This window comes from Lissotriton helveticus, chromosome 12 (genome assembly GCF_964261635.1).
Source record: "Lissotriton helveticus chromosome 12, aLisHel1.1, whole genome shotgun sequence".
In the NCBI taxonomy this organism is placed as follows: domain Eukaryota; kingdom Metazoa; phylum Chordata; class Amphibia; order Caudata; family Salamandridae; genus Lissotriton; species Lissotriton helveticus.
In genome coordinates this window covers 479,552,658-479,696,836 of record NC_136073.1, presented here as the reverse complement: position 1 = coordinate 479,696,836, position 144,179 = coordinate 479,552,658, and the positions used below count along the sequence as shown (strand labels likewise).

The 144,179-nt window shown below is 43.6% G+C and overlaps 1 long non-coding RNA gene across 1 annotated transcript; it reads left to right on the top strand.

Moving 5' to 3' along the window:
* Positions 1–71,992: 71,992 nt before the first annotated feature.
* On the top strand, positions 71,993–136,383 carry LOC144798936 (uncharacterized). Its single transcript, XR_013603702.1, has 4 exons — positions 71,993–72,027; positions 80,664–80,792; positions 134,831–134,924; positions 135,376–136,383. It is a non-coding gene; the product is annotated as an uncharacterized LOC144798936 (long non-coding RNA).
* The last annotated feature ends 7,796 nt before the right edge of the window (positions 136,384–144,179 follow it).

Genomic DNA, 144,179 nt, shown 5'->3' with positions numbered 1-144,179 from the left:
ATCTTATTCCAAGTGGCACACTTTTATCAAGACGAATTCCACCAGGAAATTGGTCGTTACCTGCAGATAACAACTGGTTTCTTAGTTAATGACCACAGGCAAGGCCGGGGCCACTTAATGTTCCAGCTGTCCAGTCATTAACTGCCGTAAAGGCTGCGTCCGATGCGGTTATGGCGGTTATAAAATGTCCTCAAAAGATTATAATAGTAATAGTGTACAGACAAAAAGTGTTGGTAGCCCTAGTGTGACTGAATGGTTGCATTCGAAAATTTGGCCGCTCCCTCGTGGCTCATAACCGATTTTCCAGCAGTCAGACAGCAAGTTGTGCTCTGCTGGGTTTATAGATGAAGGGTAATAAAAACATTGGCCAGGTTAAATTATCAGTGTGTTATGTCATTAACCCTTGCTTCACTGTATTTCATTACCTGGTTTCCTGCCAGCAGGGCTGCGTACGGATTTGAGGCATGCACAGAAAACGAGTTCAGTCCATTCTTTTAGCTCTTGCTCTGTGCATGTAGTTTACAAAAGCATTTACCAACTACCACAGTGCCCTTTTTTCTTAAACAGAGATCTAACCGTGCGCTGTGCATTAGAGAGTAGGTTTTTCAAAGGCAACAATGAAAAATAGACTGCAGTTCCTTTCTTTCATTCTGAACATTTTATGCATTAATACTGTCTTAGTGTTCGCCGCCAAAACCTGGACAGGTGGTATTTAATGGCTAGGATAGACCCTTTGATATGATATACGTCTTGGTAGGAGTGCAATAAACTGACAGTGGGGATTTAATGGCCAATGGGACGCCCTATGTCAGTTACAAGGCTGTCCATGTGTAGGCTCAATTGGCAGGGAGTCTCGTCAGGCTACAGTTGATCTTCAGCTGTGCCACTGGGCATTTGTGGTGTGGCTGGGCATAGCACTGCCTGGCAAAGGACGCAATGCAGCTCTTGGAATGTTTGCCCCTTTCGGTTGGATTGTGTAGCAGCTTTACACGAGGAGGTGTCTCTTCTGCAAGGATGTTTCGGCTTTTCTGAATTCTGGCATTTTCCCCTCTATCACCTGTCCAGTTTTCGTGCTCTTCTTGGGTGCAATCCCCTGGAGGTCACTACTCGTGGAGTCGGTGTCTTTTGTGGTGTATGCTGTGCTAGTCATGGTAATCTTTTATTCTGGTGTCGTTTTAAGGCTTGTGGGGGCTCCCTGCATCCTTTAGTGCTCCCGGTCAAACACACTTAGGGCATCATCAGGATGGTGGGCGGACTTTGTCCGTTGCCATCCTGATGGAAAACGGGACCCCCCGCCATATGTGCGGTGGTCCCGTGGGGGAGATTAGGATGCGCCCACCACACTGGCGGGCGCATCACGCATTTTTAACATTGCGGCGGGCAGTGCTTACAGCAGCACCTTCTGCAATGGTGAAAATGCATGTTGTGCATTTGTGCAAGGTCAAGCGCACTCAACTTGAATCTGTTCAGTAGTTGGTGATGTGTCTTTTGATGGAAGGATGAGACCAAACTTTTCTTTAGTTATTCCTTTCCTTATTTATTATATCACATGAAGGTATTATATACATGCAAACCAGCCGACACGTGTTTCGTCAAAAACGGGGTTGACCCGTGACTCTTCAGGGCTGGGGAAATAAAGTAAAGTCAGAAAATGTTTTTTGTATATCTGGTGATATGCACAAAGTGGCAGGCCCGGCGTGGTGCCTGCCGCATTGTGCATGCAAATACAGGGGGGTACCATAGGTATCCCCCTTGTGCATCCCCCACCCCCCCCAACTCCCGAGGGGCCCGCAACAGACCCCCAATTGTGAACTCCGCATGCCTTTTGCCACGGAAAGGCTGCTCTCCGCCTGCATACTAATATGGATAGCGGTGTCTAGCAGACACCGCCACCATATTAAACCCTTTTCTGCCCGGTCGACTCGTCGACCGGGCGGAAAAGCGGCGGACGGTCTTCCCGTCCACAGCGGTACCCCCCGCCATACTGATATGGCGGTGGGTAATTGGCATGCGGGCGGTGTAGTATGGCGGGCGCCCGCCGTACTAATAGACTCCCTAGTATTTCATTAGTCCTTTTCGGCCAATTGAGTCCGCATGATTTCAAAAAACGTTAGAGGCTAAGATAGACAAGAAGAAAGGTGGCACAGAGAAAAAATTTTGGCTTGCTATGGGCCCCTTAGAAGACAGGGCCCCTGGACAATTGCCCATTGTGCTTATGCCGTAAAACGTCTTTCTTAGTCTCTTCATTGTAATTAGCAATTAGGATGCACTCTCGGTTGATAGAGTCTTGACTTGTGGTTACTACTCTCTGCAAACATTACTATTAGTTTCAGAGATCTGCAGCTCCTGGATTTTCTTCCATTTACTTTGTGCTTCTTACACTCCTACACTGTAATTGAGAAAGTTTGTACTTTCTAGTAAAGTACTTTACTAAGTATGTAGTCCTTTTATGTTTTGAATCTGAAGGTGTCCCACATTATTTCGTCTTGCCGGTTTGTTGGTGTGACCCAGGTTGGCAGCTGCAATATAGTTTGCAATTGTGTGACATTCTGTTGTCCTTGGGTGGGTGTGTTTTAGTTGCATTGGGATTTCATGTACATGTGGTCTCCACCTCTGGTTGATTTGTGGTTTGCAGGTGCAGTCATGAGCAAACCTAGGGAAGATGAATTTGATCTGAGTATACTGTCGCTACTTGGTTCACCTGTTATCTCATTGTGGAAGTAGTCATGATCTTTCCAGTCCTGTTTACTGGTCTACTTATTAAGTGTAAGGAAATCAAAAGGGGGGAGTGAAGAGGTGATGCCGGTGGGCACCGAGGTGGGCACGTCCTCCTCTTATCAGGGTTATAGGTTAATCAAAAAGGGCCACCTCACAATGGGTGGGTGTATATCCGGATGTCATTGGAATACACCTTCTTTGTTAAAATACCCCTCACACACCAAAAGGGCCCTTGGTGTCATGCTTCATCATCGTGGTCTTCCCGTCCCGCTGCGGGGCGGGGCAGTGCTGCGACAAGCGGATACGCTGGAGCACCTTTAGGTGGAGGTGCTATGTGTTGAGAGTGAGTGTCAGTGGGGTCAGGAGTGATATAAGAGTGAACGTTAAAAAATACCTGGCCTAGTGGAAAAAAGAAATTTTATTAAACACTGGCTGGTATTATTAAAAGAAAAGTGAAGCGGAGAGATGGAGCTATTTAATGGGCTCTCTCTCCTATGTGGGTCAACATGTTTCGAGGCGCGAGGCCTCTTCGTCAGGACCTAGGGGAAGATCCCCCTGTCACTCACTAGTGTTTCTCCACAAAGGTAGAAAAGGTGTATATACAGGAAAAGTGAAAAAAAGGTAAACTATGTGTGTAACTAGAATTAATAATTACGACACAATTAAGCTTCGTACGGACAGTTTCTCCGCCTACGGCGTAACTGTAGCAACATTGATGACTTTAAAACACAAGCGGCTGAATTGGAGTGCAAACTTTTGAACAGGCAGTACCCTACGAACATTGTTCGTAAAGGCCTCAAACGGGCCCGCAACAACAATAGGGATGCGCTTCTGGATGACACCGAACCGAAAGAACCTGATCCACGCCCCATCTGCGTAACAACTTACAACACAAACTCCAACCAGGTCACCAAGATCGTAAACAAACATTGGAGATTGTTATCCTGCGGCAAACTGAATTTTCCGACACCTATGTTTTCACATAGAAGAGGAATGAACCTGAAGGATCTACTGGTCCATACTAGACCAAAAGCAACTGATTTAACTGGACCCACTAGAGTCATAGGGGTTAATGGACACCACCTATGTGGTGCATGTGTGTCCTGTCAATACACACAGAAGAGCAGAAGTATCACATTCTCTAACCAGTCTACATGGGAACAGCGAGCCTTCACTAATTGCAATAGCCGCAATGTGGTTTACCTAATCACGTGTCCCTGCAACAAGGAGTATGTGGGCATGACCAGCAGACCCGTGAAGATTCGAATGGGTGAAGACCGCAGCAATGTACGCTGCAGCAGGACAGCAACAAAAATGTCAGCACATTTTGCCACTGTAGGACACAGTGTCCATGACCTGAAATGGACTGTCATCGAGGCTTTTGCAAACGATAGAGATCTCCTATCGAAAGAACAACGGTGGGTGTACCGTCTGGGAACACACCGCACAGGCCTGAATGATGATATTCCATGGGCCCAACTCAACACCTAGGGCCTGCTGGGTGACTCTTATTCTAAGCAACTGACCCGGTTTTGCAGTATAATTAATTAAAAAAAAAAAAAATTCAGGGCAATTCTTGCTAACATGTACCTCTACCAGCACCCCGTGTATTGGATTGTACATGTGTGTTTAATCAACAGCAGGCAACTGGCTCCAGGTTTCTAGTAGCAATTCTTTCAAGGTTCCACCTCTCCCAGACCTTTAGTAACTAAAAATGTATGTCTGAATACAAACCAGAGGATAGATGCGGCACAACATCCTGCATCTTTATTCCCAATACTTTTATAGCCATAATATGTTCTCATATCTAGTAACACTGGCCTCTAGCCATAGAAACGCTGTTTTTCCTGGAAATGTGATTATCAGGGAAGATGTGCGCATGCGCCACGTTTACAGCGTCACGTCTGCGCGCATGCGCGGTGACCAAGTGAGACGGCGCATGCGCGGTGCATGAGCAGTACACACTGCCTCTCAGCGCGGTTGCAGTCTGAGGCAATCCGAACCTACAGCGGACAAAGAGCTCGAACATCCGCAAAAGATAATGCCTAACCTGATATTTCCGAGCACCGGGGCTAATGGCTCAAAACCGATAATTTATTTATAGCTACGGGAGGGCAGTCTACCTAAAACTCTAAGATGGCCGCCCGCATTACTTCCTTTTTGGGCCTCTGTAATCTCGGCGGGCTTTTCCTTCCCTAATTGATCAATTAAACAATTAACACACTCCATAAATACTCGCCGCCCGCAGCCTCCGACATATCCACGGAAGCCGCAGACGAAGGAGGAAGCACGAGCGTGCGAGGGGAGCAGTAAGTACGGCATAGCCGCCTCACTAGGATGAACCCTGTATCCCAGCGAGCACTGACTGGTGATATTTGGAGTACACCTGATGGGATAGAATTACAATGCAGTCCCACTTCTTCTTCCCCTCTGCAGTTGTGACCCCACCTTACCCTTCTGTCTCAAGCTGGCTCATGGGGCATTGACTCCTCCATTGATAAGTATGAATTTGAATACCTCAACCCCTGGCTATTAACATCCCCTATGTGTAACCTGTCTATGTGTGACTGTGTGTTTTCTCAGGATGTGCTTGGTTATCCTTCACTGCTTACGCATGATCCCAGCATTACAAACTGGTATATGTGTTTGTGTGTCTCTTTCTCCCTTACAGGTGACTTAGAGTTAAGCGCACATTGGGATCGGCGCAATTATAATTAGCTTTTCTTATCTTGCAGGCATACTACATTATTAGTGTGGAAGCTTAATTGTGTCGTAATTATTAATTCTAGTTACACACATAGTTTACCTTTTTTTCACTTTTCCTGTATATACACCTTTTCTACCTTTGTGGAGAAACACTAGTGAGTGACAGGGGGATCTTCCCCTAGGTCCTGACGAAGAGGCCTCGCGCCTCGAAACATGTTGACCCACATAGGAGAGAGAGCCCATTAAATAGCTCCATCTCTCCGCTTCACTTTTCTTTTAATAATACCAGCCAGTGTTTAATAAAATTTCTTTTTTCCACTAGGCCAGGTATTTTTTAACGTTCACTCTTATATCACTTCTGACCCCACTGACACTCACTCCCAACACATAGCACCTCCACCTAAAGGTGCTCCAGCGTATCCGCTTGTCGCAGCACTGCCCGGCCCCGCAGCGGGACGGGAAGACCCCGATGATGAAGCATGACACCAAGGGCCCTTTTGGTGTGTGAGGGGTATTCTACTTATTAAGTGTTCAGGTGTTCAGTGCTTGGATGGAGTGGAGATTTGGCTATGGTAGCTTGTTTCATTTGTTTCTGTAGGATAGGGCAAAATACCTTTGTGAGCCAAAATAGGAAATGTTGTTTTTTAAGATTCCAGATCCCCAGGTGGATCTGCACTAAAATGCCAAGCTCAAAATAGATGAAACTTAAAAAAAAAAACTTTAGTGCAGGTTCATCAACTAGCGATAAAGTTATTAATGAATTAAAATTGGTTTTCCAATGGAAACTCTGACCTAACCAAAATGGCAAGGTTATTATCAATGACTTTGTAATTTATATATATATATATATATATATATATATATATATATATATATTACCTACTGGCGGTCGCCAGTAGGTATATATAGTTAGGATTTTTTCTCTATGGGTTTTTTGAAAATTCTATGTCTAATAACTTTGGCGTTTGTGGACGGAATTGGCTGAAATTTTCAGGAAAATGGAACATTTTGTTTCTGAGCAGCCCTTGAAAATTTGGGGGGGGTTCGTCAAGGGGGGCTAAGAAAAAAGGGGGGTCCCAAAACGTGTTTTTAACATTGAGTTTTCCATAGGGCGGTTGGCCTCACTTTTAGCCCGAACGGGTGAATGGATTTGCACGAAACTTGGCAAAATTGTAGGGACTGGTAGCCCGATGTGCCTTTTGTAGGTCTCAATATATGTGCTACAGTGGATTTTGAGAAATTAACGTTTAAAAAAAGATATATATCTGTAACAGCGGACCGGGCAGCGCTCCAGGACGCGTACTTTTCGCGCAACGGAGCTTTGTGAAGCGAAGCTGATTGGTTCTCCGGCGTCTGTCAACATTCCAAACAGTCCGTAGCGGCCGCCATCTTGTCTCTCGGTAGGATCGAGAGACAAGAGGAGGCCAAACCGAAGGGGCAAATGACCATAAGGGGGAATAGTAGATCCTCGCTGACCCCCTACGTTTGATGTGGAGGTTTTAAAAGGGCTCCGCGGGGCAAAAAAAAAACAAAATAATAATAATCGAACGGCTGAATGGATTTGCACGAAACTTGGCAAAATATTAGGGACTGGTAGCCCGATGTGCCTTTGCTAGGTCTCAATATATGTGCTCCAGTGGATTTTGAGAAATTAACGTTCAAAAAAAGATATATATCTGTAACAGCGCTCCGCTTCGCGTACTTTTCGCGTTACGGAGCTTTGCGAAGCTGATTGGTTCTCCGGCGTCTGTCAACATTCCAAACAGTCCGTAGCGGCCGCCATCTTGTCTCTCGGTAGAGACAAGAGGAGGCCAAAGCGAAGGGGGAAATGACCATAAGGGGGCATAGTAGATCCTTCCTGACCTCTTAGGTTTGATGTACCATTTTGTCAAGTTTGGTGTAATTCCGTTCAGCCATTCAGGCTGTAGACGTATGTAAATGTCCTATGGAAAATTGCATGGGGAAAACACATTTGAAAGTGTTGAAATTTAGAACCAATTAAAATGTTACTTTGGTTTTGTATTTGTGTGTGATGAAAGTTAATTGGTTATGTATATATGTCAAATGAGAGGAAACCACAGCCATTTTGTGATACTACTGCTGAGGTACATTTGTGAGGAATTTTTGGTGGTGAATTTCTGGTGTTTGATTTACACAGTACTAACACTTCTGCTACTTTTAAAAAGGTGAGTTGTTAATTTGTAAGGGGAACTATGTTGTACACTTGAAGATAATTTGAAAAATGTTTTCTGTTATTTATTTGCAGTCCTTCTGTTATACTAAATACTTGATAAAGTTAGTTTTATATTATGTATTACTAAAAACGATAAATGAAAGTGATAATTTTTTTCTGCAATTTACAGCAAGCAATTTCAAAATAAAATGGCTCACAATGAAGAGACCGTGGCAATTTCTTTTGAATTGTCCACTACATTGATTGAAATTGAGAGCACCAATAATGAAATATTGTCACAAGGAGGACATGAATTGTATGATTCCATTAGATTGATTGAAATGGACAGCACCAAGAATGAAATATTGTCACAAGGAGATGACTTGAATGATTCCACTACATTGATTGAAATTGAGAGCACCAATAATGAAATATTGTCACAAGGAGGAGATGACTTGTATGATTCCATTAGATTGATTGAAATGGACAGCACCAATAATGAAATATTGTCACAAGGAGGAGATGACTTGAATGATTCCACTACATTGATTGAAATTGAGAGCACCAATAATGAAATATTGTCACGAGGAGATGACTTGAATGATTCCACTACATTGATTGAAATTGACAGCACCAATAATGAAATATTGTCACAAGGAGGAGATGACTTGAATGATTTTTTTGATCAATCTCTTGATGGCGAATTTATCGAGTGTTTGGAGACCATAGAGTTACAAGAATCATCATTGGAGACTTTTAATGAGGACATTGCTGATGAGGACATGTTACTAGTTCTTTCAAATTTAGAAAATTCTGAAGAATAAATTTATATTTAGAAATCAAAAATTGTTTGAGACATTATTCATTTTTATTTTTAATTTATGAGGTTGTAGCGAAGTGATTGTAGTATAAAATGAGACTTATAGTATAGAGTGCAACATTTTTATGTTACATGGTAAATTTACTCATATTTACTTCCCTTCTGCCACTATATTATCTCCAATGTGTATTTGACATCTCTTCTTCATCTCCGGCCTCCTTTCTCTCACTGTGTGTCTCCGATGCATCTTATCGCTGCTATTTTGTGTAATTACAGAAGAGAGTAAAATAAAATAGTTCGGAACGTGAAAAGGGGGCAAAGTAGAGTACTCCTCACCCCCTAGGCCTTTTTAGGCGGTCCCAAAAGGATCAGTTTCTGCTTTCCTGAGAGATTATGGTATGAGTTCCATATACCACAATAACTTGCATTACAACATGCAAGATATCTATCTCCTATTACCAACTTTTTTCCAAAAAGTAACACCTGCCCTGAGCAGTTCTTAGCCATGTTATCCAATGGGAGGTGGATAACATGGCTAAGAGCATTAGCTCGGTAATGCATGAATATCGCTGAGTTTTTAGCGATATTCATGCATTGCGGCCGTTTATTATCGCATTTGCGATAAACCTTGATAATAGCAAGGTTTATCTTCGATAATTTCTGACGATGCTTAGTGGTAAAAAATTGGTTGGTAAGCATCGTTAGCGATAAATATCGCTTAACTTTGGTAATATGCCCCAACGTCTGTTAACGTTCGATTCGAAGGAAATGAGGAAGTGTTGAAAAACATTGTCTGCGCCATCTTGCCTTTTTTGAAATGCCACACTTTTGTCGTGCACGGCAGCCATTTTAGATGTCTTGACCAGACCCACTCTCTGCACGCTGTCGATTCGTAGCATGGCTCCTCACCCACGCAAGCATCTTCCCTAGGCACTGGTCACCACCGCTCTCTGTCTTATGCATGGGCAATAAACCTCCCCCCATCTGCGCTGCTCTTCCCTGAGAATCACACTCTGTGCCCGCCCGACACCTCCCTTTCGCCCTATTCACTACCGCACCCTCTGACACTCCTCTTTCTCTGTGTCCGATTGTCCAGGCTATCAGCTAGCCCTGCAGATGTAGTTTATGGCCCCAGCTGTAAAGAATCACCCCTCTTCAAAGGAGTTATAGTAGATCAAGGCCCACACCCGATGAGATCCGTCACACCACACGTGTTCCTACTATCTGAAAACCATCCTGTATTGTGATTGGGGAGGGGACCGAGCCTGAAGCGGAAGATTCCAGGAATGACTCTTTGTACATCAAAGTTTTTACAATTATGTGTCACATTAAAAATATATAGCACTCCAACAAAGTAGTAGGAATATAAAACTTTAATAATATATAAATATATACAAGAAAACAAAAACAGTAAAAACATTTAAACAACGAAGAGACCGTGGCAATTTCTTTTGAATTATCCAATAGATTTATTGAAATTGACAGCACCAATAATGAAATATTCTTGTCAGTAGCGGTCTGTTGTGCGAATAGTTCCAAGGCAGCAGAACGCGCTGAAATCTAGATGGCACGAAAGTGATGTCTAGTAAGTTGCCGCCCAGCAAAAAACGGCGTGGGGCGCCGCGGGGGTGAGTGAGTCCAGTAGGCACCACAGCTATTCTTACCGGCATTGCAGAATTACTGCTGGGGACAATGCCTGTGCTGTAGCAGGGTCACAGCAGAAACAAAAAGGATTCTGTTGAAGATGTTGTTGGTTTTCAATTTGAAAACAGTTCTGGTGTCAACTGCTATGCTAATGTAGTGGTTAATGTTTTGTTTTCTCTAGAAAATGTAAAAGAGGGGGAGGCAGTCCAAAGTTCCGTTAAAAGGGCAAAGGAAAGGATCGGTGGTTTGAACTATCAGTCAAAAAGGGGAGGGGGTGCAATAATTTTTCCTACCGGGTCACACTGTGCTTTCACCGGAAGTGAGGTCTGCAGGATTCTAGTAATTCAAAGTGAGGCTGGCGCCAGCATGGGAGCGCCGACGTCCCGCGGATACAGTTTCGTCACTCCACGGGCGATCATGGCAGTCATTCCCCATCGGGGGTCGGAGACTCCCGCGGCTCCTCTAGAATCTTCAAGGTCGTGGAGGACTACGGTGGTGGAGTCAACCAGTGACCGGGCCATTTCTTTATGCTGGGCCCGCTCTTGCCAGGTCGACCGCCATTTTGAGAGTTCGGCAGCTACCGGCGATCGCGGGGTCACATGAGCGGACGGGCTCCACCCTGCCGGGCGAGACGTTGCAGCATGGCCACAGTGGAAGAACCCTTTTCCGGGCGCCTGGAGCGCTGAGGGTGCAGCTGGGAAGCCTCCACCTGGGGAGGCGGGAGAGACCTGTTCGCACCGTCTCTCCCTCCCAGTGCACCCCACGGCGTCTCGCTTGAGATTTGTTATGGCCGGACCAGGCGATGAGGACGAGGGGGGGGGGTCGGAGGCATGTGCAAGACATCCCCCCCAGTGTTGTCGCAGCCATTATAAAAGAAAGAAGTGTCCCGTCCGTCTTCGGGCCGGGCTTCCGGTGGATGTCGGCCGGACGCCCCTGGCTCTGGCCCCATGAACGGGTTTCTTGGTTTATCGGCTGCAGCCGGATCCCGTCGGCCTCGGCCCCCCGACCGTTGGTGGCCGGACCGGAAGAGCATGTGGCGGGACTACCTGCAACTCTCAAGGGCCACCGCGGCCGGACTGGGAGAGAGAGGGGAGGGTCGAGGAGACATTCCCCCCCCCTGCAACTGTTCAGCGTTGTAAAGGCAATCCCCTGGCCGGGTCCCGCTGGCCTCGGCCTCTCCTCCGGCTACACCCTACGTTAGGATCTCCTGGCCGAGGCGTGGCAGCAGGACCTGCCTTATATGGGCTGCTCCCGGCTGGGCGTAGCCGGAACCCTGCCCCACCTTGGAAGTTTCCAGAGTGGGGGCGGATGTTCTACTGACTTGCATTTTCCCTAGTCTATCGATTTTTTTGGCGTGGCAGGCGGTGGGACAGCGAGGGGTGATTTGGTTTCTCTTACTGTTTTTCTGGTCTCTCACCACTGGCATATTTTAACGTTTTCTTGTTTCTAGGACATTAATAGGTTTTATCATTACGTTATGTTATCGTTTCTTTGTTCGTTGTTTAATAAAAGTTCATGTTCATCAGTGGCCTACTGATTTTCGTTTTCCTATTTTTTTCTTTCCAGGTTGTTTCATGGTAAAGTTTCTGTTAACAGGATACAGTGATCACTTCGTTATTATTGCATATGTCCTTTTCACTAGGGGTGCTCTCTGGTCGGGCCAGATGACGTATCTCTAGTAAATGGTCCGGGTGAAAAAGGTGCATCAATCAGTGGGGAGTAGATAGGCATGACAGATTACAACGGGGGAGAAAGGTCCGCATTACGTACCCTTTCACTACTTGCAAAGATTTTCCTACGTTTATTTGCAAACAGGGAATACCTCCAAAAAGAACTAATTCCCAAATGAGGAATGAAATAGGTACGACGTGTTAAAGGCTTGCGTTACCTACCCTTCACTATCTGCAAAGGGAGAGAGAATATTCCTATTCTTCCTCGTTTGCAGGTAGAGAAGATCCTTAAGAGAATTAACTTCGAACAATTCAATGCTCGATTGAAACAATCAACAAGGGGTACTGTGAACACAAATGAACGCCGCTTATGTACATACGCATTGCTATTTTCAACAGGTTGTTCCTAATGTTTCTATTTTAGCGAGGTCAAAAAGAGATCCCATTAGTGGCCTACTGATTTTGCTCGATTCCTTTTGTTTTTTTACACGATTTTTCGCTATCTGCAAAGACTAAACAGAGTATTGCGACTCTGTGCTTGTTTGTAAATAGAGAATGAACAAAAGAGAACAATCAATCAAATGGAGAGAGAAGCAGGCACGACGGATTACAAAGGGGGCAAAGGGCTGCGTTAACTACCCTTCACTATCTGCAAAGAGAGAGTACTCCTAATAGAAATGAGGGGTGGGGGGCAGCATTCAAAGCAGATCAGTGTGCATAAACACGAAAATGTTTTTACTTACCACGTACTTGACATTCGACAGCTTATGATATTTGCTATTAAAAAACCATTGAAATTCACTGAAAAAACCATAGGTTATAGACCATATATAGTTAGGAATTAGCATTTACAAAACCTTGAAAATTCACTGAAAAAACCATAGGTTATACACCATATATAGTTAGGAATTAGCATTTAAAAAACCTTATTTTACTCACACAAAACCATTGAAATTCCATATATAGTTAGTTGCACTAACTATATATCGCGCACCCGCAATCCACTGCTGATCATGTCACATATTACATCATTCATGACATGGTCAGTGACATCACTGATGACATCACTGATGACATCTCAAATGACATCACTGATGAGATCACTGATGACATCATCCAGTGACTGTGTGTTTCTGTAAAGTTTAAATATGTTTTACATATTGAAGAATGAGTAGATGTATAAGTGTCTGGACGAAGGATTTAGTAGGTGCATGACTGAATGTATGAGTGAGTGATTAAATGTGTCTCACTGAGTGCATGGGTTAGTGACTAAACTGTCTTAATTTGTGCATCATTATGTCTGTTGTTCTGTAAACTGCTGCATGTGTTGATCAGTAGTTATATGATTAACTATATGGGTTATTGATTGATTGTCCAAGTATTTGTATAGGAGACTGAGTGTGTGTGTGGCTGGCTGGGAGGTGTGTGACTCTGTGCAGATCAATGTGTACTTGTATCAATGATTGTATAAGAAAGTAAGTATGTGTTCGTATATGTTTGAAAATGTAAGGTGCTCTATGTTTAACTGTATAGACAAGAAAATGGAAGTGTGATTGATTCTTTACAGGACTGACTAGGTGTGTGAGTAACTCCATGGATGAGTGGCAGAGTGTAAGTGTCTGTATAGGTGTATGAGTGCATATGATAGTGTTGTAAAGATGAGTGATTGTATGTATGAATGATTGTATGGGTGAATGAGTGAATGTGTGTGTAGACGTAGGAATCAGTGAGTACGTATGTAGTAACTAGTATTGGTGTGTCAATGGTTTCAAAAATTATACTCTGTATTTAACACTGGGTGAAACAGAGGTTATATTAAAACGTGAGGAGATGCATTGTATTGTCACATGAATGATATCATCAGTGATGTGGTCATTGATGTCAAATGAGATGTCATCAGTGATCTCATCAGTGATGTCATTTGAGATGTCATCAGTGATGTCATCAGTGATGTCACTGACCATGTCATGAATGATGTAATATGTGACATGATCAGCAGTGGATTGCGGGTGCGCGATATATAGTTAGTGCAACTAACTATATATGGAATTTCAATGGTTTTGTGTGAGTAAAATAAGGTTTTTTAAATGCTAATTCCTAACTATATATGGTGTATAACCTATGGTTTTTTCAGTGAATATATATATATATATATACATACATCTTCATTTATTTTGGTATTAACTCTGGCGCCGATTGACAAATTTCCATAACATTTTTGAAACTAGTTTGGCTGTCACTTCAGCTAGTGCCTGGGAATTGTCTGGGTGATTCTTCAAGTGGGGGCCAAGAAAAAGTGGGTGCTCCAAATCATAAATTCCCTCTGCAATTTCCTATAGGGATTTTAGACATGACTGCAGCTGTACCGCTAAACGGAATTACACCAAATTTGGCAGAAAGCTAGATCTTAGTCCAGAGAAAGTGCTTCATATAATTTGGTATAAATCTATACAGTAGTTTTGGAGTTATTAAAGAAAAAATATTTATGTATATCTAGATACGCGATCGACCTGCCAACAGCAATCCCGTGATTGTCTGGCTGCAACCTGAGAGAATAGTTGCAGCTGCCATTTTGTGAATCGGGACATGGTTAATGGGGGAGGAAATAAAGTACAAATAGACTATAAGGGGTCAGGACAGAGCTATGCAGACCCCATGGGACTCCTCATGGGCAAGAAATTGTCCAAAAATGTTTTGTTTTTAGCGCGTGAGGATCCATGGATCCACTGCGGTGCTCAGGGCAGCCCCAGTATGAATATGTGGCGGATCTGTGGATTGAGATAGCAACTAAAAAAACACATACACCCACTCACAGACCCACTAACACATTCTCCCACACATTCACACCCACTCACACACCAACCACACACTCACACACACAGTTACAAGGTTACAGGGACCTTATAGTTTGGAAAGCGTAGAAATTCACTGAAGAAAATAAAGATTAAAGGGACTTCATTTTTAGGTTTAGATGTTACACACACAAAACCATAGAAATTCAGTAGTTATAGTTATCTTGAGTATACTTGTGCCCTAAGGTAACTATAACTCACGTCTTTGCCATACACTGCTAATTACCCCACATATAAATACACTTATGACATCTTCTGTGACATCATTGATAATATCATTGCAATATCTGCAGTGAAATTATTAATGGAAAAACTGTGGATGGCGGGGGCACAAGTTATAGTTACCTTAGGGCCGCAGGTAATAGCCACCTTCCGTGTATGTGAACCTGGACTCTTAGTCCCGAGGTCAAGAATAGGTGTGCGCTGGATGTGCATTGCCTCTTTTTGTACACATTTTAGTTAACATTGTGCTTCCACCTCTTGACATTCCAACATGGTTGCCGCAATAAGTTTTGACATTTATGCATGGTCCTTTGTTGATGTCCATGAATGTGTGTATATTTTTGCAGCACTTCCTGATGCATCTCATGTGATGTGATGTCATGAGTGATGTCATATGTGAGGTCATAAGCAATGCATGGCAGAGGAGCAAGTTAAAGTTAGCACTGCTAACTATAACTACACATTTTTTGTTTTTTTGGTTCAAAATGTTAATGTTGTCACTGAGAAATTCACCTAACTATAATTTTACTTTAACCGTTGATTTTTTCCAGTGAATTTCTAAGTAAAACAAAAGATCATTTTATCACATATACCTGTAGCGTTACTTTAACCTGTGTTTTTTTCAGTGAATTTCTAGTTTTTTTTATGTAGAGTAATATTTAGTTACCATGTATGAAGCCAATGCCCTGTCGGTGTGCATAGTAGGGTGAGCGGAGGGACTGGCCTCTCTTTTCAAACGCCACTCTCGGATGACAGGTGTGCATAGTAGGGTGTAAGGAGGGACTGGCCTCTCCTTCCAGACCTTTCTTTTAGATGATGGATGCGTGCAGTATGGTGTGTGGATAGACTGGCTTCTCCTTTGAGATGTCTCTTTCAGGGGACTGGTATGCATTATAGAGTTTGCGGATGGACTGGTTCTCCTTTCAGACCTGTCTCTCACAAGATGTGTGTGCATAGTAGGGTGTATGAGGAGGGACAGGCCTCTCCTTTCAGATCTCTCTCTCAAAAGATGGTTGTGCGTAATAGGGTGTGAGCATGGAATGAACTCTTCTTTGAGATCTCTCCCTCACATGACAGGTGTGCATAGAGGGGTGTGTGCATAGAGTGGCCTCTCCATTGAGACCTCTCTTTCAGATGATGGGTGTGCATAGTAGGGTGTATGAGGTGCGATTCACCTTTTCTTTGAGACCTCTCTTTCAGTTAATTGGTGTGCTTAGTATTAAGTGGGGAGGGACTGGCCTCTCCGCTGAGACCTCTCTCTTAGATGAAGGTGTACATAGTAGGGTGTGTGCATGGACTGACCTCTCTTTTCAGACATCTCTCTCAGATGATGTGTGACCCAGTGTTTGCGACTCCTCTGAGGCGGAAGCCGGAGGACAGTTAGCAGCGATTTGAACCTGCTCACTTTTTGTTTTTAAAAACGTGTGTTTTATTTACTTGTGTTATTTTAGAAAATCTGCTTGCACTCACCCTGCCCAGCAGCTCCTCGCGCAGATGATTAGACTCTGTCGCGTTGGGGGTTGACTTTTTTCCGCCCACCTCTGACGAGATGAGCCCCGCCCATCTGGCTATTTAATCTCCCGCCCTCCCGCTCGCCTTAGACCCAGTGTTTGCGACTCCTCTGAGGCGGAAGCCGGAGGACAGTTAGCAGCGATTTGAACCTGCTCACTTTTTGTTTTTAAAAACGTGTGTTTTATTTACTTGTGTTATTTTAGAAAATCTGCTTGCACTCACCCTGTCCAGCCTCTCCTCGCGCAGATGATTAGACTGTCGCATTGGGGGTTGACTTTTTTCCGCCCACCTCTGACGAGATGAGCCCCGCCCATCTGGCTATTTAATCTCCCGCCCTCCCGCTCGCCTTAGACCCAGTGTTTGCGACTCCTCTGAGGCGGAAGCCGGAGGACAGTTAGCAGCGATTTGAACCTGCTCACTTTTTGTTTTTAAAAACGTGTGTTTTATTTACTTGTGTTATTTTAGAAAATCTGCTTGCACTCACCCTGCCCAGCCGCTCCTCGCGCAGATGATTAGACTCTGTCGCATTGGGGGTTGACTTTTTTCCTCCCACCTCTGACGAGATGAGCCCCACCCTTTTTCACCCCCATATAATACACATCACTTCCCGTATGCGCAGCGGGCACGCCGAAGGCGCGCCAAATGTAAGCCCGTCTGCGCCCGTCCGTGCCCTGAGGCGCCCAGCGGCCAGAAACCCTGTTCTTGCTAGGCCTACGTTCCATAGGTCTATCACCTACTCCTCTGAGGAGCTTCATCACCTGAACCGCCCCCTCCCCTCTTGCCCAGCTTTGGACTGCTCACTCAAATTGCCATCTAAATGCCCTCAATGCTACTTCTCATTTTCGTGCAACACTGCACCGCTAGCGCCACCAACCCCCCCTACAAATTCTGGAGTATTAATTGTCGATCTCTGCCTAAAAACAGAGATCATATATTCGACCTCTTAATCTCCACCCAGCCCGATGCCCTGTTCCTAACGGAAACCTGGCTCCACGCGAGCTCCGGCCCAGACGTGGCTTGTGCCCTGCCACCTGGATATGTTATAGTTAGGCAGGATCGTTCCACCGGGAAAGGCGGTGGGATAGCGTTCATTTTCAAGGACATCTATTCCTGCTCTCTTAACGCGGTCTCTTTTCCAGACTGCGAAGCTGCTTTATTCAAGATAGCGGTCTCCCCTCGACTGACGCTTTCGGGCATTCTCATCTATCGCCCCCCCTGATAAGCCCACGCAGTGGCTGGCCTCATTTGCTGAATACGTTGCCCCCCACGCTCTGAAGGCAGCCAATTTTACGATTTTGGGAGACCTAAATCTTCATCTAGAAGATACACAAAATGGCTTAAGCAGGACGTTCTTATCCGACTGCGAGGCCATTCATCTAACACTGTGCAACCAAGGTCCCACTCATCAGGCTGGCCATTTACTCGACCCCATCATTTCCAATATTTTGTTGGACTGCACCTCCCCTGCGCTCCCTCTTGATTGGTCCGATCATTTTGCCATCTATTTCACCATGCCTACGGATACCACAAAGGGCATGCCCCTCCCTGGCCCTATGGGCAACCACCGAGCCTGGTCTAAGCTGAATGTTCCGGCATTCAATGCCTCTCTTTCTGCCACCTGCCCTGATACCAACCTGGGGTGTATCTCCCTGGCTCAGGAAGTATCCTACTGGCTTACCTCCAATATCAATCGCCACTTGCCGCTTCGTCCTAGACGTCCAATTTCCCATCTTACCCCTGCCCCATGGTTTACAGACGATTTGAAAGCTATCAAATCCGAATGTAAACATCTGGAGAGATCCTGGAGAAAAACGTACACCCTGAACGATAAACTAACCTCTCGATCGACTCTCAGGCGCTACCACCAAGCTTGCAGAAAGGCAAAAGCTCTCTATGTCTCAGACTCTATTGAAAAGGCCATTAACCGGCCGAAAACTCTCTTTTCAAAAAACAAGCTGGCTCAAACACCGCCCCCAGTCCCCCAGTGTTGGGAGAAGTGGAATGCAATGAAATTGCGGACTTCTTCATATCCAAAGTTGAAACCATCTACAACACTCTGTCTTCTGCCCCCTCTAAGCCTCCTCCCGATCCCTCCATTCTTGACCCTCTGAGCCCGTTACCTCAGCAAACCCAGATCTCGAATTGGCCCCTGATAGATTCCATTTCGCTACTTACTTACATGACGAAGGTCAACTCGGGCTCCCCCCTGGACCCAATCCCTATGAACATCCTCCGCCAGCTCTCTCCTGAGGCTCTACTAGTTATCCAAGAGCTCCTGAATTCCTCACTGCGGGAATCTATAGTCCCGGAGGAATGGAAGAGAGCCTTGGTGGTACCACTCTTGAAAAAACCCGGCGCAGACCCCAAGAGGCTCGCCAATTTTCGGCCCATCTCTCTGCTTCCCATGTTCTCAAAAATCCTGGAGAGACATGTAAGCATCCATCGTTCCTCTCACGTGGAAACCACAGGTTTTCTACATCCATCCCAGACAGGATTTCGCCCCCACTACTCCACTGAAACTACCCTCTTGGGGGTCACGGAGAACTTACGCACTCGTCTTGACCATGGTGAGACTGCGGCGCTTATTCTTCTAGACTTAAGCGCCGCATTTGACACGGTCTCACACCCCATCCTCCTGCGAGCCCTGAGAATGGCTGGAGTGACCGGTCCTGCCCTTGCCTGGCTGGTCTCGTTTTTGAATAATCGCACCTTTCAGGTTGTCTCTTCCGGAACCTCCTCCTCTGTCCGTTCATCTGCGTATGGCATCCCACAGGGGTCTTCACTGAGCCCTATGCTATTTAATATCTACGTGAGACCCCTAGCTACCATCGTGGAAGACGCTGGTCTATCCCTCTACTCATACGCAGATGATACCCAGATCCTTTTCTCCCTCTCCTCAGCCGCAGCAAACGCCCCATCCACTCTTAAACTTGGACTTAGCCGAGTGGCTAAATGGATGCAGGCGAATCTCCTGAAGCTGAATGAAGATAAGGCGGAGGTGCTCATTCTGGGCAAGCAGAAACACCTCTGGAGCCCTGTGCACTGGCCTCTAGAAATGGGCCCCCCACCGCTTCCAGTGACCCAGGTTCGCAACCTAGGATTTGTCCTGGATGACTCGCTCTCTATGTGACACCAAGTGGTTAAGGTGGCAGCCACGTGCTTTCCCATCCTGGGCTGGCTTTGAAAAATAGTTTGGATGCTACCAGTAGGGACTAGACGCCCGGTGGTCCAGGCCTTAATCACCTCCCGCCTGGACTACGGCAATGTACTGTATCTCAGAGCCACGTTGGAGCTTCACAGAAGGCTTCAGCTGGTTCAGAATGCAGCTGCTCGCCTCCTCTGTAAGGTCCCATGGAGATCCCCAATCTCCCCGATACTTAAAGACCTTCACTGGCTCCGCATTGCCAATCGTGTCAAATTCAAGGCCCTCTGTGTTATGCACAAAATCAAGCAAGGGTCAGCCCCAGTTTACCTTCAGGCCCTTGTTCAACAATATTCTCCATCCCGTCATCTCAGATCATCAGGCCAGGGCAATTTTTTTATTCCACGCTTCAAACTAACGAGAATGGGCGGACGCGCTTTCTCCTACGCTGCACCCAGGCTATGGAACTCCCTTCCGGCAAGACTGAAACTTGAACCATCCTTGCTGAAATTCCGCAAAGACCTTTTAAACCTGGCTCTTCTCTCAATAATACCTGCGATGCGTAATCACTGCTTCTTTGGCGCTGGGAGACCCCCTGTGGGTAGCTGCGCGCCCTACAAATTTAATTACAATACAATACAATACAATACAATACAATACAATGTGTGTGAGTAGTAGGGTGTGTGGATGAACTGCCTCTCCTTTGAGACAACTCTCTGAAATGACGGGTGTGGGTAGAAGTGAGTGCAGAGGGAATGTCCTCTCCTTTCACACCTCTCTCATATGACAGCTGGGTATAGTAAAATGTATGGGGAGTGACTGGCTGTTCATTTGAGAACTCCTTTTCAGTTGATGGGTGTGCATAGTAGGCTGTGTGGATGGACTGGCCTCTCCTTTGACACAGCTTTCTCAAATGATGGGTATGGGTAGCAGTGAGTGGAGGGGATATTACCTCTCCTTTCACACCTTTCTCTCAAATGACAGCTATGTATAGTAGGGTGTGTGGATGGACTGGCCTCTCCTTTGATACTTTTCTCTCAGATGATGGATGTGCATAATTGTGATTGGGGAGGGTCTTGCTTCTCCTTTCACACTTCTCTCTCAAATGATATGTGTACATAGTAGGATGTGTGGATAGACTAATATCTCCTTTGACAGCTCTCTCTCTCAGATGACAAGAGTTTAAAGTAGGGTGTGTGGATGGACTGGCCTCTCCTATAAGACATCTATCTCAGATGACGGCTGTGCGTTATAGGGTGTGTGGACGGAGTGCCCTCTCCTTTCAGGCCTATCCCTCAGATGAAGGGTATGCGGATGAACTGGCTTCTCCTTTCATACCTCTCTCTCAGACGACAGGTGTGCATAGTAAAGGGGGTGGATAGGCTGGCTTCTCCTTTCAGACCTCTCTCTCAGATGATGTGTGTGCATAATAGGATGTATGGGGAGGGACTGGTCTCTTCCCTCTCCTTTGAGACCTCTCTCTCAGATGATGGGTGTGTGTAGTAGTGAGTGGAGAGGGACTGGCATCTCTTCTGGGACCTCTCTCTCAGATGAAGGTGTACATAGTAGAGTGTGTGCATGGACTATCCCTCTCCTCTCAGACCTCCCTCTAAGATTACGGGTGTGCGTAGTATGGTGTATATATGGACTACCCTCTCCTTCCAGACCTCTCTCTCAGATCATGGGTGTGTGTAGTAGAGTGTGTGGATGGACTCGTCTCTCCTTAAAGATCTCTCTATTAGATGATGGTATCCATAGTAGGATTTGTGGATAGACTGGCCTCTGCTTTGGGACTTCTCTCTCAGATGATGGGAGCACAGAGAAGGGTGTAGGGAGAGACTGTTCTCTCCTTTTATATCCCTCTCTCAGATGATGGATGTTCAAAGTAGTGCATCTGGTGGGACTGGACTCTCCTTTCAGACCTCTCTCTCAGATGATGGGTGTTCGTAGTAGTGCTTGGGGAAGGAGCTGTCAATCTCTCTCTCGGATGACAGGTGTGCATAGTAGGACACGTGGATGGACTAAACTCTGCTTGCAACTATTTTCAAGCCAATTGTCATAAATAGTAGACTCTGATAAACACCATCTCCAGTAACACTCCTTCCTACAGTAGCAAATGTTTATCCTACAGTGTATTCAAAGATCACCTACTCCTCTCAACTTTTCACGTACCTGCAAGAGACTAACAAGATCGTAACATTTCTTGAAAGTAGGAATCAATCAATCAGGGGATTTTAAGCACACTACTCATCCTTGAAGGTCTCAAGGCGCTGGGACGGGGGGGAGCAACTCCGGGTAATTGAAGAGCCAGGTCTTGAGGGTTGTCCTGAAGATGTGCAGGCTGGGGGTGCATCTGATGTCAATCGGGGCTTGTTCCTGGTCTTGGCCGTAATGTAAGAGAAGGTTCTTCTACCTGATCTAGCTCTGCAGATGTGCAGGGTTCTGCAAGGGTGAGGTCGGCGGATTGGAGGTTTCTTTTGGGTACGTGGAAGGAGGTTATATCATTGAGATATTGGGGTCCAGAGTTGTGGAGGCATTTGTAGGCGTGGGTGAGTATCTTGAAGGTTACTCTCTTCTCAATGGTTAGCCAGTGGAGGTTTTGCAGGTGTAGGATAATGTGTTTGTCTCGAGGGATGCTGAGGACGAATCTGGCTACGGTGTTCTGTATGGTCTGTAGTTTGCGGAGCAGAGACTTGTTGATCCCGGCATAGAGTGCATTTCTGTAGTCCAATCTGCTGGTTATGAGCGCATGGGTGACTGTCTTCCTTGATTCAGGGGGATCCATTTGGGTGTCGGGTCATGGAGAGGGAGGAGTCGAGTACGAGGCCGAGGTTTTGGGCCTGATCCATTGGTGTGGGGGACTGTCGAGGGCAGTAGGCGACCAGGTTTTGTCCCATGAAAAGGGGGAGGGTCCGAGGGTGAGGACCTCTGTCTTCTCTGAGTTGAGCTTCAAGCAGCTGCTGCTCATCCAGGAAGCGATGTCCTTCATTCCTTCCTGGAAGTTGAGTCTGGTGGTGATGGAGTCCTTGGTGAGGGAGAGGATGAGCTGGGTCTTGTCGGCATAGGATACTAAGGTGAGTCTGTGATTCCTGACGATGGCGGTGAGGGGGGCCATATAGATGTTGAAGAGCGTGGGGCTGAGTGATGATCCTTGGGGTACTGTCGAAGGCTGCAGAGAGGTCAAGCAGGATCAGGGCCGCGGTGTGTCTTTGGTCGAGGAGGGTGCAGAATTAACTATTACTCATCACAGTACTTATCTTTTACACATTTCCTCTCAAAATCAAGGACCACAATATGCATTCTACTAATGGAGTGTATTGAGAAGTCATCCACTCCTTTTTACTTATCACAATCCTGCGAGAGTCCTGCAGGTGTGTAAAAATGTGCTTAAAACAATATACATTTATTTTCTACACAGTAGTTATCCTTTAGACACCTTCTCTCTAAATCTAGGGAGACATAGTAGGGTGTGGGGCGGGACTGGGCTCTCCTTTAAGACCTCTCTCTCCGATGGCGCATGTGCATTGTACGTTGCAGGGAGCAACTGCCTCTTCTTTAAGACCTCTCTCAGATGACAGGTGTGTGTAGTAGGGTATGGCGAAGGAGTAGCCTCTCCTTTCAGACTTCTTTAAGATGATGGGTGTGTGTAGTAGGGTGTGTGGATGAACCCTAACTCTACTCACAAATCTTCTCAATCCAATGACTATAAATAGTAGAGTCTGATAAACACCATCTCCATTAAAACTCCTTCCTACAAATAACAAGTGTGCATAGCAGAGTGTATTCAAACTTCACCTACTCCTTTCTACTTTTCATGATCGCATGAGAGTCTTGCGAGTTCAAAGCATATGTTTTAAAAAAAGAATTAGACTTCTAATCATCACAGGACTTATCTTTTACACACTTCCACTCAAGGATCACAATATGCCTTCCTACTAATAGAGTGCATTGAAAACTCATCTACTTCTTTTGACTAATCACAATCCCATGAGAGTCCTGTGAGCTCATAAAAATTAGTTAAAAACAATATGCATTTATTTTCTCCACAGTAGTCATTCCTTACACACACCCTCTCTACATCTAGGGCGAAAGCATGCCTTCCTGCTGCCCCCTTATATCATTTTTTTAGTTCATTTTCACAACATCTCTAATTTTTCACAGTAAACAGTAATGGCGTCCATTTCATTTATAAAATTCCAATAGCCAGCCAATCAGAGCACTCTCGTTGAAGTCTCTCATTCCCCCAAGAGCGTGAAGGCGCACAAGAAAAACAAGCCTCTCGACTAATCAAAGGGCTCCATTTTTAATTTCATGCTCTCGCGAGAAGCTTGCAAGCCCAACTGCAAAAATATACAATTATGTTTTACCCTTAATATCTCAAAAACTATTGAAGGGATTTACACCAAATCACAAAAAGTACAAATTGCGGAACAGGATCTAGCTTCCTGTCAAATTTAGTTCAATACATTTTCGCCGTTTTTGCTGTAGCCTTGTCTAAAGAAGTCTATGGAAAATGCATGGGATTTTGCATTTTGGGACCTCCTTTTTCTCTGCCCACGCTGGACAGATCACCCTGAAACATTCCAGGAAGGAGATCAGATGGATGAACTTTATATATACATATTGGGCGAGGTGCATTGCACTATTGCCCCCGCAACATGGACTCTGTGGCTCCGGTGGTTGTTGCGTCTTGGGGGCCTGAGGAGGCGCGGTTCACAGACAGTAAGAGAGCGGCACTGTAACATCTGTGTGGGGCCCTGCTCGCATTTAATCATCTATAGCGTTTTTGGACCTACCTGGAATCCTCATTGCATTTTGGGTATTGTAGGCCACCTGTGCTGCTATTACGCGCAGCAGGTGGACCCTAGCATTCGCTAAGGGGCGGATCTGGGAGTAACCAATGCGGAGCGAGCAGCATGTTCTTCTACCAACACTGAACCACAGACCTGCTTATTTGCTCTTTGACTCACCTGGCGCTGACGAAGGCTTATGTGAAGCCGAAATGCATTCGCCTATGCTGTGAATTAAAGTGGCCTCCGAATGTTCCCCTGCAGTGGTCCTCATTCTTTTCCTTTGGAGGAGAAATCTCGGAGCATATATATATATATATATATATATATATATATATATATATATATATATATTAATCACACAAAGTTTGCCCAATTTGAGTAGCCCGCACAACTCCGTATCTTATGCAATGAGGTCACAGCCAGCTCTTAGTCACCAAACTGGCAAAGTACAAATCTCTTGGCTCTACGCGTTTCGAAATCTCTTTCTTGTTCACGATCCCAAATGAGACTGCAACGACAACAAAGGTATGGACCAACTGCTCTTTATTTAAATTAGACCCCGCCCTTCTGAGCACGATCTGCAGCTCGCACAGGTGTGCGCCTTGGTGCATCATGGTATTTGCAGTTCCAAACCTAACTGTGTTCCCCAAGTGAGTGTTGCAGTTGCAGAAAAATAAAGTCAAAGTATCCCCCAAGTGGGTCCATGTCAGTTTGATAACAGCGCCTGCTGCTTTAGACAGAACACTCATTGTTGAGCGGAATTGTCCTTGATGCGGCGCCGGCCTTTCCAACGTCGCAGGTCCGTGTTCAGCGGAGGGGCTTCCTCGCGACCTAGACGCAGCCGCTGTTAATTAATCACACAAAGTTTGCCCAATTTGAGTAGCCCGCACAACTCCGTATCTTATGCAGTGAGGTCACAGCCAGCTCTTAGTCACCAAACTGGCAAAGTACAATTCTCTTGGCTCTACGCGGTTCGAAATCTCTTTCTTGTTCACGAGCCCAAATGAGACTGCAACAACAACAAAGGTATGGACCAACTGCTCTTTATTTAAATTAGACCCCGCCCTTCTGAGCACGATCTGCAGCTCGCACAGGTGTGCGCCTTGGTGCATCATGGAATTTGCAGTACCAAACCTAACTGTGTTCCCCAAGTGGGTGTTGCAGTTGCAGAAAAATAAAGTCAAAGTATCCCCCAAGTGGGTCCATGTCAGTTTGATAACAGCGCCTGCTGCTTTAGACAGAACACTCACTGTTGAGCGGAATTGTCCTTGATGCGGCGCCGGCCTTTCCAACGTCGCAGGTCCGTGTTCAGCGGAGGGGCTTCCTCGGGACCTAGACACAGCCGCTGTTAATTAATCACACAAAGTTTGCCCAATTTGAGTAGCCCGCACAATTCCGTATCTTATGCAGTGAGGTCACAGCCACCTCTTAGTCACCAAACTGGCAAAGTACAATTCTCTTGGCTCTACGCGTTTTGAAATCTCTTTCTTGTTCACGAGCCCAAATGAGACTGCAACGACAACAAAGGTATGGACCAACTGCTCTGTATTTAAATTAGACCCCGCCCTTCTGAGCACGATCTGCAGCTCGCATTCAGAAACACTTCCCTTCACAACAGGAATGCGACGCCATGTGTTTCACTCTCAATTTTGATTTTATAATGAAGAGCGAAAATAGGTACAAACAGTCGGTGATTGAAGCATTTTAATTATTAATTCTTTTTAATGCAACAAACTGTTATGCTGGGAATGTTGCAATTTGTTTATCTAAGAACGTGCACTGATACTGTTGTATTGAACTATGAGTCTGTTTGCACTGTTTATTGAATGGTAGTTTACACGTGACCCGAAACTGCACGAAGTTAAAATGGTGGCAAAACTTTATGCAAACTGTTAGTGAGCAAGCCTGCAGGGCAGGCGAAACCCGTCTAGCAATTTCAGCTGACACATAAAAGAACTTTTTGCAAAAACAGACATGGCGTCGGCATTCCTGTTGTGAAGGGAAGTGCTTCTGAATATTATCGGACCGTGCTTGGGAGGTCCGTTTCGCCGACGCGGCCTCTGATCTGGAGGTGTTGGGTAAACCTAGGCAAACGGAGGAGCAATATATATGTGTGTATATATATATATATATATATATATGTATACTCACTGAATGATGTCATCACTGATGTCATTTGAGATCTATTCTGTGATATCATCAATGATATATTTGATAATGTCATGAGTAATGTAATATGTGAGGTCCTAATAATGTGTATTGTGGGGGTTTAAGTTATACTTAGCTTAGGTACCTATATCTGCGGAATTTCTATGGTTTGGTGCATGTAAAATTTGAACCTAACTATAAGGTACTGTAACCTTTTTTTTTTCCGGTGAATGTATACGTTTTTTAAAATTCTATTTTCAGGTTTTTTTTAGGCACAGTTACACAAAAGACTAGTTTCAATCTAATTGAAGTGGTGAAGTAATGTGAGTGGATCACAGCTAGAGAGGCCAAATTCCTTCTGGCGGAGAATCCTAAGATCCCATATTTCAATGTGTTACCTAAGATTCATAAACATCAACGCCTTCCACCTGGGAGACCCATTGTGTCTGGTATCAACTCTCTTTTGGAGCCAATGTCTGAATTTACAGATTTGTTCATGAGACTCTAATTGTAAATATGCCATCATATCTACAGGACACTAGGTATGTTCTTAAGATCCTTAAGAATGATACTTTTGATCCTGGACAAGATGTTTTGACGACCCTTTAAGTGTAATTGCTTCATACATGTATTCTCCAAGATGACACATTAAAGAGATTTGAGACCCTTTTAAAAGAGGATCCACCTGATTTGTGTACTCCAGTCTCTTTCTTTATAAAATGTGCTCAATTAGCCATGAAAGAGAATTACCTTCAGTTTCAGGAACATCTGTATCTTCAAGTGTCTGGGACCTCCATGGGCAGTACATTCGCCCCAAGTATGATGCATTTTGTATATGCATTATTTTGAGTGCATACACATTTATTGCAGTGATAATCCCTTTCAGAGCTACCTCAAGCTTTGGAAATGTATTTATTTATGATTCATTTGAAAGTTTTGTATAGCGCGAACAAGACCCTTACGGGTATCAGAGCGCTTTACAAGGTCGATGTAAGTAAACAAATACAGGCATAGAAAAAACGTAGGTAAGACTAATAGTGGGGAGATCCTTAAATCAATTAAATCAGGGTCACTGCTTGACCCAGCTCTCTCAGACATACTCAAGAAAGGGGGTAATATAATTCTGTCCCGTTTGACAGACATTTTCAATTATTTCCTGGAAAGTATGAGTGTCCTCTCTGCATGGAAACATGCAGGGGTCAGACCCCTACTTAAAAAACCCACTGCCGATCCCCTATGCATGAAGGATTGTAAACCAATCTCCTTCCTTCCAAGGTCAAACAAAGCCCTGGAGAAGTATGTTAACAAGCACTCATTTTTAGAGACACATGCTATTTTCCACTCAACCCAAACAGGGTTCAGGCCTGGCAGTAGTACCAAAATCGCTTTACTTGCAGCTACAGAGGAATTGAGAGCATTTTTGGATTCATTCAGATCAGTGGCTATGATTTTGCTGGACCTGAGCACAACCTTTGATACCATATCCCACCCTGTTTTAATACAAAGGCTGGAGTAGGCAGGAATTTCTGGAGTCGCACTCAAATGGCTCATCGCCTTTCTCGAAATCAGGAGTTTCCAGGTATATGAAGAATCCCTGTTCTAGACTACCCATCTCTTAAAGGGTGGGGTCCCAAGGGCTCCGCCTCTAAGACTTACATGTTTCAATATGTATGTGCTCCCATTAGCAGAGATGGTGCGAGCGCATGGCCTTGCACTGGTCTCCTATGCAGACCACAGACAGATTGTCATATCTCTCACTTTGGATACTAACAAAGTCTCTAATAAACTAAAGGCCTACTTGAAATGGGTAAAAGGCTGGATGTTTGCCAGCTGCCTGTAAGGAAACAGTGAAAAAGAACGGAAGTATTTGTTGTAGGCAACAACCCCTCTTGCTGGCTGGAACTGAGCTGGCCTAACAGCCTTGACCTGCATCCTTCTCCTACCACCACAGTCAAATGTTTCTGGTTCTGGATCGATAATAAACGTTCCATGGAGGTACAAGCTAGGAAACTAGCATTATGCTGCTTTGGACTTCTTAGGACCCTCAGAAAACTATTAAGTTGGATTTCATGCCCTCAGTAGAGCCTTGTCATGCAGGGATTGGTAAATTCATGTCTGGACTATGGCAATTCCCTTTACCCCGGGAACCTCAAGTATGTGCTAAGGAAGCTTCATGTGGTTCAGAACGCCACTGCCTGGATTCTCTCCAAAGTCCCTAAGTTCCAGTCTGCTTCTCTAGGTCTAGAAAACCCTGCACTGTTACCTGGGCATAAGAGAATCCCAGTTTAAGACACTCTGTCTAGCTCATCGAGCTTTGCACAGAAGAGGCCCGAACATTCGGAGGAGACCACTACCCTCCAGGGATCAAAAACTACTGTAGGCCCCAGGATCAAGAGGGCAAGAAGCGAAGGGCTCTACTTTGCCTATTTAACTCCTAAACTCTGGAATGCCCTTCCAGCGGATCTCAGAATGAAACAATCAGAACTCTGCTTCAGAAAGCATTTAAAGACTTTTCTATTCTTGTTTCTTTTTAGGCTATGCAAATCAGTTTTGTGGCTAATGTTCGTTACCAGCGCTGGGAGGCCCGTTGGATAGCCATGCTCTCTACCAATCCCGCATAATAGAATAGAATGACAAACTGTTGCACGTACAAATATCATTTGTCATTTCAGAAGTTCCACCACTATTCTGGAGATTCCACAGTTGCAAAACTAGGATTGGGGGCTAGTGGGTATTTCTGTTTGTGTTCACAGTTTTCTAACGTGCTAATACAAACAAATATACTTCTATGAAGAGTCACCTTAAGTTTTTTTCAAGGGTGGGAAGATGAATGAAACATCTCTAAATGTAATAGGTTTGGAGAAACAAGGATTTCTATGTGAGGAAAACATAGTTTCCCAATGGAGAAAGAAAAATAATTTCACAGTTGTGTTCTATGTATGCTTGTGGAATTGTACATCAGCTACAATTCTTCCTCTAGAATTACACATTGCAGTTCTCATGGAAATCTACAAAGGTGTCTATTGAAAAGTATTGTCACCCTCTGCATATATATCTCACCTTACCCATGAGTCGCTGGGATAGAAGCCTATTATTCCGCCTAAGATCTGGAACTGTCAGATTTGCACTGTGCTTTCCTCTTGGTTACCACCCCAACCTCAATCAAACACCATGTCCTTGTGATGGGAGGAGCGGTCAATCAAGTATACATTTTCTATTGTTTTGTAAGTACTATATCAAATACTGTAAGTGGCTTTTAAACCCTTATTTTGAAAGGGACGACCTATTAGTTTGGACGAGGCCTATCTGTGTATAGCAACCCTGGATGATGCAGATTTGATTTTTGCACATGCACTTTTCTTAGAATTGCTATTAGAACACGTAAGTCCATGTTGGATCCCTGAGACTTTTGGGATAATTGTAAAAGGTTTTAATGGTTTTAGCTATATTTTTTCCCAATGAAATCACTTCTAATAGGCAGACTCAAATTTTAAATATTATGTAATATTGTTATATATTCTTATATTGTCATGTGTTCTCAAACTCCCAGACTGTTTGTATTTGTCATGACTTTGTGCTTTTATGGGTACCAAGGTATCCAAATAAAGTTTATGAACTGAACTGAACTGAACACATTGATCAATCTGCCTTGACCCTTTTAGTTTCCAATCAACTAAAGAGTGTAATTGCATGTTAAACTGAATTTCCTTCTGGACAACCATACTGCCATGCATGCAGCAACTCACTTGTTCTAAGATATTCAGCAATTTTGCATTATTGGACTGATACTTCTAGTTGCACCTTTTTTGTTTGCACACTTTTTGAAATGACACTGCATCTTTTCATTGTTGGCTCACATGGAGGACATTGTCTTAATAAAGCTAAAATTAGTTTTCACCTCTAAATTGATGCATGTGATACTGTAACCATGTACGAGAACCAGATCGATATTATCCTATTGTTCCTGTGCTATTACTTTTTGTTGCATTCATGCCACGCTCCTCAATGGACCTAAAAACAGCTCTTAATGTTAAGTTTTACTTTTTGTTTCTTGATGTTTATATATTTTATTAATGTGCTAATATTAAATTTTGTAAACAACTGTAGACCCCTGGAGAAGTTTTTGTGGACCCCAGGGGTCCATGGACCACAGGCTAAGAACCAAAGCCCTGGGATATCTGTGCTCACAGCAACCTTTGGACAATTAAAGATCCTCAAAACCAGCACCTTTTGTTTGATATCATGTTAAAAAACTCAATTAGACTGTTTCCCCTGTGAAGGAGGCTAACAAGATACACCAGAGCGACAGTGTCCTAGTGCCTATCACTAATGCAGGATAGCTCGGTTCTCCTTTGCCCTACATTTTCTATCCAATTACTCCTTAGGTAGACTCCCATTAAATTGACACACCTGCTGATCTTTTCAAATAATGGCATGCCATTGATTGCTGTCCCAATCGTTGGGGTTTCCAGCTCGTTTCTTCGAGAATTGTAGGACTGGAGAGATCAATATTTCATTCTCTGCAGTGATATTCTAATTTAGGCACCAATCCTCTATGCAAAGCCAAACAAATGTTCTTAATATATACATGTGAAGAGGAATGTCTGATGAATGCCCCCCATTGCCTTTCTGTTCTTTATCTCTGATGGTCAATTAGTTAAAAGTGTGTGTGGAAGATCAGTGGCATCATTGTGGAATAGGTAAATTCAATGGGGCAGATTTATGAAGGCCTTGCGCCGCCGGTGCGTCACTTTTTCCCATGTTAAAAATGACGCACCGGCGGCGCAAGGCCTTCATAAATCTGCCCCAATGAGTTTTGCGGATAACCACTATGGCTTGATATGAGGTGTTTACATACAATACATTTCTATTGGTCAATCTGAAAACTAGACAATTTTACTATTCAGGTGTCTCAGCCCTAGTTGTGGACAACCACGAACATTCTCACTTTCAAGCCACCAAATGTGAATTTTTTTTCCAATCTTTCCAGGATGTGTTTTTTTTTTCCAACTGAATTGCAATGAGTCAATCAGCTTTATGTTACAGGCTGTGGTTGCAGAGTTACACTTTGCTGCTGTGGGTCAGGAATTACATTTGGGGCTTGACTTAGAGGTTATTCCTGTTCTTTCTCGTTTGGACTGAATATATAAAGGCAATCCTAAATGCAGCTTATCACTAGAAATATGATAACACTGCATAGCCAATTAATGGAGCCTGATGGATTGGATAATATTGTTGACTGTTCACACAGCATATAATAAATACACTCTAAATTGTCACTTTATGTTTAAGTAATAGCTGTTATTCTCATGCAGAACAGAAATAGGGGCTGATGTATTAAAGGATTTTTGCAGTTTCAAAGCCAGCGATTCACAAAATCACAAGTTCAATGGATAAGTTGATCATCTTTATTTTTTATGAAAGCTGGTGATTTGGGGCTTGGCACCTGCTTTTGCACTGTTAGGTGGAACAGCATATTTATCAGACGGGTTTGATGAACTGGTATCAAAGTTGTCAGCAGAGTTGTTTTTGATTGTGTTCTATTTAGTGAACTTGCCTATTAGTGGTTCCCATCACTTTGTGAGGTGTACACGGCTAGGGCCTCTCACAGTATGGAGTAGACTGATCATCAATGCTTCTCTTTGTATTTAAAGGCTCTGTTGCTCTGTCTCTGCCCTTGGCATTCCCAAGTTTCAACATCGCTGTTTCTGCGTTTTCCAGATGCGTGCTCTTCTAATATCCCATGTAGGATCCATCGTCAACTATGCCAATGTGAAGGTTTGAATAATTGCGGCATTCACTTATTGCATCTTATCTTCAATGGAGTAACTTAGAGTGGTAATGAGACTGTTATTCCTTATATGAAATATGCATCCTTATGTTCTGCCTGTAGGTTGTCCCTTATTTTAAGAACCAATGGTCATTGGCACTTGTTCTGGTATGCAGGTGATATTTGTACACATGATGTGCGCCATCTGGAGTAGCATGTTTTAGTGGTGATATTTGCAGTGGATCATAGTGTGGTTTTGGCATGTTTTGCTGCACGGTCCCAGATGGGTGCTTGCTATGGCCTGATTGAAGCCTTGTATGATTTGCCTTGGTTGTGATCAATTTCCACTCAATGCTAAACAAGTCCCACAATGGTGGTCGGTACATTAATGTGCGATATGAGCTGAATATCAAGATTAGGATACCTTGTGGTAGTCTCTTCTTGGTATTTGGCTTTGTGTCCAAAAGTGGTAGCCTCTTCTTGGTGTTTGGCTGTTTGTCCCAAGGGACATATGCCCCCTTTTGGTGATTCTGCTGCATTGTTCCCCTGTGTGGTAATGTGTTTTGGTTTTGGATTGCATGGTGCTCCTTTTCAGTTAGGGGGTACTCCTTTTTTTACTACTAATAATAATAATGACGGCTTATTATTGACTGTCATTTCATAGCTCTGTAAATATCATTTATTATTATTTCTCAATGTAATGTTTCTTATAATAATCAGTCTTTGAAAGATGGAGGGCTGTACCAACCTCTTAAAGATTAAAATCTGTGATGTGCATGCCAAATGCAGATATTGGCAATAATTGCATATCTTACTGTGCCACTTTGTCGGAACCTTATATAGGATTATTTTTTTCTCACGTGAATTGAACTCTTCTTAACACATTTTACTTGCACTACATATACAATTGGCTGCATGTATGCTGAATTTTAAGTTACAGGAAATTAGTTAAGTGAATACATATTTATTCCCGACCTCGCCCAATATTTCTCTTAGTGCAAAGTATCACATGAATCAGTACCTACACATTGGTAAAATTCATAAGCAAATCCAAACACCCGTCATCGCATACACTTTGCATACTCTGTAGTTGCACCCCTTACAGTTGTGTGTTTGCTATAGAAATCCCCCTATTTATATGTATATTTACATATTCCATTGTTGAAGTTACCTTGTCAGTCTGAGGACATCTTTCTTTTACAATATATTTTCTATGCTTCATTCTGAATATGACTGGAAAGTGTCCTTTAGCGTTAGTGCCTTAAATTGACCTAAAAAGACAGATCCCTTTGTACTGCCACTCGATAGGAAGTTCCCCAAAAGGACAAGCCCCTCGTAGGGTTAGTGACTTTGAATGATATAGCTCTGGAATCATAGTGCCCTTGATGGAAACTATGGGGCCTATTTATGATGCCGTTTAGTTGCTCTTGCACCACGCATTGTGGTGTAAAAGTGACACAAACCTTAAGACAGATTTTTGAAGCTATGCGAAGCCGCATTGGGTGGCTCTAAATGGCTCAAAAAATATGGAGTAATGCAATGCATCGCAAATCACTGCGTTATGCTCTGGGAAGGTGTTCTATGGGTGTTGCATCGGTGTTCACATGTAATTCAAATGGAGTTTGATACATACCCCAATTTACAAGATCTTGTAAACCTCTGTATGCATCAAAATCTTACACCTTCCCATGGGAGGCGTAATGAGTAGAAATATCTCTATTTCTCCTCATTTCTTTCTCTTTCTATGTATGCTGAATTCTGCAGCACACATAGAAAGAGGAATATGTCTCCAAGGATGGATTGTTTTTGTGCAGGAAGGTGTCCCTTCATGCACAAAAACAATCCTGCATGCAACACAAGCACCCTTGCACCAAGATGCAAGGGTGCCTGCATTGGCGCTAGGCAGCCAATTGTGCATCAGCACATGGGAAAGGACAGGAATGCGCCATATTCCATTAAATACAGGGCATTCCTGCCCGTTCCTTGTCACGCACTGCAGTGCAGCGCAGAAAGATGACTTCCTGCGCTGCACTGCATCACAAAGCTCATAAATGAGCGCTAACCTTTCAATAGACAGAACTGTTTCTCATTTGGACCTAGGATGTTTCTACCTGCTGGTCATATAGGCTCTTTTATAGCTGTTTTGATAAATAAAGAACTGTCCTGATTTGGAGGAATTTAGTGAGATTCTTCATGATTTAAACGTTTTGTTCAATGGGTGGGTAAACAATGCTAGGTTTTGAGGCAAAGCCGTGCATGGCCTCATTTACTCTTACACAGAATAGGAAGTGCAGCATGATTGCACTTCACTTTAAAGTGATGGCAGCCTTCCATTGGGTATTCAGACAGAGGGATTTGATTATCCAGTCCTAGTAAAGCCATCATTTGAAAACCATTCAGCCTGATAATTGTGAGAGAGCCATTGAAGAGACCGTCTTTGCAAACAGTTGTCAACTTTTGTTTATGTACAGTGACAGAAAGTTACAGACAGATGTTTATCTGATGAACATCACAGAAACTAGCAGAACAATTCCATCAATCATCTAAACCTGTGGTTCTTAACTTGTGGTGAATGGTCCCCTGGGGGTCCACAATGCCTACTCTTGGAGCCAGCGGCTGTTTGACAAACTAAAAATGATTAGTATATTAGTAAAATGTATAAACATAAAAAGCAAAATTGGAAATTTAAAATTTAAACTGCTCTGTATATGTGAAAGAATTTGAAGGTGGAGGCTACAAATTAACAGGCCTATTTAGAATTTAGTGGATAGGGTTTTACTCCATGAGGGCAACGGAGTAAATTAATCCGTAACTATGACGGAGTCCCTGCCTGCCAAATTCTAAGATGACCGCTGGTCCAGCAGACAACTCTAGCATTGGCAGGAACCCTTGTTAGAACGGTTCTTGTCATTGCATTGTGAATTTGATGGGCAGTTGTATGAATATGATGAAACCACATGGGAAACTTACATTTTATTTTTTATTTTTCAAAACAAAACCAAAAAGTGGGTTATTGTTTTGGAAAATAAAAAATATTACCACCCTTGCCATGGGAGTTTTCTCCTATGACAAGAAGGGCATTTTAAAGTGGTTATTGCCCCTTGCTACCTGGTTTTACCTGTCAGGTATGGGCACTGGAAACTAGCCATGTGCTCACCCACCCTAAATCGGGTGGGCGGATTAACCTCCAAACCCCTTATGGCCCACAGAAGTAAGGTTTATATAGGTGGCGGAGTCAGAGTACTCTCTGCCATCAACATAATGAAGGTCCACCCATCTCCTAATCAGATGCTGTAAGGGGCCTCTGTGCCAAACTCTAAGTTGGTATCCTTAGTTAGATTTGTATGAGAAGTGCAGCAAACAGCAGTAGTGATGATTGGTGGCCTCATTTGAAGCATTAGCATGTGCCAACAAAAAGGGAGTATGCAATGGGGGCAAAAGGAACAAAGTGATATGCGACAATCTAGCATATCACATTGTCTTTTAAAAATAAAACCAAATGTTGAGGGTGGAAGGAAGATGGCGATTGACACCGCCGGGTACGCCTTCCTCCGTTTTGGCTCTGTGACTCCGGATGTCTTGCTACCCTACCCGCGTGCCCGCTGGTGAAACCAGGGATTGTTGCCGCAGCACCCGGGAATATGTGAAAAACGTACCAGCGTTCGTGAAGACCCCCCGCTGATGTGCCGAATCGCGGGGGTGTACAGAGCAGTCAGCGCCACTCGGGTTGCTCTCTGGCAGAAACGGCAGACACCGTTTGAACTGCTTGAGCCAGTCAGCGCTCAGAAAATCCGAGGTGGTTGGCGGAGGCTGGTTCTCAACACTGAAAGGCAGCAAGGAGAGGCTCCAATAACCCCACCACGTACTACAAGGGGTAGAGGCCGCATGGGAGTACAAGTGGATACAGGAGAAGCTGTGGGAGGGCTGGAGGATCGAAGAAACAGCAATGTTGTAGAAGACAATACAGGTGAGCTGCTGAGAAGTGATGCTACCCCTATCCACAGCTCCGATAAAAGAACTGGTTCACGACTGGGGAAACCTCTAATGAAACTACTGCAATCTGCAAAAGGCACTGAACTACTCCAGTCCTGCAGTTTAGAGACATCCAGTCCGGGTTTTGATATGGCTGATTTGCTAAACACTGCCGTCCAGGAGGGCTTGGGGACTGGAGACGGTGTGACAAAAGGTTCATCTGTGTTGCTGGTCTGTCAGGGGACAGATGGTATAGCCACTGGAGAAGTGGGTGATAATGTCATGACAAAAGGTGGAGTGAAAGACAATCTTACCCCTGTCTCTATTTCAACTACATCAGCTACCCTTGGGGACTCAAGCAGTCTGTCATTGAGTATTCTAACAAAAGCTGCGAACATCACTGCCAGGCCTCGAGGAGAAGGTATGGCTGAAATAAATGCTGAGATGAATTGGATATCTGATGAAGTGTCTAATGGTGCAGAAAATAAAAAGGGGAATAGTGCTAGTAGTGGTGTATCAGATCGACTTGAGTGCTCATTACATAGCTCTGTCGACACTGTGAGTGGGGTGGATGCCGGGTTTGCGGAATCGACAAACGATGATTTGGTCACAGACGAGTTGATGCTGTATTTCAAAGTCCTGTTCAAGTCAGCAATATCTGCTCTCTCAGCCCTCCTAGTCCTTCAGTGAGGTCTGCGAAGCAGCAGGATGCATTGAGCTACATGTTGAGAAGCCATGCTAATGATACAGAGGCTCAGTGCAATTCTAAGGCCGGTATAAAGGGGCGAAAAGCAGTAAACTCAAGGGCCCTAAAGCTGCGAAATTTGGCAAGGGAGCTAAAGGTCGGGGTGGTGGAGTGAAGCAGCAAGTTGCTAATACTGTGGGGCGGCTCAAGAAGGCAGTGGCAAACACCACAAAGACTGGTTCGGCATCTAGTCCTCTATATAAATGCGTCTCTTCAAAGGGAGAAGTTAAAGCTATGGTCCTAAAGTTGTCTAACTTGGGTAGCCTTACGGCAGTGGCATCAGCAGCTGGAGCTGGCACAGGAGCCCCTCCTAATAAGGAAAAAGAAGAACCTCCAAACAAGGAACAAAAGGGACCTGTAGAGGTTGCGGTAATAACTACTGGAGAAGAGCAAAGCATCAGGGGATAGTGTCTGGTACTTTGATTAAGCTAACCTTAGGGCCTCTCACGAAGCCAATTGAAAAATAATCATCTGATGTAACTGCCAGCCAAAAAAACGATAACACTCTCTCGGGTAGTGAAGCCCCCCTGACAAACATCTTTCAACAGGCTGTGAGGAACCATCACTGTCTAGAATAATGCAGGTATTACTGACCCAGAGAACAGAGGCACAAGAGTATTATCAACAAGACGAAGTGGACAGTAAGGAGACAAAGCAAGCTCTGTTGGAGGTCACATCCAAAGTTACTCAGCTTTCTTTGGAGGTCACAGATTTGCAGGAACGGGTCACAGCAGTAGAGGAGGCAAATATGTATTCTATGAACCTGGCAAAATCGCAAAACTCCCAAATTGGATTTATGCAAGCAAAATTGGAAGACCTTGAGAATAGGCAACGTCAACAGAACTTAAGGGTCTTTGGTATTCCGGATGGGAAGGAGGGCAGTGATCCAAGAGCATTTATTGTCAGCCTTTCTCAAAAAGTCTTTCCCGACCTAGGAGACTGGGTCATGGACCCTCAGATCCAACGTGCACACCGGTTGCCATTGGCTCTGAAACAGGCTAATCAAGGTCGCTCCAATTGGGCATTGGCAATTTTGGTATTTGTAGGCAATTTTTTGTTTCGCCAGGCAATTTACTGTAGGCCCGCTCAGCTGCACCTGTTAAGGTTGACTCAATGTCCATTTTTATCAGATTTATGTAAGCAAACAATGGACAAGCGATAGAAGATGTGCCAACTGATGAATCCTCTCAAGAATTTTTTCACACAAGTATTCTTACAAGAACCTGCCCGCCTTAAAGTTATGAAGGATGGTCGAACACATTTCTTTTTCATCTAACATGATGCTCAACAAGCTCTTTCGGAGTGGCAATCTGCTGCCAAGAAAGGACTGAATACCCAATGATCTAGTTTGGTTTCTCTGCTGCTCCTTTCTTTCTTTTCCTACTTTCTCTACTAGGAGTGTTTGGGGGGCAGGGTCCTCCGCAATCGAGATTTATTGAGAAAAATAACTAGGGAACAGCTGTAGAGTGTGTTATAATGGTCCTTTTCCTTTTTGCTATTGGGGTTCTCTGCATAATAATGGGTGTACCGGATAAGCATTGAGATAGTCACGGTGGGATTGGGTGGCGGTCCGGGGCTTGCAGGAGGCTTACGGGGGAGCGTCCTCCCAAGATGCTGCCAGGGTGGGACAGCAGAAAAGGGGACGATTCCTTTCCATAGACACAGGGAGGGTTGGCTGGGGGCAGGGGTGAGAACTGGAGTTGGGTGTTTTGAATTTAGCTTTCAACATGTTGGGTGGGAAGGGGAGGAGGGAGGGGTGGTGTAAGTAGCCACAGTTTTGGGACGAAAACACTGATCGAGCACAAGGAAAAGAGAAGTGTAAATAGAGAGAACAAGTGGGTCAGGCTTTCTCAAATGGTTAAATGTTGTATTTAAAATATATGCGTTGGAACGTATCTGGTCTCAATAATTCAGGGAAGCGTTGGCTAGTTACGGAGGAACTTTGAATATTTAAACCTCATATACTAGGACTCTCCAAAACCCATCTGTCTTATAAACACAGGGCACACTTAAAACAGCTTGGCTATGAGGTACTGGTTAGCACATCACAATCGATTTCTATTCGGGGGTGGCTATTCTAAAATCAAAATATTGTACATTGGCTGATTCCAAGGGGAGATGGGCAATAGCTCAGGTACTGATGTTTGGATATAAAGTTACGGTGTGTGTAGTATATGGCCCCAATATTGGCTGTCCTGATATGTTTTCCTATTTATGTACCAAGTTAATGGGATGGGCCGGCAATCTGATTCTCATGAGAGATTTTAATTGTATCTTGGATAGAAAAATAAACACTACTAATACTTCAACTCGGTCTAGGATGGGTAAGGTTTGAGCCGCTATATTTGAGCTTCTTCTCATATTTCAATTAGAGGATGTCTGGTGCAGGTTAAATCCTACGGTGCCAGGATGTACGTTTTATTCACACCCTCATAACACATAATCTAGAACATACATGATTTTTACTAGTAATAGGATTTTAGACAGGGAACAAATTGATGTTTGCCCCAGATCACTTCGGACCACAATCCGGTGATGTTTACTTGGAAGCTTGAATCTGGGGTTAAAGAGCCAAGGAGACAGTTTTCCTTCCCCAGATACCTTCTAAATAGCCCAGAGTATGTGGAATTTATGCAAGGAACATTGGGGGAATTTATTGGTAACAATAAGGGAACAGCGTCAGCAGCAATGGTCTGCGATTGTATGAAAGCGTTTGTTAGAGGGGCGACACTTCAATATATTTAAAAAAGAGCAAACAGGGGTTATCAGTGCTCAAACAGAGTTTTAAGACATATCTAGAACTAAAGCAAAAGCACGCTAGGGCTATTGTTTTAAAAGATCCCGGAGAACAGCTGATTTACCATCAGGTGATAGACGTTAGAGCCAAACTTAAAAGAAGCTTAAGGGACAAAGTAGTGAATAGCTATCATAAGTTTAAAACTAAACAGTATGAGTATGGGGAAAGGGTTGGGCGTATACTAGCAAATCAAATTGCTGACATGAGGGTTAGATCTAGTATCAAATGTCTTAAAGGGGCAGACGGATTAGTATACACTAGATCAGAGGATATACTTGAACAATTGAAACTATACTATGCCAATTTGTACAACAATTCAATTTACTTTAATCATCAAGCGCTGTAGGGTATATCGAGGAAAGTGCTATGCCCATCTTGAACAAGTCTCTTTCTGAGCCTTTGCAAAGCTAAATCGATCTGGAGGAAATAGAGGGTGCTATTAATGATCTACCTACTGGTAAAGCTGTAGGTGGTGATACAATCCCATTGGAATTTTACAAGATTTTTAAAAATAGGCTCCTACCGGTTTGTCTAGCACGATGTAACAAGCTTGTGCAGAGGGGGATGTCCCGCCATCTTGAAATAACACAAACATTGTAGTGTTTTTAAAAAAGGGGAAGCCAGCAGAAGAGCTGAGTGCATATCGGCCGATATCATTAATAAATGCTGATGCAACATTTGTTTCTAAAATCCTTGCATCTCGTCTAGCCCCTGTTATCCATGTTTTAGTGTCAGAACATCAGCACAGATTTGTCCCCAGCAAGGATACGGCAGCTCACATTAACATGGCTTTTGCTGTGTTTGATGATTGTGGTCGGGCAGAGCAGCGTATTGGGATGTTGATGCTGGATGCCGAGAAGGCCTTCAACCAAGTAGTCTGGGGATCACTGTGGTTAACAATGACAATGCTTGGTCTCGGTCGAAGGTTTATCTCGACAATTCAGAAATTATACCGCAATCCGACAGCTTCGGTTAAAATTAATGGTCTTGCCTCATCTTTTTTTGCAGTTCAAAGCAGCACGCAACCGGGGTGTCCCTGTTGTCATTCGCACTTTATGTTGAGCCCTTCGTACAACACTTGTTACACAATACAGGGATTCCACCAGTATTTTTTATTGGTGTAGAGCTCAAACTGAGGACATATGCAGACGACATAGCAGCCTTTTCTAGCACACCTGAAGACTCTATAGTTGAGATCACCTTAGAAGCCCAGCGCTTTGGATCATTTTCAGGTTACAAATTAAATTTAGACAAAACCCAAACTATACTGAATTATCAATCAAATGCGGCTCCAGCGGCCCTGGGGAATACACAAATAGCAACATATCTAGGGGTTTGCATTTGTAGTCAAGTAGACAAGGTGATCGCGCTGAATTATGAACCACTGCTAAAGAGGGTTGTCTCAAAGATGTGCAGCTGGCATAGACTCCCCATCAGTATTGTGGGAAGATGTAATATTGTTAAAATGAATATTTTGCACAAGTTTTTGTATTTATTTCAGACTATCCCATACAGGGTCCCCCTGTCATATTTTAAACGCCTGGAGGGTGCTATAGGGAGCTTTATATGGAGCTACCCACGTGCTAGGAGAGCTTTACGTTTTATTAAATTACCATTTATTTGAGTTGGGTTTATGCTCCCACACTTTAAATTATATTTTTGGGCTGCTTATTTTGGTCGAATACGAAGCCTGTTCAACAGTCCTAATAGAGGTAGCACCTGGCTCATATCAAATAGTGAGTGGCCCCGATGTGGGGTTTTTGTTGTACAAAACAATGGATCCCAACTACTACAAAAGGGTGTGACTCAAGATTGTGAGGGATATCGTTAAGATATGGCAAGATATCTCTAAAGTATATTCCCATGCATACTGGCCTGTATATACAAGGCTATTGGGGATTCCCGCATTGCCAGAAATATTTCATGATCCTATCGGAAGCAGGTGGCAAACATGGGGTATAGAACAACTTGGCCAACTATATGACGGGCAAGGGTTTCAGTTGTTTGCCGCACTGCAGGAAGAGTATGTGTTGCCACAGACTACGTTTTTTAAATATCTACAAATAAGGGACTATATGCTACGCGGCTTGAGCCTAAAACAATGATCAAGTCCCTCAAAGATAATCTCTGTACTTTTTCAGACTTGTGGCCGGGGGTTAATTGGCAAAGCTTATAAGGAACTCTTAGATACGGCTAGCGATGATGGCATTCAAGCTGCAGCAAAGCTAAGTCTGGTTTTCGAAATTAATATAACCAGCAACGAAGTTCAGGAATCTTTGGTGACTATAGATGCAGCAGTAGCATCGGTTAATTTGAAGCTACAGCAACATAGGGTAATTTTTATGCAGTATTATACTCCAGAAGTAAGCTCTAAATGGGCTATGAACCACACATCTTCATTTAAAGTATATTGTCTAAAGTTACAAATGTATGCTGCTGATCTATGTCATAATTTCATTAAGTGTCCTGTGCTGAGTATATTTTGGTCCAAAGTTAGTCATCTCTTTCAATGTTGGGTAGCCACAGTATTCAAATGAGAGAGAAGTAAATTGTGCTGGGGCTATTCAGGACCGAGGTTGTCTCTCGGGCCGATTTGTATCAATTTCAATCATATGTGCTCTATTGTGTATTGCTCGGGTCTGGATTCAGAAAACAGGGCCCAGTATTAATTAATTTCGGTCTTTACTTCATGAAATATATGAAATGGAAATGGCTCTTGCAAAAGTTAGAGGTCCACGCCTGTGGAGAAAATTTAAATGGATGTGGTTGGGCACTCAGTGGGATTAGAACTGGGTGCTCTACATACTTTATTGGGGCCTATATTTAGTAAGATGTATTTGAGTGTATACTTAAGTTTTGTACCCCTCCTTGTTCTCCCTTCTCATTATTATTATTCTTATTTTATATTTTCTCATTTTTCCTCTATTTTTATCTTTTGTTAGAGATTTGTTATTGTAACTTCCTGATGTGCTCGTCTTCAGTGTATTGATTTGCATTTATGGCTAAATAAAAAAATAAAAGAAATAAAAAAATAAAACCAAATGTTGAACGTTCCAACCTTGACATCAAAAGCCAGGACCAGGGGAAGGGGAAGAACTGGCCAGAACCAGTTTTGGGGCAGGTGAAGGAATTCCCCCACACAAAGACTGGTACCAAGTATGAAAGTGAGACCTTCAGAACCTCTCATCAATCACAATCCTGGACTTGTGGAAGATACAGAAGAAGGACTGCCTTGCTGTCTTAGGAAGAACGATGGCCTTGCTGTCTGAGGAAGAGGGACATCCCTGCTGACTGAAGAAGAAAGATTGGACTTGCATGCCTTGAATCCAGGCTATCCAGAGCTACTTCAAGGGTCAGCTGACTGACCTCCTTTGTGAGCTACAGGGACACAACTCGCTTTCAGAGCCCTCCATGCAACTGCTCGACTGACTAGCACCAACTGGAGTGGCCTTGACCTGCCAGAGCTCTGCTGCTGGCTTCTACTGGAGTGGCTCATGATCCCTAAGAGGCGCCCACAGGTCCTGGACCCTTGCCTTGCATCAGTTACCACTCCTGCAGAAAAGCTACAGAGGTTTTGGACTCCTAGCAACCACAAAGTTACCACTTTGCACCCATAATCAACCACCCATAGTGACCGCCAATGCAAAGCTTGAACTGAACCTACTCTGCCAATAGTGCCAGTCCACAATGAACGACAGTGTGAGAACTGCACTTCAACCCGCCATCGACAGCCTGCGACAATCGCCAACATGGAGCTCAACTATGGACTGGCTATTCACACTACATTGATGATCGTCTACGATGCTTGGACTGCTCCTCGTACCGACAATGACCTCATTGCGGCCCCTGCCAATGCAAACTGAACTCTTCGTACTGACTTTGAGAAGGTAACTCTCCATTGTGGTCAGCCTGAACTTGTGAATTCTATTCTAGCATGACCAGATAACCAAAAGTGACGCTCTGCGCTTCTTACCTCTACTTTAAAAACTCATATCTCCAGTTCTACTGATAGGAGTTTGATAGTTTGTGTGTCATTTTATTTAAGTATTACTCTATGTTTATACATTGTTTTCGGATTTTTCTTGAGTTGTGTTTTCACTTTACAAATGTTTCAGTGATGCATAAGTATTTTCACAAGGTTAATTTAGTGACTATTGTGGTACACCCTAACAAAGATTGTGTTTAATATTTGAGTGTAGCATCCACCCCTCTCAACTAATAACCCAGTTTCTTACAGGTGGTGTATAAAATGTGCAATTATACATAAGTAACTACCAATAAAGTGACGTTTTCCACCTCAGGTTTCAAGGTGATATCATACACAACTCGTGCTTTAGTTTTACTATCTATCTGATGTCACTCAGAAACCCTCAGTGGAAAACAATCCCTTCCTTGATAGATACCCCAATGTAACTCTATATATTGAGTTCATGGTGTTTCAATATAATTTTACATTTTTAACATTTGCTTTATTCTCCCTAGTTCAGACATCATCCTAACTTCATTATTTTAACGCTCATTGTTTTTCTTTCCCTCTTATGTTTTAAAAAAAAACATTTTTTTAGCAACATTTTAAGGTGTATAGGCTATACAGTTAACAAGGTAAGCTGGTGTAAGATATAAAAAAAGGGGTACATTTAAGACAGAATTCAGACTTTCCCCTAAATTACATTTATAGATGTACAAGCTGGACCCGCAGGAACCAAAAAATCTACTTTAGTGGCAAGCAGTAGAGATATGAATTTCTTTCCTGTATGACAGGCTCACCAAATAATCAATATGCTATGCAACAAATCCATGGAGTCCTGGAATAGACCTGATCTTCAAAGAACAGGCTCAACATGATTAACCTCATGTTCATTGTTCTCACGATTGATGTACGTCTCAAAAGAAATCCAAAATTGGCAAATCCATTAAGTATTTCCCTAACCAATGCAGTCAAACTCTCCATCGCATGAACCTTCCCAAGTTTAGCTTACCACTGCTGCATACGAATCACGTCCTGAGATTTCCACTTTTAGGTTAGAGAGAATGAATCTGCATGTATGTGTGTCTGAGTACTTTATCAAATGGGGAGTATAGGGCATAGTCACCCTTATCACTACTGTAGCATAGAAGGTAATGCAAAGAATCCATCTCAAAGTATATCCTTTCTTTAGTAAAGGCACATTTTATTGCCAAATAACTGAGGGCATAATACATTTCTTGGAGTGATTGAGGAGAGGCCCAAAGTTTTACCAGAGGGCCTGATTTAGGAACGGTGGTGTGACCTAATGAAGGCAGTATGGTGCAGGTGGGGACTTTAATTGAGGAGGCCCGGATTGACATATGGCTAGGGGAAGGTGAGTGATTAGTGTAAATTGTATATACTACTGGAGACAGTTTCATTTAGCAGAGGAAATGTGTTCTCTTGGATTATGCACTGTAAAGAAGAAAGAGTGGTTCAATTGAGGCAACCTCACTACCTCAAGGCCACTACTTCAACGTGGCACTACATCCAAGCCACCTTTGTGCAACTCTTAGTTCCCAAATTATGATTGCACAAAGTTTAATACAGCTGATGCAGAACACAGATCCCTGCCCACGATAATGATATGATGGATTTGCAAACACTATTCAGTGCAAATATTTGGGTTGCAATGGTAACAGTTGCCTGGTTCAAAAACCCTCCCTTTAGTGCTTGAGGAGGATATTAAGAAGAAAATGCTAGGACTGGCTTCCTTGTTCCCACACTTCCTTGGAGAAATCAGTGCTCTGCTTGGTACAATAATTTCCTGTCCCATCCAGCAATGTTAGGGTAATAACTTACGTGTATCAAAATACTCTTTAAGAAACAGGCAGAAGAGCTGTACGTTCAAGGACCATTTATTTTTACAGTATAAATATAGACCTTGTAAACTGTGTTTTCATTTTGTTTTAGAATCACTATATTTTCAGAAATGAATTTATAAAACTGAATTCATTGGTAAGGGTAATTAAAAAGATACATGGGGCATAAATCAGATTTTTTCAGTTGACATAAACCCAATTTAGTTAATAAGTGTTTTTTTTAGCCACTATGAGGATACAACCTCACCCAAGAGTGTTAACGAGAGCTCTAAAACCATTACCTCCCTGATACTCTTGTTTTAACCAGTTATTTGGGCCTGGTATCCTTGGCAACTTTTGTGAAGTCCATAGCGAAACGTACACCTTATATTTGTTATAATAATAGTATTTTGTATCATGCTATGTACAATAGGCAGTGCAGAGAAACAACTATCCCCGCCACAGTGATGTCAATACACAATGTGTCAGAATTTTCTTACAGCTTGAAAGTGACTAGGGACAATACTATCTATCAGGACTGATTGAAGGTAACAGTCAAAGTTTAAAAGAATTAAATATCCTGCACCTTCAACGAGACTAGAATGTGAACATAAAGAACACTTTTCTATGACAGGGGGTTCTGTTTGTGTGATCCATTTGGCTATACAGAACAGCATTATGTCTTTATTCGCAATGCCTTTTTTGGTTTAAAAATCTATTTTTTGTTATGAAATTAATATTTATTTATGAAACTTATCATTGCTTTTCACAAATACACAGAGTGGTGGGTTAGATCTCTAAACAAACTATAAGTACATTGATTGTATTAGTGGCTACTAAAAACATAAAGATGTGGAGTGCTTTGTAAATTAATGACTAAAAAAATTATTGGAGAGAATATGCATATGCATGCATTAGCACTAGAAATAAGTCCATGTGTCAGATTCATCACAAATAATTTGGGCAAACAATTAATTGGTGACTGGAAGCTTGTTACACAGCATACTATTTAACTGGGCCAGAACAACAATCAAAGCGCCACATCCCTTACATAAGCACTTCATCTGAATGATTACATAGATATAAGCATTATTGCCAATGATACCACTGATAATGTCACCACATTGAAACATGTAACTTAATAGGGTGGGCATTAGTATGGTTAAAGTAGCTTATTTATTTTTATTTGAATATTTTAAGGTTAGCATAAGGAGTAGGGGTAGTTACGGTCACTTAAATGAAGGACAACTAACTAAATTACAATCAGTTTTGGGCTGCACTTTCTTTAGAGATATGTTTCTGATGTTTCTTAACTTTAATTTAGTTGAATTTAAGGTGAGATTTAGCATTTGGTTATGTAAGGTATTTTACTGCATTTAATGTGAACGAATACTTTTTCAGGATAGAACTCACAGTATGGTAATGTTATATTTCCTCATTAAATTTAATATACTAGTCTTAAATTACATCATGTACCTAACTTGTCGAAGTAATTTTTCTTAATGTAATGGCTCTGAAATAGTGGTAGATCAAGGTAGTAATATACAACTGGATAGTGAAGTAGGTGTAGGGGCAGTGTAATTTAGTGAGGTGGCATGATCTGTAGGGAAACTGTGTATCTACTGAAGGTACGATATATTTTTCTAATTGCATCTTAATGGCTGAAGTGTGATGTAGCCAGAAAGATTTTAAATAGTCACTGACGTGTGGTGCTGTGAGCAAGCCATGGTCTGGTGGTTGAGGTGTGATAGCACAGAGACTGACTGATTTAATGGAGATCGTTTTTGCGTTCTGGGAGGTATCGCTACTGTGTAGAGGGTGTCTCATGTACAACACATTTTCTATTAAAGGAAGTGTGGTTTAGTGAAGAAGATCTGGTCTTATGAAGGTGCTGTGCTGTGCATGGAAGCTGCACCCTCTAATGGAGGTGTGACATACTTGTGAGTGTTTTGCCTAGTGGAATATGAAGGGGTAAGTAGAATATGTATTTTCTAGTGGAAGAGCTAGGGCACAGAATTATTGTCATTGCCAATAAGAATCTCAGCTGTGCGCAACTGACATCCCCCCTTACCCTCATTTTCTTAATGGCTAGATTTTTCGCTAATTGCTTTTTACAACCTGTTCAGAGGGGGGATTTTTTTAGTGTTGTCTTAATAGTAGAACTACCTTGTGAATACATCACTTTTGCACTTGTGATCGATGTGCCTAAGTGTTACGAATGAATCACAGCAATGATCTATTTTCTATTCCTAAAAGTGGTATCTATTTAATACTAGTTAATAAATACTCATATTCTATGGTCTTGATTATTCCTTAAGTTCAGTTCATGAACATTACAGTCTTTCCAAAATACTCCTAAAATGCAAATGAGGAACTGGTATAAAATCCATGTCAGCTAAAGTATATTTACACATAGAGAAGAATCATTTCGATTAGTGCAGCACTTTTCGCTAGTCGCCAACTGAGGTTAAACTTTAAGGAGAGAATATCCACTTCATGTATTTCAAAAACAGATTCCCCCAGACTCAGTGCACACACATGCCGTGTCGTCCATTATAGTCCTGCAGGTGCCCTGTTTGTTTGAGGACTAGCATGTAACTTGTTCTTCAAATAAACTCTTTTTGAAAATCCTTTACTCAATCAATCAGTACAGTTCCATTTCTATCGGTACACAGTGAGATTTAAGTGAAGCAATGGATACCAAATCACATATGTTACATTCCTGAAACCCGTTGTATGTCACATTCTCAACATGGAAAAATACTACAAAATACAAACATTTTGATCCCAATAAACATACTTGAAACTTCAAATGAACTTCAATTGAGTGCACACATTTGCCATAGGTTTCTATTTTGCCTTCCTTCCTCTGCTTTGTCCGAAAATGTGTTTGGAGTATGTATAGATATACATTAAACTGAGAGGAATCTCTTCATTTCAAATGAAATAAGACTTCCAATAGTCTCTGATCCAGAATAAAAACCTGTCCCCTTCTACTTAATTTGACCAAACTTTCCGAATGATGAAAATTTTGAAGAGATACACCATCACCCCTTCATGTTACATTTTTGCAGGTTAAATTTTCATATGAGCTGCTATATTTATTCCACAGCATATTGTCTTATTAAAATCTGCTGTTCCTTCGAAAATGTGTTTTTATGTTTAACACTTATGTAGCCAAAAAATATTTTCAATTTTTGGCTCTGTGATAAGCTTTATCAGTCTGAAATACGTCTCATCCAGGCCACACATTTCACTCATTTTCAGCACCTACTTTGGCACAGTTCACCTAATGCAGAAATAGATTAGATGAGGTGATTGGAGATTTATACAAGATTTATTTTGAATTGTTGTTCAGCCCACTCGTAAATAAGATCTGATAATGGATGGGTCCATTTAGCTTCCAGCTGTCTTGGTTGTTTCACCCTGTCTCCACATTTAATATGTTTGGGAAGTTTATCAATGTCAAACAATCTCAAGGTTTGAGTTATTCCTTGATATATTGCCAGAAAGTGGTAGCATAGCAAGTCAAAATTCTCATTTTCGCTAAATATTTCAGTAGTCTAAATTTAAAAATTCGTACTATATTTCCCACATATTCCCCCACATGCATCAACCTATTTAGGAAGCTCAAACGCTGCGAATCGGTAAATTCGGCCGTTTGCACTTCCTAAATACGTTTTTGGGATGCATCAAACAGAGGTGCCATATTTCGCTATTTTTTGCATTTCTTAAAAATGCAAATGCAATTAAGGAATCGCATCTGTGCGATTCCTTAATTGCAATGCATCATTTTTTTTAAAATTGCGAATTTTGAAATTGGAAGTGCAAATTAACACGAGGTTGACCCTCGTGTTAATTTGCGAAAATTTATAAAAAAGCAAAAAAATGCATTTTTTAAACTTGCATGTTACAGACACACATGTCCTTAGGACATGTGTGTGTGAAACATGCACTTGAAAATACATTTCAGGGGTGCAGGGGGGGGGGTCCTTTGGACCCCCCTCTGCACCCTTGCAATGCATCAACAAATTGCGAGTGCAAAAAAAGAAAATGCAAAACGGCATTGATTCCTATGGGCCTCTAGGCCCATAGGAATCAATGTAATGCCATTCCTTAATTGCGATTCGCAATTAAGGAATCGCAATTTCCGAAAATTAAGAAATCCTAAAAACTTTTAGGATTTCTTGATGCATAGGATTTTGCATTTCCTAAATAGCGATTCTTTAATTTTCGCTATTTAAGAAATGCAAAATCCTAGATTGATGCATGTGGGGGTTAGTATTCAACAGATGCACATCACATAACCCATTACTGTGGTGAGACAGTTTAGGAAGTAAGATACTTCTAAGTTTATTTTTGATTTTGTTTCATTGTTAAAATTCATATTCCGGGTTCTTGCTTAGGGGCATGCTTTGAAGTGGCCGTGTATAAAAATACCATGAGAGAGAAATAAAACAATATTAATTGCTTCTGTGATTAGTTCAAATTGGTTCCCCATAAAATATCTTCAGTTTCTAGTAATTGACTAAACGTTACCTTTTGCGAATCTACAAGCATGATTGCTATGTGTAGTGATGAGTTATTATATCTATTCACGTAATATCAAAAAACATAACGTTTTAAGCAGCTTAAAGCTTAAAAGTCAGGTCTGTGAAGTGTTTTACAACATGCAATATAGAATCACTTTTTTGACCAAGGGAGCAGTGTCAGATAGGCAAGACCAAAACCATAATTAGGGACATGTGCATTTGTAGTCTGCTGAAAGAGCTGTGGTCTAGCAGAGGAGAGCTATCTCGCTGAGATGTGTTCTGGCAGTTCAATGGAATAGAAAGTTTAGTCCAGCTTGGAAATATTGGATAAGATTCACAAAGCCTTTGATCTGACTTATCCTTGGAGTACTCAGGCTTACTCCTGGCATTCGAAAGTATGCCTGATATTCAAGCGAAAGCCAAGAGTACCACAAGAGCAAGTCACACCTACTCACAGCAAAATCTTTCTGAATCACGTCCAATATGTAGTGAAAGAGAATGTGTCTTCTATGACTTTGCTCTCCTGTTGGGGGTTTGATCCAGTTAAAGAGGTGTGATAAAGTAGGAGCGAAAGCATCCCATATTGGTGAATATATATGATTCATTTCAACATCAGCGTACTACAGTAGAAAAGTGTCATCTAGTTCATTTGGTGTGTGATCTGACCTGATGGAGGATTCGGTCATCAACTTAGAAACCAGTATGCCTTAGAATCAGCACACTTAACGAAACCGTGCAATTATGAAGTGAACAAACAACACACCTCACTGTGCCTTGTGTTTCTTATCAGTTACCATGACTGGTTACTGACAAGAGTCACCTGACCAATGCCTTCGGTGTGTCAGCTATGGTTTAACATAACTGGCGTACTAATTTGTGAACATTCTCACCCTCTAGCACTCATCTTAAAATCAGTTTTCCTTATTTGTTTTTTGACATTATTGCTTTAGTTTCCATTGCTCTTTTTGCTAATATCCTTTATTTTACTGTTTTCATTTTATATTTTTATGTACAGCACTTTGGCTTTGAAGGAGCTGGATAAATTAATATACATAAAACATATACATGCAGTAAACCAGCTCCCAATCTTGCTTTCAAAAAATGCCTTGCTGCTGCATATTAGTAAACCTTTCCATTGTTCAACAGCCCGGTAATATGCTGTATAAATTACATCAGTGCACTTTCCACCCATGTTTGACAATAAACCGTTCCACAACTTCTTCATCCAAGTGAAATACAAAATGATTTATACGATATATCATTCCTATTTTTATATACTAAGCCATATTAATGTTTTGCTTGAAAAATCACAGAGACAAATTAATATCATATATTTATACATCATGGAGGGGCAATTTACAATTTGAATATGTAGCTCATAAACATAATAACTTTGGGGGAGTGAAGGATTGGAAGCAGCGATCAAAAAATGAAAGTAACATGGGGACAGAATGAAATATACAACTATCTTTCTGTTCTCCTTGATGTCACCATAATATGAAAGGGAAAACAGGATTGTTTAATGACAAAGGACAGTTTTTAAAGGGTTGCAGTTGGAAAAAATTGTAGATTTTTTTCCAGTGAATTTACGGTCTTTGTGCTATCACATGGAAAAAGTATTAGCATTGTTAAAAACATTGAAAATAGTAACTCCAGTGGAAAGAGAAAAGATGCATGGAAGGCACATTTAGGAAATATACGTTGTCTTGTTTGGATATATACATATATAAACACACTCATACATATACATATGTATATAAATATACATACATACCTGCATTTCTGTGTCATGTTTTGTTACAGCACAGTGTTCGGGTTGTCTGTCACTCAGCACAGTGTTTTATCACCACATCCGCGTTGTGTTTGGGTGCTAGGTTTATGTGTCAGTGTGTGAAAATACATACTGTGTCTCAGGGCCATAGGTGCGGTGTGCTCAGTACTACCTGAGAGGAGTGATGGGCTATGCATTTCTTTATCTTTGTTGTGACTCAGTGACATGGGAATGGTGTGTTTGAAAGATGTTTGTAAGATTCAGTCTGAGGTCTATATCTGAGTTGTTCTGGATTACTGTACTGCAGTGGTACATCTAATCTGAGCCTGCTTACCATCATGCAGTGCTATAGCTGATGCTTGTGATTGCCCAATGGGTACTGAGGCATGCTGCTTCTGAGCGTAGGTCTGTGTGAGTATTCTCTGGGAATGTTGTATCCATAACACATTTTAAGGACCCAGTTCACAAAGATATTTCTGTATGTGTTGCTGGTGAGTAAATTATGTCTACTAACAGAAGAAGCTTTGTGAATGGTTATACGTGCTATCAATCAGTGATGTCTAGAGTATACTCTGTGCTAATTCACACAGCCAAGTATCACTGTGAACCTCAGTGTGATGTCAGAGTACAATGTCTTAGTACTTGGTTTGAATGATGTCTGTAAGTGCTCACTGAGCTTCATGCATACGTTTTTATCTGAGTGCTTTGCCTATTGGTCAGATTTAGAGGATGGGTAACAGAGCATCTGTGTTTGGTGGCTGTATCATTTCTGTATCTAAGTATTGTGACTGAACACTGTGTCTTATTAATGATTCAGGTTGTTGTATATAAGTGCTGTGATGGAATAGGGCATGCAAGGGCTGCATCTGTGTTTTATGCATGAGTGCATTTTGAGTACTATGGAGCCTATTCACAAATGTAAGTTTCATGTGAAATTCTCTGCATCTGTAGATCTATAGTGATACCTAGAAGTGGACCTCCTAATGATGTAATTCACACTTTCCATGCAGAGATCTATGCCTAGATCAGTGGCGGCTGGCTTGGTTCATGGGTGGCGGGACGGGCGGTAAGGGGGTTGCGCGGGGTGCAATAAAAATAAATAAAGTTAACTTGAGGCTGGGTCCTGCGTCCCTGCTCCTGCTCTCCTGCCTCCGACTCAAGGAACAGGAAGCAGGCAGCCAAGCTCCCTCCCCTAAGCCAATCCCAACATTGCAATGCAGCGGTGTGATTGGTCTGAGCGCCTTGACTCGGTGCTCAGCCTGGGCTGGAGGGGTGGGCATGTTATCCATGCAGGCTGTAATGCAGCCTGTATGGAGAACGGGGAAAGTGTGCATGATTGGTTTGGGCGGCCCAAGAGGGCCGACCAAATAGTCATTGTGCACTTAGTAATTAGCAAACCACTCCTCCCCAGCTTCAAGAGCAGAGCAGCACCGCCCACCCGCCCACACGCAAAGCAGCAGGACTTAAAACATACAATGATACTAACTCTAAGTTATTATAATTTTATGTTTCTACTTGGCAGTGCTTAAAAGCAGTGAGGCGACTCTCCTCCGCTATAGTGGAGGTGCCGCCAATGGCATAGATGTAGACTTTTGGGTCTCAACCACCTCAAATGATTCCAAGATCATAACGCAAGTTTCTGGAGGTCTCCACTGCTTGGGTGAAGGTTTCCCGCTAGAAAGTAATAGGTAATTCTAAGAATTTTAAATAAAAAAATAGTTATCAGTAGTATTTAATACAAAAAAACTGTGAAACACATTTCCCTAACTCCTATTCACCTAGGGCTATCGTAGTAACAAGGGACACCACACCTGTACTAAAAATGAAATTTTACCTTCATGTAATTTTTATTTTAAGCATTTTTTCAATTAAATAGATGTTAATTTTCCCACCTTCACTCTTACAGTATCATTTATTTCGAACATGTCACAACTGAGGATGCCAAGTATGTATTATTTGATTTTTTATTTATATTTTTAAATAAGTTATCATGTCCCATATTACATATGTTAAAAAATGAAGATGTCATTTAAAAAAAATACATATATTATTAAAATCAATATAAAACAAGTTTAATTAAAAATGTTCTTTAACTGAATGTAATTTATATGCTTGCCTTTGTTTTATTGTTCCCTACCTCCACTGATTTCTATGGGAGCATGTTGAGATATCAGGGATTGGTTATGTGTGATGTTTGCCTTACTCTAATGCTTGGTACGTTTAAGCTTGTAATGTGAGAATTCCTACAAAAGTAAACGTAAGTGTGTACTTTGTGAACTGAAATTGTCTGACTCATTCGTTGGTGCGTTGTTGTATTTGTATGTCGATACCTAAATCTCTCCTTGAAAGGTCCTAAACTCTACCCATGTTGGATTACTTATTCTCCTTTTTGCCATCACTCCTACTTATTCCTCCCACATTTACTTCTGAAACCTATACTTATGTATGTGAGATTTCTGCCACCTTGGTAGAGATTTCTGCACCGAAATGATCAGTGAGATGGGCAAGGTCTTCTGCAGCTCAAGGTTTGTAAATTTAATTTTGAAGTATGTAAATTAGCACTAAGTCACTAGTCCAAAATGGCTTCGAATAGGCACTTATGTCTCAGTGTCACAATGTGAGTAATTTGTATTGCCAGTAAAGGAGGTAATGTCATCTTCTGGGACAAGCAAAGGTATCTGGCTGAGGCATACACACAATTGAATAATAAAACATGTTATGTTAAAATTGCTGAAAAAGAATGTTATTAAGTCATCAAGAATACAAAACAGAACTAAAACAATGGTATGATCAATGTCTTTTAAGCCATGATGAGTATATGTTTCTAAAAATTAACAAACCAGTTACACCAGTGTTTTATTTAATTCGCAAAATTCATAAAGCTGCAGTCAATTCACCAGGGTGCCCCATTATTTCAGCTATAGGGAGCGCACTAGAGCACACATCCAAATATGTGGATTCATTCTTGGGCAATTTAGTGAAGTCGCTTCCCTCCTACATTCAAGAGTGTGGGAGTAGAGGAGGCCTTCCACGACATGGCAATTTCCCTCTTGGCCAATAGCAGTGCCAAGTCTATTAACCGGCATATATGCTTTTTTTTCCTGTGTATTTTATTAACCCTGATAGGCATTTCTGAATTTCTTTCTGGATCAATCTTCCTGTTAGTTCTAACACACACTAGTACACCTCAGTTCAATATTGGGAGATCACTGAACACTGCCACACCATGTGACAGAACTCTGCATTGCCCTGTGTAGAACGTGGACAATCTGTGTTCACACTAGGAAACAATGATCTTTAGAGTTAGCTAAGTATGGTGAAGAATATTAATTTAGTACGTAATTACAATGTCAGTCGGAAAGCCTCAAACTGCTGGTCGGAGGCTTTCTGACTGACATGGTAGGTTTAAAGTATGACTGCCATATTTTGATGAGCCGGGTCAGAATTTAAACAGGCCAAGGAATCCAATGCGATCCAGATGGGCCCAAGGAGCCCATCGGCCAGTCGGAAAGCCCTCATAATCCCTTAAGGACGGCGTTTCTGCCATCAGGATTATTATGTCAGTTTCCGACAACACCCAATCCATATCAGCCTTTCCCCCTGGCCCCCTGCATTTGGCCCTTGTGCCCACCTAAAAATCGCTGCACCATGTCCCAGGCACCGTGAGATGTCAGCCACATGGTGCAGGGATGTTTAAAAACTTCCATTTTTTAATCGGAGCATGTGCTGCGGACTGTTTCAGCCCACCGAACAATCTCCAATTGCTAAATGGAAGTTAGCAACCACACCATGTGCAGTCGCATCCTAATTGCGCGGTCTGAACCGCCAACCTATGGTCGTCTGGTGCCTTCCACAAAATGGCATCTGAAGGACATTGTAATGGGTGCCTTAGTTTGGTATATTTTAACCTCAGGTTTCATGAGACCCTATTTACATGTAGTAGACTTTTTTTACCATTCACTGTCGGACAATTTCTGATTTAATGTTCTTCCCACCGAGCCATAAGTCCTCCTAAGTCTCTGCGATTTTAAAGCAATAAGATTTCTTATATATAAAGTTATAGCTTTTCTATATCATACCTATAAGTTAGCAACCCTTGTAAAGCTGGAGAGGTGTCTGTTATTGTTTGGGTGCTTAACCATCTGAGGTACCAAAGACATATGCGTGCCCTGCACAACAAAAACTGGCCCTGCCTAAGGCCATACTTCTCCTCTAAATTTTGTCAAAAGCTCTCCGTTCCCTGTGTCCTGTGATGGACCGTTATGTTGGAATCCCCGCCTCTGCCCAAATCCATGTGTTTTAGGAGACCCTAAGGGAAGCCCATTCTGGAAACAGCCACAGCGGCAAATTGGGATCAAATCAGGTTGCTTCTATCGCGTGCGCAGATAGATCTTTCAGCACCACAGTGCATTCATCATAAGGATGCCCATTGTTAGACAATTAATATCCCCAAACAATCTTTCCAGCATGTTTCCCCCTCAAATTCCTGTTGTACATCCTTCTTGTCGGTAACTAGCCAACGCATTAGCCATTTCAGTTGAAGGCAGCGTATTAAACCTTATAGTTGGAAGCACGCAACTCTCCCTCTGATACCGGTGTATACAATCTACTGATAGCGACCCTGCACCTTTACCTGACTCAAATCAATAAGGATACTTCGTAGATCCTTAAATTTTGTTTTGTTCATTATTACTGGCAGTGCTGCATAAAAATGAAGCAATCGAGAAAGCACCACCAACTTTATCACTGCTTGTTCCAAAATACCACGGAATGTAGAACTGCCGCAATCACCCCACCCAAATTGTGAGTTACAAGGAGAGCAGATTCCAATAGAACCCCTGCTTTCATGAGCCAACCACAAGGATTCATAGTGTGTGCATAATAAATCACACCACCAATTTGTATCCGAAACTAAATAAAATTCAAATCAAGGTATTTTACTGATGGTGCTCAGGCGAGATAAGGAAGAGACTATCATTTCACAGGGGTGTAACGTGAACAAATTTGCAAAGATAACCTCAAGTTTTCATGGGAGAAAATCGACACTGCAGAGTCTTTTGGAACTCAGCACTTAGGAAAATCAATGTTTTATAATTAATTTTTACAACAAGGACCCCCTCATTCCTTGAACACAAGTAGTGAGCATGGCGTCCAGTTGGTTTCATCCATGGCTCACTCCCCCGCCCCTCCTCTAGTCCAATAATGGAAATGAACTTCCTCTCTCTTTACAACAGTCAATTTCTACTAATAATGCACAGCAGTGGGTTGTCCAATTTGAAATATCCTCTAATAACGATCCACCAAGGACTCTGAAATATTTGCAGGACAGAAAACCAATGATTAAAAAAAATAGGGTGAGACAATGTATTTAGATAAGGCTCGTCCACGCTGAGCAAAATGTCTAGTCGTGTTTCAGACTTTGACAACACCTATCCTACCTACTTCTGTTACATACGATTATTACTAGCACATAATTTAATATTTCTTCCTATAGTGCCAAATTACTTACAGACAGCACATTAGATTAAGCTATGCATAAGAGAAATTAATTCGGTACATCATAACATTTCCTGCCTTACTGCAACAGCTACAAAATTAACTGATAATCATCAAACAGCCACTATCATTATATCATGCCCAATAAGTATTTGCTTGAAACATCACGCGCATTATTCTCCTGGAAACGGTAACGATGTTGAACTGGAAGAGCAGGCACATTAAGAATATTCCCCCCTTGCATGTGGCGTCGTGCGGGGTTATGAGGAGGACACATATTGTAAATTTAAAAGTATAGGAAATAAGTTGGCACGTGATACATCGCATTTGGAAGAGAAAACTTTTACCTTGTGAAGACCAAAGAGCACAAAAACATACTTCTCTAAAACGTGAAGTTCAACCACATTCTTAACGCTACGTTGCGTCAAAGGGCAAGAGCAGAATAAAAATGCGCATTCTTCTAAGACACGGAGCTGGCTTTCTCACCCCCCTTGCGTTCGCGCACTTTTAGTTGCCTTATGCCAAGGCACACTCCCTTGCACCTTAGTGCAAGGGTCAAGTGAGCAAAGTCAAGCATGAATTTTGTACTGAAACGCTGCCCTTCCAGTACAAAATACTATGTTAGGATATAGTTAAATACTTTTCGAGTTTTTGTATTTGAGCTGTACAGTGCAAAATACGTGCAATGTTATAAAGGTTTGAAGAAAACAAAGCTTACTCCTGCCTTGCCAATATTAGTAAATAGGGATTTGTGTCAAAACCAGTGTTTTTTAGTTGCATAGTTCAATGTAACACCAGTGGTATGGCCCTTGCCGCAAAGTGGAGTATAGCTGTACTTTACATTACTATGTTCCAGCTGGAAAGTAAATTTCAATTCTACGTTCCTGCTGGAAGACTTCCATCAGCATATGCAGAATTCTCTATGCCAAACACCTGTCCACTCCAGCGACGTGATACTTCATCTAACTCAGGGACAGTAAGGTGCGTCTTTGGCAGGCAGGCTATGTGCATGTGTCTGCACCTAAGGAATGCATAAATGTGGCAGACTGTGTGCATATGTCCGCACCTAAGGTATGCATATATGTGGTGACAGGGTATGGGGGTTGCCATACCTCTAATCTTCCATGTCAGAGTATTACATGTGGCAGCTAGCGCCGTCCTGTTGGATGGTGTGGTGTGATTTGCCAGCTGTTTGTGGTGCTGGTGCTCAGCGACTTGTGGTGTCCTGCTGGGCTGAGGAGGTCGTCTTCGCCTGCTGCTGCTCTGTTGATTCCCTATTGCCTGAGAGGTCCTCTTGAGGTGAGTGGAGCATCTCTTCTGGCCGCGTGGGGCTTTGTGCCTCTTTGGAACCCGGTGCTGTCCACTTTTCTGGTGCAGGACTTTTTTCTTTGGGCTCTGGCGAGTATTGCTGGACTTTTCATCGGATTCCGTCTTGCCGGTCCTGGGGTGTTACCTGTGTGGTGTGCCTGGGACTGTAGCACTTCATGTTGGGGGGGTGTTGCCATGCGGCTATCCCTCCTGTGGAGCTTTTTCTGTTGGATGGCCTCTGTCGGCCCAGGCAGCCCATTGGAAGGACTGGGTGGACTGTTTTGAAACATACTTTGATGCCATTGACCTGGAGGAGGAGTGACGGCGCCCAATGTTGTTGCACCTGGGGGAGGGGGCGGTCATACACCGTTTAGGGCGGTCGGTGGTTGAAGGAGGGCCACCGCATACGTATGGGAATTTGAAGCAAGCCCTTATCGCCCATTTTGAGCCATTGGCCAATCCGGATTATGAGAGGTTTTTGTTGCCTCAGGCCCGGCAGCTACCAGAGGAATCCGTGGATCCTTTTCATGCTGGTCTGCGTGAGTTCAATCTTTTTGAAAAAATGGTTTATTAAATGAAATATTTAAACTAACAAGTTGGAATAATCTTTTTGGATTGCCATTTAGTTGTAGGAGTATAAAAGAAACTCAAGATTTATTTAAAAAATAATAACTTTATTTAGGAAGAGATAATCAATTGTATCTGTTCCAGAAATTATGTGTGTTAGTGTCCCTTAGGCATCACGTTTATTACTTCATGTATTTTTACCCAGATGCCAGGTGGTTAATTGGGTTCCCCTGTAGTATATAGTAGGTCTGCGTAAGTTGGCCAGCACCTGCACGTTTCCCAATACTGCGGATGAGATCAGGGCCCAGTTTATACAGGGCTATTCCTCTAGCAAGTTACGTGAGGCTATCTTACAGGTGCCTGGTATGTCCATGGCTGACATGTTGACTGGGGGCAGGTCTAAGGAACTTTTGAAAGTATGAGCGGCCCACATGGAGGTGGCCCTCCAGCAGGTGGTGAAGGTGGAGCTGGTTAATGTTGTTTTGGCCCGGGTTCCGGACAGGAAGAAGCTGCGAAATCCGGGGAAAGTGGAACGGCCCGGGCATTGTTATGGTTGTGGGGTCCTTTTCCTCATAAAGGGACGTGTCCTGCTGTTGGGAAGATGTGTAAGTATGAGTGAATTTTGCGTATCTGCGGTCCGCGAATTCGCACGAAATCGCAAAAAAGTCCACGAATTTGCGGATTTTCCAGTGAACTCGCGGATTTTTTTGCGATTTCCATCTACTCAACTGGAGTGCTACCTCATTGGGTAAATGTATAGTGCTTTTCCTACACTGCAGCTGCGTAAAGGGCCAGAAGATTTGTCTCCACTGACCATGTGTGCCTGTAACTTTGCCACCGCGCCAAAAGTCGCCGAGGTGAGCTGTCCATCATAGCTGAGAAAGGGCGGGAAAACGTTTGATACCGCTAGTGTGTGGTGCAGGGCTTCTATGCGTGTCAACATGCCTCTTGTGTATAAAGGGTCAGAGAGTTAGCAGGGTAGCAGGTGAGGAGAAAGCAGCCTCCTGGTCACAGGAACTACACAGGGATTGGGCTCGAGAAACTCAGGGATGCAAAGACCTCCCTCGGGTATTACAGCTAATTTTCGACGGCAGATATAGAGTTAAAGCACACTTGCCCAGCCTCGACCAGGCTCACTAATGTTTTGGGCTGATTAAAATGTTACTGAATTTGAGCTTCAGCTCGGGCACCTGCTTTATTTATATCTGTAAGTGCTTCCTGTTGAGGTTTAATTTTTGGCCCACAGGAAGCACTTACAGAGTTAAGGCAGGTGCCCGAGTTGAAGCTAACTTTGTAAACATTTTAGAATGGCGCCGGCAAGCTGCCAGAGTTGCTTACTTGCAAGTTGCAACTCTGGCAGCTTGCCGGCGCCATTCTAAAATGGTTACATAGTTAGCTTTCTTCAACTCGAGCACCTGCCTTAACTGAAATCCGTCCGCGAGCGGATTTGCAGATTTTTCGGCAATTTCGCGAGATTCGCGGATCGTGAAATTGCCAAAAATACGCAAATTCGGTGAGCGGAACAGATTTTCCGCCCATAGTTAAAGATGTGTTCCAAATGCAGCAAGCTCCACCATTTTGTGAAGATGTGTCGCTCTGCCCCTGCACGAGGTTCTGTTCCTGTTTCATCTGATCAGGTGTACGTTGCTGCTCAGTTGCCGGCGGAAGGGGAGATGGATGATGATGATGTGGAGGGGCTATACATGTCATCCATGCTTTGCAACCTGGGGGGCATGTACAAAAGCATCCCTAAATGCCATGTGATGATAGATGGTCACCCGGTGCCTGCCTTGATTGATACAGGTGCTTCAATAAATGTGATGGTCAAATCGATGATGCCGATTTCTCCCATTTTGAGTTTGACCACCACAAGGGTTTTTGCTTATGGGTCCTCTGATCCCCTTCCTCTGGCAGGTGTTTGTACTGCTGAAGTGGCACATGGCTCTCATGCGATAAGGACACATGTCACCAAAGTGGGTCAAGGGATGTTGCTGAGCTTTTGGACAGCGCCAAGTTGCAATTTGTCACTTTTGCTTTGAGTGTGCATTAATGGAATGTGGAGGAGTTGTTTGCCCAGTTTTCACCTTTATTTGATGGGATTGGCTGTTTGAAGGGTCATATGATCAAACTTCATATTGATGAATCCGTCCAGCCAGTGGCTTCACATCATTGGAGAGTGGCGTTCCATCTTCGACCGAAGGTGGAAACAGAACTGGTGAAACTGGAGGTGGCGGATATCATTGAACGGGTCGATGGCTCAACTCCCTGGGTGTCCCCTATTGTGGTGGCCCGTAAACCTAAACAACCTGGGGAGGTCCGCATTTGTGTGGATATGCGGTTACCTAATCTTGCAATCAAGCGTGAGAGGCACCTCACCCCTACCGTGGATGATATTGTGGTGGAGGTCAGTGGGACACATTGGTTTTCCAAAATGGATCTTCGTGCTGGTTACCATCAGCTGATGTTTGACCCTGCTTCCCGTGCTATCACCATGGTTTCTACACATGTGGGTTTGCGGAGGTATAAGCGTTTGAGTTTTGGAGTCTCCAGTGCTGCAGAAGTTTTCCAGGACACGATCCAGGGGTTCTTTCTGGACTGGATGGTCTGATTAATGTCAGTGATGACATTTTTATGCATGCCCCCATTTTGGATGAGCATTTTTGTCATCTTAGAGGTGTGTGTCAGTGGTTGCGGGACAATGGACTTACACTTCTAAGGAAAAATGCGAATTCCTGAAGACTGACATTTCATTTTTTGGGTATCGTTTTTCGCAGGATGATGTGTCACCGGACCCTATGAAAGTGCGTGATATTCAGACTGCTCCTGCTCCCATGAATGTATCTGGTGTGCGGAATTTCATGGGCATGGTTAACTATTGTGGCCGTTTTATCTGCAATCTAACTGATCTTACGGATCCTTTGCGGGAACTCTCTAAATCGAAGGTTGCATGGGACTGGGGTCCTGAGCAGGAATGTGCGTTTCAAGCTACTAAGCAGGCCCTCTCTGCTGATACTACTCCGGTGTATTTCAATCCTGCATTTGACTTTGAGTTGTCTGTGGATGCTAGTCCCGTTGGCTTGGGGGATGTGCTTTCTCAGCGGCAGAGCAGTGAGGAATGGGCCCCGGTGGCTTATGCCAGTCGAACGTTGACTGCGAATGAACAATGGTATTCTCATATCGAAAAGGAGGCTATCGCCATACATTGGGGGTGTCGTCATTTTCATTTGTATTTATATGGCCAGACGTTTGTTGTACATACAGACCATAAAACGCTCATTCCACTGTTCATGGGCTCTTCCTCCAAGCCTCCCCCATAGATTGAGAAGTGGATCCTGCAGTTGCAGGATTATTTTTTTACGGTGGTGTTTCGTCCTGGGAGTCTAAATCCGCCTGTCTATCTTTCCCGGCATTTTCGTACTGCTACTCCCGCTGAGGAGTCTGATGCTGAGGATAGTTAGGAATATGTGCATCTAGTGGTGAAGCGGTCCAGGCCTCTTCCTATTTTCTTGGAGGAGATTCTGGAGTCCACGAAACAGGATGGGTGTCTCCAGCTGTGTATTTTTGCAGTGAATACTGGCAAGTATGCTGTGCTGGTGGATTCCGTTAAGTGCCGTACTGAGGATGCTAGGTCGACCTTGGCATCTCTTTAAAATGTACGGGATGAACTGGTTATGTCCCCGGAGGGGTGTCTGATGAGAGGTCCATGGCTAGTGATTCCTGGTTGACTCCAGCAAAGAGTGGTGGACCTGGCCCATTTGGCTCACCAAGGATTTGTGAAAACCAAGTTCAGGTTGAGGTGCAAAGTATGGTTTCCGGGCCTGGATGCCTAGGTGGAGCATACTGTGTTGCGTTGTGCACTCTGTCAGGCTGCTGGGGCTGGTAATTCTCCAGCTCCTATACTCACGGAAGACATTCCTTCATTTCCTTGGCAGCGAGTAAGTGCTGATATTGGCAGTTTGTCAGATGGGCGCCATATGTTGGTGGTTATTGATGACTTCTCTAAATATCCTGAGGTTGAGTTACTGGACACTACCACGGCTTGTCACACTATTCCTCTGTTTGAGAAGATTATGGCAACTCACTGTTTGTTCTCTGAGCTCCATACTGACAATGGTCCTTCATTAGCAAGTCAGGACTTTTGTACCTATTTGCATTCCAGAGGTGTTCGTCACTGGAATATCACCCCTTTATGGCCTCAGGCCAACAGGGAGGCTGAGCGTTTTATGCGTACCCTTAATAAAGCTATTCGGATTGCTGTGGCTGACCACCAGGATTTGGACTATGCTCTGTATACTTTCTTGCAGGAATACCGGTTGTCTCCTCATTCCACTACAAAGGTCAGTCCGATGTCTTTGTGTATGAATAGGCCTATGGGTGACTTTACCCTCAGATAGAGGCGATCAAACATTCCTTGGTCGCAGATGAGCTACGGAAGCTGAGGCTGAAGAATGATAAGTTTTATTTCAGACGTGGGGCAAGAACCAGTTCTTTTAAAGTGGGGGACATTGTGATGGTGCGGAATCAGCATCCGAAAGGGAAGTTTAGTTTGCCTTTTGAGCCTAAGCCATGGATTGTTCAGTCTGTTCATGGGACTAAAATCACTACGGTGAGACATGGAGTGAGCATTTCTCAAAATATGTCTTTCTTTAAAGCTTACTGGGCTCCTGATGGCGCTTGGATTGAGGACAGTATGGCACTGGATACAAGTACTCTGGTTTCTGATGAAGAGTCCATGGATGGCGTGGATCTGGGTGGTGGAAGAACATCTTCTGCTCAGGTGCTAGATGGAGGTGGCCCCCCTGGTGGGGTTCATATGGTGCCTGGACAGTGTGGTGTCTCTTTCTCTGCAATGCCTCCTCATGTGACACCGGTGTGTGATCCGCTGCCTCAGCCTGATGAGTCTCAGGGGCCTGAGTCTGGTTTCCACTGGTTTCCAGTGAGGTTAACAGCTACAGCCATGCCCTGCCAGGTCTTCGATACTAAATACTATGTGACCTATTCAGGTGGACCCAAGATTCAGTTGTTGTGTTTTATTAATATTGGGGTTTGAATGTCCGTGTTTTTTTTGTTTTGTTTGTTTGTTTGTTTTATGTTTTTTTTGTGGGTTGTGGAGGAGTGTAATATAGTCATGCCCCTTCCCGTTACCCGTAGGGGTGGTGGTGAACTGCCTTTGTATTTATACCCATGTGTTCTGTATTTAATGATTGAGGGTGGGGTTTGCTGACTGCATAAAAGATGCCTGGTGTGAACAGGAAGTCAAATAGACTATTTCCGGTGTCCTGAGTTTACTTACCTCGACATAACGCTCCTCAGCCCCTTAATAGTGATGTGTCTTTGCTGGTCTCTGCCTCCCATGAGGCTCAGGGGGGATCAGTCCGTGCAGCGTGTCGGGCAGCACAAGAGTCCCCAGTTCCCCTTCTCCTTTTCTTCCCTGGATGCACACCCGTATCACTCTGCCCACACTCAGCTGCACCCTAAGACACCACAGGCCTCTCTCGGGAATCAGGTAGTTCCTACACTCATAGCCACCCTTCAGGATAAATCACGTGCTTGGTCACATCTCCAGGCCGAAGAACTCCCAGAGGGAATAGCAGGTATTGTGGGAGAGCTGGGTTCCTTTAGCATGACCATGCTAGTTCTCACTCACCACATCTCTCAGGAGGGCACAGTCCATGCCACCTCCATAAGCGGCAGTCAGTCACGCGCTCGTACGGGCATTCCTCACAGCCAACCGCTGCAGGCAGGGACTGCCAGGCAGTTACAGGTCATGTGCTGTGGCGGCTCTTCTTCTTCTTGAGCTGCCCTGAGGGCAACAGGCTCACCCTGCGGCCAACAGCCCCACACAAGTAGGTGCCAGAATCAGTTTCTCCAGAGCTGCACCATAGCTCCCGAGCACCACCACCCTCGGCATACGCCACTATTCACAGCAGGGTTGTCCAACGGCACTCGTTGCTGTCCCTTAATGAGAGTTCCCCTTCCTGGGAAGAGGCATCATGGGCTCTCAGCACCCGTCCAGGTGCAAACTCTGTTACACTGCAGGGTTGCCTCAGTAGCGGGCACAGTTTCTGGGTGATCTTGGGTCACCAGCTGCGGTGGAGGGCAGCCCTGGCCACTAAGTAGATACAGCAGCTCAGAGAGGGGCTCCTCAACTATGAGTTGGGGGCCTCTCAGGAGCAAAGGCCTTATTTCCTGATGGGCCCGGATTTCAGCCGCTCATTCCGCCATCTTGGCCACACACTAGTGAATCTTTACCTTGTTGGTGGCATGCAAATCAGTATGCCAATACAAGGCAGGCAACACTTTGTTGACCAAGTTAGCTATTTTTTATTTAAAAATTTAGATCATGCAGTCTCCACAACAACATTTTTACAGTTGTAATATAACTATAACACTGCATTCAACGCAGGACATTTAAAGAGTTCCAATACACATAATAAATATGAAACAAAGAATCCAGGGGGTACACTAATAGTTTTCAGAGTTCTAATATAATTATGGTAAAGTGAGTTAGCATACAATATATTACATAATTGACTTTTAATATAGATCCATTGCTGTTAACGTGAGGAGAGGAGAGGGAAGGGACATTTAATAATAAAAGCTAGCTGTTAAGCCATCACCACATGTGGGATGGTATAGAGGAGGGGAAACAAGTGGTCTTGTAGCATTTAGATAGTAAGCATGTTTAGTACTGTCATAGAGAACTATTCAAAGTGCTGAGGAGACACAATGAAGGAGTGTAGCCATAAACATCAGTGTGTGGATGTCAGCAGAGAAGAAACCATGGTTGAGTGGATGTACGCAGTTGAAGGATTAATCCAGTGTAGAGAATAAACAATTCCGTTTACGATGTTCTGCATCTTCAACAATCACCAAGAATAAATGTTCTGAAATGTTGCTTTGTTTGATGATGTCAGCTAGAGTTTTCAGATGTACAGTGACATCTTTCACAGGATGCCTCCATTATCCACAAGCATTCTCAGGGGTTAGGGTTCAGAGGAACAGTTCAAAAGAGTGTGACGACATGCAGTGCCTTATTTATGCCAGTGGTTGCAGATGATGTACACTTGCACTCATTTTTAAGGGACACAACTTATTTTTCAACATCAGACTTTGACCCAATGTGAAACACATGTTACTACTTGCTACCCAGAGCAAGGTTTAGTGATTTTGTACTGGTGACTAGTGGAGTCATAAGTTGCAAGGTACTTTTGTAGTGTTTACGTAGGACTTTGACTTCAGACCTTGACTAAGTTTGCAACTTTTTTCCCTATTTGGCACATCTACCTAAAATCATTAATTTTGACCCCTTCTGTGTTTTGTGGTCTGATGCTGCTGTTGTCTACTCAGTGCCCTGGTACCTGGCTAACCAGGCTCCAGTGCATCTGGCTGACTACTAATTCACACATCTAATTTTCTTACAAGGCCATTGTATATGGTGCACAAAATACACCCATTGCAAGGAAAGTTAAATGTCTCCTTTGGACAATAGTACTACTTTACCATCCAACGGTATCACCAGTCAAACATGACTCCAGGCTTACCACTGTAGCCTGGTTGCTGAAGCTTTAAATCTACAGACCAACCTGTTGAACTAACCATTTTTAATAGGATAAAACCTTCCCTTTAAACATTAGTAAGTGACCCCTACATAAGCCTTGCAGCCCGCAAGGCAGGGTGTATGGTATTTAAAAGTAGGGCATGTGGAAAGTTTAAGTTAACATGTCCTTAAGGTGACTGACATCCAAAACCTAGTTGCACTATAGCAAGGCTAGCTAGCCCATAGAGAAACAAATTGAACTAGCTATAAATATGAATAACACATTCTGTTTAATATTTAATAAGCCCAACTTAATGATGAAGTCAGATTTGTAATAAATATTAAGCTAAAAGTAACTTTTAGAAAGTTATCTTTTTCCCTGTCTTAAGTTTTTGGAAGCTAATTTGTATTAGCTCCTCCAGCAGAAACCGTGATGGGTGTCAAAATGTCTCCCAGGGCAGAGACAATGGTTTGGGTGTGGGGAGGTGCTTTTTCTGCTCTTGGCAGGAAGACCAGTTAGGGTGTACCCAGGAACATAATTTATTTCAAAGGAGCCTTTCACGTCACAAGCAAATGATAAATGACACCTCAAAAGGACCCCATTGTTTTCCTCCATGTCAGGCAGGCACCAAACGCAGTGAGGGGAAAGCTTCCTCCAGATCTGGTTTGACCTGACCAAGGAGGAGGATATTGCTCTTTACTCAGCCACACCTCTGGATGGGGAGACAAGCTCTGCACAAAAGGAGAAAAGTTTGTTCTTATTGGATTTAGGAAGGGGCCAGTATTCACCCCCACCAACTAATGGTCCTAAGTCTGAAGGTAAATATCTTGAGTGGATGGAGGTGCCACACATATCTGACTGGCGAGAGTATTTCACTGGTAGCAAAATGTGAATTTCTCCCACTCCAACCTTTTCCTGCCTAAACCAAAGACTTCAAGAGGACTTTGTTCAACACCTTTCCAACTTTGTGAGGACTTTCCAAAATACAGCCTGCTACCTTGCCCAGCTGGAGGATTTTGACTTTCAGAAGAAAGACTAAGTCTCAAGGTTAAACTTTCAACCGCATCAAACCTGGTTGGTGTATCAGACACATGCTGTATTGCAGCCAGCTTGAAATAGTGCCATTACCATTGATTCTTTGTGCTTTTTGCTGCTATATTTCCCTAAATCTTAAAACATTCATATATTCAGTTCCCCTTTTGGATGTGTCCTTTTGGTATAAGCTTTTCATTACATTTTACTCTATTCCTATAATTTGGAGTATTGTTGTTATTGTGTTGTTGACTTTTTTACTGGTTTGGTTGTTTTAAATTCTTTAAACAACAATTTCTCTAAGTTAAGCCTATTTGTTCTGTGCCACAACTACCAGGGGTTGAGCACAGGTTTAAATTACTCAAATTTCTGATTCCACCTAACAGGCTAATGACTTTATTACTTATGGTGAACTACTATCCACCCCAAATGATAAGCCACTTTCTAATGCATATGATGAATATGTAACACCCACCCCTGCTCAGGGGTGATGTTTGATCCATTGAGGAAAACTAGCCGGTTCTGGTGGCTCAGTGGACCAAGGCACCCATTGTAGGGGCCTGTGTTTGGCCTCATGGTCACAGGTTCAATTCCTGGTGCGTCAAATCAGCCTTTCATCCTTCTAAAGTTGATAAAATGAGTACTGTTGGGTAACAATGAACATCTGTTATTCAGCACCAAGATACCCTTGGGTGAATATGTGCTTTATAAATACACTTTCTGTTAATCACAAAATAAGTTTTTAATACAATTCCCAAACTATTTGATATTACCACTCTTTAAAGAATCAATAAAAGTACACCATGCCTTCTGTTCTTGTTCTTTTTTTAAGTGGACTTTCCATTGTCTTAATTTAGTGAATGTTTCTTTAACAAAAGAATTCTGTCAGAACAAAAGCTCAGAATTCGAACTATAAATTGTCAATTTATATATTTCGTTATTTTTTGTGAACATTCACCAGCTAGACTGGTTTGAGCAGAAAATGTTTTGCGGGAATTGTGAAATTGAGTGTGTTCCACGGCTTATTTCTCTGTGGTAGCAGTAGTCACCTTGTGACTTTAGATACTGTAGGGAAAATATATTGGCCACATGTCTTGCATGACATTTGACATGCATGAGGATATACCTTGTATACAATTTTCACAACAGATCATCTCCAAAAGTAAATTATGTGTAATATGCATAATGTTTGCAAAAGTTGCAATTTCACACACCTCTACTTAGGACATACCTCCACATATGATGCACAGGGGCAGGTTTACTAACATTTCATGCAAAGTCTGCCACATGGCACTGAATAAAAAGCACAAAATTGCCTTTTAAAAGGTATTCGGAACTTACCACCAACCAATAGTTGGTGGTAAATAGGGAATACTTAAATGTAAAAAGCACTCACTTGAGTGCTCTCTACATTAGGGATTCGGTAATTTACCGAATCGGTATGTTAAGAATTCGGTAATTTACCGATTCCTTAAGTTACCGATTCGGTAAATTACTGAATCCTACAATTTGGCCACCTACATCTGGAAAGACCAATTCCGGTCGGTAATGGACGAAATTCTGTAATTTCGGCCGTTAGCGACCGGAATTATGCTTCATACAATGCCAATAGCTCAAACTCGTGGATATGTGAGACCTGTTGCATTGCAAATAAATTCACTACTTTAAAATAAAGCACATTGCAAAAAAGAAATAAATATGTGGGAAGTCAGTCAAGAGACATGAAAGAGTCTTTCTCTCTCAAGCTCTGCATGTATGCATGGTATACATCTTTGAGACTGTTATTAGACTAATCACGATGATTTATGTAGCACTCAATTCAAATCAAATCATGTTTTAAACTTAACAACTGGTGTTCTTTAATGCACAATTCATGTTATCAATTACATTATTCTTAGAAGGACAAAGATTGAGTTAAAACTTGCAGGCAGCAGGTATCAGTAGGAACCAGCGCGATATTTGTCCAGTGAGTGACTGTCTGTGGGCTGCACAAGAATCTCTGCCACAGGAGCATTCCCCCACTGAGCTATATCATTGGCGAATAAATCGGACTTGTAGGCCACTCTGCGACAGGCTCATTTAACAAATATGCTATTTTATGACGGTTCACAGCTGTGACTGGCTGGATGCTCATGGGTCTGTCTGGCATGTGATTTGACAACCTGAGCTTTCCTCTCACCTGCATTTTATCCTGAGGCTGACGCCTTGAAGCAGGGATAAAAAATGGGGTGTGTTTGCAACCAGTAAGTCAACCAGAGCAGGTTTCCTACCGCATTTCTTCCTGGAGCAGAGTTTGTAAAGCATAAAATGTGTGTTTTCTGGGATAGCTTGATCTGAGTCATAATGACTTCATGGTTCTTCGTGATTCTGCCGTTCTTAACTCTGCCCACTTTCTGCAGCTTCAGCGCTCCCGCCCCGGTGTGTGGGTTCATGGAGTAACATTTTCCCGTTTCCTGCACCTAAAAGGCAAATACACCAAAGCGGTGGCATACGAACTTTAGCCAGCAACATGACATACTTCTTTCAAATGTGCTGATCTGAAGACATCACAAGACATATTGCAGCTTTAAGTGTTGCCTAAGGTGTGCAAAGTTCTGGGACCGACTAACTGACAGCTGTGCAAAATAAGCGCTCGCCAGATAGCCGCTGTTTATTTTTGCATTTTTCTTTCGATTTAAAGTGAAAGCGTGATGCAAAAATAAACACGCGGCGCCCTGCCTTCTTTTGAGAAGGCCCATCCAGACTGGATCGCAGTTCTTGTTTATATAACACGCCTTCGTGTGATAAGAAACTGATTCACGACAGCCATGAAGCAGGCGATCCAGTCCGGATGGGCTGGACTGAGAGGCGTAAGGGAGGCAACGCCAACAGCTCATTTCCAATGGCATGTCACCATTTAGCATAAACGGTGACACCAGCCAATAGAAATGAGGGGCGGAGCTTAAAGCCCCCTTCTAAATGTCCTTCATTACAAGAGTTCTTGCAGAGCGAGCAGCGCGTTGCGCTGCAACGCTACACACGAGACCTAAAAAGGAAGTAACAAGAAGAAATAGGGATTTTTCTCCTCGTTACACCTCGGTCTGGGAGGCGTACCATTTTAACGCGTCCCCAGGTTTTTAAATGTTTGTAAATCTGGGAATGTGCCAAAATTCATAGGTGAATGTATGGGAACGCTTACACTTTACCGATGGAAAGCCTTGCTACTTCAAGGTAAGGCAAAGCAGTAGAATGTGCTGCCTTGTGTTACCTTGGATATCCTAAACCAAGCAGAGCCAGGGCAAGGTGGCTTTGTGTGACTTAGTAGTTCCCAGTTAAAGACTTGCACTGCCTTGCATCACCTTGCGTGGCAACATGACAAAGCAAGCCCTTAGTAAATTTGACCCATAGTGTCATGCAAAAACATGGGGAACAGTATCGCTTATAGTAAAGATAAGATATTAAGCTTCCTACTTGATTCACCATTTACCTTTCTGCATCAAATTTGAAAGTACAGCAGGCAGCATGCACAACATTATCATCTTAATAAAGTGAAGGGGATGCACGAGGAAGTTATTCTACATACTCTTTGCTGGCTCATTCTTTGTGCAGTTAAGTGACTCCCACAAATGTGAGTTTATCTGTTCATGTATTTACTTATTTTAGGTGATCTGCTTTGCAGCAACATGGCACATTCGGCACTTGAAAGCCTCTTGAAGCATTCTACATATACAAAAATGAAACAACAATAGTAGAATGCCATCATAGACAAAGGGCTTACCTGAGAAATTGCTTTGCAGACATTAGTGATTCTTAAGCCATGTATCTCAGATGTATGCAGGGGTAGCTCCTCCGCTAAGCCGGAAGAGCGTCGCCCCACTGCTCTGTGACCAGTAGAAAAATAAAAAAATAAAATGATAATAACTCAGTGTTATTGTCATTTTATTTTTCCACTCCTAGCTCGAGTGGTTAGGGGCGAGGCGGGACTAGACATCATAGGAATTAGGGGAGGAGTGATGGCACTCTTAACTACACATGACGGTTTGGCAAGCCATGTCGGACTGGTCAAACAGTCATGCGAAGTTTGCATGTTCTCTACCAGCTGTAATGCACGGCCTGGGTGAAGAACATGCCCAGCCTCCCAGTCCCTGCCTGAGCGATAAACCATGTCTCTCAGACCAATCAAAACACTATTTTAGCAGCGTTGTGATTGGATAGGGGATTCTGGGAGCTTCCTGGTTCCTGTTTTTTTCCTGCTCCTGGACTGCGCCGAAGGACCGAAGAGGACAGAGAGGATGCGGCCGGCATGCAGGTAAGTGTTTTTTGTTTCCTTTTTTTTCATTTACGCCACCCCCTCTCCACCCATCACCCCCACCCCACCTACGAGACTTCTCCACTCCACTACTTAGTGACTGCATGCATGTATGCCTTCAGCCCACATGTGTGATACATATATCTATTTGGTGTAAAAAATGTGGGCACTGTGTGTCAGCAAACTAGCTGCCGGGCAAACTAGAGATATGAGAACTCTGCACACAATGGCTGTGGTATCAGAGTAAATTCTTACGTAAGTGAGTAGAGAGACAATTGTTGGAAAGTTGCTGTTGAAGAAGTCGGATGTGAAAGTGGTTCCCTCAGTGTCCTGAGCATCACAGCTGAAAGGAGGTCTCTTTGTTTACCCTGCAGAAAACTTTGATCAGCTTCAAAGAGAAATTAAGTCTTGCCAGCCCCATTGGAATTATGAGATTCATGGTAACTCTATGGGTATCATGTCTTTCACTAAGAATCTCTACTATATAAAAGCATGTGGAGACAGCAAGTGAAATACCAAAAGGTAATGAGGACTAATCAGCGACTCACTTGATTTACTGATAACCCCATCCCACCCCCCAGGAGTAACTGGTACTATCATTCATTTTGAGGTTTGGGGTACTATCGACATAATTTGGGTGCACAGATTTAGGCCACTTGTTGTCAGCAACATGCCTGATTCCATTTACTGTAAACAGAGTAGTTGGTGTTTAACAATATTTGTTTGCATCCCCTATGTGTTGAATTTGTAAGTAGTGTGTCTTCTTTTGCGAATATAGTCCACCCAACATTAGGCGGCATATGCTTATTGTTATGTTCAAGGCGATGAGGTATTTCGGTATGTACATACAAATATTTTGAAGTATTTACACAGCAAGTTTTCTGCTGTAACTGGGGGCAAAGGATGGATGGTCTACAGGATGAAGGCACTATTTGTATTGCTGATACGGAATGGGTTGACACCTTTGTTGGAAAATACTAACGGTGGGCGGCCAGCTACGCTCCGTGCACGGAGTGCGCGTAGTGCCGTCTCCTACGCATTTTGCGTAGCGGGCGTAGCCAGGCGGCACTATGCGCGCTCCGCAGACGGTGCGTAGCCGGCCGCCACCCGCCTCCCTCCCGCCCTCCCTAAATATTTAAATAAAAGGATTGAAAGGTTTTAAAAACACTTACCTGTCTGCCGCGTCCCCGGGGCTCCCTCTCCCGTCCCTGGATTCGCGCCGCCGCCATTTCGGATACTAATGCGCATGCGCGGGCGGCCATGCATGCGCATTTCTCATGAGAAATGCGCATGCGCGGGCACCCGCGCATGCGCATTAGTTTCCGAAATGGCAGCGGCGCGAATCCGGGGACGGGAGAGGGAGCCCCGGGGACGCGGCGGACAAGGTAAGTGTTTTTAAAACCTTTCAATCCTTTTATTTAAATATTTAGGGAGGGCGGGAGGGAGGCGGGCGGCGCGTAGTGGGGCTACGTGGAGTGCGCGGGTGGGCGTAGTTTTGCGCCCACTTTGCGTAGCTCCGCGGAGCCCCACTCCGCACACTACGCCCAGGGTTAGAAAATACCTCTTTCTGCGAAGTCACCACCTTTTTGTGCTGACTGGTAATGCTAGTTTTATAACTCGGCACACTGGAGGTTAGACCTGATCCTTCAGGAACAACATTCTCCCAGAATCCCACTTTTTGGCAGAACCAATTCTGAGAATAGTTTACTAGATTATTGATGAGACCTAACAAGGAGAAGGGATATTAGTGCCGTTACTGCAGAGGGGGGACTCTAAAAGGAGATTGCAAACCGGATGAGTCAAGGGTAATCCAGATCTTCTTCTGGCAATACAGTAAACAATACATTTTTTTACCTTCTTAACTGCAAAGGAAGAAATGTTAATTTATAGCTCTTTCTTTCATAAGCTGGAAGCGATCTTTTTCCTAGAGTGACCCGTTGCAACTGTACCTAGACAAGACACTGCTGCCTGCTGCTGGTTTTTACTGGAGATAGTGCCTGGCCCTACATGCTGAGCCTGAAATCTTTGGAGCCATAAGCGTGACCAAGATGAACTACTCCAGACATATGGAAAAGTGGGATTTAGAACATTTTGTGACTTTCAAAGCCTCTGGAACTCCAGCCACAAGTCCCAGCAAAGGTATCTGACTTGGGTGTGACCTTCCTGGATACATGCTGCATCCTTGTCCTGCTGGAGAATTCTGAGCTCCAAAAATGATTCTGAAGGTAGAAATCTTGACTGAGCGAAGGTGCAAAGAGTATCCAGCTAAAAAAAGGCATTGGTTGATCATGAAATTTGAGTTTTCTCACTCTGACCATTGCTCCCCAAAAAACAATAGCTTTAGTGGGACCTTGTTCACCGCGTATTCGGTTTTAGAGGACTTTGACAGATATGGCCTTCAACTCCACCCAGCTGGAGGATTTCGACTTCCATAAAAAAGACTAATCTACTTGGTGTTTCTGTCCTCTGCTCCATCTCAGTTGGTCTGAGATCAAGCGTAGGTCCCAGTCAAACATGAATATTGACTTTGGATTTTTACTTTACTTTCTTGCTGCTTTTTGCCTTAAAACATTAGGAATTCATATGTGTTGTTCTTATTATTGGATTTTCAATATTTTGGCATAATTTTTATAATTACAATGCTCTCTATTTTTAGACATTGGTTCTGTGGAATTTATTGTGTTGTGTTTTAACTTTTTAATTGTTTTGGAAAAGCTAAATACCTTACACAATTTGCCTGAGTTAAGCCTGTCTGCTCTGTGTCTTAGCTACCAATCAATCAATCAATCAATCATGCCATTTGTATAGCGCACTACTCACCCGGGAGGGTCTCAAGGCGCTTGGGGGGAGGGGTATGCTACTGCTCGAACAGCCAGGTCTTGAGTTGTTTCCTGAAGGCGAGATGGTCCTGGGTCAGCCGAAGGTGGATGGGGAGGGAGTTCCAAGTCTTGGGAGCCAGGTAAGAGAAGGATCTTTCTCCGGCGGTGGCTCTTCGGATGCGTGGTACGGCTGCGAGGGCGAGGCTGGTGGACCGTAGCTGGCGGGTGGGCGTGTAGAAGGTCAGGCGGTCTTTGAGGTACTTGGGGCCCAGGTCGTGGAGAGACTTGTGTGCGTGGGTGAGGAGCCGGAACGTGATCCTCTTGTCGACGGGGAGCCAGTGCAGGTTCCTCAGGTGGCTGGAGATGTGGCTGCGTCGGGGGACATCCAGGATGAGTCGGGCGGAGGCGTTCTGGATGCGCTGGAGTCTTTTCTGTAGCTTGGCTGGTGTTCCGGCCTAGAGGGCGTTTCCGTAGTCCAGTTGGCTGGTGACGAGTGCCTGGGTGACAGTCTTACTGGTCTCGGTCGGGATCCAGCGGAAGATCTTGCGAAGCATACGCAGGGTGTTGAAGCACGATGAGGAGACGGCGTTGACTTGTCTGGTCATCGAGAGGGAGGGGTCCAGGATGAAGCCCAGGTTGCGTGCGTGGTCGGTTGGCCTGGGTGCAGTGCCCAGGGCTGGGGGCCACCAGGAGTCGTCCCAGGCAGAGGGCGAAGATCCCAGGATGAGGACTTCCGTCATGTCCGAGTTCAGTTTCAAGCGGCTGTCCTTCATCCACTCGGCGAAGTCTTTCATCCCTTCGTATAGGCAGGTTCTGGTGGTGTCGGGGTCTCTGGTGAGGGAGAGGATCAGCTGGGTGTCGTCGGCGTAAGAGATGATGTTGAGGTTGTGCTGGCGTGCGATGGCTGCGAGAGGTTTCATGTAGATGTTGAAGAGGGTGGGGCTGAGTGAAGATCCTTGCGGGACGCCGCAGATGACTTCGGTGGCCTCGGAGCGAAACGGGGGGAGGCGGACTCTTTGTGTTCTTCCGGCGAGGAACGAGATGATCCACTCCAGTGCCTTCTCTTGGATACCGATGTTGCTTAGGCGCTGGACTAGGGTGCGGTGGCAGACCATGTCGAACGCAGCAGAGAGGTCCAGGAGGATGAGGGCCACTGTTTACCCCTTGTCGAGCAGGGTCCGGATGTCGTCGGTGGCTGCGATGAGGGTGGTCTCGGTGCTGTGGTTGGCTCTGAAGCCGGACTGCAAGGGGTCGAGGGATCCGTTCGTCTCGAGGAAGGCGGTCAGCTGTCTGTTGACGATCTTCTCGATGACTTTAGCAGGAAAAGGGAGGAGCGAGATGGGGCGGAAGTTTTTGAGATCGGTGGGGTCCACTGTAGGTTTCTTCAGGAGGGCGCTGATCTCGGCGTGCTTCCAGCTCTCCAGGAAGGTGGCGGTGTTGAAGGAGGCGTTGATGATGTTCCGTAGTTGGGGTGCGATGGTGGAGTCGGCCTTGTTGAAGACGTGGTGTGGGCAGGGGTCGGTCGGTGATCCGGAGTGGATGGTGTTCATCGTGCGGGCTGTGTCTTCGGTGGTCACCGTGGTCCAGGTGCGAAGGGTGGCGGTGGGGGGCGTTGGTTCACCGGTTGGGTGCGTGGGTGAGGCGCCGAAGCTGTTGTGGATGTCGGCGATCTTGCGGTGGAAGAACGAGGCAAGGGAGTCGCAGAGGTCTTGTGACGGAGTGATGTCGTTGGTGCCGGTGCTGGGGTTGGAGAACTCCTTGACGATAGTGAAGAGCTCTTTGCTGTCGTGGGCGTTGTTGTCCAGTCGTTCCTTCAGGGATTTCTTCTTGGTGGTGCGGATGAGCTGGTGGTGCTTGCGGGTAGCGTGTTTGAGGGCGGTCATGTTGTAGGTGGTCCGGTCGAGGAGCCAGGCTTTCTTGAGGGTGCGGCAGGTCTTCTTGGAGTCCTTGAGGTCGTCGGTGAACCAGGATGCCTTCTTGCTTCTGGGTCTGCTGGGAGGGTTCTTTAGTGGCGCGAGGTTGTCGGCGCAGGCGGTCAGCCACTGTGTGAAGTTGCGGGCTGCTTCGTTGGGGTCCGTTGTGTTGGCGGGTGGGCTCTGGCTGAGGGAGGTGGTGAGCTGGTCTGCGGTGATCTTGCTCCAATTCCTGTGAGGTACCTGTTGCGGGTGGTGGTGGGTCGTGGATCTTTTGAAGCTGAAGTGGACGCAGCTGTGGTCGGTCCAGTGGAGTCCGGTGGCGTGGCTGAAGGTGATGTACTTGCTGGAAGAGAAGACGGGATCAAGCGTGTGGCCGGCGTAGTGGGTGGGGGTGTTGACCAGTTGCTTGAGTCCGAGGTTGGCGAGGTTTTCCAGCAGGGCGGTGGTGTTGCGGTCCTTGTTGTTCTCCAGGTGGAAGTTGAGGTCCCCGAGGAGGATGTAGTCAGTGGAGGGGAGGGCGTGCAAGCTGATGAAGTCTGTGATGTCTTCGCTGAATTGTGTGCGTGGTCCCGGGGGTCTGTAGACGAGGGTGCCTCTGAGGGTCGGTGTGAATCTGGAAGTGGAGATGTTCGGCTGCGGCTGCGGCGAAGGAGTCGTACCAGTGTTTGGCTCCAGGTTTAAATTATTGAAATTGTTTAACTTGGCAAGATTTAGGGCTTCTCACATTCTAGCCAACTAGTAGCCTATATACTTACAGCATTGTTAAGAATAGCCACTAGACCAATGCAGATAGGCCATGCACCCTCATGTAAGGGAGAGGGTCAAAACAATATTTCCAATGTAAACAGCAACATAAACATGTATCTAGTATAAAGATGATGCCCTCTTGCTAAGGTAACATCCTACAAGTGTAAAGTATTCCAAAGTGAGGTGAGATATAGAGGCATGAGGCAAAGCTGTCAGCCTACAACACAAAATACAGGTCTCTAGGCACAAGCTGTGCATTTGTGCACAACCACTTTTGTGCATGGCTACTGCAATGCAGACAGGGTCAGAAACATGTCCTGTGAGAATTGAAACTTCTTGTCTGCCTTACCCGACCAAGCACTGGAGGTCCAAGCCATAGATGGTGCACATATGTGACTTAGGGCCAGATGTAGGTAGGCTTTTACCGGTCAGTAACGGCCGAAATCGGCCGTTACCGACCGGTAATAGCCTTTTCCTATGTAGGTGGTATATTTACCGATTCGGATTCGGTATTTACCGAATCATCATTTACAGATGTAGGAAGCACTTTAAAGAGTGCTTTTGTGCTTTAAGGATTCGTTATTTACCACCAACTATTGGTTGGTGGTAAATAAGGAATTCCTGTGTAAATGCAAATATGTGCATTTACACCTGTGCCATGTGACAGACATACATGGCCTTAGGGCATGTATGTATGCCACATGTGCACACCAGCACTATTCAGGGGTGCAACAGGGTATCAAAGTGACACCCTGCCACCCTTGACTATTTCCCTATTTTACCAAATCGGTATTTTCCGATTCAGTAATTGACATTCAATTGAATGACAATTACCGAATCGGTAAATACCGAATCATGACAATTCGGTAATTTTTACCGAATAATTACCTACATAGGATTTACCGATATTAAAATACCGAATCGGTAAAATTCGATATTTTAGAATCGGTAAAACCTATTTACCTACATCTAGCCCTAAGTGCCTAATTTAGATTTTGGCTGACGGGAAACTCTGTCACAGTGGTGATTGATATTCTATCCGCCGAAATATAAATCCCACAGGACATAATGGGATTTATATTTCGTAAGATGAGATATCTGTCACCATTGTGACAGAGTAACCCATTCATGAGATCTAAATCTGGCCCTTAATCTCCCGATGAATAGGGCATGCCTGCACACTATAGTATGCTATGTTATGTTAAAACTTTTGTAGAGTGCTACGTATACCCTGGGGTGTCTTGGTGCTAGCTTAACAGAGAGCAAATGTAAAACAGATAGAGGGCTAAAGGGTAAAAAGCTTGGTTTTTAGAAGGTTTCTGAAAACCTGTAGAGAGGGTGCCAATCTTATGTGTTCGGTAGGAGATGCCACTGTTTGGTTGCTCCCACAATGAAGCTACTTCCACCCATTTAGTTTTATTGAATCTGAAGGTGGTAACTTTATAGGATCCAGTTGATCTAGGTTTCTGTTGGGAACATACCAGGAAATAGACTAGCTCAGAAATTCTGACCCATGCATCTTTAATTTAGTAAACGTACCAGCCCTAACAATTTCTCTCTTTACAGTTAGCATTCATTTATCCAGTTAATTATCAACCTCTGCCTAATCCTGCATATGCCATGGATAGTTTCACTGTTCTTCTTAGAAGGTGCTTACTGGTACAACAGTTTGGTGAGATACATAGGTACTCTGGCGGATAGGTTGTGGTATGATACCAGGGTATACATAGTATGATACTATTTCTTTACAATAATGCTACATCCTACAGATACACATTTCAGGGCACCTTTACTGTCCATTGCACTAGAAGTGGACCCATCAATCTAAAATGTTACTGCATAATTGTGTATCCAAGTGAGAAAAGAGAGACAGCTGAGTAGAAATCCCATCAGGACTAATTCCAAAGCTTTCTATCAATTAGAAATTGCTGCAGCACAGAATTATTTGAAGTTCCTACAGAAGACATATTATATCAGCATGCCTGAAAAGGTTACTGTTCTGCATCTACCATTGGTTCTTTTACATTCAAACTCTACAAAAGTGTGTAACAGAGTATTTCAGTGCTTTGTTATTGATGGTTTCCTTAAACACTCTCCTGACACAAGTTGGACCTTGACTCACGCAATCTTTAAAGAGTGCACACAATCTTGAATTTGTCAGTTAGTTTGTTGTGTGTTGATTTAGATATTGTATCTAAATTTCCTGATTTATGCCCTTATATAGATATAATTCACATTGCCCTAATTTAGGCATAGAAATCCAGTCCTTATTTAGGCATTGCTCATTCTAACCAAATACAGGCATTGTCAACTATTTCTGATCCTCTTCGTCACAACGAGTTCTTGGAAAGCCAGACTCTTAAGCCTTTAGGACTTCCTCTTGCTTGGATATTGAATTCTCCAAGAACTCATTTATTATGCATGAACATCTATTCCTTAGGGGTTCATTCATGACATTCTCATGCCCAACATTTACGTCAATACTGGCGTTCCTAAACACCTTCAAGGTATAAATATGCCTTCACTTGCTATGGCAAAGCACGGTGCGGTTCGACAACCTACTTGCACGACACGGGTCGCCACTGCAAGTCCAGAAGGAAGTCAAGTCCCCAACTGACACACTGACCGGACGCTGTCATCCTCCTCACAGAGAATCAAGCTCCAGTGTTTCTGACTCCCCTTGCGGGGTGTTAGAGAACTAGTCCCGGAAAGAGATACCAACCTCTCTCATTTTAAGGTATGGAGCTGATTAGAACCTGGAGAAACTTTTGGTAACTTTTGGCATAACTAAACCAGACTAAGACAGCACCTACTTCTTCCGTCATACTGCACTTAGGTTATGTACTCTGGGGTAGGATTTTTTTAGAAGCACCAAATGAGTATTTTAGCCTGTGTTATTTATGTATGTATTTTTATGAATATATGTCATAGCTACAGACCATGCTATTGCAGTACTATTTAGTTCTACTGCTAATGCTGTACATTTTATACTTCGCATTCTGTCTTACGATTGAGCAGTTCATATCTCTTGCTTGAGAAATAAGACTGTTCAATAAACCCTTTTTATTGAAATGCCGTCTCTCTATTTCTGTTCAACTCTGTAGAAACGAAGCATGCACGATTGACTGAGTGAAACGGTTATCTATTGTTTCAGCGACTCTGAAGATACTGTTCCAACTCTACGGGAAACAAAGTTGTCATGTTTATGCGGTTGTCAGAAACGAATCCCTTCTTGTTCAGTCGAGAAGTTTCTAGAGACCTCTGAGTTAACTGGTACCCACAAGTAAGTAAGTTTAATGTACTCGATAGAGACATACTGACCTTAGTCCTGTGTCAAAACTATAGTGTATATTATTCCAATGCGCAGAGCCTATCAGGGATATAGGAACTACACTACAAGTTTAGCTTGCGACGTAGAGAATGGTGACACGGTCCTCTGAGATTCATAATGAAATGGATCCTTTTATTCTGGGAGAGCTGTCATTCTATGGAGCATTATAAATCAGAGCTCATTGTAACAGAGTAGTGTAAAGGGATCAGGAAGGGAGTCTTTCTGGTCACGAAGAAGGTTTGGAGTGCGAATGTTCAGTTTTTGTTAATTGAACATCATATTCTTTGTAACTCATTGACAATGTTATCCTAGGGAGATATTCTCATCTATTAAGAGTGCAGAATTACAGAGTCAATTAGGGAGACTGAAATAGGTTGTGCAACATATCTCATGAAATTGGAGAGGACCATATGAATAATGCCCAAATGGAGTTAATTATATCCTTTTCAGAATCATTTAGTACTGACACATTTTGCCTCACCAAGTACTGGAGGGTGTGTAATATGTTTTATCTCACATGCTTCTCTCCTCTCCTGATTTTTTGAAAATGTAAAGCACCATCAGCATAGGTTTTGTGGCTGCTTGCTACTTTGCCAAGACATGATACATGACAGAGGGATGGAGGTGCCATTCTCTCTAGGGGACAGACATTATGGGCAAGGACTGGGGGCCTGTCATAGAGAAGGGTGGGAACAGGGCACACATGCAATGATGGGTCTCAGATTGTCCACTTGTGTATTCTTCCAATGTACTTCGATAAATGAGCAGAGCACCTTCTCTGTGGCAGAGCTGTTGCTGGCTCCACCAGTTGAAATGCCATGAGCATGGATTAGCAGTCACCAAAAACATTGTCAGACCATCTGGTGAATATTGTGCTACCAGTTCATTATTATTACAGCAGCATCTATGAAAGACCATTGTGTAAACCATGGTTGTCTTTTATGAAACCACATGAAATTGTCCACTAGGTACTGAAGGCAAGTCCTAGATTAATACTCAGAATACAAATTCACCTGATGAGAGTTTTGGGAACATGAATCTCACCATATAGGGTTCCCTAAGTGTCTCAACTATAGATTACCGATAATCATGAGAGAGAAGTCCGGCAGGTTGTACAGAAATTTGGGTGGGGTTTTTAAAAATGCCATACTTAGCTTTTATATTGTGTACTCTCAAAATATGGATACTACTATAAAGTAAGTACAAATACAGAGCTCATACAAATGAGCATTTGCTGCAGTAAATATAATAATCGAGTTGTTAGTTTACTTCCCAGAGTCATATCCATTCATGTGTGCACATTTCCTACAAGAAAGAAGTGTTTCCCATTTTGTAATAAAGGCTCTAGCTATGTTGAAGAAACAGAAAGGGCAAGAGCCAGGAAGTTTGTATTTACCACTAAATAAAAGTCTGTATAATATTTATTGCATTGTTGTCTTAGATGTGTGGTGGAGTCTTAACATTTCTATGTAGTACAGTATCAAAGCAGACTAGAGATACCTAATTGAACAATACTGTTTGCTCACTATGCAACCTCAGACAGAGATCAGCTATGTACAATGCAGCCTTGGTCCTGCTCCATTGGGAATAGTGCATCCTGAACTGGCAGACTTAGGGGGTTATCTACAAGGCCTGATAAATATCTCTAAGCACGCTTAGCGCGATTGAAGTTATCGCCCACTATCTTTGGATATTATCGCTGAGATAGTGCGTTATCATCAATTGCTATCTCCAAAGCATAAAATATCCAGAGATAGCGGCAAAATGCTGCAATATCGCTGTTTATCCAGTGATAACATATCAGCGATAGGGAATTCCTTGATGATATGCCATGGTGGATTCAGCATGACAATCCCCACCCCATAGGGCAATATCGGTAAGTCAGTAATTAACCTGGCGTTAGAAACCAGCGTTAATTGGGTCTTTGCACGACTTTCACAGTCGCGACATGGACATGGGGCATCCTTGTTGATAGCGCGAAGCCACAATATCGATGTTTTGCCATGTAGTGAATGTCAGGAACGCCTACCTTGCATCTCATTAGCGATAAGATGCAAGGCATTAGTGAAATGTTCGGTGACACAAGGTAAGTCACGCTAAAGCCTGTTAGCGTGCCCTTGTTCATACAGCGTTAGGATTATAGCCGCTTTACGGCCGAAAATGGCCGCTAAATCGGCGATAATTGTCTTGATGTTATGACCCCCTATTCTTTCTGGACCGAAACACAAGGAATCCCAGACCAGGTTTAATTAAAGTATTCCACTCATCACTATTTGGTTTTCTAAGTGCCGCAGGTATGCGCCGATATGAGCCCCGTGTTCATTGTTTCAGAGGAGTCAAGCTGCTTCTCACTGATAACGCCTAAATATGCTAAAGCCAGTATGGGGGCTTAGTTGTGTATGTGTCTAGAAGAGCCTTGGTGTAGACTTTTTAGTTGTGCTGCTCCTATTAGTGGTACAAAAGGGAGTGGTGATGGATGGAGCATCTGAACCAATCAAACACTCATACCCAGTCAACAGATCTGGGTTTAATCCATCACCATTCTTTAGCCCACTCTGCCACCCCAGTTCAGACATGGCCATATGCAAATCAGTCTGACCCTGTGCCTCTTGGGAACAGTCCAGCCCGAAATGCCAAGCCATGCCTTCCCTGGACCAGAAACAAGCTTCCTAGGACTGGTTTCTGGCATTTCAGCCGTCTTCGGCCAGTCTTGCTTGAATCCAGTGGCAAAGTGAGCAAGGGACTCATGTCTGAGCATACCCTGCCAACTTATGGCGAACAAAGCGGTACAAAAGGGGGTGGTGATGGACGGAGCATCTGAACCAATCAAACGCTCACACCCAGTCGACAGATCTGGGTTTAATCCATCACCGTTCTTTAGCCCACTCTGCCGCCCCAGTTCAGACATGGCCATATGCAAATCAGTCTGACCCTGTAACTCATGGGAACAGTCCAGCCCGAACTGCCAAGCCATGCCTTCCCTGGACCGGAAATGAGCTTCCTAGGACCGGTTTCTGGCATTTCAGCCATCTTCAGCCAGGCTTGCTTGAATCCAGTGGCAAGGTGAGCAAGGGACTCACGTCTGAGCATACCCTGCCAAGTTATGGCGAACAAAGCGGTACAAAAGGGGGTGGTGATGGACGGAGCATCTGAACCAATCAAACACTCACACCCAGTCAACAGATCTGGGTTTAATCCATCACCGTTCTTTAGCCCACTCTGCCACCCCAGTTCAGACATGGCCATTTGCAAATCAGTCTGACCCTATGCCTCATGGGAATAGTCCAGCCCGAAATGCCAAGCCATGCCTTCCCTGGACCGGAAACAGGCTTCCTAGGACTGGTTTCTGGCATTTCAGCCGTCTTCAGCCAGGCTTGCTTGAATCCAGTGTCAAAGTGAGCAAGGGACTCACATCTGAGCATACCCTGCCAACTTATGGCGAACAAAGCGGTACAAAAGGGGGTGGTGATGGACGGACCATCTGAACCAATCAAACACTCACACCCAGTCAACAGATCTGGGTTTAATCCATCACCGTTCTTTAGCCCACTCTGCCACCCCAGTTCAGACATGGCCATATGCAAATCAGTCTGACACTGTGCCTCATGGGAATAGTCCAGCCCGAAATGCCAAGCCATGCTTTCCCTGGACCGGAAACAGGCTTCCTAGGACCGGTTTCTGGCATTTCAGCCGTCTTCAGCCAGGCTTGCTTGAATCCAGTGGCAAAGTGAGCAAGGGACTCACGTCTGAGCATACCCTGCCAAGTTATGGCGAACAAAACGGTACAAAAGGGGGTGGTGATGGACGGAGCATCTGAACCAATCAAACACTCACACCCAGTAAACAGATCTGGGTTTAATCCATTACCGTTCTTTAGCCCACTCTGCCACCCCAGCATCACCGTTCTTTAGCCCACTCTGCCACCTCCTATTAGTGCAGGCAGGATCATGTCTGGTGCACGTGGCTGCATGTGTGTGATGGTCTCTGTCTGGAATGCCATACTGGACAAAAAATATCGACTGGAATGATGCTTCATGTGATTAACAGTGGTTGAGATTGATGCAAGCATTCCACACATATTTTTTTCTTTTACCAAGTGTAGTGTATTTTGTTAGTTAAGATGCCATCTTAAATGAATCAAAGCTGTTTTAAATATTAATTGAATATTGAGGAGATCAGCAATCAATATTGGTGGTAGATCTGATTAAGGCACAATAATCCTATGTAGTTGTTGGTATGAGGCTTGGTTGTTAAAGCACCAGTATTTGGATGAGTGTTCCAAAGACGTCACACCTACACTTCCAATATTCACTTGCCAGGAAGAAAGAAAGCACAGCAAAAACAGGGCTTCCGAAATGTAGGGGGAAATATGAAATATGACAAACAATAAACAGTCTTTCTAGAATGGTAAGAAGTAAAACCAAACATTAAAATCATTGTAGGAGACTTGCAAGCTAAAGTCCCTGGAGCAAAAACATATGACTACGCATATCATCAAAAAAGATATTATGGACCGAGAATGAATGTCACAAGTTCCTGGAAACTGAAATGACCACTACCAGACCAATTGTAACATTTGTAATTTATAGGTTTATTTTGCCAGCACTTTTCTAAATCACCATGCCAAGAAAGTGACATAAATTGCATTACTGCAATGTTATTGCTGTGAGAAGAGCCCTTCCTAGCCACTTCTTAAGGCATACTGATTAATGGGAAAGGCCTATAGTAGTTAGCATATAAACAGGTCACTTAGGTTGGGAGGAATTGTTGTTAGTTTCTAAAGCTTGGCATGGGCATGGTTACTAGAGATTTGTCGTGGATGTTTTCAAAATGTGTGGATCATTTTAGGGGAACAGAGGTTGGGGTATGGTTGCTGGAGTAATTGGGTGTGTCAGACAGGACTTTATAAATACTTTACTATTTGTCAGGTGCATGTAAAGACTTGGAGCAGGGATGTAGATTAGCAGTGTTTCTAATTAGGGGAAGGAAATGCCACAGAATTCCCATATTTAGAATTCCCATCTGCAGGTCAACCTGAGCCTTGGAATTGTCATCATCACAGTTGTCTAAATAAGGATTTTACCAATTCATCTCCAATTTCCAATTAGTGCATTAGCATACTACTTGATTGATACAATGAAATACGTTTAATTTGTATTACATTGTACACACACACACACACACAAACACATATATATACAGCAACACTCACACAGACACATATATATTCACTTATAGAAACAAAGGTTAGAGTGACATCATAAGTAGATGAGGAGATGAAATAAGAACTATGGTTTAAATACTAAAAAACCTATGAAATTCACCAGCTATACTTGACTGAGCTAACTATAACTTGCTCCCTTGCCATGCACTGCCTATTGACCTTACACATTACATCCATCAAAACATGTTCAATGAGATTAGTGCGATCACTGATGACATCTCATATGACATCATTATTATCATCACCTGAGGAAGCTTGCACAGTGTCACAGTGCCATGTGGTAAAGCTTCTGCAGTGGCTTCTGCAGTAGTACAACATAGGAAGGTTGCACTGTGTTTAGTGAGGGTACCATTGTACACATGGCCTGAAATTGTTTCTTTACATTTTCACCTATAGGAGGGGGTCACTCTGGGTCCCCCTGAATCTTCAAGCAAGTGCCTTGGGATCTGAGTGTTCCTAATGTGCTCCACATTACCCTTGAGTCCCTGAGTCCTGTCAAGGCGGGTGGAACATTATCTTTAAAGTTGTGGTTAGACAATTAGATTGCTCAGGACTATAAGACCAGGACTAGTACCATGGTACCAAATATGGCAGATGGGAGACAAAGCTCCCTTGGCCAATCAGAGGCCCTCATTTTCAAATGTTCAGTACCATGGGTCTCACCCAGGACCACCTGTTCAGATATACCTAACTTTTCAAACTCTTCATGCCTAACCCAAAAGCCTCTTTAAATGCAAATGTCTGTGAAATGGCTGAATGGGATTACATCAAATCACAAAAACATGATTTATGTGTATGTTTCTATCTTTTTGCCAAATTTGGCATCATTCCGTTCAGCCATTTTTACTGCTTCAGAATGCAAAGTTTTCTGTAGGAACTAACATGGGAAAGCAAACTTTTGGACCCTGTTTTTTTCTTGAGCCCGATTTACAGATCAGGGTGAAACTTTAAATGAAGGAGCTGAGGTGAAGTAACTTAAATATTGTGCAGATCTGTCAAACACGTGGCTATCTATAAGTGTACCAGTCCTTCTAGTTGTGTGGGAAGTTTAGGGGTGATCTGTCAAGTGGGGCCTAGAAAAATGGGGTAAAAACAGTGTGTTTCTCATGTTAATTCCCATAGGGATTTTGAACACAACTACAGCTCGAACTGCTGGACGGAATTACATCAAATGTGGTAGAAAGGTACATCTTGATTCATAAAGCACGCTTTTTTGCTATTTGGCATAAATCCATTCAGTAGTTTCCAATAAATGAAACGAAAACCAAATTTGTATATTTAGGGTTGTGCGTCCTCTGAGGATACAACAGTACCTGTGCTGATATCTGATTGGCTGCCAACACTTCAGCCAGGAAGTGTTGGTAGCCATCTCGGGACTCAGCTTAAGCTGAGTCTCAAATAAACTGGTCAAGAAAAGGAAGGGGGAAGGGAAGGAATACCCTGACCCTCTAGCCCTGGTCCTGGGGTCTACTGGGAGCCCCACCAGGACACAAAAGCATGTTTCTAATCTTTCTGCCAAAAATTGAGATGGGTTCATGAATTTGGCAGGAAAAAAAAGCCTGGTCTCTCACACTTGTTTACAATATATCCCCCAGATGGGTCAGGTCCCAGAGGCATATGGTAAAAAGGAAGAGGTGCACAAGTTCCCACCGATTTCTGCCACCTCCTGGGCTTTATTATTGTAATGGAGGGGGACAGTGCGGACCCCTCTCTATGGACTGAAGGAAGTCTCGGGATTCACCACCTCCCCGGGGCAAAATACTTATTAAAGAACAGGAATGTGGGCAGCACAGCCCCCCCTCCTGGGGCCATTAACGGCCCTGGGGACAGTGACCCCATGAAAAGGGGACCATTTTCTGCCAAGCGAGAGCAAACATAACTCTGATTCCAAAAAGCGGAAGCTGTCAAACTGCTCCAGTTTGCTGGCAGCAAAGTTTTCATCTGTTTCCCAGGCCACTGTCATGTGGGCAAGGAAACAATTGGTCCAGCATGTAGGGAGCTGCATATTTATCAGCTTCCTGCATTCAGTACGAATACTGGCTCCTGCAGAAGGCAGGGAGCTGACTGAGACTGTGGCATACTTTAGGCACCCCCCCACGGGCCCGATCATAGCACACTGGGTGCATTGATTGGGCTCTGGCAAAAAGAACAATTGATGGACAGCATGCAGAACAATGTCATATATTCATCCCAGTACAGACATCTGGGCCAAAATCCATAATTATTTGCTCCCCATGCCATTCCAGTTTGAACCCAGCCAAACACAAATCAGTCTTGACCCTGCTCCCAAAGGTAACAGTCTAGTCCAAACTGCTAGGCCCCATTCTTCCTGGACTGGAAACAAGCATCCTAAGACCAGTTTTGGTGTTTCACCCGTCATCAGCCAGGCTAGCTTGACTTCAGTGGCATGGAGAGCATGGGACCCACGTCTGGGCATACCTGTCTCACTCAGGATGACAAATGCAAAAATAACAATTGATGGACAGAATGCAGAACAATGTCATACATTCACCCTAGTACAGGGAACTGGGCCTAAATCCATCATTTTATTGGGTGGGCTCCAGGGCACCCAATGAGAGGTGGCTGGCTCCTGGGAGATTGGGTCTGCGGGGCCCAAACCGGAGTATTGCAAAAGAGAGCAGAAAATGAGGCAGAAAAACAAGCAGAAAAGGCAAAACAGAGCACAGAAAAAGGCAAAACAGATAGAAGAAAAGGTCAAACAGAAATCCGAAAAATGAACAGAAAATGTAAAACAGTGGGCAGTAAAACAAGCAGAAAAGGCAAAACAGAGCAGAAGAGAGCAAAGGGCACTCAGATACTCACACATCCACTCACAGCCCCAGGCAGAGACTCATGCACCCACTCACAGACCCACTGAGAGACTCATACACCCACTCAGACACTGATGCACCCACTCACAGACCCACTGAGATACTCATGCATCCACTCACAGACCCACTCAAGGACTCATGCACTCACTCACAGACCCACTCAGACTCATGCACACACTCACAGACCCACTCAGAGATTCATGTACTCACTCACAGACCTGGTCAGCCAATAATGTATCCACTGACAGATCCACTCAAACAAACACTGCCACTCACAGACTCACTCACAGACTAACACATCCCCTCACATACCCATGTTACACTCATGCGCCCACTCAGATACACATACACCCACTCACAGACCCACTCAGTGACTCAGGCACCCACTCACAGACCCACTCAGACACTCACGTACCCACTGACAGATCCACTTCAGTCAAGTCTAAAAAAACAGTCTAAAAAAAGAAAAAGAGGAAGGGTAGAAATACCCTGAACATCTAGCCTTGATCCTGGGGTCCCCGTGGGACACCACCAGGACAAAAAGGCAATTTTTCAAAACATTTCTGCCAGAAATCGTGATGGTTACATGAATTTGGCAGAGAAAAAAAAGCGTGTTCTCTCGCACTTGTTTATAAAATAACCCCCAGGTGTCCCGGTCCCGGGGATATGTGGTTAAAAAAAGAGGAGGCAAACAGGTCTCCCCTCTTATGGCTCTTTTGAGCCTCTGGGTCCACCACCTCCCAGGGCTTTATTATTGTAATATAGGGGGCAGTGTGAACCTCTCTCTACGGGCTGAAGGGAGCTCCAGGAGACACCACCTCCCCGGGGAAAATACCTATTAAATAATGGGAAGGGAGTTGCACCGCCCCCTCTGGGGGCCATTATTGTCCCTGGAGACTGCCACCCCCCAGGGAACTGTGACAGATCCCACCAAGCAAGAGCAAACATAACTCTGCTTCCAAAAAGTGGGAGCTGTCCAACTGCTCCTGTTTGCTGTAAGCAGAGTTTTCATCTGTTTCTCTGCCCACTGTCATGCGGGTAGGGAAACAGATGACGTGGTTGCTCCTGCACATAGGGAGCAACATATTTAGTAGCTCCCGGCATACAGGAGCAATGCCGGCTCCTGCAGGAGCCAGGGAACCCACTGGGACTGCTGGAGACTTATGTGTCCCCCACGGCCCCCATCATAGCACCTTAGGAACCTAGGTGGGCTTCAGGGTATCCAAGGAGACGCGGCTGAGCCCTGGGGATGGGGTTCTTGGGGCTGAAGTCAGCCCGGGGAGCGGGCCACGCAACCCCCATCCCACATTGCAAAAGAAAGCAAAAAAGAGGGCAGAAAAACAAGCAGAAAAGGCAAAACTGAGGGCAGAAAAATGAGCAAAAAAAGGCAAAACAGAGGGCTGAAAAATGAGCAGAAAATGCCAAACAGAAATCAGAAAAATTAACGGAGAAGGAAAAACATTGGGCAGAAAAATGAGCAGAAAAGGCAAAACAGAGCAGAAGGGGGAAAACAGAGGACTCTCAGATAATCACCCACCCACTCACAGACCCACTGAGAGACTCACACACCCACTCACAGACCCACTGAGATACTCATATACCTACTTAGAGACCCTCTCAGAGACTCATGCATCCACTCATAGACCTACTCACACACAGATACACCCACTCACAGACCCACTGAGATACTCATATACCCACTAAGAGACTCATGCACATACTCACAGACCCACTCAGAGACTCATGCGCTCACTTACAGACCCACTCAGAGATTCATCATGTACTCACTCACAGACCCACTGAGGCACTTATTTATCCACTGACAGATCGACTCAAAAACTCACACACCCACTCACAGACCTACTAAGAGGATCATTCACTCAGTCCCAGATCCACTGAGACACTCATACACACACTCACAGACCCACTCAGAGACTCATGAATCCAATCAGACCCACTAAGAACCTCAGGTACCCACTCACAGACCCTCTGAGAGACGCATACCCACTCACAGACCCACTTGGACACTCATGCACTCACTCACAGACTGACTCACACACTCATGGAGGCACTCATAAACCCACTGAGACACTCCAACACCCACTGAGACACTCACACACCTACTCACGCACCCACTGAGACACTCACACACCAATTGACACACTCATGAACTCACTCATGCGCTCACTTTCAAATGTTACAGGTTACAGTTTGGAAATAAAATTTTTAAAAAACCTTCAATTCACTTAACAAAACCAAAGGTTACAGAGATGTAATAGTTGGGAAATAACATAAGAAAACATAGAAATTCACTAAAGAAACCAAAGGCTAGAGGGGGGTTATTGTTAGCAAATAACATTACAAAAGCCTTAAAAACTCCAAGGAAAAAATCAAAGGTTACAGGCATGTTATAGTTAGGAAATAGAATTTTTTTTTAAATGTGAATGGCATTTGAGATGTCATCAGTGATGTTTCCCTGCCCACACTCATGCGGGCAGGAAAACAGAACAGAATTCTGCTCCCAGCTGTCAGTAGCATTCTTAAATTTCCCACCAGCTGAGAGCAGATTTCTATGGTTGCTTCCATTTGGAAGAAGATTAAAAAATGCTCTCACCAGACAGGAGCAAACAGATGCGTCCCCACCCACAGTAGTGTGGACAGGGAAACTACTGTGTCATGTTGGTGGGCTACCCTGGACACAGTTAGAGTTGCCTGGTTAGCAACCTGAAAAGTGTGCAACAAGGTCTGCTACTTGCAATAATCTGAAGGTGGTGGATAAATTGCAAATGAAAGGTATAACTCTAACTTTAGAATTTTTTAAGTTTGTGTACATTAACATTGGTTTGTATAGGGAAAATAAGTTTTTCTAACTATAACTAAGCTTTAGCCTTTGTTTGTTTAATTGAATTGCAAGGGTTTTAATACATTTTTTTATAAAAATGTGTTTTTAAATCTTAGAGACCAGTGATGCAAGAGGAGAGTTGGTATGTGGAGTGTCATACAGTACAGTGGAGGAGAGTGTTGTAAAGTCTATTGTCATAGAGTGGAGTATTGTAGATTGGAATAGGGTAGAGTAGAGTAGAGTAGAGCGTAGTAGTACATTGTTCAGTGCAGTAAAGCGTTATATAGTGCAGTGACACAGTGTCTCATGTAGTGAAGTTAAGTATCATAGACTGGAGCAGCGAGTTGTACAGTAGAATGGTGTTTTTGAATATTAGAGTAGGGTGTCGTAGACTGTCATAGAGTGAATTAGAGAGTTTTAGAGTGGAATAGGGTGAAGTAGAGTGTCACAGAGTGGAGTATCATCAAGTGGGGTGTTGTAGTGTACAGTGGAGGAGGGTGTCATAGAGTGGAGTGCCATGTCATATAGTGGAGTCGCGTACTGAGGAAAGACATTGAGTGGCCTTGTTGTCGAATGTCATATAGTGTAGTACAGTGGTGTAAAGCAGATGGGCATAGAGTGGAGTAGAGTGTCAGTGTGGAATAGAGTGTAGTACAGTGTTGTAGAGTAGAGTTACATACAGTGGAGTACAGTGTCAGACAGTGGTGCAACGTGGAGTATAGTACAGTGGCGTTGGGTGGAATAATGTGTAGTTGAGTGGAATGGAGTACACTGGAATGGGGTACTGTAGCGTGGAGTAAAGTATCATAAAGTGGAGTTGTGGGTTGTAGACTATGGTGGCGTGGAGTTCAGTAGAGTAGAGTGTCATAGCTTACAGTTGAGGAAAGTGTCATAAATGGGAGTACTGTGTTATAGAATAGAGTGTAGTTGGGTGCTGTACAGTATTGGAAAGCGAGGTAGACTACAGCAGAGTAGGCATATAGTCTAGTTGATTTTTGAAGAGTGGAGCGGTGTACAGTACATTGTTGCAGAGTTTGGTAGTGTGGATTGGCATACAGTGGTACAGAGTACAATGGCATAGAGTGGCATAGACTGGAGTGGCTTACAGTGGAGTAGTGGAGTGAGGTGGAGCACTGTGTCAGAGTAGAGTGGAGTAAAGTAAAGTGAGAGGCAGTAGCATGCAAAGAGTTGTGTACTGTCTCATATAGTGGACTATAGTATCGTAGAGCAGAATGGAGTACAGTGCTGTACAGTGCACACAGTACAGTACAGTGTTGTACTTATTATGTTTTTTATTTATTTAAGAGTTTTATGTAGTGCTGGCAATACCTAAGGGTATCAGAGCACTTTAAATCAGTAAATGTTCAATAAATAATGCATAAATTCTGTACAGGTGAATTGAATCAGGACACATCAAGGATTGAGCATGATGGAGAAAAAATAGCAGAGCAGGGGTACTATGAGATCTAAGGGTAAAGGTGATGTCTTTATGGGCGCTTGATGTCTGCTAGTTGAGATGTTGGTTGAGGAGGCAATCCTTTGGATGTCTTTTTAAACTAAATAATACGTACAGGAATGGAGTTTCAGATTTTTGGGGCATTGCTTGAGAAGGAGAGTACCTGGGATTCCTATTTGTGGGCTTTCAGTGGAATGAGGAGTAGGGTGTTTGAGCTCCTTAGGTTTCTTGTCTGACCTGCCTTTTTGAGTTTTGAGGTCAGGTGAGCTGGTTTTCCATTGTGAAGAGGTTTATGAATGAGGCAGGCAATTCTGAAGCTGAAGGGAGCTTCAATTGGAAACCAGTTCAGTTATTTCAGGCAGGGAAGATGTGGTTGTATGTTTTGGTTTCTGTGACCATTCTGGCTGCTCCATTGAGAGTGGTTTGATGGGTAGCAAGGTGGGATTTCACAGTGCCTGTGAGGGTGGCATTCCCATAGTCGAGACAAAACCAGCGCTTACATGGCAGATTTAAGATCTTTCAGCGGTTCAGAGTTTTCCGGTTCTAGATGGCACTGTACACACTATTCTTTATATGATCTTTTACTGTCAGTTTGGGGTCCAGTGTGATTCTTAGAGATTTGGTGGAGTCGGCTAGGGTAGCTTCCAGTACAGAGCTTCAATGGAGTCTAACCACTCTTGCATCTGGGGAGACCTCTCAGACTTTTATATGAGGAGAATTTCAGTCTTATCTTGTTTGAGTTTTAGGTGATTGAGAGCTAGCCAGTGTTGGAATTCTATGAGGGGGGCATTTAACTGGAGTATGTCATCTAGTGAGTAGAGTTCCATGTGGAGCTGGGTGTCATCTTCATATAAGTGGAAGGGGAAGTTAGCTTGGCTGAGATTGACTGTGAGGGGCTCCATGTAGATATTGAACAGTGTAGGTGAGAGGACCGAACCTGGGGGGACAACCTGGGAAAGTGCTGCTGTGTCATAGGTCATGTTGTTTATTTTTATTTGTAGAGATTGGTTTTGTAGAAATGATGTGAACCAATGTTGGACCCCCCTTCTGGACCAATCCTTTTTTGGAGGTATCCAAGAGAAACTTGTGGTGGACCGTCGAAGACCGCTGATAGTTCTAGGAGTATGAGCAGGCAGCATCTGTCTGTATCCCGGGAGTTGTGGAGGTCATCTACGATGTTCAGAATAGCTGTATCCGTACTGCATCCTTTTTTGAAGCCTGATTGATGAGGATCCAGGAGATTGTTGTTGTCGATGTGTTGGTTCAGTTTGAGAGAAGACATCTCTCTAGAATTGTGGCTAGCAAAGGGAGATTGGAGACAGGTCTGAAGTTATTGAGGTTGTTCAGGTCTGCACCCAGTTTTTTGAGTGGTCGCATGATTTGACTGAGTTTGAGGCAGTCTTGTATCACTCCAGTCAACAGGGAGCTGTTTATAACCTTTGACCAGAAGGGGGTTTAGGACATGATTAAGCTTTTTTGCAAGGGATGCTGGGAAGGGGTCCACAAGGTAGGAGGAGGGTTTAGACGTAGCAAACAGACATGTTAGCATCTAAGAGTGGGTTGAATACTATCAAGCTTCTAGGAGATACGTGAGGCCCTTGGATATGATTGCTCCCATTATTATCCTGAAGTGTGATCCTTGATAGGGTGGCTATGGAGTGAGAAGGGAGGTTGTTATCTTCCTTTCCGGAATTGGGTTCCCCTTGGATGTCTTGTTGTTATCATCAAGGGCTAGCTCCATGTATGAGATTTTATCTTTGAAGAAATTGTGAAAGTTGTAACAATATTGTTAGGAGATGTGAAGGTTTTTTAGGGAGGACTTGGGATTTTGTTGTTTAATGATGTTGAAAAGTTCTTTAGGGCAGTTTTTGACCTTGTCTAGAGCGTTGTGGAAGAAGGAAGCTGTATTTGTTTAATTCCTGTGTTCCCTCCTGAGTTGGTCCAGATGGGCTGTGGATGGATTTTCTCATCAGAGTCTATCTGCCACTCTAAGCTTTCTTCTTTAAGTGTTGAGGTGTTTTTTAACCAGGATATCAAGGGCGTGTTTCTCACCCTTTTCAGCTTCAAATATGCTACTTGGTCCAGTATGGAGGACATCGTTGAGTTGTAGTGGGTGGTGAGTTTGGTTGTTGAGAAGTTATCTGATGTGAGGGGAGTAGTGATCCCATTCTATCTTCGAGACCAACTAGGGGAATTTAGCTTATGTTACTCACTCACCAAGAGTTTTATGTGTGTGAATTGGGTGGTGGAACATATTGTTGAGAATTGGGTGATGGAACATATTGTTGATGTGGAACAGAATGATGTGATGATCCGAATAGTCAACAGGGAGGATGTTGTCAATAGTTAGTGTTTCTTCCTGTGCTATGACAGCATCCAGAATAGATTTGTTGTTGTGGGTTTGAACTTTGTAAAGCTGGGCCAGAGTGTTACTGAGTAAGATGTCTTTAAGGATTGGAGTAGAGTATTGCTTTCATTGTTCCAGCGAAAATTGAGGTCCCCTAGGATGGGTTTTTATGTGAGAGAGTGAGCAGTGTGTGATCAGATCTGGTAGGTGTTCACCGAAGAAGTGTACATTACCTGGTGGGTGATAGAGTAGGTGGAGTGAAGTGGTATAGACAGGAGTAAAGTGTCAGAGAGTGGCATACAGTGTAGTAGCGTACTGTAGAGAGGAGTTGCATGGATACAGTAGTGTGTGAAACAGTGGAGCTGCTTAGAGTGGATTTCTGTATAGTAGAGTGGAGTGAGGTAAAGTCTCGTACAATGGAGTAAAGTCAAATGGAGTGGTATAACGTAGTGTGGAGGAAAGTGTGTTGTAGAGTAGAGTGGCTTTGAGTTGAATGAAGTTGTATAGAGTAGTTAATAAACTGTTATAATTTGGAGTGAGGTCTCATACAGTTGAGTGAAGTGCTTTATCGTATAGTGGAATAGAGTAGTGAACATTGAAGTGTAAGGGTATAGATTGGCGTATAGAGTTGGACAGTAGAGTGCACAAGGATAGAGTGGACTAGAATGTCGTAGAGTGCCCTGTAGTGTGGTAGACCTTTCTAGAGTGGAGTTATATTGGGTGGAGGAGAGTGTCATACAATGTAGCAGCGTAGAGTGGCATGGCATACACTGTAGTGGCGTACAGTGGAATACTGTGAAATGGAGTAGCATACAGTGGAATAGCGTACAGTGAAATACTGCACAGTGGAGTGGCATAGAGTGGAATAGGGCAGAGTGGAATGGTGTACAGTGAAGTGGCGCAGGGTGGAGTAGAGTACAGTAGATTACCGTAGAGTGGGTGTATACATTGAAATGGTATGGTGTAGAGTCTAGGAAACTGTAATAAATTCAAGTGGCATCTCATACAGTAGAGTGGATTGCTGTGAAGTGTACGAGACTTTTACAGAGTAGAGTTATATTGACTGGAGGAGAGTCTCATACAATAGAGCAGAGTAGAGTGGCGTGGCATACACTGGAGTGGTGTAGAGTGGATTACTGTTAAATGGAGTAGCATACAGTGGAATAGCGTACAGTGTAATACTGTACAGTGAAGTGTAGAAGCATGAAGTAGCATAGGGTGGGGTAGGGTACAGTGAATTACCGTAGAGTGGGGTGGTATACATTGACTTGGAACAGTGTAGAGTCAATGAAACTGTTATAAATTGTCTCATACAGGAGAGTGGAATGCTGTGTTGTACAGTGTTGGAAGCAGTCATAGAGTGGATTAGAGTGTTGTACAATGGAGTGTACAGGCTTAGAGTTGGATGCAAATTTTGACAGTGGAGTAGAGTCTAGTACAGTAGTATAGAGTTTAATAGAGTTTTGTAGATTGGAGGAGAGTACACTGGAGTGGTGTGGAGTGGAGTACCATACAGTAGAGTGGCATAAAGTTGAATAACATAGAGAGGAGTAACGTACAGTGGAATGGCCTACAGTGAAGTGGTGTAGACTGGATCGGTGTATTGTGGGGTGGGGTAGAGTGCAATATTGTGGAGTAGAATAGTGTGGGGTGGAGTAGCATACAATGCAGTAGCGTACAGTGAAGTGGTGGAGACTGGAGTGCCATACACTGAAATGGGGTGAAGTGTAATAGCATACAGTGGAGGGGCATACAGAGGAGGGGCATCAATGGAATAGCATAGAATGGAGTGGGATAGAGTTGAGTGGCATACACTGGAGTGGCACAGAGTAGAGTAGCATACATGGGAGTGGCTTACAGTGGAATAGCATAGCATGAAGTGGCATACAGTGGACAGGCGTATAGTGGAATAGCATATGTTGGAGTAGCGTACAGTTGAGTGGTATACAGTGGAGTGCTGTACACCGAAGAGACGTAGAGTGGAGTTGCAAACAGTGTAATAGCGTAGAGTGGACTGGTGTAGAGTAGAGTTGTGTACAGTGTAAGATCATAGATTGTGGTGGTGTACAGTGGTGTGGCATACATTATAATAGCGTAGAGCGAAGTCGCCTTGAATGGAGTCTCGTACAGTGGAGAGGCATAGAGTGGAGTGCCATAGAGAGAATAGTGTATGATGGGGTGGCTACAGTGGCGTGGCATACAGATGTATGTGAAATTTAGCAACAATTTAGACTATGGTGTGCAGAGTAATGCAAAACAGTGAATTGCGCTGCCTTTAGTTTCTCCACAGATTTAACAATCAATGTAGGGCCACACATGGTGACCTTGTGTTGCTTTGTAAATCTGATTTGAGTATTGCATTGCACATGCAACACCATGTGACACCATGCGTGACCGTGATAACTGTGCAGTATACCATGGTACATGGCAATGACAAGTCAGTGAATATAACTGGGTAATGGCTGTTTTTAGAGAATGAAAATATATTGTTTTTACACACTTTGGCTGTGTTCAGTGTTAGGACCTTAGATATAGGTATGTAGTAGGTCCCTACCTATTACCACTTTATGTAATTGGTAAAAGATAAGGAAAAATTATATAAACTTTTAGATATTTTTAAATAGGTTTATGGCTATGTGCCACAGTAGTTTCTCAAGTTTTTGTCTGCAGTGACAAATATCACTGAGTTTAAATGCCTTATAACTTGAAAAAAACTTACCCTGCTTAACTGCAGTACGCAAAAAGCATAATCTCAAATTTCATGTAAATCCATTCAGCCATTTTCACTCTACGTCGAATACAATAGTTTATGGACAATGCATTGGTGATAAAATGCATTTTGGAATCCCCTTTTATTTTTGCTCCCTTTTAAGGATTCACCACAGATTTACTACATGAACAACTGAAAGACTCATTTATGCTCACATGCTAATGCAAACCAATAAATAAATACATAACAAATAGAATACATCTTAATCTACATAGATTTTCTTGGCATGCTCTCTGACTCACAAAAAAAACTTTCCCCAACAGGCCAAACAGAAACAGTCTTCCTTATGCACTCCTGCGCAACACATTTGAAAAGTGACCCAGCTGTGAGCTACACAAACAACTATATAGAGGACATGGTATTTGGTTATATGGGGCTAAAACCTATTGATATCTGTTGTTTCATATGTAGCACAATACTGCAAAAAGTAGCAAGGAAGCTCAAAAAATAAAGTTGACTGCATATGTAGAGTTTTAAAATTACTACATGAACAACTAAAATACACATTCATGGTCACATGTGTATGTAAACCAATAGACAAATACATTGCAAATACAATTGATAAAAAGAAAGTTGTTGCAGTAAATCTGATTGACACTCTGTAGTTATGGTTAGGATTCCCAGCGATAGGAATTCCTTGGATTTTTGCTCCGTAATGACCTTCCACTGAATCGCTATAAGACCTATAGCATGCTCTACATTTTGTGATTATGACAAATTTTGTGGTTAATCATTAAAGGTTTTCAGCTAAAAAAGGGGTGGTGATCCAAAAACATGTTTTCCCACAAAAGCATTTTCCATAAACTATCGTATTCGATGTAGCGTAAAAATGGCTAAATGGATTTAAATGAAATTTGATAGGACTACACAGTGTGGTGCACAGATGATTCTTTTTGGGTACTGCAGGTAAGTAGGGTAAGTATTCTTTAAAGTTATAAGGCATTTAAGCATAGTGATTTCTGTGACTACTTTATTTTAGCTGAACTTCGTCAAATTTCACAGGACTATTGTGGTACATATCAATGACAAGTCTCCATCTGATTGGATTATGACTGCTTTTACAAAATTTTGCAGCAGCCATGTTATTTTAAGGCCACTTTGTCATATTCTGACTTAGGGCCTTAGATATGGATAAGCAATGGGTAGCACCTTGGCCCATATCAATCTCCGCCCTTGGTCCCTGGTTCTCAATATGGGATCAAGGGCCCTAATCTCCCCCTCTCTGTGGTGTTTACACAACCCCTTAGACTAATATAAATAGGGTTGTGATCACAAAAATGCGACCATTGTACCACATACTCCTTTACGTAGGGAGCTATATATATTTTTGACCGACATGTTAAATATTGTAGGCACAGAGATAGCTCTCTGTTTAGATAGCACCCAAGGAGGAGAGGCAACTGTTGTAGCTTTTGAGAAGATTTGTAAACAGGTAGATAGTGCCCTCTCCCTACCTATAAAAGAAGGTGTTTCAAAGGCAGAGAGGTGGTTTGATTGTAACTGCTCAGCTGCTCACCGGAACTTATTACTCGCCCTGAAGCAAATACCCCACGACAGAAATAGAACAGCTATGCTAAGGGCTGAGAACAAGCGGGCACTACGTGATTGCAAATCTGAAATTAAAGAAGAGGCTTGGGATGATCTATTGACTGTGGATGTGCTCAAGAATAGTGCGAAATTTTGGGAGATCATTAACAGACCCTTCTTTTCTGACTTGGGGACTAACATAGTGGAGTGCAATATTCCTGTAGAGCTTTGGTTCTCCCATTTTAAACATATCTATGGGGACCAACTTGATCAGGCGAATACAGGCCCCACCTGCCATATTGCTGCTTATAGTATATCTTTCTCTGCACAAGAGGTGGCTGTGGCTATAGCCCAAATGTCTTGTAATAAAGCACCGGGCCCAGATGGGGTCCCAGCTGATCTTTTTAGGTTAGATATTACATTATGGTCAAATTAACTGGCAAATGATTTTAATATAGTATGTGTAAACGGGTTGCCAAAATCATGGCCAACAGCTATTATTGTATCTGTATTTAAAAAAGGCGATAGGGGGGATCCAAGGTGCTACAGGCCAATATCGCTGATCGATTCCACCGTCAAGGTGTTGGGGAGAGTGGTCCTCAGCAGACGGACAGGATAGATTGACGAGCGGGGTGTCCTGACAGACCACCTATATGGTTTTAGAAAAGGCAGAGGCACCATGGATCAGTGTCTTAACCTCTACCTTTTGATAGGGTAAAAATACAATGGCCAAGAAAGGGACCTTACATCTCGCCTTTATGGACCTTTCCCAAGCGTTTGACCGGGTGAATAGGTCCAAACTCTGGGATTTATTATTAGAAATGGGGATGGATACGAATATTGTATATTTTTTGGTGGACCTGCACAGGGACCTTACGGCGGCAGTAAGGTTTGACCAAAAGGGTAATTTTACGCATCACTTAGCTATCACTAGAGGAGTTAGACAAGGCTGCATCCTGGAGCCATTGTTATTTACCCTTTATATTAACCATCTTGAACCAGCCTTAGCTGGAGCTGCTAAGGATATTCCCCGTGTAAGGAACTGACTGATTCCAGCATTGCTTTACGCAGATGATGCAGCATTATTAGCACGTTTAAACAACAAGGGGGGGGGAGAGAGATGAAGGTGGATTCATTCTCCCAGGTAATGTAAATAAACAGTAAGAATCCACCAAAATTGGTGATGTGTTCCCTACTGTGGTGGGGAGCACATAGTGTTTTTAAAATACTCCTCACACACCAAAAGGACCCTTGGTGTCATGCTTCATCATTGGGGTCTTCGCACCCCTCTACGGGATGCGGCGTGCTGCGACCTACGGCTACGCGGGAGCACTGGTCAATGCAGACTATGCGTGGTGTATGTGAGGGTTGGGTGTGAGTATATGGTGGAGTAGTGTGAATAGGGGAATTTAAAAAAAGTACCTGGCTCGTGGGGTAGGTCAGAACTATTTTAATGAGCCCCCGGGCTGGTACTGTTAAAAAATGGTGCAGATTGAGGTGATTATGTGTAATTAAACACATTGCCTCTTGGGTGCGTCGACATGTTTCGGAGATCAACTCCTTCAGGAGAGGGTGCACCACACACCACCTTACTCACGTTTTCTTAAGTAAAAAAGTGTATTTACAAAAGAGTGGAAAAGTAGTGCTATAATATGCCTACAAATGAAATCCTTTGCCAATATGCAAACAACCTAAAAGGGAAAAAGAAGACCACAAATGTAGTGCTCCACTCCTCAAATTCGTACATAGTGCAGTGACCTGTAACAAATATATCAATGGTGTTGGGTCACTAGACATAAATATGTCATGCTACTTGTGCAGGTGACCCTGTAAAAAAGACACAGTACAGTACAAACACACACAGAACATGAAACACACACTCTAGAGCTTTAGATTCCTTGTGCCCTTAGGATATAACTTAATAGAGTGGAAAAAGAACAAGTCATTGAGGGAAAATAAAGGCATACTTCTTGGTCTTGGTACAATGCCTCATGAACCTCCAAACGTTGGGGGTAGCCCTGGCCCAATAGCTCCTGTAAATAATACATATTATAACATTTGTAACTACTTACAGGTTAGTGCAGCATAATGGCCCCTTCTTTCTATGGACATTTTACTCACGAGTTACAGCAGTCGTAACCTCCTTCTTCCCCCGAACGCGGCTCCGCGGTGAATGCGGTAGAGCATCCCAAGGGTGGTATTTATAGTAATCGCCACCCTCATTTGTTAATAAGTATGGGCGGATTTTACGAATTGGCAATCCGCGAACGTGCGTATTTACGGATTCGCAATCCGCAAAATCTGCGAACTCTCGCGAATTTTTTTTTTTTTTGTGTTCGCAAGGATTTCTGCCAGTTTGCGAGGGTTCTGTACCAGTTCGCAATTGCGAACTTACTTGTCCGCTCGCAACGGCCGCGACTATGTTGTTTCTACATCTGGTTCATCATCACAGGTTCACAGCACCCTCTGTTTCACCACTCCCACCCTCTGGTACACCCATGCCACCCTCTGGTACATCACTGCCACCCTCTGGTTGGTTTATCACTGTAGATTATGGGGGTAAAAAAAAGCAAGCACACCTGCCCTGCATCAACTGACATGAATTAATTTGGGGTTGATTAATGTGTCACTGAATTTAAACTTCCAGTCTGGCTGGCACCTGCTTCCTTATCTGTAATTTGCTGAACTCTGAAGGGGCCCCTCAGGAAGCACTACAGGGAATGGTTACTAATGATTGAACTTTTGCACCTGCTGAGTGCTTTCAGTTTTGTCTGTAATTGCTTTCTGTTGCAGTGTAATTTTTTTAACAGGACCTTTGTTGTATACTTGTAGCTATTCTCTGAGCCTGCTGTGAGGGTCAGAGCAAGGTCATAGAATAGTTGCAAGTAGGCAAATGAACTCTGAAGGGGCCCCTCAGGAAACACTACAGGGAATGGTTACTAATGATAAGATTAAACTTTTGCACCTGCTGAGTGCTTTCAGTTTTGCAAAAATCCAAATATCCAGCAGCATCCACAAAAGTAATCCTTCCAGGTCAAGATCCAAATCAAAGTGACCAGCACATGAAGAAAGCACTGGGAGGAGCCTGGTGGACAGGAACAGGAAGTTGGAGACCGTGGGGCACTTCCTTCCTCCCACCCCCACCCCCCAAAATGGACTCCTTGCAAAGAAAAAGTGCAGGCAAATGTCAACCTGAGGAGTTATTCTGATAAAAATCATAATTTTCAAGGTTTATGCTGCCTGCTGGTGGATTTCTTGTGCGAAATTGCAAATTTTGCAACCTCGCAATTGCGAGATTGTCGCTGCCCGCCGCATCTACGTGTTCGCAAGTATTTACTCCCGCGAAATTGTATAGTATTCTAGTTGGCAAGTGCGACCAAGCAAAAAATCCGCTTCGCACGGATTTTAAGAATTTTCGGCAAGTTCGCGAGAGTTCGCGGATTGCGAATTTACCGAAAATCCGCAAAATCCGTGAGCGGAACGGATTTTACGCCCATGCTTATTTGTTAACTAAATTGGTAAATTAATTGGCGGAAGTGCCTAATAAGGGTATTCCGCTGTCCGCAGATATGGGCGTTTTTTGGTTGTTCCTGAGTCGCGTGCGACTGCTGCAGTGGTAGCGTTCAGAGTGGTGGGCATGCGCGGTAGTTCCATCGGACCGCACATGCGCAACTGCTTCTACCTCGGTGATCGACCGTGCATGAGCGGTAGTAGTGAGGTGTTTGCACAAGCGCGCGAGGGATAATTCTCTCGCGTGTCATTAGATCCTCTCATGCCAGTGGTCTAACATGAGATTACTCACTTTATTATGGGCTACAATTAGAAAAACGAAACGGGCTGCTTTTTCGTTCCACTAAAAAATTATACATTGTGGTTTATGTAAAGGTTTTCACCTTGGGTAGAATCCATGGCTACAAGGTATTTAGCAAGTCCTGGATGTATATATAGTTTTATGGGTGATTTTATAAAATGCAGATGACAGGTACTTAAGTAACTCGAGGGTGGTATTACTTCGTATCGGACTGTGGGTAGTCAATCAAATTACTTGACCCCAGGGGATTTCATCATTGAGTCCATCAATGTGAGTACCCAGATGGAACACCCAACGCTGCTCCTTCTGGAACAGACCTTTATCCGTTGGTAGTTGCTCGATTACGGTCCATTTGATGTCGTTTACACAGTGTTGTGCTTCCAAAAAATGTGTTGCTATTTTAGTGGTGCTTTTTCTACACCTAATGTTACTTTTGTGTTCATTCATACGTATCTTGATGGCTCTGGTTGTCATTCCCACGTACTCCAATGCACAAGTACAGGTAATCATGTAAATGAAATTTTTACAATTGCAGGTTTTAAGACCTGTTTGTTCCCATGTTGTTCCATTTTTGAATGTTAGGTGTCTGCTCTTGCTAGTGAGGTGGCAACTGCTGCAGTTTCCGCATGGAAAGTGTCCGTGTATCCCATGTATTAAGGGTGTCACTGGGTGGCTCTCCTTAGGGCGAGTATGGACTAACATGTCCTTGAGATTCCTCCCACGTTTGTGTGCGAACATTGGTTTTTTTCAGGGTCAGTTCGCTGCAGGTCAGTATTCGCCAGTTTTTATTGATGATTTTGGTGACCTCATTCGAGTGTGTGTTGTATGTTGTCACACATACTTGTCTTTTAAGGTCATCGTCTGTTCTCGTCTTGTCTTCGAGTAGGGCATCTCGGTTGTTGTTCCTTGCCCGTTTCATTGCGGCATCAATTATACGGTCTGGGTATTGTCTATGTTGTAGTTTTGTTTTCAGATCTTTTGCTTGTGTCTTAAACTGGGCAATGTCAGATCTTTTTCGTCTCTGACGGGACGCGGCTGATAACATGGAGGACTGCCGAATATAGTGCTGGGTGTGGAAGACGAGAACCTTGATGTTTAAAGATCAGGATCAAGCCAGCAAACAGTACTCACCCCCGACAAAAGGCTCCTTAAATTGCAGATCCACGACAACTGAGAATTTTTGAACTTGAGCCGGATGGGTATTAACTAAATAGAAGACCCACCTATGGACCATATATAAACACAGTACAATAAAACAGAAGGAATCAAAGTGCGACAGAAAAGGTTTTTTATATAAAAAAAGGGCGGCTTCTAGGAAGAAAGGACAACAACAAGATGAAAAAACAGAATAATATGAAGGTATGAACGGTCTTTAGTAGAAAATCTGCGAGAGTAAGATCTTGTGCTATGTGAACAGGAGTCTTGTGTCAGTGGCAACCAACCAGTGCCCAACAACAGGAGAGACCCATTAGTTAGTCTTGACAAAGATGGTAGTATATTAGTAGAATCCATCGAAACGCATCGACGCCTCTTCTGCACGATCAAGGGACCAAACCTAACCTGTAGATAAAGAATTAAGCAAGTCCAGGATTTGGTTTTGTTTATGCTAGGTCTCAAAACGTGCTATATCTAATGACAAATTACATATGTCTTTGTATGTCTCTCCCCTTTTGTGTAAAAATGTTGTCAGTTTTTAGTCAATGAATGTCAATACTAATTGATCATGTTTTTTATTTTTATGTGTACCAAAGCTGTATTTTATGAAATTGTTCATGTGGTTTTATTGTAGGCGCGCAATGAGTTGTTTTTAACAAAAACTTTATTTGTAAAGAATATTTTTCTATGAAAATAAATAATGAGCTATATTACTGTCGTGTGAGTGTACTAGATAGCAAAGGGATCTAGTGGTTATAGTTTGGGTGGCTCCAACAACCTTTCTGGTTGTATTACGTGAATTAGTTTGCCAAGGGAAGATTTCTCTCTACTGTCAAAAGTGCCCTATTCCCCTGGTTTCAAGGGGTCTCTCTCAAATTTTGAAACATTCTGAGAGTTAAGCCATGTCATGAAGTTGGTAACTGACTGGGAATCGACTTCCCAGATGACAAAGACATCGTCTATGTATCTCTTCCAGACGAGTATTTTGTCTCTGAAGGGATTGTTTGAATTCAGGATCTTGTTGGTTTCCAAATGGTGGACATATAGGCCCGCTATGCTGGGAGCAAAAGTACTGCCCATGCTGGTCCCATGGCTTTGGAGGTACAGGGTGATGTTATATCTGAAGAAGTTTTTTGTGAGTGCTATTGAAATGCACTCCAGGACAACACTTCTGGGTGTCTGAAATTTCCAAGGGTTGCTAAATAGTACTTCCTCAATGATACATTGGGTTTCGTCATAGGGCAGATTGGTATAGAGGCTCTCGACGTCTAGACTGAGCAGTAGTTGGGTATTTGGGTTGAAAGATATGTCCTTCAGCAGTTGGAGGACCGCTTTAGTATCCTTGAGATACGTGTCAGTGGCCTGTACAAAGGGGCGAAGGAAAGCGTCAGCAAATTTTGAAAGGGGCTCGAGGATAGAGCCGATCCCCGAGACAATAGGTCTACCTGGGGGGTTTCAATGTCTTGGTGTATCTTGGGGATGCTGTAGAAGTATGGTTCCTTAGGTGTTTTTTGGATGAGGAATTCCCCTTCTTTTTTTGTAAGCCAGTCATGCACTAGCGCCTCTTCTACCATCGCCCCGATCCTCACTCGTAATTACTCTGTTGGGTCATTTGTTAAGACTGTGTAGTTACGTCTGTCTGAGAGAAGTCTCAGACACTCTTGATCGTATGCCGTTGAAGTTTGTAGGACAATTGCTCCCCTTTTGTCTGCTGGTTTTATCATGATTTTGTCATTAGTTGCTAACTGCCTGATAGCTTCCTGTTCCCCACTACTAGTGTTGTGGAAGGTTTTGTGTTGTGTGAGGTCTAAGGTGTTCAGCTCCCTCATTACTGCTTTTTCAAAAGTAAGACCCTCAATCGGTAACATGGCATCTGGTGGGGTGAAGGTGGACTTTGGTTTTAAACCTGAATTGGTTGTCATCATTTGGGGTTCCTTGTCTTGGAAGAATGCCTGCAGTTTTATCTTGCGGTCAAATTCCTTCATTTCCACATGTAATTTGAATGTGTCCGGTTTACTGGTTGGAACAAACCCAAGACCTTTGTTAAGTACAGTATGTTGGGCTTTAGTGAGAGGCCAAGGTGTGAGGTTCACCACTAAGTCGCTCTCTTGTTGGCCGAGGTTGATGCTTGGTTGGGGAGGGTCCCTGTCATGCTCCGTGTGTTCATCCTGGGGTCCTCTTGTTCCGTGTCTTGCCACGCCACAGTGTTGCCTTTCCTGTTCCTGCCTCTCCGTGGTCCAGGGCGCATCCCTAAAAAAGGCTGTGCATTGTAATAGGACCCTTCGTAATCAGGATTCCATTTTGGGTAATTTGGGCCTTGTTGGGGTGGACCATATTGAAATTGAGGGAACTGTGGGTGGCACATATACTGCTGGTATTGGGGTGGTGCAGGTTGATAACCCCTCCATCCTCTGTTTTGGGTATTGTTGCCTATTTTGCCTGTAGCCCCCCCTATTTTGTTTGAACCTCTGTTGTCGACTAGAGTTAGAGCCTGATGATCCACATTCCAAACCCTCACTCTCAGACCCGCTATAGTTGATTTTGGCGACGTAGCCACTTTCAGTATAGGGGTATGCCTCTTTAGGAGCAAAGCGTTCCTTGTCCTTTTTTAATTTGTTAAATTTGCTCTGTTTGAGGGTGAGTTCGAAATCGGTCATTTCTTGGTTTAGTTCTTCCAACCTCTTTATTAACACACTAGGGGCCCGATGTAGGTAAATCAGATTTACCGATTCATAAATACCGAATTTTACCGATTCGGTATTCATGAATCGGTAAATCTGATGTAGGTAATTATTCGGTGACAAATACCGAATCGGTAGGATTCGGTATTTACCGATTCTGTAATTACAGAATCGGTATTTGTCATTGATTCCTATGGGCCTTGAAGCCCATAGAATTCAATGGCATATACCGATTCGGTAATTACCAAATCGGTAAAAATACCGAATTGCCAAGGGGGACAGGGTGTCACTTTGACACCCTGGTGCACCCCTGTTTCTGGCTTGTGTGCCATGTGACACACATACATGCCCTTAGGGCATGTCTGTGTGCCACATTGCACAGGTGTACATGCACAGATGTGCATGTACACAGGAATTCGTTATTTAGCATGGAATAGTATTCCATGGTAAATAACAATTCGGTAAGGGCCTGTGGCACTGATTACAGTGCCACCTACATATTGATTTACAGAATCGGTAAATTTACCGATTCGGTATTTTACCGACTCTGTATATTTACCGAATCGGTAAATTTACCGATTCTGTAAATCATTGGCCCCCTACATTACAAATCCCAAATACTGGTCGGTAACGGCCGAAATCGGCCGTTACCGACCGCTATTTGGCGAGCTACATCTGGCCCTTTGTTTTTCGTATGTTTTGAGTTGGACTTCTATTTTTTGGATGTCTATCTTTAGTTCTTGAGTGAATCTGATGGCTGTCTTGACTATGAGTACGAGCCAGTCCCTCGTACAATGCCAAGAAATGAGGGACCACTCTTTTTTGAATTGTACATCCGTTTGGAAGATAAAGGGTTCATTCTTTACTATTAGACCTTGGGGTGATATTTTATTCCTAAGGTACTCCGTCATGAGTAATCCATGTAGGGCAGTTTTGATTTGTGTTCTCCTAAGGTTGTTAAGTTCGTCCCAGTCTGCTGTACTTGGGCCGGGGTCTGTATTGCTAAGTCCCTCAAAGGGATTGACTGCAGCGAGGATTCGGTCTATCTCATCTTCGCCGAAGGTCAGGCCATGTTCATCCTCCATTGTGGTGGTTATGGAGATTCTAGAGTGTGTGTACTGTGTGTGTGTTCAGAATGTAGTAGAGGAAAACTCCCACAGCTGTGCGCTGTCTAAGTACGTTTAAACAACAAGGGGGGGGAGAGAGAGATGAAGGTGGATTTGTTCTCCCAGGTAATGTAAATAAACAGTTAGAATCCACCAAAATTGGTGATGTGTTCCCTACTGTGGTGGGGAGCACATAGTGTTTTTAAAATACCCCTCACACACCAAAAGGACCCTTGGTGTCATGCTTCATCATTGGAGTCTTCGCACCCCTCTACGGGATGCGGCGTGCTGCGACCTACGGCTACGCGGGAGCACTGGTCAATGCAGACTATGCGTGGTGCATGTGAGGGTTGGGTGTGAGTATGTGGTGGGGAAGTGTGAATAGGTGAATGTTAAAAAAGTACCTGGCTCGTAGGGTAGGTCAGAACTATTTTAATGAACCCACGGGCTTGTACTGTTAAAAAATGGTGCAGATTGAGGTGATTATGTGAAATTAAGCATATCGCCTCTTGGGTGCGTCAACATGTTTCGGAGATCAACTCCTTCTCCAGGACAGGGTGCACCACAACCCACCTTACTCACTTTTTCTTAAGTAAAAAAGTGTATTTACAAAAGAGTGGAGAAGTAGTGCTATAATATGCCTACAAATGAAATCCTTTGCCAACATGCAAACAACCTAAAAGGGAAAAAGAAGACCACAAATGTAGTGCTCCACTCCTCAAATTCGTACATGGTGCAGTGACCTGTAACAAATATATCAATGGTGTTAGGTCACTAGACATAAATATGTCATGCTGCTTGTGCAGGTGACCCTGTAAAAAAGACACAGTACAGTACAAACACACACAGAACATGAAACACACATTATAGACCTCTAGATTCCTTGTGCCCTTAGGATATAACTTAATAGAGTGGAAAAATAACAAGTCATTGAGGGAAAATATAGGCATACTTCTTGGTCTTGGTACAATGCCTCATGAACTCCAAACGTTGGGGGTAGCCCTGGCCCAATGGCTCCTGTAAATAATACATATTATGGAATTTGTAACTACTTACAGGTTAATGCAGCATAATGGCCCCTTCTTTCTATGGACATTTAAATCACGAGTTACAGCAGTCGTAAGCTCCTTCTTCCCCCGAACGCGGCTCCGCGGTGAATGCGGTAGAGCGTCCCAAGGGCGGTATTTATAGCAATCACCACCCTCGTTTGTTACCTAAATTGGTAAATTAATTGGCGGAAGTGCCTAATAAGGGTATTCCACTGTCCGGAGATATGGCCGTTTTTTGGTTGTTCCTGAGTCGCGCGCGACTGCTGCAGTGGTAGTGTTCAGAGTGGTGCGCATGTGCAGTAGTTCCATCGGACCACACATGCGCAACTGCTTCTACCTCAGTGATCGACCGTGCATGCGCGGTAGTAGTGAGGTGTTTGCACAAGCGCGCGAGGGATATTTCTCTCGCGTGTCATTAGATCCTCTCATGCCAGTGGTCTAACATGAGATTACTCACTTTATTATGGGCTGCAATTAGAAAAACGAAACAGGCTGCTTTTTCATTCCACTAAAAAATTATACATTCTAGTTTATGTAAAGTTTTTCACCTTGGGTAGAATACATGGCTACTAGGTATTTAGCAAGTCCTGGATGTATATATAGTTTTATGGGTGATTTTATAAAAAGCAGATGACAGGTACTTAAGTAACTCGAGGGCGGTATTACTTCGTATTGGACTATGGGTAGTCAATCAGGTTACTTGACCCCAGGGGATTTCATCATTGAGTCCATCAATGTGAGTACCCAGACGGAACACCCAACGCTGCTCCTTCTGGAACAGACCTTTATCAGTTGGTAGTTGCTCGATTACGGTCCATTTGATGTCATTTACACAGTGTTGTGCTTCCCAAAAATGTGTTGCCATTTTAGTGGTGTTTTCTACACCTAATGTTACTTTTGTGTTCATTCATACATGTCTTGATGGCTCTGCTTGTCATTCCCACGTACTCCAATGCACAAGGACAGTTAATCATGTAAATGACATTTTTACTATTGCAGGTGGTAAGACTTCTTTGTTCCCATGTTGTTCCATTTTTGAATGTTAGGTGTCTGCTCTTGCTAGTGAGGTGGCAACTGCTGCAGTTTGCGCATGGGAAGTGTCCGTGTATCCCATGTATTGAGGGTGTCACAGGGTGGCTCTCTTTAGGGCGAGTATGGACTAATATGTCCTTGAGATTCCTCCCACGTTTGTGTGCGAACATTGGTTTTTCCAGGGTCAGTTCGCCGCAGGTCAGTATTTGCCAGTTTTTATTGATGATTTTGGAGACCTCATTCGAGTGTGTGTTGTATGTTGTCACACATACTTGTCTTTTAAGGTCATCGTCTGCTCTCGTCTTGTCTTCGAGTAGGGCATCTCAGTTGTTGTTCCTTGCCCGTTTCATTGCGGCATCAATTATACGGTCTGGGTATTGTCTATGTTGTAGTTTTGTTTTCAGATCTTTTGCTTGTGTCTTAAACTGGGCAATGTCAGAGCAATTTCGCCTAAGGCGGAGAAATTGCCATATGGTAAATTGGTTCGTAAGTGACAAGGATGGAAACTGTCAAACCTCAGTAAGCAGTCCTGGCAGTTGGCTTGAAATGGGTAGTCGTTTTCAATGTACCAGCATCTGGGTAGATGTTCAAATCTAGGAATACTAGAGACTCATTGGAGACAGAGCTGGTGAATTTTAGGAAGGCATTCTGAGAGTTAAGCCATGTCATGAAGTTGGTAACTGACTGTGAATCGCCTTCCCAGGTGACAAAGACATTGTCTATGTATCTCTTACAGACGAGTATTTTGTCTCTGAAGGGATTGTTTGAATTCAGGATCTTGTTGGTTTCCAAATGGTGGACATATAGGCCCGCTATGCTAGGAGCAAAAGTACTGCCCATGCTGGTCCCATGGCTTTGGAGGTACAGGGTGATGTTATATCTGAAGAAGTTTTTTGTGAGTGCCAGTGAAATGCACTCCAGGACCACACTTTTGGGTGTCTGATATTTCCAAGGGTTGCTAAATAGTACTCCCTCAATGATACATTGGGTTTCATCATGGGGCAGACTGGTATAGAGGCTCTCGGCGTCTAGACTGAGCAGTAGTTGGGTATTTGGGTTGAAAGATATGTCCTTCAGCAGTTGGAGGACTGCTTTAGTATCCTTGAGATACGTGTCAGTGGCCTGTACAAAAGGGCGAAGGAAAGTGTCAGCAAATTTTGAAAGGGGCTCGAGGATAGAGCCGATCCCTGAGACAATAGGTCTCCCTGGGGTTTTTTCAATGTCTTTGTGTATCTTGGGGATGCTGTAGAAGTATGGTATCTTAGGTGTTTTTTGGATGAGGGATTCCCCTTCTTTTTTTGTAAGCCAGTCATGCGCTAGTGCCTCTTCTACCATCGCCCCGATCCTCACTCGTAATGACTCTTTTGGGTCATTTGTTAAGACTGTGTAGTTACGTCTGTCTGAGAGAAGTCTCAGACACTCTTGATCGTATGCCGTTGAAGTTTGAAGGACAATTGCTCCCCCTTTGTCTGCTGGTTTTATCGTGATTTTGTCGTTAGTTGCTAACTGCCTGATAGCTTCCTGTTTCACACTACTTGTGTTGTGGAAGGTTTTGGGTTGTGTCAGGTCTAAGGTGTTCAGCTCCCTCATCACTGCTTTTTCAAAAGTAAGAACCTCAATCGGTAACATGGCATCTGGTGGGGTGAAGGTGGACTTTGGTTTTAAACCTAAATTGGTAGTCGTCATTTGTGGTTCCTTGTCTTGGAAGAATGCCTGCAGTTTTATCTTGCGGACAAATTCCTTCATTTCCACATGTAATTTGAATGTGTCCGGTTTACTGGTTGGAACAAACCCAAGACCTTTGTTAAGTACAGTATGTTGGGCTTTAGTGGGAGGCCAAGGTGTGAGGTTCACGACTAAGTGGCTCTCTTGTTGACCGAGGTTGATGCCTGGTTGGGGAGGGTCCCTGTCATGCTCTGTGTGTTCATCCTGGGGTCCTCTTGTTCCTTGTCTTGCCACGCCACAGTGTTGCCTTTCCTGTTCCTGCCTCTCCGTGGTCCAGGGCGCAACCCTAAAAAAGGCTGTGCATTGTAATAGGACCCTTCGTAATCAGGATTCCATTGTGGGTAATTTGGGCCTTGTAGAGGTGGACCATATTGAAATTGAGGGAACTGTGGGGGGAACATGTACTGCTGGTATTGGGGTGGTGCAGGTTGATAACCCCTCCATCCTCTCTGTTTTGGGTATTGTTGCCTATTTTGCCTAGAGCCCCCCTCTTTTGTTTTAACCTCTGTTGTCCACTAGAGTTAGAGCTTGATGATCCACATTACAAACCCTCACTCTCAGACCTGCTATAGTTGTTTTTGGCGACATAGCCACTTTTAGTATAGGGGTATGCCTCTTCAGGAGCAAAGTGTTCCTTGTCCTTTTTTAATTTGTTAAATTTGCTCTGTTTGAGGGTGAGTTCGAAATCGGTCATTTCTTGGTTTAGTTCTTCCAACCTCTTTTTTAACACACTAGGTTTTTCGTATGTTTTGAGTTGGACCTCTGTTTTTTGGATGTCTATCTATAGTTCTTGAGTGATTCTAGTGGCTGTCTTGACTATGAGTACGAGCCAGTCCCTCGTACAATGCCAAGAAATGAGGGACCACTCTTTTTTTAATTGTACATCCGTTTGGAAGATAAAGGGTTCATTCTTTACTATTAGACCTTGGGGTGATATTTTATTCCTAAGGTACTCCGTCATGAGTAATGCATGTAGGGCAGTTTTGATTTGTATTCTCCTAAGGTTGTTAAGTTCGTCCCAGTCTGCTGTACTTGGAGCGACTTAGTGGTGAACCTCACACCTTGGCCTCTCACTAAAGCCCATCATACTGTACTTTAACAAAGGTCTTGGGTTTGTTCCAACCAGTAAACCGGACACATTAAATGCCATGTTACCGATTGAGGTTCTTACTTTTGAAAAAGCAGTGATGAGGGAGCTGAACACCTTAGACCTCACACAACCCAAAACCTTCCACAACACAAGTAGTGTGGAACAAGAAGCTATCAGGCAGTTAGCAACTAACGACAAAATCACGATAAAACCAGCAGACAAAGGGGGAGCAATTGTCCTACAAACTTCAACGCCATACGATCAAGAGTGTCTGAGACTTCTCTCAGACAGACAAACTACACAGTCTTAACAAATGACCCAACAGAGTCATTACGAGTGAGGATCGGGGCGATGGTAGAAGAGGCGCTAGCGCATGACTGGCGTACAAAAAAAGAAGGGGAATTCCTCATCCATAAAACACCTAAGATACCATACTTCTACAGCATCCCCAAGATACACAAAGACATTGGAAACCCCCCAGGGAGACCTATTGTCTCTGGGATCGGCTCTATCCTCGAGCCCCTTTCAAAATTTGCTGACGCTTTCCTTCGCCCCCTTGTACAGGCCACTGACACGTATCTCAAGGATACTAAAGCGGTCCTCCAACTGCTGAAGGAGATATCTTTCAACCCTAATACCCAACTACTGCTCAGTCTAGACGTCGAGAGCCTCTATACCAGTCTGCCCCATGATGAAACCCAATGTATCATTGAGGAAGTACTATTTAGCAACCCTTGGAAATATCAGACACCCAGAAGTGTGGTCCCGGAGTGCATTTCACTGGCACTCACACACAACTTCTTCAGATATAACATCACCCTGTACCTCCAAAGCCATGGGACCAGCATGGGCAGTACTTTTGCTCCTAGCATAGCGGGCCTATATGTCCACCATTTGGAAACCAACAAGATCCTGAATTCAAACAATCCCTTCAGAGACAAAATACTCGTCTGGAAGAGATACATAGACGATGTCTTTGTCATCTGGGAAGGCGATACACAGTCAGTTACCAACTTCATGACATGGCTTAGCTCTCAGAATGCCTTCCTAAAATTCACCAGCTCTGTCTCCAATGAGTCTCTAGTATTCCTAGATTTGAACATCTACCCAGATGCTGGTACATTGAAAACAACTACCCACTTCAAGCCAACTGCCAGGAACTGCTTACTGAGGTTTGACAGTTTCCATCCTCGTCACTTACGAACCAATTTACCATATGGCCAATTTCTCCGCCTTAGGCGAAATTGCACTGACATTGCCCAGCTTAAGACACAAGCAAAAGATCTGAAAACAAAACTACAACATGGACGATACCCAGACCGTATAATTGATGCCGCAATGAAACGGGCAAGGAACAACAACCGAGATGCCCTACTCGAAGACAAGACTAGAACAGACGATGACCTTAAAAGACAAGTATGTGTGACAACATACAACACACACTCGAATGAGGTCACCAAAATCATCAATAAAAACTGGCGAATACTGACCTGCGGCGAACTGACCCTGAAAAAACCAATGTTTGCACACAAACGTGGGAGGAATCTCAAGGACATATTAGTCCATACTCGCCCTAAAGAGAGCCACCCAGTGACACCCTCAATACATGGGATACACGGACACTTCCCATGCGGAAACTGCAGCAGTTGCCACCTCACTTGCAAGAGCAGACACCTAACATTCAAAAATGGAACAACATGGGAACAAAAAAGTCTTACCACCTGCAATAGTAAAAATGTAATTTACATGATTACCTGTCCTTGTGCATTGGAGTACGTGGGAATGACAACCAGAGCCATCAAGACACGTATGAATGAACACAAAAGAAACATTAGGTGTAGAAAAAGCACCACTAAAATGGCAACACATTTTTTGGAAGCACAACACTGTGTAAATTCCATCAAATGGACCGTAATGGAGCAACTACCAACGGATAAAGGTCTGTTCCAGAAGGAGCAGCGTTGGGTGTTCCGTCTGGGTATTCACATTGATGGACTCAATGATGAAATCCCCTGGGGTCAAGTAACCTGATTGACTACCCATAGTCCAATACGAAGTAATACCACCCTCGAGTTACTTAAGTACCTGTCATCTGCTTTTTATAAAATCACCCATAAAACTATATATACATCCAGAACTTGCTAAATACCTAGTAGCCATGGATTCTACCCAAGGTGAAAAACTTTACATAAACTAGAATGTATAATTTTTTAGTGGAATGAAAAAGCAGCCCGTTTCGTTTTTCTAATATCAGCCCATAATAAAGCGAGTAATCTCATGTTAGACCACTGGCATGAGAGGATCTAATGACACGCGAGAGAAATATCCCTCGTGCGCATGTGCAAACACCTCACTACTACCGCGCATGCACGGTCGATCACCGAGGTAGAAGCAGTTGCGCATGTGCGGTCCGATGGAACTATCGCGCATGCGCACCACTCTGAACGCTACCACTGCAGCAGTCGCCCGCGACTCAGGAACAACCAAAAAACTGCCATATCTCCGGACAGTGGAATACCCTTATTAGGCACTTCCGCCAATTAATTTACCAATTTAGTTAACAAATGAGGGTGTCGATTACTATAAATACCGCCCTTGGGACGCTCTACCGCATTCACCGCGGAGCCGCGTTCGGGGGAAGAAGGAGGTTACGACTGCTGTAACTCGTGAGTAAAATGTCCATAGAAAGAAGGGGCCATTATGCTGCACTAACCTGTAAGTAGTTACAAATGTCATAATATGTATTATTTACAGGAGCCATTGGGCCAGGGCTACCCCCAACGTTTGGAGGTTCATTAGGCATTGTACCAAGACCAAGAAGTATGCCTATATTTTCCCTCAATGACTCGTTCTTTTTCCACTCTATTAAGTTATATCCTAAGGGCACAAGGAATCTAAAGGTCTCGAGTGTGTGTTTCATGTTCTGTGTGTGTTTGTACTGTACTGTGTCTTTTTTACAGGGTCACCTGCACAAGCAGCATGACATATTTATGTCTAGTGACCCAACACCATTGATATATTTGTTACAGGTCATGTACAAATTTGAGGAGTGGAGCACTACATTTGTGGTCTTCTTTTTCCCTTTTGGGTTGTTTGCATGTTGGCAAAGGATTTCATTTGTAGGCATATTATAGCACTACTTCTCCACTCTTTTGTAAATACACTTTTTTACTTAAGAAAACATGAGTAAGGTGGGGTGTGGTGCACTCTGTCCTGAAGAAGGAGTTGATCTCCGAAACATGTCGACACACCCAAGAGGCGATATGCTTAATTACACATAATCACCTCAATCTGCACCATTTTTTAACAGTACCAGCCCGGGGGTTCATTAAAAATAGTTCTGACCTACCCCACGAGCCAGGTACTTTTCTAACATTCACCTATTCACACTACCCACCACATACTCACACCCAACGCTCACATGCACCACGCATAGTCTGCATTGACCAGTGGTCCCGCGTAGCCGTAGATCACAGCACGCCGCATCCTGTAGAGCGGTGCGAAGACCCCAATGATGAAGCATGACACCAAGGGTCCTTTTGGTGTGTGAGGGGTATTTTAAAAACACTATGTGCTCCCCACCACAGTAGGGAACACAGCACCAATTTTGGTGGATTCTTACTGTTTATTTGCATTTAGCATGCACAGCCGTGGGGCTGCAGCATTTGTTGACCGCCTTCACAAATTTCATGGGCTCATTAGACTTAAATGTTAACCTGTCAAAGGCACATATCATGAGCCTGGGAGGAAAGTCAAAGGTAGCTAAAACGTTTTTTTGTGGCGAGACCAAACTAACTAGGGTCTACACATTTCTGCACCTGGGCGTCCTCTTTAATAATAGGTGTTCATGTGTTGCGCAAAGGAAGGCGAAGAGAATTGCTACGGCTAGATCAACAGGGGCGGTTCTTGACTTCAACCGGAGGTTCAGTGCCAAGCCCATGCAGGCCTTGTTGAATATTTATAAGGCCAAGAGCATTGCTATAGTGAAGTATGGCTCTGAAATTTGGGGCTATAATAACTGCACAGAGCTCCAAATTGTTGAAAATAAATTTCTAAGAAGCCTGCTCTCCGTCCCTCAATCCACATCCTCATATATAATTCATCAAGAGGTAGGTCTTGGCTATGTTTCTGATCTGATTAGAATGTCTCTCATTCTCAAATGGATCTCGACCTGGTCTAATCCTGATTTGGTGTTAAATAAAGAGATCATACAAGATTGCATGGCTCTAGATAGGGCAAGTAGTATACTATGGTTGAGACATTTGAAAAGCATGTCAGAGTGGTTAGGTCAACCAAACTTGTTCGATAGCCCAGAAAATATATGTAAAAAAGATCTTATGTGGGCCAAGACCTCATTTCAGGGCATAGCAGCATCAGAAAGAGAGGCCTTGGAATTATTGAAACCCACTGTCCATGCCCACCAGCTCCTAAAAGCATCCTATTTTATGGAGCCTTACTTGGATACTGTTTCCATGTCCCAACATCCTTTTCTTTTGACGAGATTTAGGTTTAACTATTTACATTTTTTTCTGGCTGATCATTTAGACTGGGCCAAGATAGAAGACCTGGGTCCATGCTCATGCGATTGTTTTTCGAGGCAAGATTTTATGCATTTTGTCTTATTCTGCAACTTTTATTTACCTATTTGCAGGCGTTATATCCTGCCGGTTTTAAAAAATAAAGGTTTTTTGCAGGCGAGACCAGCTCTTTTATACCTGCAATTCCTAGGCAATCCTTGGTAAACTTTCAGTATTGCGAGCTTTTTAGTAGCAGCAGTTAGAGCAAGGAAAAAAAGGAAGTAGCAACTGAAACAGGTTTCTGTGTCCGGGTCCTGTTATGTAATTTTTTGCCCTATTGCACATGAAATGTTTTTATATTTTTTTGTGATATTTGCATATTAGGAATTGCGGCGCTGTTATATTTATGGATGATTTAATGTAATCATTATTTTTAATCTTGTAATGTTGATGAGTATTTTTTTTAATACTTTTATGGATTTTAATAATAACCGAATAAAGTAATTTTGACTGATTGACTGGATAAGCAATGGGTTTTAAGTTTTTCCCTACTTATTACCACTTTAGTAAAGTGGTAATAGATAGGTAAAAATAAGGATCAGTTTCTATATATTTTTTAAAAATGTTATGGAGTACCATATATGTTTAAAAATATCAATACATTTCCCTAACTAGTACCACTTCAACAAAGTGGTAACTGGTAGGGGCCTACAACAAAACCTTGTGTTTACCTATATCTAAGGCCCTAACAAAGAACACAGCCAAAGTGCAGTAAAAACAATGTGGCTGCCTTTTTATTTTCAAAATCCAGCCATTACCCAATTTTATACTGGCTTGTTATCGCCATGTACCATGGTATACCTCAAAGTTACCACGGTATACTGTGGCCCAATGTATAACTAAGGCTTTGCTGTATTATAGTATTTGAATACCTTTGCATCATGCATGATGTCACATGGGGAACACAACACTTAATTCAGATTTACAAAGTAATGCAAGGCCACCATGTGTGACTCTGCATTCATTGGTAAATCTGGAGAAACAGAAGCAGCACAATTCGATGTATTGCATTGCTTGGCACACCATAATATACATTGCGGCTACATTTCACATACACCTGTACACCACTCAGCTGTACACCACTACGCTATACGCCACTCTATTTTACAGTATTTCAGTTAACCCCACTTGTCATAGAAATTATGATTATTTCTGAAGAAAATAAAATGAGAACACATTTTAAGTGACTTCTCAAATATCTTCCTCTTCTATTTCATTGAAACATTTTGACATGCAGACTGAAACATGCACTTTCAACACCAGCAGCAGACTGCCAGTTAACTCCCTGGTGATCAGCTGCTCTAATGCAGTGTTTCAATTAGCAATTAGAGTGCTAACATTTTGAATTCATGCTAAAAGTGTGGCACATCTGAACACCATCTTGATAGAATTGAAGTAGAAAGCCTTTTCTACTGAGGGTACTGCAGTAAATGATGAGATTAGGGAGTTTCATAACAAATAAGTCTCCCAAGATGGCCACCAAAGAAAAAAGAGCCCACGTTTAGCACAAATATCACCCAAATGTAGCCCAAGTATAGCCCAATGATAGAAGTGGGTAAAACACTTAGGGGCATTTTCACTTCTTAGCTTAACAAAGCGCTCCGCCACTTCAGAAACACAGGGTTGCACCGTATTTACAAGAATACGGTGCAACCTTGTTGTTAGAAATGGGAGTTTCTAGTTGGCAGAGGTAGATACCTTTGTCCAAGTAGGGACCCTTGTTTCAAGTCAGGGTAAGAGGGAAGCACACTTCAGATAAATACTTGAATTTATAACATATACATTTGACTATTGTTATTGGGGATTTTTCGACAAAGCCAATAGGTATGCTTTATATTTGGTGATTTGCTGACCTTGTGATAAAGCCAATAGGCATGCTGCTTTTTTCTCTGGTGTTCTAACCATTTGGCAAACCCAGTAAGTCTGCCTTACTTAAAAGCCCTTTATATTGTTACATGACATAGTCAGCCGTGTGCGCCCGTGGGGGACTCTGTGAAGGACCTCGTCACAGGCAAGTTTTAATCAAAGATAACCACTGAAAACCTCCAGTTATAGTTATCTCAAGTAATTATAACTTGTACCTTACAGTCACTATAACTCACACCCTCACCATGCACTGCTAAATACATCACATTTTACATCACTTATGGCATGTTCCATGACATCATTGATAACCTCACTGCAGCATCTGAAATTACATCATTGATGACAACACTGTGCATGGCGGGGGCACGAGTTACTGTTAGTTTAGGGCTCAGTTACTCCCATCAATCGCACTTTGTATTTTTTTTTACAAATGTTATTAGTTGAACACAGGCTCTGAAAAGAAATTCCACTGTCATGGAAGGGTCACCCTCAGAGGTGTTTGAGCCAAGAAGATGTCTAATAGGTACCCATAGTCATGTAACACTAATTTCCACACCAGGAGCAAAAATAGATGCTCAATACAAAATTCAAAAACAGACCACGGTCCTGCAAGCTGGCATTTTGCGTGTTGTTTTCAACTGCCATTTTGTGAATGATTCACAAACCATGTATGATTCATAACTTTTGCTTGGTGGATAAAACAATGCAGAGGCATAGGAAGATACTATAATGAGTTTCTGAAACCTGGGCGTAGGAGATAGGAAGTTAAAGGTGTGAAACACACAAGACTGCCTGCATTGCATTGTTGCAGGGCCACAAGCACAACCAATGACATTTCCCAGTTGTGGCTACCAATGCACACAATATTCGTTATGACTTGCATGGCCTGCCTGCTCAAAACATCAATGTGTCAATGGTAGACAAACAAAGAAAAGAGTCATCAAGACGATAAAATGGCAGCTGGTGTGAGTTATGGCGTGTGTTGTGTACTTTGGTAACCATAAATGCTGAATTTCATTGTTTTTTGCTGTGTGATCCAGAACCATAGCCCTGAGTTTAACAGTTTTTCATGAATATTCATACTAATATAGATACAGACACCAATGTGTAGTTATATTTCATGAACTTCATATATACTCTTTCCATTGAAAATGCATTTATTTAAATGCCTATAACTTTTGACCGCATGGACAGATCTGCACCACATTTGGACGTCATTGGGTATCGTCAGCTGTGGTCTGACTTGCGAAATCACGCAGTATTTTGCAAAAAAAAAGGTAAGAGGTTTAAAAAATGTGTATTTCCAGTTTAGTTCCCATAAGGGAATTTCGCTTGTGCCTACAGTCAAAACTGCTGAACCAAACTTGGCATGAAAATAAAATTTTACTTAGTAAAACAATGCGTTTGTTGGTTTGGTGAAAATCCATAAGCTAGTTTTTGAGATATGGGCATTTTTCCAATGAGTTGAGCGGGCTTGACAGGGTTAAAACTTTTGTATATCGCTGCCATTTATCAAATAAATCAGTGATTTTTTAACTCCTTTCTGTCACATTTCACATTTTTGACCAATAAAATTATCTGGAGAAGAGCTCTGTTGACTTTCTCCACCATCATCAAATTTGAAAATTGATTCTGATTAGTGATTTTTGCACAATAGTAAAATATTTCCACACAATTTTGTGGCACCACACAAGGAGTCTGACTAAAGGGAGTGTTGAAGGGGATCTAGAGACATGGAAAACTAAAGTACTGCACCAGCAAAAACATTCAGAAAACAAGGTGTAATAAATGAGCCAAAACATGACCATGCTGGCTGCTATTTGAAGTAGAGCCTCCATTTCATGAAAAACGTGAACTGGATACTATTTGCACCTTTCACAAAGGATTAAATAAAAAAGAATAAAAGGGTGCTAGGCAGAGAACTAGACAGGAAGAAGCGGAGAAAAAAGTAGGGCGAGAGGCAAAGGTCATGCACAGTGAAGGGAGTGTGTAGTGAGGTAGGGCACTTGTGGCGGGTTAGGCACAGGAGATGGCAGCAGGGCCTGGTGCCTGCAGAGGGATGAGCAGAGTGCCTGATCACAGGTGAGGCCTTTGATCAACCCCCACTGCATGTTAGCCATCTGCACACAGCCGGAGTCTGCATCCAGTAGGGGTTTAGGAATGATGTGTATCATTAAAAAAAAACTCTTAAAATGCACTCAAAAAACACTTTTAAAAATTGAGGGCCTGATTTTGAGATTGGGGAATGAAAATTGACACTGTCAGGGAAATAAAGTAAAGTAATATGTTGCACTGAGGGAGTACCCACCCGCCAAATTTTGAGATGTCTGCTGGCCCATCGGACATCTGTTGCATTTACAGGAAACACCATCAAGGCGGTTCTTGTAAATTCATTGAAAGTTTGACGGAGGGCTACGTCAACATGACAGAGCAAGACGTCAAACTGTAATTTCTTTTTTTATTTTCAAAAGGAAAATCCAGCTTTGGGATTTTCTTTTTTAATATCAAAACGACCAATGACCTCCTCCCCATAGGGGTCAATATGCAGTTTTAAATGCAGATTACCACCAGGTTTTACTTGATGGTGATAGGCAGTGCTCAACTACCCTAAATAGGGCAGGCAGACCCATGGCCAAACCTCTGAGGACCCTTGCTGTATGAATGAGGTGCAGATGGAGGGTAGTCTCCTCTTTCAAAGAACTCAAGTTCTAAATGAGATGGGCGTATCTTCAATTTGGCGGCGAGTGTACTCCGCCACCGTTACAATGGAGTTCCATCTCTACCAAAGTCTAAATCATACCCTGAGTTATGGCTCTGGCTAAAATGTACTACTGAATTCTACTAGGTTAATTCAGGGTGCACATACAGCATGTCATAACTATTATCACCAGCAATGCTCAAAACAACCATTCGCTATTGGCACCGGAAAAACAGCAGTATATCAGGATTAAGCATGGAACTTGACGTTAGTTACGGCATGTTTGCTGTGCCACCTTATACCACAATACTAGTATTTTTACGCATTGAAGCCAGAGCCATACTCAGTTATTAATTTTATTTTTTTCAGTGACAACAACCTAACCACTGATACGAGGCTCATCTTCTATTTTTAACATAAAGATTTTTGTTTACGTTAGAAGCGTATTGTTCACTTTTAGTTATAAAAACCATGGACTGTTAATTTCAGAAACATCAAAGTAAATTAACTACACCCTGACTTCTTTCCACATCGATCTCGGTCAATTCTTGTTGTCTTATATTAAACAAAAAAAGCCCGAAATCCACAGTGAGTCTAATTATACAGCCAGCACTATGAAAGAACTAGTGAAGTCAGATGGAGTTAGAAAGAGGGGGAGGACAGATTAAGAAGATGCCAAGTAAACATTTTTCTGTCAAAAATCCTAAATGCACACATTTTAGATTGGAATGCATATGCTACACTTGAAACAGATCCAAATCAGCTACTGCCACGGCAAAAATAAACTCAGAATTGTAACATTTAACTGAGCAATACTCATCAGTTGGCTTCCTATAAAAGATGCTCTTTTTTGGTTTATATCTGAACACCTGTCATCCACCTAAAAAAAAGAGGCATCCAGAGGAAATAAACAACCATGCTTGGTTTGCATTCATTGAAATGTGCAGAGTGGAGCTGGATTTCGGTATTCAAGAAACCTATTAAGAAAGGCATGTCCTAGCAACCAGATTAGGAACAGCGGGGCCCAGAAAATATATAAACGCTCACTGCATATTTAGATGACCTCATGGTTAGACTCTCATTTAATCGAGTCCTCAACGCCTTACCAACTGCCAGTACATTTCTCCCCCCCTCCCGCCACTTTTTTTTTAGCTCACCTCAGAGGCTGCCATACTTTTGTAAGTGAGAAGCTGTGCTAAATTTGTTTAAAAAAGAATAATAAAATTAAGTGCAGGTTGCCAGAGTCCCAATGGATCCTGCTGCTTGATCCCCAAATGCCAAGTTTGCTGACTCCCAAGGCTGCTTAGTTTTGATTCCACTTTCTGTCTCTTTGTCTCACTCTGATTTCTATCCCTGCTTTCTCTTTTTGCCGCTGTTTTCCTATCTTTCACTTCTCCCTTCTTTCGCCCTTTTTGTCTCTCTCTTGCTTGCTTTGGGTCAAAGTCTTATTGTGAAAAAGAAGTGCTTGTCCCCAACAGTAAGTGCTAATACCTTCCGCCTAAATACACTGGCACAATTAAGCACTAGGGGTCTGCAAGGTCCACAAGCCCCTTGGGGTCCCCAGAGCACGTGGGACGTGCAGTTTCCTTGCCAAAGTTTGCCTCCAAAGGAAGCAAAAGAGGTTATGAGCTCTTCCTCATAACCTCTTTTGAAGAACATTGTTGGAGAAGGCTGTTGATACTGCAAATAGACATTCAGAGAGTGGTCAGCCAAACACTGATTAAGCCAACCAGATGACAGATTGAAATAAACAAATAATACTCTTCAGAAACCATCAGTATAAAATTGTTTATGGAGACTGAGGGCCAAAACATCATGTAGTGAATGTTGCTACTTTGCAGAGGTTTAAATATGATTTTGGAAACCAGGTGTACAAACTGGCTTCCAGTTTTGCACTCCAGAAAAAGAGTATTGATCTGGTGTCAATGTCACAGAGTGTACAGAGCATATAACAACTCATCATGGAGTTGTGAGATCACCAAATGATTGACATGGTGTGTTTCTCGGGCTTTAAAATTGAAGAGGGCTATTTAGCCCCGCAAGGGATCGTGTTGTCCTGGACTACATCAACACGCTTTTAGTAATCAAATACTTCTCAAATTCCAAATATGGGTCACAAATCCATCTGTGTGGCCCTGTGCAATTTAACAAGATGCGGGTGAGTGACCTGCCCTACCATCCCTGGGTTTGAGAGAGGCTAGAAAGGCCAGATTTCCTAACTCAACCCATGAGCTGATGCATCATTTTCATCCACCAGTGGTGGTAAATTTTCAAGTTGCAGTACCTTTCTTGAGATCTTTTTTACTCCATGACATACTTTTGTTACATATCATTTTCAAGGGCAAAGGGGAGTGCTGCATTTTAATGTAAAATAGTCCATATGGAAGTGAAGAAATGCTTCCTTGAAGCACATTGCACAATCATCATTCCTGTTGGTCTATACAGTGTTCAAGCACTAACAGGAACACAAGCACATCAAGATTGGTTTTGGTTTGTTTGATGGACTAGAACGCAGCTTTAGTAATTCCAGTGGCTGAGATTAAATTGAGTATTCCATCCTGCACCTTTTTGGCTTGGGAGTGCAATTCTTTAAAATGTGCATAGAGTGGGCCTTGTCTCTGCCCAGAGGATTATTGTTTTACCTCTAATGCTATTCACTGTTTGATGTATCATTGAGCATTGTATTACAGTGCATTAGGGACCTGGGCGGCTTTCGGGCAGTGCGACCGGTGCGGCCGCACTGGGTGCTGACCTGTGAATGGGGGCGCTGACCTCAGGGGGTGCGCTGTGTTAGCAATAACCTATGATTGCAGAGATGAGGGGGACTTTTGCCCAGTGGTAGTGAGAGAATCCGAGGAGAAGGTCAATGGGGGTGGGGGTGCAAAAATGATTGTCGCATCGGGTGCCACCAGTGCTAAAGCCGCTCTGTTAGGGACAGTCGTACATGTCAAAGGTGCACAAAACCATCACACATTGCATTTTTTCACACATAAATTGCATGTCGAAAGTTATACTCATTTTTATTTTTTATAGGAGTTTATAGCATGAGGAGAAGACTTGCAGCAGTAGTGTGTGCGCGTGCTCACACATACACACACACACACACACACACACACACACACACACACAGAGCATTGGAAGCTTGTATCACACTAGCGTAATACAGTAAAGGTGAAGGGTAACAAAGCAGACGGTGACCAGATGTGTGTGCCAGAGTCTTTGCTGCCAACCAGCCTCTTAAGAGTCCGGCATGGGGAGCTGGCAGGTGACCCAGAGTCAGTGTATGCGTCTCAGAGAATGCTGTTGTGGCCACATGTAACTCCAAATTTTGATGCATGTGGGATTTTTCTTCTAGGCAGAGCTGCATCTGGGCTGCCCTTCACCCGCATGAAGCCAGTCAGGACTGGTGCCTAATTCAGAAATTGTAGGCAGGCGCATTACTAATACCACCACAGATGTCCCATAGTGATTCTAAATTGGAATAAGGGTTAAAAAAAAAGCCTTGTTGCTAGTGGAGCGAGGGTGACCAAAGAGCAAAATATCATTTATCTTAGGATAGGGAAATTCTATCTCACTCTCGAGACGCAAAGCACTACCAAAGGCAATAGGTCTCCCTTTATTATGCTAAGTGCATATATCTGTTTTTCCATACATTTTAGACTATGAAAGATAGACCTACGTGCTTCGCCAATGCTTGTTTGTTGTTCTTGCTAGTTCACATGCTTTCTGTAACATGGTTAACTCGTGGTCTTGCAAGAGGACAGACAAGAAGTATGCATCCTTATTGTGTGTTAATTTATTGATGTAAGAACAGGATTCATTTGAAATCCAAAACTACTTTTAAATAATTGGTGTTTTAGGAATGTGATACTTTTGCATACATTGTTTATCCAAATGAAATAATGAGTTAGTAAGTAAAAGCAGACATAAGTTCTGTGTTTTGTTACAACATAATCTCTATTTTCTTGGTTCTCATTAAAATATGATGAGCCAGATGTACGACATTAGCATTTTGCGGCTCGCAAATTGCGACGAATTGCGAGTCGCAATTTACAAATCACAAAATGGTGTGTACAATAGTGTCTGAGACACTGTTTGCGATTCCCAATGGGGTCGCAAATTGCATGCCTCATGAATATTAATGAGGCTGTCGCAATTTGCGACCCCATTGGGAATGACTGGCATTACCAGGGATGGTGGCCTGCTGGGGTCAGCAGACCACCATGTCTGGGACTGCTTTGTCAATAAAGCAGTTTTTTTTTTAACGCAGCCCGTTTTCCTTAAAGAAAAACGGTATGCATTTAAAAAATAAGAATGAAACTTTTCCGTTTTATTTTGTAAGGGCAGGCAGTGGTCCCTGGGACCACTGCCTGCCCTTAAAAAATATTTGTGCATGCATTCACGAAGGGGAAGGGTCTCCTGGGGCCCCTTCCCGTTTGCGAGTGCTTCACCACCCTCTTGAGAAGGGCCGTAAACTGTGAGTGTTTTGCGACCGCATTTGCAGTCACAAAACATTCATACAGAGTCGCTATTAGGAGGGGACGTCCTTGGAATACCCCTTCATAATAGTGAGTCACTAACCCTATTTTGCGAGTCGCAAATTAGTTGTGACTCGCACAATAGGGTTGATACATGGCCTACACGGTTTTTGCGGCCGCAAACTGACCTAAAATCCCTTTGTGACTGCAAAAAACAGTCGTACATCTGGCCCAAAATTACATAAAGAGTTTTTTTTAATTGTTTGAATAGTAAGATTTATGTAATGCATTTGACTACTGCCCTCTCATATAGCCTACTTGTGGGTGAGCAATAATTTGCTGCCAGCTGAATAGTAACATTACTTTTGAATTTTATGATTACATAAATGAGAAGGAATGTTTTTTGCTCACCTCTTAGACTCAAGGTATATTCAGAGGAGAATAAGATTAGCTTAAAGTGAGGGTTCATTAAAACACATGGTAAGTCTGATTCAGTAGGCATACTCTTGGCTCGCTTTGGACTTCAATAGTGAGCCAGGAGTGCTATAAAAGTTATTCATAACTTTGCATAGCAAAATCTTTGTGAATTGTGCCTGGTATATTTAATGTTTGCTGCCTGTTCTCAGTTCTGTAATGCCCTATTACTTACCAGTAATCTTCATTAGTCCTGGTCCAATTCATGATGTATGGAGATGACCATCTCCCAGACAGAAAAACGAACAGAGGAATGCTGGGACCCCAAATCCACCCCCCTCTTGCTGGGAGTACTTAACGAGTACTTACCCAGTACTCATTCTGAACTACCAAGCCCCCAACAGGAAGGCCTGCCGCCCGGGAGGGAGAGGTTTCATGAATGGGACAAGGACAACGGGACCAGGAGTAATGAAGCTTACCCCTACAGTCCTCGCCCCTTTCATGATGTATGGAGCATACCAAAGCCAGATTACTGGCCCTTTGAACCCCCGAAGAACACCCAGGACACCACATCAAAAGCAGCCCAAGCGAAGAGAATGGGAGAATCTCAGGAAACACAACCAGGAGCACACAACCCGCAAACACTCCCAACCTAAAAGGGCCACACACCTCAAAATAAGCAGGAGATGACCAAGGTGAACAAAAAACCAGAACAGCAAGCCCATGGCACTGCCACATAACCACAGTGAAGGGTACCGAATGCCACATAACCCAGCGCACAGCCAAACCACGCCAAGAATGCCCCCGCACCAGCACTGGAGGAGAAATGCCAGCCAAAGGAATTACCAGTGACAGCCATCAACATAAGGACATTGAGAAGGTCACAAATCAAAGAAGACCCAGAGTGACCAGAAACACTATCACAACCAGGGACAGACCACAGGGACAATATCAAGGCACTGGATGAACCAGGACCCAATAATGCAGCTGGAGACACCAACGCCAAAGGCAAACAGAAGGAGAAGCCACCACAGGCACAAAGGAAGCATCTAATCACAGAAAAACAACAAGCAGGGAAGCCCAGCCCCCGGAGCCCCCCAACACTCAAACCACCAAGCAGAAGAGGGCCAGCTCAGAAAACCACCACAAAGGTGACAAGGTAATGACAGCCAATATCTAAGGCTGACCAGGAGGTACACAACAGAGACCCTAAGTCCAAAGGAAACTCCCCTGAAGGGAAACAGCTGTGACACCACAGGATATAAAAGAGAGAAAAAACAACCCAGTACAAGAGGCCCAAAGGAGTACCACAACAGACCGTTCACCCAACGGGGAACAAAAAGCCAGAAAGACCCTCACAGGGCCACAAGGCTGCCAATGCCCATGGTTCTCAACCTCGACTCAGAGACACAGTAACAGAACTAACAGAGAGCACTCCAAGGCAGAGCTGAGGGTAAGTTGGGGAACTCCCAAAAGCCACACGCTCCATCAGGAACATAGATTGACATGGCCAACACCAGGACCCACTCCACCCCCTCTGGGGAGACCCACAGCCGACCAGCCCAAAAAAGGCAGGAAGCCCCACTGCCAAAGCACACACCCAGAGGACCAGCCAAGTAATGGACAATACCTTCACACTCCAGACGTCTGCACACGAACTCCAGACAGAACATCGGGGAACAAGTGCAAGATGGGGAAAAAAACAAGCCAGAAAAAGATAAAACCAGGAAGGGAGGAAGCATCGACCCAGAGCAACCCCCACCAACCTGACGGGCAGGACCGCGAGAGAGCTCAGATGATCCCACAACCACTGAAAAACCCAGGGGAGGACCAGGCTTCATGGCAAAAACCTCCAGCACCGACCACTAGTGCCGACTCAGGGCGAGCATCAATGCACCCGACCGGGAGAAGAAGACATAGCCGCGACACTGGGACAGGCCAAGCCATAGGCATTCACCAAGAATATACATGAAACCAGGCCTCAACAACCGGAACACCACCCAATGAACCCACAGCTTCGCACTCCATGGCCCCCGCAAGGAAGCAGGCACAATGAGCGTCAGAAACCATGCCACCTGATGACCAACCAGGAGGACCAGGGAGCCAGAAACCAACACCCCACCTGGACAGGAAAAGACAGGGGAGACCAACTGTGACCATCCACAGCACACCCATGACCCAATAGCCAGCACGAGGGTAAACGGGATGCAGGGCCCCCAGCCTAAACCAAGAAGGAGGAAACCCCCAACCGAACAACAAGCCGATTAACCAGCTCGGAGGGCAAAGGACAACACATAGATCCCCCTTAAGTGAGTCCCAACACAAACCGCAAAAGGGCCGACACTTGGTCCTATGACATCCCAGGTCAATGGGAGATACAGACAGCTACAGGTTCCAGATCCCCAGGCCAAACACAGGTATGAAACAAGCACTGTGCCCAGACCATAAGGACAGGGGAGCTAGAAAGCACACAAAACAAGGGGGGGCGGCCAACAGCCCAATATCGCTGATGGACGAAGAGGCACCCAACAAGCCAGCCGACTGAACTAGAGAGCAGCTAGCAGAGACAGGAAGAGTAACCACCAGAAATCCAGGCACCACAACAGGAAGGCCAAAACAACCCAGGAGAACAAGCAACAGCATACAACACCCAGGCCAGTGACTCAAGGCCAGAAAAAAGGAAAACCAGATACCTGTAAGAAGGAGCACAGCAGGCAACCTCCAACACAGCAGCAGGCCACAACAAACTGCCCCGAGAAGCAAAGGAGCCGTCAAAGATGTCCCCAGAGCAGCCCAGAAGGCTGGAAGCAGAAGAACTGCCACCAAAAGACCAGCACAAATGCCCCCGAACAGAGGAAGAAGGCCTCCAACATGGTGGCCCCAGAGACCCGGAAAAAGTGGCACAGGGACACCAAACTACCACTTCCCAGAAAAACTCCAACCCCTAAGGGCCGAGAAAACACCCACTGTAACTAGCCTCAACCAAGGTCACAGAGACAACACACCACAAAAAGCGGCCAGGAACCCAGAGCTGAAGCCGCAGGACTTCAAGAAGAGGAAGGGAAGTCAGAACGACCCAATGGCAAACACCCTAAAGGTGACCTCCAAGATGCCAAATCCCACAAAGGCCAGGTCTGGTCTCGCCCCCGCAGGCTAGCCCCCCCCCTGAAATCAGGAAGCACCCAGAACCAGGATACAAGCACAGCACAAATTACAGTGTCAATCTCATGCTCATTGAAAACCTATATCGGATTTAGCTAGGTGTTTTCTATCAAATGTATTCACCTCCTGTTGTGATGATGAGGTCTGCCTAGGCATATGTACATCTGTTGACTATCACTCCCCTTCAGGCAAGCCGGATGGTGCAAGGGGTCCATGTGAATCAACCGAGTCTGTCCAAGTTGCTGACAGTTTACCAATGATAGGGTTGGATACATCAGTTGCGCTGCTAAGGTGGGGTCCGGTAGGTGGAGTGTGGGTAAAGGTCAAGGGAGGTGATATGGCCTAGAGTGGTGGTGTCAACCATTGGAGATATGTTTGAATTGAGCATGATACTTACTGTTGAAGGCCTTAGACAAAATCGGAGCTACCACTGGGATCATGTATAATAATTTATTGCACTACCACTTGGAACCTAAGACCTTGCAGGCCATATTGGCTATTGGACGAAATGAAGTACAGTTGCGTAGGAAGGGGGAGGTGCTGTGGGTGCGGGCCGCCCTGGGTGTCATCACTGAGGGGAATGACAAAATGGCAAAAAATATGTGTTTTTAACACTTTTTTTGCGATTTTGTCAAGCCGGGGGTGACAAGAAATTTCCTGCACCGGGTACCACCTGACCTTGCTATGCCACTGACAAGGTCATCTATCTTGATGTTGCTCTGAGGGCTGTTGTTGATACTAGCCGGTTAGCTGTTCAGACATGAAGAGATGTTAATGTAAGGGTTGCTATATCTGGTAACTAATACTTTTAATGCATAGTATGAGTGTCAAGAAATTCCTGCTTTAAATTATTGCAGTTTAGTTATTTACACCAGATGAACCTGACCTCAAATTACGTCACTAAGAGGAATGTCACAGCTGCTAATAGGCGATATAGCATTATATAACATGTCAGTCATTATTTTTAGAATAGTTCTAGAGACAATTTTAGCTGCCTCTCCGGCCTCCTGCAATAGAATCTTAAATAAAAATAAAAATACATAAATATATAGACTCACTTTGTTATCCGCCCTTTTCATGCATTGGTAGTTTCAACTGATGTTCACATTTTGCTTCCCCAACTACATTATATAGCAGGGGGCGATGTGTCAGCCAACTTTAATCATTGGCTCTCTTGTGCTGTGAGTGACAGAATTTTGACCTGATCACATGTGCACATCTGCCTAAGAAGAAGCGCACTTCAGTGCCAGGGCTAGTTTGCCAAATGTTTTTCTTTCTTTCCGCTCTTTATCATTTTTAGTCTTTTTTTTTAGTCATCTGCAGTCAAGTTGCTGTACTTTAAAGCCAATGTATCTATTCTTTGCTACAATAAGAATCATATTTTCCTGTGATTCCTATTAAAACTAATAAGCAAGCATGTGTACCTCTTAGAATTACAGATACCAGCTATACCAGCAAATACCAGTTCTACTCTATTAAAATTACTTTTTTCACTTCCATTTTTTATTGCAAGCATATGGCCACCACATTTACAGGGCATCGTATTTCTTCCTTCTTTTCATATTTGTGACATATGCTTGCTTTAAACAAAAATTGCACCCGCATGCCAAGATCCTACTTCTTGGCTTTACCAGTGCCTCTTCAACATAGCTGTGACTGCTCACAGACCCATACATCTTTTGTCATAAATGTTTCTGTACCGTGACCACGCCATACTCTGGAAGCTGGCCGCGGTGTATTTTCATCATAAGCAGTCCATGGCAAAATGTAATACTTTTATAACATCTGCTTATGTCAATATTCTCTTTTACCTCCCTGCCTTTTTATATCGCGCCGCAATTTGAGATTCGCAAAACACTGACACATTCACCGGAAGGATGCTTTGTGAGTCTCACTTTAGCCTGCACCAGCTATTTACGTGACAAGCTAAGTGGTGGACATTTGACCACTGAATCGGTAAAGCGACAGAAAGCATGCAAATGTCACCAGGGAGATGACACATACGTTCGAAACAATGCCAGGGCATTATTAAGGCAGAAATTTCAAAACATGCATTTATTTATATTTTCATTAACTGTATGTTTAAAGTAATTTTCCCCACTGCCCCATTGCAAATTCTAGGTCACAGAACGATTACATGAAAACATGTGTCTGCGCGCTAAAGTCTTCTTTCGACGTTAAAGGCAGGGACGGGGAGAACAGAGTATAAACAGAAATCATTTGAGCTGAAACACCTGAGCTGGTTATTTCGATTAGCTAGCACGATCCCATGATGTCATTAATGGGCATTACATAGGCATTGTGGACTGTGGAGCAGATGACCTAACTACAATAATGGAATGTTGATGTGTCTAGTGAAGTTTGATAATTTGTTTAATAGAGAAAGTTATAATTTCTAGGGTCACATACTCACAAAATCTGTAGAACCACTATGTGGAAACTGATCTGTTATATTAACTTGCCAATACACATATATTATAGTTTAAATGTGTGGTTTGAAAACATTGTGGGGGTAAAATGGGATCTGATCACTCATTTGAATCTTGGGTGGAGTTTGGCGGTGGCTAGTCAGAATATGTCAACGTTTCCATGTTAAATTGTTACTTTCAAGTCTTGGATCATTCAAAATATAGAAATGTTTGCATCCCACGAATTATTATACATCTATGCGTCTGTATGCATTTCTTACAAAGTGATAAACATTTTTGTTACCTAATTTTCTTTGATTAACTGGATAAAAGAGTCAGGACTGATTGTTCTTCAAACATCTGAGACATGACAACTAGTAGAAGATAGTGTTTAAGTTATTTAACTGCTCATACTACATTGAATGGACTGTAGGAATGGGCACTGGAATTATGCTGCAGTCGAGGTCCAAATTGTGTAGCACAGTTGACTAAATTATGCGGTAAGAAAAGGCCCATTATGCAGAGAAATATGTCACATTCTGTGGCACTAATATTTCACAAATTTGTAATTTTACCACATATTTATACTGTGGTCCAATAATTAAGATCATACTGTCTATATCTGTATACAACACATCCAGACATGAGCATGTACCACTCCTTTATACATCTTTTTTTAGTGTAATTCAAGACTAGGGAGTAGGGAGCGGTGGTCCGTGCAGGTAAGCGTGGTGAGGAGGGGGGGAAGTCGACAGACGATGTTGACATAGTCCAGTTTGGAGGTATGATAATGTGATGAGCTGAAATATCATACCCTGTTGAGATTGAGAAGAGGTAATAATGACGGCGGTTGCATGCCTTTCAATACTTCAATACACCTTTCTAACTATTGCAACGGATTGAGCAGAAACCTTCAAAATGCAATTTTGGTTGCATGGATGGTCGGATGATGATAGCTGTGATAATTTATGTCTGTCTTTGCTCTTTAACCTATTCAGGAAAATCAACAGTACATGTGCATGTCCAAATATAGCCCCTGAAAGAATTGCAGAAGGTTATTTGGAGGTTACTAAATAAGGAAACATTTGGGAGTCTTTGAAACTTACTGGGACAACAGAAGTTGTAGTATAATCTTTGGGACTCTCATACAGATCACACCATTAAAAGAGTAGCACATTGCTCAGTCTACACCAAGTAAACTTTGACTTTTGATTTATTATAGCCTTATAGTTCGACGTAGCGGGCTATACTGGCCATTAAAGGCCTGCTCCAGCTTTAAGGCCCGAGCTGAAGGCGAGGGCCTTTAACAAGGGAGCAGGCCTTTAATGGCCAGCTACGGTGGGCTATAAGGATATGAGAACATTCTGCCACTAGAGGGCAGAATGTTCTAACAAATAAAACAAAGGCCTCTCGGAGCCCAAGGGGATTTAAATCCCCTGTGGCTCCGTAAGGCCTTTGTTCACAGCTACAGCTGTGAACTACATAAGAATGTTGGCGCTCTGGGGTTCTACCTGCCATTAGAAGCCCAGAGAACTCCATTGTTTTCAATGGAGCTCCCAACATTCCAAAGGTCTAATAACGGGTACATCAAGTATATGCCATTTGTAAAGAGATTAGCATTTTTGCTGGTATATGGTGTTAGTATACGGCTAAGCCTCTGAGGAAATTTGATAGTTGAGGAAGCAGTTCTTAGTAATGATTTGAGAAGTTGGTGGCTAACATCAAATACTATTTCCATTAGGTGAACACCATGATAGTATGCACATTCTTTAACTCAAGAAGTGAGGAAATGTATCAAATGGACCTAGGCATGTTGATGGAGCAAGGTTTCACTTGTAAGGAGGCCGATTTGTACTCAGCCATCTCGAAATAAACTGTAACACACTAACTAACATGTTTTGTCTTATTAACAACGCAAAACACAACATTTCTAGTAAGCTGGGGAAGCTTTTCAATGGGCTTCTTACTAATCGTAACTCGAGTAACCCAAAATGGCCGCCGCAACGCGGGAACTTTTCTGCGCATGCGTCTGTCACAATCACGTGACATGACGTACTCTCTGCTTTGGTGGGAAAACTTTGCTTCTGCGCACTAAAGCTAAAGATGGCTGGTCTATGTTTTCATGTGCTAACACTTGCATTGCAGCTTTTACTAAGTTGTAGGTTCTGCCTAATTTCTAACAATGTAGTTAAAATAAATTAATGGGAATAGAGTAGAGATAAGTGGTATACAGTGCATTCATTTTTTCTTTGTTCTAAACCTGTTCTTCTTTGACTTTGCTATTAGCTCGTGTTTGGACCAATCAAGTACAATGTTGCTCCATCTTGGGTCCCGCGACTGCGCATGCTCTGCGTTCTCAAGAGTCCACAAGCCATGGCATTGAATTCATGCCAACAACAGTCTTGCCTGAAGATGCGCCTTTTAAACTCACCCCGCGACCTCAAGAGAGGAAGAAATGTTGATAATATGTTTTTCATTGTATTTACTCTCAGAACATTCATTGTTGGGTGGAATAAAATTATTGGGAAAATTAAAGTTATGGGCGGGAAGATAATTTGCATTATTGAATCAAGTGACCTCATAACTGGTATGGTGTGATGACCTCTCCTCGTCCTTTGACCAATCTAATTGAGGGAATACACACATTTGCAAAATTGGGGGGGTGGTACACTGCCCTGGAAATGGTATAACTAAGGTAGGCTTAGCTAGTTAGATTGTCCGACTTGTCCGAATAGCTGACCTGTCACTGACCCAAGGCACTCAATAGGCGATCGAGAACAGAGGTGCTGGCGGAGCACTCTGTCAGAGATTTGGGAGCAGAGGTGCTGGCGGAGCACTCTGTCAGAAGAATCGATAACCCAATCAGGGTTCCTGGGAAGGAGTTCGATAACCCAATCGGGGTTCCTGTGGGAGAAGATTCGCTAACCCGATCGTGGTCCAACTGTTAGCCGCAGAGAGGGGTGTAATGCTGGCATTGCATTCAGCTGAGGTTACCTGGTTCTATCCTGAATCCATCCTAATGTGGTCTTCACTGGTCCTGATCTACACCTTTGCCGTCTTACTGGCATCTGAACTACAAGAAGTCCTGTCTTTTATCCCAGCCCGTGGCCGAGGGTTGGTCTTCACACCATTCTAGGTAAATATAAAATTCATATGGGTATGTCATTGTATTGTTTCCCTTTCTTACCCTTCCTATGTTTCAATGCTTAAAGAAAGTATCATAATAATTTTGCATCATCTTGCTTTGATTGTATTCTTTCTAATTGATCAAGCTCTGACTGATTTCGTATGGACTCTGACATTTAAAAATGTACTTAGATAAAGTGTTTTAGTCTTTCCAGAGTCTGTGGTTATTTTAATGAGTGCAAATGTTTATATACTACCTATTATGCTAACTCCCTTGATCCCTTAGGACTTTAGGTACCGGCGACAAGGATTGGTAAGACAAACGATATAGGTCCTAAACGTTTAAATAAAATCCTGATTAAGCGTAGGCTTACCTGTTCAAAAGTGTGTATGTGTTTATGGGCCCAGGTGAGTATGGTAAAATCTCGGGCAGGTGAGCCCGCGCTCTATCAGTATTCCTTTGGTAGCAGATAGATGGTTAGGGTTTAGTTAAGATAGATAGTTAGTCGTATAATCGATTATTGATTTTATATTGGTTTTATGAATTAACCAAAACCTGTTTGTATTGTTCTATGTTTGTTTTGAATCCCTGGGGGTAGAATAGCGGGTGGTAAATGGAAGCCAAACTTCAGTGAGGTCACTTACCTAAGGAAATAAGTGCATGGTTAGGTAAAACTGGAAGCACTGATTAGGGATATTTCTGTATAAATATGTGAATAAATGATAGCAAAGGAGTTCAATCATCAATCAATCAACCATAACACTTGTAAAGCGCACTACACACCCGTGAGGGTCTCAAGGTGCTGAGGGTGTGGTCCTGCTAGTGATCGAAGAGCCAGGTCTTGAGGACTTTGGCTTTATATCACCTAGAAAGGTTAAGCCTGAGGGAGTAACATGTTCTCTAATGCTTGTGTGAAGAGTAGGCTGAAGGGATCTACTTGCAGAGTAGGAAGAGTAAGCGGAAAAAGTTTTTTACTCACAGTAGGTGCAAATCATCTTTCTCTTTGAATTTAGGCACTCAAGCACAGTGGTGAATGTTTTTATGTTGTTAATTAATTAATATTGCATTTAAAAGGGAAAAGAAATAACTTTACGTATTACCTTGCAAAGGAGGGAGTCAGTTGCGGAGCTGCGCTGACGTCACCAAGAGCCGCGCTGGTATTGGTTGACACAGCAGGTGTGTAGCTGATGTAATAATTGTAAAGGAGGGGTGAGTGCAGGAGCATGAGAACTTGTCTCACGAGAAAAGTTGCACAATCATTGGTTGAAAGTTATTTGAATTCAAATCACTGATTGGTTCTCAAAAATAAGAAACGCGCTGGTATTGGTGAAGCATTAAGTAAACAATTGAGTGTAGCTGCATATCAAATTTATCTGAGCAAATCATATGTGGCATGTAGATCCAGCAATTATAGGAAACAGACCTGACAGGAGGTACTTAGGTTTTGCGCACGAGCAATACATAAGGAGAAGACCTCATATCAAGTATGGAGGAGAGAGAAAAATGTCGCTATTTAAAAGAATTAGGAATTTCTTTAAGAAAAGACAAAACGATTAAAACTAGAGAAGGGATTATTATTCCTCCACCAAATACGCCTGCATCATACATGATGGTAGAAAGGGTCTACCACACCTGTGTGTGGTTAGAGAATTGGACAGAGTACACAAGAGATGATGGGGTTTTGACATTCCCCGAGCATGGTACTTTTAATGGTAGAGTTATGTATAATTTGAGAACACGCATTAATGAATTAGATCCCAGACCTAGATTGACCCAGTACGAAGCATTAGAGGAATGGGAAACTGAGGCTTTCGAGCGAATAGACCCAGAAGCAATAGAAATTGGAGCACATTTTATCCCAGATTTCCTAAAGAGACAAGAGAGACGCAAATGAAGAAAAGGAGACAGTCTATGTTAGTGAAAGGATTATATCCTGTACTGACTTTAGAGGAACCGTCAGGAAGTAAGTGTACAGAGAAAACAAGAAATGTAATGACTAGTGGTGGGTCAGATGAGGACTACTTGGAGGATTTGTTAATGAAAAATCTGCTACCTTACCATGAAGAAGCAAATAGAATTAACCCTAGCGCCCCGTTCTTAAAATCACCTTTGGTTCCGCAAGTAGTGCATGAGACATCGTTAGAAAAAGTGCTACAGGAGAGGGAACGAGAAGCCATAAATAAACACAGAAGAAAATTAATTCAGAAAATCTCCCAGTTGAATATTAATCCTGAAGCGTTGACCATTCCGGTAACCATAGGTCCTGTTGTTCCAATATATGGAGAGAAACAGTCCTGTCCAAAAACTCCCGTTCTGACTACACCTGTAGTGCAATCTAGAAAAGAACCCTTGATAGTTGATGATCAAGCATGTGAATGCGAGTCTGTGATTTCCCTGATGGATTTACCTAAAAGGGAACCAGTGGGTGACTCAATCAGTAAAAACACTCCTGGAAGCTCTAGAAAGGTACGGTTGGAAACATCCTCAGGTACAAGAAGTGCTATGGTAGTATCCCTGGAAGTAATAGAGAGATGGTCCAGAAAAATAGAAAAGCCAAAATAACAGCAAAAGGTAGTGGATTTTTAAATTAAGAGTTGAATTAGAAGAATTGATTGCTGGAAATGTGGGATTGGAGAGGTTAAACTCTTTCAGTGAAGATGAATTGTTGTTTATATGTCGAAGTATCACTCAAAATACAAAAACATTTCATGAAAAGTTAATGAGTTTGGCATCTGAAATGGGAATCGCCATTGGTAAATCTAAAGTGTTACAAAAACCTTACTGAGCTGAATTTTCTCATAAAGATTTAGAAAACATGAATGCTTGAGGACGTAAATTGCAAATTAAAGAATTATTGTCAGTTACAAAAATGGGGTGAATTAGACAAATGGAAAGCAAGATGGACAAAGAAAAGGGAGGAAACCCAGGGAAAAAGCACTGCATCTGAATATTTACTAAAAAGGTGGAAAGGTTGTGCCCAAAGAGAAGTGTCAGGAGGAGGTTATGTGCATGTCCCATGGTCCTGACAGGATATTTTATCATTTACAAATGATTTCCCAAAACTCAGAGAGAAACCTAAAGAGTGTAACAGACAAGTTGGAAGATTTGTAAAGGTTTTAAAAGTACTGTTAAAGGATTTAGATGGGTTGTTTGACATTGTAGTACCTCCAGATTTATGGACGGAATGTAAAATTACTATTGACTGGCCCAGTGACGAATACCCTGTAGACCCAAAGACAGGAGCACCATCAGATGACGTGATGAAAAAGTATCATCAAGTTATAACATTCCTAAAAGGAAAGGTACCCTCGAAAGAAACAGATTGGACAAGAATAGACAGAACTACCCAAAATAAAGATGAATCAGTACATACATATTATGAACGTCTTTTACAGGTATTCAAGCAGTACAGTGGGTTGGAAAGCATTGACACGAAAGACATGACGCATTTTATTTATCAATTTGTGTCAGGGTTAAAACCAGAAATTTCGCAAATGATTAAAGATCATAAAATGTGTTGGCTGGCCAAGCCGTAGATGAGATACTTAAGTATGCAAAATATTGTGGGGATGAAATTGACAATAAATGAAAGAATTTAGAAGAAAAGGTAATGTGGGCACAGGTAAAATTGGCAGAGCAACAGGAACTTCAGTTAAGTCAATTGAAAAATAATCATAATCAAGGAAATGTAAATGGGGGTAAACCAAGAGGTAGCATGAACAGAGAGGAGGCCAAGAAAAAGTTTCCTTGTCATGGGTGCGGAAAAATGGGGCATTGGAGGTACGAGTGTAAGGCTGTATTGAGTAACAATGTGCAAAATGATAATTTGAATCCACAGACAAACCAACTGAGTGTAAGGTCCTTGAGGCGGAAGCCGGGGACGCTTAGCCTTTTTTAAATTGTATTTTCGTGTGTGACGCTTATTTTTTAAAAATTGTGAATATTGTGGATTTTAGCACATTCAGCTCCCTGGGCACTCCCTACCTGATAGCCCACGCTCGCGCTCACCCGAAATCCCTCAAGCAGCCGATTAGGCGCTGCTCCCACCAACTTCGTCCGCCATCTTGGGTGAGTCAGAGGGCGAGCAGACTAATTACTCAGCCCTCCCACCCTGACCACCACTATAAAAGCGCTGTGCACCCTGTGGCCCCATTCTTGACAAACCAACTGAGTGTAAGGTCCTTGAGGCGGAAGCCGGGGACGCTTAGCCTTTTTTAAATTGTATTTTCGTGTGTGACGCTTATTTTAAAAAAATTGTGAATATTGTGGATTTTAGCACATTCAGCTCCCTGGGCACTCCCTACCTGATAGCCCACACTCGCGCTCACCCAAAATCCCTCAAGCAGCCGATTAGGCGCTGCTCCCACCAACTTCGTTCTCCATCTTGGGTGAGTCAGAGGGCGAGCAGACTAATTGCTCGGCCCTCCCACCCTGACCACCACTATAAAATGCTACCCCCTCCCCAGGAGCGCAGCAGGGGAGCCGGATGCGCGCCGAAGGTGCGCCTAAGGTAAGCCCGTCTGCGCCCGTCCACGCCAGGCCGGGCCTTAGGGCCAGCCATGTTGGCCATACCATCTAATACTCGTCACAATCCCTTAGAGAGTTGCAGCATCCTTACGCCCCGCCGTCCCCTAACACCATCAGACGCATACACACAGCCGGTCTAATGCGCCCTGACCTTCATTCTTCCTGCAGACGCAAACCCTTAGCTAAACCGACCAGGAGTGACATTTCCATCAGGGTGACTTATCTGAACACCCGCTCTCTAGTAAAACACCACGACGATATCCTCATCCTTCTGTCCACTAACAATCCCGACATACTTCTGCTCACGGAAACATGGTTGACCACAGAGTCTCTCCCAGATATTCTAGCGGCCCTCCCCCCTGATTACTACATTCTCCACGCCGACCGTCCTGGTGACCGGCCCGGGGGTGAGGTGGCTGCCATCATATCTAAGCGCCTGAACTCTATTTCTTCCTACTCCCTCCCCCTCCCTGAGGTAGACAACTTGCTTATTAGCCTTGAAACTGACGCTGGTGCCCTCACGCTCCTCCTCCTCTACCGGCCCCCACACCCTATGCCATCCTTTTCCACCATCATGAGTGAACAGCTGTCCAACCTATTAACACAGCACTCTAGTCTCGCCCTTTTCGGCGACTTGAACTACTGGTTCAACGACACCAATGCCGGTCCTCAGGCTATCGAGCTCTTCGAAACTCTCAATAGCCTGAATCTGACCCAACAGATCACCTCACCCACTCACATCAAGGGCCATATTCTTGATCAGATCTGGACCAATAATCTGGCTCTGTCCCAGCCAGCCATATCCCTTTGCGTATGGTCCGACCACTTCCTAGTTGACACCACTATCACTGTTGCCGGCAGGAATCATGCCCCTCTGATGGCTGGTGGTTCCTCACGGAAATGGAGCACATATGATTCCCAGGGTTTTCTCACGACCCTGGCCGACATCCGCCCAGTCATTAATCCCACAGACATCATCGACGCAATAGCAAGTGATATTGGCTCCTGGCTGAAGTCGGCCAGTGACCAGTTCGCCCCCCTAACTAAATTCCCCCGTACTAGGCATCACAACTCCCACAGATGGTTCTCTGTTGACCTCAAGCAACACAAATTGAAAGTGCGCCAGCTGGAACGGATCTGGAGACATGACTATTCCAATTCAGCCAGACTGTCTTACATGGCTGCGTTCAGAGAATATAAAACTGCCATCACCCTAGCCAAATCGGAACACTTCTCCAATAGACTCTTGTCAGCGGTCAACAAATCAAAAGAGGTGTTCAAAATCATGAATGAACTGACCACAGATGACAGAACCCTCCCAGCCCAGACCCCCACCCAAGAGACATGCAATGCTCTCAACCTCTTTTTTGTGGAAAAGATCATAAAAATAAAAAACTCTATTCCCCCTCCACCTCAGTCACATCCCTCGGATATCTCCCCTAATAACCCCCTGATCTTCACTACACTTCCTGATCTTAACCCCACTTCGTTAGCGGAACTTGCTACCCGGGTCAAATCAGGCTCCCCTAATGACTGCTGTCCGCCTTCGGTCTTGCGAAACGTCTGCTTCAACCTACCCGACTGCATCCTACCCCTGCTGAAGGGCTCACTCAGCAGTGGTATTGTCCCTAGATCTCTCAAAGAAGCCATTCTAGTGCCCCTCCTCAAGAAACCTGGCGCTGACCCCGCGGAACCATCCAATTATCGCCCCATCTCTCTCCTCCCTTATTTTTCCAAATTAATGGAGGCTCACGTCACTCGATGCCTTTCTAATTTTATTGAAACCTCCTGCCACCTCGAGCCCAACCAAGCCGGCTTCAGGCCTGCCCACTCTACTGAGGCCGTCACTCTGGCAGTCATGGACACACTGAGGAGTAACGCGGACGCGGCGATTCCCCAAGCCCTTGTACTCCTGGATCTGTCGGCCTCGTTCGACACGGTGGACCATAACATCCTCCTCCACCGTGTCGGGCAGGCAGGCATCCAGGGTACTGCTCTTAAGTGGATCGAGTCCTTCCTGACTGGAAGAACTCAGGCCGTTTGTCTGGGCCCCTATACAGCGGCAAAAACTCCCACGACCTGTGGAGTCCCCCAAGGCTCCTCCCTCTCGCCACTGTTGTTCAACCTATACCTCTGGCCCTTAATTCATTCACTTCAGAATTGGGACATTACTGTATACAACTACGCCGATGACTTGCAGATTATTTTTCCACTCAACTCTCCTAATGCCACTAACACTTTTCACACCGTCATGATCCACATCCAACACTGGATGAACCTGAATCAACTAAAGCTAAATCCGGGGAAAACCGAGCTCCTTCTCCCTGGATTCAGCCTCGCTCACTGGGGCCCGCAGTTCTGGCCCTCTGAGCTAGGTCCCCCCCAGTCCCGGTCAAATCAGTAAAAAGCCTAGGTGTGATTATCGACTCTGAACTATCTCTTAAAGCTCAAGTGGCTGCTGTCATCTCCTCTTGTATGCATCAGCTCCGGAAGATCCGCAAAGTCAGCCACCTACTGCCACCCGCCGCACTAACCCAGGTTGTCATCTCTCTGGTACTATCACGTCTGGACTTCTCCAACTCCCTCTACCACGGTCTCCCACAATCACTGCTGCACCGCCTTCAGGTTATTCAGAACCAGGCGGCCCGTCTCATCCATAAAACTCCCAAATGGCAATCGGCAAAACCCCTGCTTCACACTCTGCACTGGCTACCAATTGGTCAATGGGCAGCCTTCAAGGTGGGCTGCCTCACATTTAAAGCCCTTCACTGCACCGGTCCCGCGTTTCTCAAATCCCTAATTATCCCTCATCGACCAACGCGCAACCTCCGATCAGCTTATCTTCACCTGCTAGTCACCCCCAGAGCTAACACCAAGACATTCGGTGGCCGCCGGTTTTCCCACCTAGCTCCCGGTCTCTGGAATTCCTTCCCTCTCTCCATCAAATCCAGTCCTTCCCTTCTTAATTTCAGAAAATCGCTCAAAACTCACCTCTTCCCCCCCCTTGGTTAAAGCTCCGTCACTCCTGCCTCACCCTCACTCACTCTGTCTTCAAGCGCCAGGAAACCTTTGGTGTCAGTGCGCTATACAAGCTTCACTTAACATAACATAACATAACATAACATAACATAACATAACATAACATAACACAACATAACATAACAGACGCAGAATGGGGTGTCAAGGAAGCCACAGCCACAGGTAATACAAAACCAGTTACCACTTGCACCTATTCTAGATTCTGGGAGCCAAGCAAAGTACAGTGTGGATACCACAAATTGGGAGGGAAGTGGAAGTTGAGACGCAGTGACATCACAATTTCTTTTGAGTGACGCATTTTTCAAGGAAGACAGTTACTGACGGTGCCTGAGAGGGGAGGTCGAGGAGTGCGTACTTGGCGAATCCTTGCCGGTAGATCAGTCAGGTCCATACATTG